Below are 141733 nucleotides of genomic sequence, written 5' to 3' on the forward strand. Positions count from 1 at the left end.
CTGATATCAGCAAATCCGGGCATCCACGTCCTTCGGTTTCTCTCTCATGGAATCTGGACTTTGCTGCTGTTAGTTGGCTCTTGCAGCTGGGGCTGAGCCTCAAGCCTCCCAGACAGCTCCAGCCTCTCCTTTGGCTGAGGTGGGAGCCCTTGGGTGTTCCTGGTTAGTGGCTCACCTCTGAAGGGCCTTTTCGTGATGGAAGCAAGCAGATACAAAAGCTTTGCAAAATTCAAGCTGCATTTATCCACAACAAAGAATGTACAGTTCTCAGCAAACAATAAAACATTTATTCATTTCCATGCTCTTATTTTTTGTTTTCCACTGCTCAAGCGTTCTCTGTGCTGAGGTTGAATCTTTCAGGGCCCAGTAACCCTCTGCCAGCAGGTGTCTTTCCTGAAACAGAGAGGCCTGTTTTCTCCTAGCATCTTTTGCCCTTGTCTAGGCTCAGTGTAAAATGTCCCTTGCTGTAGAAATGTGTTTCTTATTTCTCTCATCTGCCCAACGTTCCTTTCTGTCTGAATTTTGTCTTTCATCTTCTCAGATCCAGCGCTAGTTTGATCTTGTGTTCCTCTGCTGGCATTAGCCCATCGTCAGCCAGTGAGACAGGCAGACAAGAAAATTGGCTTTATTGGGAACAAAGTTATTCTTTTGTTCTCCAGAATTGCAAAGGGGTTGGCTTCTGATGGTCTTTGCTCAACTTATGTGTGGATAAACAGGTAAAAGACACCATGGTCTTTATCTTTACTCAGCATAAGGAACATGGGGCAGTAGGCAGTGAAAGATGGTAAAAAGATAAGAAGCAAACACTTAGGTTTCAAACAAATAAATTTGATTCAAGAGGTTTCCCTACCTACTGAAGTGTCAGTGAAGCTGTAACAGCTCACTCTACTGGTGAAAATTTAAACCGCAGCACAAAATCTGAGTGTGCTTTGATAAGGGTAAAGGCTTGAAAAGGTATGGCATTTTTTTTGGTTCTGTCAAGACAATGTAATCTCCTACTATCTAGGAAAGCATGATCAAAGAAACACTGTCTTTGGGGGTTGCAGGTATTTGCTGGGCAAGTAAAGTAAGTGATGTTTAAAGGTCAGAGTGCTCTGTTAATGAGAGACGTATCAAAAGGGCAAAAGAACCACAGAGGACTTCCTGTGTCATTACATCAAGTGCTGTATGAAGTTGAGAGAATAGCTGAACAAAGCAAACCACAATAATGACAGGATATTTAAAGCAAAAAGGGGAAATAATGAGTCATCCCCATTTGTTACAAGTGGAGGGAAAGAGATTTCTGCCTCACTTAATTTCTCTACGGGATATAAAGCCAGCCTTTAAGAAAAGGAGGAGGAAAAAAAAAAAATCCTAATTCTGTTACATTCCCTTTAACCCAACCAACCAAAATCCCTTTAGACTATGGAAGTTACCAGTTATGTACTGTTGTTACCAAAAAGTCAGTATTTTTCAGGAGTCTTGGGTTTAATCTTTCTTTGTAACCAAAGTGATATGTTGCTTGGTTGTAAACAAACACATCTGTACTCATGAGTGTTTCTCAGATATCCAGAGTTTAACAGCATTAGTGAAACCATGCAGCTGAGGGCACATCCTCAACTGTATGCAGTGCTGTATGAAGACACCTAGACTCTTTCTGAGTTACATCACCAGTCTGATTACCTCGTGCAGCTCTCCTGGTCTGTTGCCCAGCTAGTGGTTCAGGGCAAGGTCATGAACTGCTGTGCTGTGTTGTGCCGTGAAGATTTGCTTACAAGGCATTAAACAGATAGAAAGCACACATTTATTTGGAATAGATCATCCCCATGTAATAGATAATGCATTGATTTGGGAATTTATTTTACTGGATTTGGTGTTTCTTAGTGAAAGTTTTGCTTTCCAAAAGGAATGCTTATTTGGGGGAAGATGTTGCCAATGCATTTTCCAAGAGATTCCGTCTGTTTTGTGCAGATTTATGCTTCAGACCCTCTAGTTAAGTAACCTCTTTGTCCATCAGAAGCTTTTCATAAGAGCTTTTATGCAAATTCTGTTGCTACTTACTCTGGTAGTAAATCAGGCTGCACATGTTGGGTGCCTAACGTGCCTAGCTCTTACACAGGTGATGCCCTCCAAAACAGTCCTCCTTAACAAGGCAGGCTGATGCTGTCAGGAAAGCTCACTCCACACGGAGACTGTCCATATGGTTGGTTACTATCCATCTGTTGGTATGAAGACAAACATCTTGCAAGAAATGAAAGTCTGATAATGTGCACAGTGTGAGAGTGTGTGTAGGGATAGGTTAATGTTGAAATCATTAGTGCTTGGTCACCTAGGGGATGGATCTTGCTGCTATAGTAACCTGGAGGCTACATTACTCATATGAATTTTAACAAACAGGAATGGTTTAAGGTGTTTGTATCTTGTGTCTGCTCTAAAACTGTCTGTTGCCCTTTTAAAATATTTACAAGAAATTGTAAAATGAGGCTTTTAAGTAAAGATTTTATTCCCCATTTTTTTCTTGGAATTGTGTCCTGGAAAAGACATGATGTTTATGGCGAAGCATCAAACTTAGGATAGGGATTTCTGAAGAAAAGTAATACTTATTGCCATCTGAACTCTTGCCTCTTAGGACTACCTCACTAGGGAAGCTGATATTTTGACTTGTATCCAGAGGAGTTTGAGCCAACTCAATATATGTATCTTTAGGCATCCACGTGGACTTTTCATATACTTGTGCCATCATGCATACCTGCAGCCACGTGCTGTTCCAGGGTGGATACTGGATATTCTGCGTATGGCTTGTGGCAGACTGTGGGACAATGTAACTTCTCTTTCTTGACCCAGAAAAGAAGTAATTTTAATACGTGAGGTGTTTTCAGCTCATTAACAGCATAGAATGTTCATTCAGGGGTGCAACCTTTTATGCTGCTGGGTAAGAGATTTTCTTGGATTCAGACACCAGCATGTTTTGGTGTGTTTCACTGAGATCTGTGAAAGATGATTCAGAAGTCACAAGATCAGTGCATAAGACTACTGATTTTTCTTTTTGATGACCATATAAAAATTGGCTGTGTGTTTTCAGGAGTCCCACAGTATATGCCCTTCATTACCCACAGCGTGTCATCTTTTTCATTTGGACAATAAAGATGATAGGAGATTTTTTTTAATTCCTATATGATGGTACTTAATGCCAGAGAGATTGTTAGGTTCCTCTTGGCAGAGCAGGATGGGACAAGGGGAATATGTCCTCATGACTTGTAGAGGGACAAACTGGTATATCCTCCACAGTCTGACCTGTCTGACTAGACTTTCTGCTTTTTGGAAAATTTTATGGGAGATGAATGAAAATCTGGAAAAATATTAACAAAATCAAACCCATGAGTGATTAAAAACGAGACTGCCAACTCCCTGTCCTGCTTACGCAGAGCACTCTAGGCTTACCGTGAAGATGGAGCAGGGCCAGCATGTGCACCCAAGAACTTCACTAAGATAAATTTCCATGTAAATGGGGAGCTGTGGAATAGGGTACCCATTCATTAGAAGCAACTCTGTGGAAATACTTGAGAGGGTAACCCCAGTCATGCTTGAAATGTCCAAGAGAGTGCTCTGATATCCCACCCTACAGTACTGAAGCTTTACCTGCTCCTGGCACAGCCAACTGTGTGGCTGTTGATGCAGCTGTGTTAGATGTTCTGAAAAAGCCTGAGAAGAATATTTGTTCGTGGCACTCCAGCTGTAACACAAACCTGAAAATATTGCCTCTGGGCATTAACTAGACTCTTTAAATGCTCTACTGACCAGCATCTTCACTGGCAGAACAGGGACTAGCTGTGTCCACATGATCTGGTAGCTGATGGTTTCTTAGATGTAGGATTAAAGCAGAATACACATTCTTGGGAATAGGGTTAGTTGGTGGGGAGGGATACAATTTAATAGGCCTTGAAGATAAACACAGGGAAATGGAGGCTGCCATTGGAGGATGCTCTGTATGTAAAATCATCTGGATTTTCTGTCTATGCTACAAAGAGAGGGTGGGTAGAGAAAGATTGCAGCATACTTTGGGCGTCTACTTGTAACCATTTGGGTTGCCCTCGTTCCTGGGCAGAAAGGTGTGAAACGGTGTGGGGGGGACAAGAAGAGAATGTATAGAGAGCTTGCTTTAGCTGCATGACTATCGTGCCCATGTAGTTAGCTGGATTAGAGATAATCTAATTACATTTTTCAGTGCTTGTCCATTGTCACTATTGTCTTCTATTTGTGGGAGAGTCTAGTTGACCCCATGAAGCAGCCTCTTCTAATCAATGAGCAGCTGCCCTCTATGTCATGTGAGATGAGGCCAGCTTTAGAAGAAGCAACAACAAACAGTGAAGTGCGCGTGTGTTTGAGAAAAGTTTCATAGTAGCTTGTTCTTCTAAATGTTTCACCATTAAATACTATTTCTTCCTCAGTCCCTTAGGAGGCACACTCTGCCAGGAAGAATTTGCCTACGGCTGGCAAGTTGGGTGAAGATTAAAGACCTGGGAAAACATCCTTCTTTACTGAATTCTGCAAGAGGCCCCGATCTCAATCCCTGGTCTGTAAGATCACCAGGCTAAAGCGCTGCTGCCACGTTCGTGAAGCTGGAACCCTGTCATATGAGTGTACCAGGCACTGTAAATTGGAGTAAGTAGCTACAACCCTTTTTTTCCTCAGAGGAAAGCCAGCTGCTTTTTCTCGATCTCTTGGAAGATAAACCCAATTTCCATGTCATCAGATGAATTTCAGGTTCTACTTCTCATCTTATTGTCAAGGATAGTTAATAGTAGTAATAAGGGAAAAGGGAGCAACTAGAATAGGTGGGATTAGGCAATGCTTCCAGCCCTGTATTGGACTGCTTATGCTTTTCTAGAGCTGAAGCAAAGAAAAGCTGAAGGTCCCTAGACCAGGTGTTTCCCGCTTGAACATGTTTCAGCTGGTGAGTGCAAGAGGAAGTGGACAGATCATTCACATCACTTTAAGAATAAATGTTGGTATCCTTTTTCCTCTCAGTGATTTTCCTCTCAGGGTTGAGAAGCAGTGGCAGATCTGACTACAAATCAGTTTTATTTGTTCACTAGAAAAGCTGAATGGTGAGTGGGCCAAGCCAGCCAAATTAGCGGGAGCAGTCGAGGGTGAAGGTGGAGCTGGTTAGGCCACGCTCGGTGCTGCGTAAGGGTAGCTGGCTTCACAGTAAGAGAGACTTCTGAGTTTAGCGAAGTCAGCTATCCTAGATATAGGTGCCTATGCTCAGGGTTTGAACAAAAACTATTTCTGGTGAAGGTCATCTTAGATGTCATCTTTGTTGCCTTGTCCCTGGGACCTTCTGAACAGGAGTGTGGCAATTACTAGATGTGGTTGAATTTGCTTGCTTTGGCTTTCATTTCATTTGGGCTGCAAAGCAGAGGATACTTACATAGCAAAGGCTAGATCAATTTCTGCCAATTGCTGACTCCAAGCTTGCTTGAATTTGTATAATATGTGTTGATGCTATAAATATGAGCAGCTCTGTCCCTTGTGCTGAAAACTTTGTCAAGCATGCATTACTGAGGTTTTGTTAGGTATTAATTAAGTTACAGGTAATTATAGGATGCCATGTGTTGCTAGGAGGGATGGCAGATTCTTTCCACATGACCCAATTTGCAGTAGGTTTGGGTATGACAAACAAGGTGTCTGAGCAAAACGGTTGTTCACTGAGCCACCTTCCCAAAAAGAAGGTGAAACTGAGGCTGTCCAAGCAGTTGTTTGCCTTGGGTTCTCAGTGAGACATTTTTGTCTGCATGTTTGTCTAACATGCTGCCTGTGGTTTTGTTGGTTTTCTTTTTTCTCATCTTTTTGGTGTGTATTTCCAGAACTGCGTTCAAAGGCAAGGCAGCAAAAAGAAGTGCCAAATCTAAGGAACCAGGGCAAGAATAAGGGTGCCTGCTGTGCAGATATTCTGGGCAACAGCCGAGCGCCAGGCAAAAATTTCAGTGAAGACAGAAGAGGCGAAAGGGGGAAGAAGAGATTCAAGCTTGCTCTTGCTGAGTCCGACAACCGGTTAACACTGAAGTCTCCATCTCCTAAGGATTATTAGTATTATGGTGTTCTGTGATACTTTATCCCTCTTGGGTTCAAGGTAGTAGTAGTTTTCTAAGCATGTAACATAAAACGCTGAGATGTTCATCAAGATCTGCTAATTAAAGAGACAGTAGACTCATTTAGAGGATGCGGCTGTTACAAAACACCACATCAATTATCTCTGAGCTTTGAAAACCAGTTCTTCGACAGTCAAACTTCTGGAAGGAGACTACATTTTCTTTCCTCCTTCCCTGCATAAAATCTGCTGGAGAACTGGTGCTGGTATTCAGTGTCATGCTCCGTTCTCTTCAGTGTGTTCTGCTCTTGCCAGAAAGTGTTTTATTCAGGCTGAGCATGCTCACTCACTCTTAGCAAGCCCTGAGGAAGAGGAAAACTGAGAGAGAAGAAAAAGGTGGGGTGGCCTTTGCTCACAGTATGTTATTTGTGTGATAGATGGGCATGAGCTGGTGAAAACTGGGGGCTGCTGGTGTAAGCTAATACACAGCTCTTTGAAACTACCCAGTTTTTCTGTAGCTGACTAAAATATGCATTGCGCTCAGAACTGTAATTGCAGGCACATTTTCTTGGAGCCAGGCACCTGACACCATAGAAAATGGAGTCAATGGTGCTTCGTTCCCCACATCTAGGACTGATACTATGCTGCATCTGCACTAAGTAACTTCATGGGATGAGCCTGTTGGTTCAAACACTGCTTTGGCAGAGCTCATGACGAGGGAACACTTGCCTGCACCTGTCAGAAGATAGTTTTTGCCAGGCCTAATGACTTCATTATGTTAGTCCATATGGTGGGGGGGTATCAGGCAGCCTCCCAAAATCCCTTCCCACTCTTTTGGTTTGCAGGTCCCTGGTGGGAAGGATGGGGCTTTGGCTCAGTTTGTTGCTTTCCGAGAAGGCTCATGCCCTGGACTTTTCCACATCAGTTGGCCTCTTTCAGCATCAGACAAGCAGAATATTACAAGGTTGGTGCAGGCAGAGCAAAAAGTCCAGTTCTTGAATATAGAACTAGAAATGAGGTGACAGAAGGAAAAGGGAAAGCAAGAGCTCAGATAACATCTTCTCTTGTACTTGGGGTTCCCTCTTTGGGGCTCTTTGGGAACTGGGGAAAGATGCAGCTGAACTCTGTGGGGCTGAGACCTCCCACCCACCTTCTCCCACAACTACTTAATGCATATCCCCTATGTTCCCTTTCTCTTGCTTTTGTTTCTAATCTGTATTTTTAACACTTGGATTCATATGTAAAGGTGAGGAGTAGGGCCCTTCCCACTTCCTGGGTTTTCTTGGCTTTTAGGCTTGTATCCCATTCTTTTCACTAGTGCTTTCCCATCAATTTGAACACCCTCCTGGCTGGTAAAAGCCTTTCCAGAAGTGATACAAAGTACTCTGTGTGGCATTTTCTAAAGTATTTTGATTTGTGGAGCCCCTAACAGGTTTGCAGTTAAATTGTTGATACCTCTGTAGAAAAACTCCCTCTAAATCATAAAAAGTATAAACTGTACAACAGTTCTGGTAATTTTGTTGTCTCTGGTATGCTCCCTGCTTATCCTAGGATGTAAAAATACAGATTGGGTATTGAGGGTGCTGTCTCCAAGCCACCTTTTTCCTTCCCTTTCTCACCATCCCTTCCCACTTTTTCACACATACCTGTTAGGGGGTTTTGGTGCCACAGCAGGTGACCAAGTGTTAACAAGCATCTGGCTCTGGCTTACAACAGTCCTGCCACCAGTGGTTAACTGAACATAGTGGTTCAGGTCAAATCCATTGTACATCTGGTCTGTGCATACTTTTTGAAATGTGGATACTTTTTTTTTTTTTTTAATACTGACCAAAGGATGCTAAGTGTTAGCCTTTTATAGACTAGAGTTTGTAACAGAGAGATAACTGAGATACCTGGAGCTCACTAGTTTCTAGGAGGGACACTAATCCAGGATAATTCTTATTATTAGGAGGAAATTACTGACTTGTTATTTTCGAGGTACATAATGGTAATAGATTTCTATTTACCCTCCTAGGTGGCCCAGGGCTTCCTGCTGCTGCCTAGCCATCAGTTTTGTTTCAAAGAGGAGAAAAGAAGGAACAAAAGACTCAATCTGTGATAGCTGTAGTAGGGGGATCGATGTGTTACCCCAGCTGGTGTAGCATGCACACCCAGGAGTGACAAGAAATTCAGCTCACTTTGGCTGCAGATGAATGCTGTAACTTTCCATGGAAACTACTGGATTGATTCTCTACTTTTGGCTACAGGTAATTGCTTTGCCTCCATGCAGTTATGTGGGGTAACTAGAAGTAGGTTATACAACGAATAGCAAAAACCATCAGTGCATCCTCTGTGTTTGTGGTCTGTTCCTTTAAGAGTGATTATGATTTTTTTTTTTTTTCAGCCCAGCCTGTCTCTTGCTTTCTACCCAGCTAATCAGTGTGGCATAGGAAGGGAAAATAAAAGTATACTTTCAGCACATTACTGAGTTCTGCTCATTTTTACAGCATGCTATCTAGTACAAACCCTTATTAGAACTGCACTGGAAAAGCAAGATGATTTACGGACTCTAAAATTCTTCCAGCCTGATGCTGTGAGGGACTATTAATACACCAGGCAGACCTCTGAAACAGATGCAGCTCAGTAAATAACAAACACATTTTGGTTGGCTCAGAATACATTAAGGCAGTTATCTTGTGCTCTCTCTTTAATTTTTTTTTTTTTCTACATAAAGTGGTACTTTTTTGAAAGGTGGAAAGTGGCAAGGTAGTGGACAGTTTCTCTAATAAAGGTTTATAAAGTTCCCACTGATTCATCACTTGAGAAGTGCTGTCGTGCTGCTATGCTTAATTAAAGATCAGTCAAGTAAATTGTTCCTGGGATTCAACTTAATTACATGCAAAAGATGGAAACTTTGTTATCAAAGACTAATAAAATATCAGGTGGCTTTAATGAAATTAGTAAGGTGGCAGTTTTAAACTGAAACCTGCTTCCTTAGTAATAGAAAAGACAGTAGATTTGAGCAAGATGTTTTATAAGCAACGTGTAACTGCATGGCAAAAGACACATTTTTTTAAGCTGTGTTAGTGAGAAACGTTAAGTTCATTGTCAGTGTTTATCCTCTAAGCCTCAGAATGAAGGGCCTAAAGCTGGAGGAGATTTCTTATTGAAAAATTCTTTCAGTCTGCAGCTTGGCATATGACTAGGGTGATTTTTTTTTTTTTAAATGCTTGCAAAGCCTTTTATCCAGATACGTAATTGAAATCAGGAGATGCCTCGGAATGACATGGCTGTGACTGATACTAAATTTTGAAATGTTACATAAGTAAAGACGCTTAAAGTTTTAGACCTTTAAAGTTGACCCATTTTATAATCATTTGGGTGTTTTCCTAAAGATTTTTAAAATACCTGGTTTGGGATCATTGTTACGCTGAGAATAACTTGCCTTTCTCACCAGTCCTGCAAAGTTTTTTTGTGGTGCAGTAAAATTAATACGAGTATTCCAGTTGTGTTCACAAATACTGCAAACTGGTAGATTGTTTGAAGCACTTGTACATATTTGAATTAAAAAAAAAAGAAAAAATAATTTAAAAAAGGCTTTTTTTAAAAGTGCATGTTAGCATTAACAGCATCCTGCAGGATTCATGACCTCATGGGGAGCAGTTTTTGCTCTGCGGGTGCTTCTGGGGGCCAGTTTGTATTTTACAGGGTGACGCTGTTTAAGCTGTGCAGGGGCACGAGTTGCAGAACCAGCGGCCCAGGGAGGGCAGCGGGCTGTCAGGTGGGGCTTCCTGTGGAGAATAGCCAGGCTGGTCCGCGCAGGCTGCTTCTGAGCTGTGAACAGGGGACTCCCCCAACACGGATGCTCTGATGTCAGTCTCGCATATTTGATCAATACCACTTCCCACTTAAAACAGGAAATTAGTTGTTGTACTCCAGAGAAGACCCAGGTTGATTCAGTAGTTGACGGGCCAGCAGCTGGCTTGCATAGAAAGGGCAGAGCCACTGTCACTGCTGCCTGGTGCTCTGCTGCTGGCTTGGCGTGGTGTGGTGTAATGCTGCCTTTTGGTCTGTTTGCCGCTGCGAAAATCAATAGACTAGTTCTGTCAGGAGCCCTGATGAACATCAGGAGCCTCGTGCGTATTTCTCTCAGTATCTTCACAGATGACCTAAATACTAGAAGAGGATCCTTTGCTCTCCTGACTGTGGGCTTGTCCCGCCAGTCCCACAGACTGACTGATTGGAGATGGAGGCATGTTTGCCACAAACGGAAAGAACAAACCCCAATTTCTACAACTTCCGCTGTTAAACTAAAGATTTTTGTGTCAAGCTTTCTCTGCCATTTATCAGATGTATTGAGAGATTTCGTTATCACTTTTCCCCAGCTGGCATCCCAGCTTTAGATTTCTTCTCTGTGATGAGAGCTACCCAGTGGACCATTGGATGGGAGACAAAGAAGGTAACATAGCGGTTCTCATACAGAGAGCTTAGTGTGAGGAAGAGTATAGCCAAACAACCTCAAAAAAGGCAGGGCCAAATCTATGCCTTAGAGTGAAGAAGAGGGTAGAAAGCAGGATAACCTGGTGGATTGAGAGGACTGGGGCACAGGGATTTCTGCCCCTCTGCTCCTGTTCTGGGCACTTCCTTGCTCTAAGGCTACATGTCATTTAGGATAAACGTTATTAGAGTAGTTAGCAGTTGCCTTATAGCTTTTGTCACAAAAGATCCTGATCGTGTCTCTTGGTTTGCATGCTGAGTGTGACATGTTTGGATCTGGCTGTAAGCACTCCTGATGGCAGAAACTCAGGACCATCTTGTCTCAGTTTGAGCCCCTAAAATTAGGGGCTGTTTTGGAAATGCTGCCCCTTATGTTTATATGAGATAAAACTTGCAATCCTGATGTAACTTCTACCCACATGGTGGGATGCTAGGAGGACTGAGTGGCTCTGGATATTGAACAATGGCAAATCAGCACTACGAGCAATTGTTGTTGTGAGTCAACGTTGAATCCCTGCCAAAGATGCCTTTTGCAAATAAAATTTAGCACTAATTTATCCGTGGTTTGGTTCATAACATGATGTAAAGTACTCAGGATGTAATGAATCCTTCTGGATCGAAAGAAAACGCTCATAACAACTTTGTAATAAATAAATACTATGTTTAAGTGGACCAAATCAATGTAAGGGTATTGTGTTTCTCCACTGACAGTTTGCTACTTTCTGTACTACCCATGGCTAGCAGGGAGGGTTTTGTTAATGGTTCTTTCCCATTTTGTTACCCTAACAAGACCGTCAACATGTGTTCTTTACTCCTTGCTGTGCAAGTGCTTCAGTGAATCCTGCACACAGCCAGGTAATGCCTCGCCGTTCCCGCTGTTCAGAGCGCCTTCGTCTCCGCAGCCCCTCAGAGGCAGCTCTGCTCCCCGCCGCTCCCCAGCCAGCATCCAATGGCACAAGACCAGAATCAGTGGCACAAAAGCAACCGCCTCCAATTCTCTTCTGCATGCCGCACTGCTTTTGTCAGGAAGGGCTTTTTCTAGATTGTTGTCCCCATGGTGAAGTTCTGCTGCCCACAGCTGATCCTGGGGGAGAGGCCACCTGAAAGCTCTCAGTTCCTCCACGGATTCTGGTCTCAGGCCATGAAACGGATGGCAGCTGGGTTTTTCCCAGCTTTCCCCGGAGCGTGTGCATCTGCTCCAGGCTTGATGCATCTTCAGGCTTAGTGGGTTTTTTTTTTAGCTTTGGTTTGGTTTGGTTTGTGTTTTTTCCATTTCCTGACCGATTTCAGTGGTGCCACTTGCAGTGCTGAAAATTTTGCACGGCGAAGAGCCAGGGCTTCCTGGGGCTGCTGCTGCACCCTCCCTACCCTCAAACCTGTGGAAGGGCGGGAGAGCAGCCACCGGAGGCTGTTGAGGCAAGAGCTGATGGTGGCTGGTGGGGGGGAGCGAAGAGCTTTCGGCTGAGCTGGGGAAGCAGCCGTGGGTAGGCAGATCCCTAAGGACAGGTTTATCGCCCGGGACTCGGGACGGTGCATTCGGGGCCGCCCCGGGCGCAGCCCTGGGGGCTGCAAACCCCCGTTTGCCTTCACAGCCCTGGCCGGGGGCTGGGGGTCACCCCCGTCCCGGGTCCCGGCGGCGGCGGGCGGGGGCAGCGGCGCGGCGGAGCGCCCCGGGGGGCGGGGGCGGCGGCGGCGGCGGCCCCTCCCCGGGGCGGTGCCGGTGCCGGTGCCGGTGCTGGCGGCGGCGGCGGCTCGGGGCCATGGTGAAGATCGGCGTCCAGCAGCCGCCGGCGGCGCTCAAGGCGGAGAAGGAGAAGGCGGCGGCGGGGGGCGATGGGGCGGCGGGCGCCGTGAGTGCGGGGCGGGCGGGCGGGCTGCGCCACCCGGCCCCCGCGGGCGCCGCCGGGGGCAGCCCTCTTGGCGCCGGGTGCTTTCCCTTTTCTGCTAAATTAGAGCCGAGCGGAGCTGAAGGGTGCGTGCGTGGGGCCGGTGTCTGCTCGGGGCTCGCTCCCGTTCGGAGGGTCGCCCTGGGAAGGAGGAAAGCGTCGGGGCTTATGGACGTTAGCTCGGGTCCTAGCGGGTGCGTTGGCATCGGAAGTTTGGAGAAGTAGGGAGGGGATGGGGCGAGGTGGCTGCACCATTGTGGGGGGCGGCATCCACGGGCACTGGGGTAAATGGCCAGCGCAGGCAAGGAGCGTCAGAACTCATCCCTTTGGTCTAGGTGGTTTTCCCTGGGGGAATGTAATTTGGGATTGATCATTCGAGGGTGGATTTCAAATTCTAACATCTCCGAAGGCTTAGGGTTGGCACAGAGTAGAGGCGAGAGGAACAAAACGGCTGGTGCTGGAGCAAGATGAGAAGCAAGGGGATAAGAGCATGCGCAGCTCTCTAGATGCTTTGCAGTTTTCAAGATGAGAGTTGACATGCTGAAGTTGAATCGCTCTGCTGGCTTCAGGTGATGGGTGCCGGAGGGGAACGAGCGCTTACGCCTGCGGAGGTTGGGATCCTGCCGGGCACGAGGTGAATGAAGGCGTTGGGGCATCCCTGGCAGATGCAGAGCACGTCTGGGGCCTCGGGGCAGAGCTGTGTCGAGTCCCATCCAGACTGCGTGAGTCGCAGGCAGGCAGTGCTGGGTGGTGCGGCTGGTGCCCCTCTCGAGGAGGAGAAGATGAAGCGGGCAGTGTTGTGTTTGGCCAAGAGTTGAGCGTATCTGAAGTCTATTGTGCTAGAGAGCCCCCAGCTTGCAAGCTCTTCTGCGAGGGTAGACCCGCTGGGGCAAATGGGGCATTGTGTGGTGGGAGGGTGTTGTCCAGAGAGGTGGGCCTGACGTACAGCATCGAGTCCTCCTTGTTACAGTGCTTCTGTATCAGAGCACGAGCCTTAAATGGCATTTCTGTATTCCTCATAAATGCTTTCAGTTTGATCGTTTATCAAACCCTGTTATCTTCCTGACTCAAAAAACTGCGGGGCAGCTGTGGTTTTGCTCCGTTCTTGCAGCAGTGCAGAGCGTCCCTCCTCACGTGCCTTACCGACTGAGTGGGAATTACCTACCATGGAGAGTTGCTCTGCAGTAGGGCCTTCAGGAGATTGCTCAGTTCTGCAGAAAGTTCAGGGAATCACTTGTATCGTCATGATCTCTCACGTCACACACAGACGTGCTTGCAGCTCTCAGCTGTGCTGTCAATGTCGGGATGTGCTCAGCCTATCATGATTGCATTTATTAATCTAATGCCTAAGAGCTGTATAGAAACCTGTAATGGGGCAGTGTGGCCAGCTGTGATCTCTCGGCGATTTCCAGACTTCATCTTTCCTAATTGCGAACAAAAGAATGTGGTAGGTTTGTTTCCACCTTTGAGGTGCAACCCTGAAACCTGACTATCACACTGGACTTCCAGCTCATGCTGCCATAAAACCAGCTTTCCGCAGCTGGGAAGTCAGTCGTTCTGCTGATCCTGCACAAGCTCGGGCAGGATCTGACTCCTTCTCACATGCACTGTGAGAAAAGGAGTTTAAAAAATAATAAAATAAAAAAATCAAAGTAACAGAAGCTTATTTCCATCATTAGTGCTGCCAGATCCCAGCAATCAAAATTATTCTGATTCAGGTCCTGCCAGATGAATGAAATTGACTTAGGTAGCAAATAATAAATTTGGGGTTCTTTACGTTGCCTTGGGCCTTTCTCTGACTCCTGGGGGGCACTATGTTGTTGTTCTAAGCCTACATGAGCTACAAAGGAACATGAAAATGTGAACGTAGGACAAAGACTCTTAAACAGTCTCTTAATTCCAGCAGACGGGCAGGTAAGAAAATCAGCATAAGACCCGTGACAGAAGGGCAGGAGCAGGTTGCAGTGAGTCAGTGCAGCATGAGGGTGTCCAGGGAGCAGCACATCCACTGACAAGAAGGTGGCCTTTTCCTGATGCTATTTTTCAGGGTATCTATGACACTGGATTCTTTGGTAATGATCTTTTGGTTGTAGTTTGTGCTTAGCTGGACCGAGGGTTTGTGCCGCTTTGTAAAACACCCAGTTTGTGGGGTTGGTCTTTCTATAGCCAGGCTTTCTTGCCATGTTCTCTCTCCTGCTGCCAATAATTCCTGTCTGTGTGTGTCTTGCTCTAGCTGCCTTGCAGCAAAATGGTATTGGTGACACGCAAACAAGATGCTCTGCATTCCTTTCCTCTTTGATCTCACAACTTCAATCCCAGTGATAGGAGCCAGAGCTGGGAAATGATTCGGCGGCAGCTTCCGCAGCCTGTGAATTTTGGCAGGTGCTCCATGAATGCAAAGATGTGGCAGGCAGGAAGATGTCTGTGATGTTAACGTGTCCTGAAAAGTAGTAGGTGAGGAGTCCTGACAGCAAGCTCGCATGTGCTGAGCCTTGTTTCTCCCCTGTGCAGCTCAGTTTGAATTGGAAAGAATACGTAGTTTGAACTCTGTCAGAAAAATCCACATAATTTTGAGGCAATTGCAACATTTTAAGGGCTTATACAAGAAACAGTCTTGTTGTCATTAGTAAGAGCTGGGAGGATGTAGCAGCCTCGAGCAGAAGGCAGTTTGAGGTTGTGCAGTCAGTAAAACAATTTGTTGTATTCACTGGAAAATATTTTCTCAGTTGCAAAATAGTATTCAGTGAGTTTTAATTGAACTCCAGATTTACAGTCTGAAACAGTAATAAATACATGTGCTGTGCCTTTAACTGCTCTGGGAAAGATGCTCCTCGTGTTTGTGATGGATGTTGAAATCCACAGGAACTGAGTTAAACTGATGGCTGGAGCTCTCCAATCAAAATTTGGTTTGGGGTTTTTTTGGTTGATTCCCTGTAAACCTCTCTAATACTAGCAGCTAGTTATTCTGCAGAGACGGCGCAAGAGCTAGAGGAGAAAGGGTTTCATTAAAATCTGCTTCACGAGGGATAAATGATAAGAACTGGAGGGAGGAAGCGCCTCTCATCCCTCTTGCTCTGTATGTAGCAGAGACCGGCTGCTCAGCTGCCCTGGCCAAGTGCTCTGCCAGATGCTTCTCCCTGCCAGCCTGAGGTGAATCGTGCCTTACAGCAAATGCTGCAGTGCAGACCAGGTGTCCGTGGGGACCGGGACGGCTTGCAGACGATGGGAAGATGTTTGTGTGCGTCAGGGGATGCTTTCACAGAAACCTTTGGGGAGAGGAAGCAGAAAGCAAAACCTGTTGTCCTCTGTCTGGGAAAGGCTATGCTGATACAGCGCATGTGATCATGTTCGTCTTCGGCTTGCCAGAAGGATGAAAGTCGAGGGGAGGACGGTGTCTGCTCAGGCCATGGCTAGTAGGTCTGGCTGGTGGGAGAGAAGGGCGTTACGGACGAAGCAGGAGGATTGGGAGAGCGCTCTCCATACCTGCAGGCACCAGCAAGCCCGCTGGAAACACCTTGGCGGTGGGTCAGAGACCCAGGAGCTGCGAGGGGCTTTCCAGGGTGCGCACAATGGTGTCCTGGGGGTGCGACTGATGTTTTGCTCTTGCCTGCTTGCAGTCATACCAGGCTTTGGTTTCGTGTCTTTCATCTCATCCGCATTCCCTGACACTCAACAAGACTCTTGCTTTTTCATGGGCTTTGGATCACACCCTGGTCGTCTGGAAACACTTCCCACAAGGAGCTGCTTGCTGCCCAGTGCTGGATCCGTCCAACCCTTCTGTCTCTCTGTGTGGTCTCTGTAGGCTGCACCTCAGCACGACTATCTGGTGGGGTGCCTCAGCCTCCTGGCTGCAGGGCTGCCGCTCCCCGGGTGGCTGACGGCCGAGCTGCCCCAGCATCCTCCTTGCACCAAGTGTGGTTGCCCAGTTTGTACAGAAATAGCAGGGGAAAGCCCTGACACCCTTGGGGAGTGTGTTCCCTGAGGGGATGGCTGCCTCTCTGGTGCCCAGGAAGCTCTCTTTCCTGTGACTGCTGCTGCGAAACTCCCCAGTGAGAGGAGCAGGTCCACTGGGGATGTGGAGCTCTTAGCAGACACATAGTGTCTCAGTGCTGGGGCTGTTGCTGTGCTCCCACTCCCTTGCCTTTTCTTGTGCTCAGGCAGGGACAGTGAACTGTGACTGCTTTACATCTGCCTGAGCGAGCCTGAGAGGACGTGCGCTTTATGGGAGGTGGCAGCAGGTTGGAGCAGAACAGGCAGCAATGCCACTTCTGGCCTTCCCAGAGGTACCAGCGTGCCATAAGCCATGATGCTCCAGAGCTGGGTGCCGGCGCAGGCAGAGGAGCGGCAGCTCCTGCTGGCCATGCAGGCATCTCTGCCAGCCCGGTAAAGCAAGCTCATGCCAACTTGGTGGTAGCTGCTGTGCCAGTGCAATGCTGGGTTTTGTGAGTGACCGCCTTGCAGGATGCTGTGAGGTGAAAGACAGATGGTGAGGGAAGGAGATGTGAGGAAAAGTCTCTTAAACAGGCTTTTTCACAAAGCAATCTGTAAATCCAGAGAGGGGGACAAAAACTAGCTGGCAGCGATGTGGATTGATTATGCTCATTGACATGCTTGCGTGCTTAAGTTCAGGCTTGATGCTCCTGAGCTGTGGGTGTTTTCACCATGTTGAAGTCTTGATTTAGGGATCAAAACACAGTAGATACTAATTTGAAGAAGCTGCCTCCTGTAACAGAGGACTATTCGTGGCCTTTGCCCAACCCTCCCATATCCACGTGGGCTGATGTGATGACTTCTTTGTGTCTTGCATGGAGTCATCAGCTTAAAAAAAAGCGTTGTCACTGGTTCTCAGTTCTCCGTGGTTTGGGGATGCCTTGGAAGCGGAGGAAAAGGGCTGAATTGGAAAAACGTCTCTGCACCCTTACAGGATCTGCTCTAGTGAAATACTAGACTTGAGTATCTTACTGGACTCCAGACATGAATATTTGATATTCCAGCTGAGCATGACAAAGGATCTGGCTAAAATTGGCAGGGGAGTTAAGAGAGGGAGTGACTATTCCTAGCAGAAATGTTATAAATGCGACTGAATTTGGAAATGTGGAGCTCTGTTTGACCATAGAGATGTAGACTGAAGAGCTGGAGACAGAGAAACTTGAAAAGTCTGTCTACAGGTGTGCATTCTCCCAGAGCTGGAGGAGAGACGAAGCCAAGGCAGGTTTGCACGTAGCTTGCGCTTCCCTGCTTTGGGTGCAGCAAGTTCTCTGGCAAAACACAGAAAACAAATATCTTTAAAAAGAAGCAGTTTTAAAGGGAACAAATAAACCAAATGTAAGCAAGAGGCAGAAGCTTTGCTGCACATGCTGCACGTATTAATACTGCAGCGCTATATGTCCTGTCCGTAGACAGGAGCCCTCCTTGCTCTGCTGTAAGAAGACCTGTTCTGTGCAGTGATAAGCAGAACGCTGGTTTTCACCCTGTCGATGCACCGTGCTGCTCGCATGGCTGTTCGGGGAGAGGTGGCCTGGCAGGTGGGCTGTATGGCTGCTCAGAGGAGGGCAGCTCCCGTGCAGCAGAGCATCGTGTCCGGGTCTGGAGAGACAGAACGTCTAGGGAGGATGCGTTGTCCTTGTGCACAGTTGTGCAATTCCTGCTTTTGCGCTACCAGTTTTGCTCATTAATGGGTTTACAGGAGATGGAAAAGGCAAGAGTATTTTCTTAGAATCATAGAATCATTTAGGTTGGAAAAGACCTTTAAGATCATCAAGTCCAACCATTAACCTAACACTACCAACTCCACCACTAAACCAATTAAGGGTAAAGTGATAATTAATTTCATGTTTCCTGGCTTGGTGGCTGGATTGTTTTTTAATGAAAGTAAAAGTAGAATTCAGTCATTAAGGTTGGAAAGGACCTCTAAGATCATCCGTCCAACCATCAACCCAACTCCACCATGCCCACTAAACCACGTCCCGAAGTGCCATGTCTACATATTTTTTGAACTCCTCCAGGGATGGTGACTCCACCACCTCTCTGGGCAGCCTGTTCCAATGCTTGACCACTCTTTCAGTAAAGAAATTTTTCCTAATATCCAATCTAAACCTCCCCTGATGCAGCTTGAGCCCATTTCCTCTTGTCCTATTGCTAGTTACCTGGGAGAAGAGACCAACACCCACCTCACTACAACCTCCTTTCAGGTAGTTGTAGAGAGCGATAAGGTCTCCTCTCAGCCTCCTCTTCTCCAGGCTAAACAATCCCAGTTCCTTCAGCCACTCCTCATAAGGTCTGTGCTCCAGACCCTTCACCAGCTTTGTTGCTCTTCTCTCGACATGCTCCAGCACCTCAATGTCCTTGCACTGAGGGACCCAGAACTGGACACAGTATTCCAGGTGCGGCCTCACCAGGTGGACAATCACCTCCCTGCTCCTGCTGGCCACACTATTCCTGATACAAGCCAGGATGCTGTTGGCCTTCTTGGCCTCCTGGGCACACTGCTGCCTCATGTTCAGCCGGCTGTCAACCAACACCCCTTTCTGGTCCTTTTCAGCCAGGCAGCTTTCCAGCCAGTCTTCACCAAGCCCCCAAGCCTGTAGCGTTGCATGGGGTTGTTGTGACCCAAGTGCAGGACCTGGCACTTGGCCTTGTTGAACCCCATACAACTGGCCTTGGCCCATCATCGATCCAGCCTGTGCAGATCCCTCTGCAGGGCCATCCTACCCTCAAGCAGATTGACACTCCCACCCAACTTGGTGTCATCTGCAAACTTACTGAGGGCACACTCAAACCCCTCATCCGGATCATTGATAAAGATATTAAACAAGACTGGCCCCAAAACTGAGCCCTGGGGAACACTGCTTGTGACTGGTTGCCAACTGGATTTAACTCCATTTAGCACAACTTTTGGGCCTGGCCATCCAGCCAGTTTTTTACCCAGCAAAGAGTACACCTGCCTAAGCCAGCTTCCTTAGGAGAATGCTGTGGGAGACAGTGTCAAAGGCTTTACTGAAGTCCAGGTAGATGACATCCACAGCATTTCCCTCATCCACTAGGTGGGTCACCAGGTCATAAAAGGAGATAAGGTTGGTCAAGCAGGACCTGCCTTTCATGAACCCATGCTGGCTGGGTCTGATCCCCTGGTTGACCTGCACTTGCCTGTTGAGCGTACTCAAGATGAACTGCTCCATAATCTTCCCCGGCACAGAGGTCAGGCTGACAGGCCTGTAGTTCCTCAGATGCTCCTTCTGGCCCTTCTTGCAGATGGGTGTCACACTGGCAAGCCTCCAGTCGTCTGGGACCTCTCCTGTTACCCAGGACTGCTGAGAGATGATGGAGAGTGGCTTGGTGAGCACTTTTACCAGCTCCCTCAGTACTCTCAGGTGGATCCCATCCGGCCCCATAGACTTGTGAGTGTCCAGGTAGCGTAGCAGGTCATTAATTGCTTCCTACTGGATTATGGGTCTTCATTCTGCTCTCTGTCCCTGTCTTCCAGCTCAGGGGGCTGAATACCCTGGGGATAACTGGTCTGGCTATTAAACACAGAGGCAAAGAAGGCATTAAGTACCTCAGCCTTTTCCTCACCCTTGGTGGCAATGTTCCCCCCTGCATCTAGTAAAGGATGGAGATTCTCCTTGGCTCTCTTTTTGTTGTTAATGTATTTGTAGAAACATTTTTTCTTACCTCTTACAGCAGTGGCCAGATTGAGTTCTGTCTGGGCTTTTGCCTTTCTAATTTTCTCCCTGCATGACCTAACGAGATCCCTGTACTCTTCTTGAGTTGTCTGCCCCTTCTTCCAAAGGCGGTAGACTCTCCTTTTTTCCCTGAGTCCCAGCAAAAGCTCCCTGTTCAGCCAGGCCAGTTGTCTTCCCCGCTGGTTCATCTTATGGCACATGGGGACAGCCTGCTCCTGCGTCCTTAAGACTTCCTTCTTGAAGAAGGCCCAGCCTTCCTGGACCCCTTTGCCTTTCAGGACTGCCTCCCAAGGGACTTTCCCAACCAGCGTCCTGAACAGGCCAAAGTCTGCCCTCCGGAAGTCTATCGTAACAGTTTTGCTGCCCCTCCTTTTTACATCGCTAAGAATCGAGAACTCTATCATATCATGGTCGCTAAGCCCAAGACGGCCTCCGACCACAACATCTCCCACGAGTCCTTCTCTGTTTGCAAAAAGCAGGTCAAGCGAGGCACCTCCCCTGGTAGGCTCATGTACCAGCTGTGTCAGGAAGTTATCTTCCACACACTCCAGGAACCTCCTAGACTGTTCTTCCCAGGTGATGTGTGGGAACCTAGGTGTGTTTTGGTTTTTTTTTTAATGCCAGTGTTACCATTTGAGGGGAGGACAGTGTGAGGGGTTTTGCGTTTTTTTATCCATCCCTCTGCACTTGCTTTGCAGAGTTGTATTCCCTCCTGCTGTGCCCTACTGTTGAAGTCAGTTTGAACAATAAAGCTGAGAAGGGTAAATTTGCCTCCTCTCTTGCTGTTGTTAAACTAGACACTGTTTCTTTGTGGTGAATTTTTGAGTGTAGGACTGACTGTCAGGGTTTTCCTGTGCTGCTGCTGGGAGAAGAGATAATTGCTGTCAGTGTTCCTGAAAGGGAGCAGTGACTTCATTTTATGGTGTGGCACTGTGTAAGTCCTGATTCAGGGAAGAGGCAAATGTAACCTGAAATCTGGTTCCTTGTTAAGATGCTTCAGGTTGAGCTCTGGGAAACACTGGACTCTGACCCCTCTGCTTGGAGTGAACAGTACGGGTTTACGGCTCTGATGCCCCCTCTCATCTGCAGAGCCAGCAGAAGGCAGTACCTTGGCTGTTGCAGCTTGTAAGCGTCTTGGGCATGGCTGTGTCCTCCTTTCTACCAGTGTTTTGGGAATCCGTCGCCTCTAGTGGAAGAGTGAGGTGGGACAGCGATGGCTTAAGTGGCCACCACCAGATCAGCAGCGCTTGGCTTGCCCTTGGTGACATCCAAATGGCTAATTTGCTCTTGACTATCTCTGCCTGCCTGACCGTAGAAGCTCAGAGGTGGGTACTGTAGTCTTAAATTGTACATTTGTTTGGACCTCAAAACTATCTGGACAGGGAGATCCCTGGGGGAAGCAGTGCTTAGAGCCCAGCTGTGGTGTTCAAGTGAGTCCTCTGCCCCACTGTTGCTCTGCTCTGGTGCTTCATGAGGATCCAAAGCCATCACTGATGGCGAACAACTTCAGGTGAAATCATGTGAAACTTTTTGATGTGTGTGTGGGTCTTTTCCCTGTCACGTTTTCAGCTTTCAAATGTGTTGAGACAGCACCCGATCCTACGCACCTTTTGCAAAATCAATCGGTAGCTCTCTTGGCTTGTGCCGTGGACTCTCTGGGCCTCTTGCACAGGTTGGTAGGTGGTTTTGTTTTATATTGGAGCAATTGTACAATTTTAGTCCGGAAAAAGGTGAGTGTGTGGCTGTCAGAAGGGAAGTCTGTCCAGCTCCTTCCCAAGTGCGTGGTCCCACTGTCCTGCCACGGGACAGATTGTCACTTTGGTGGGCAGTCAGGCTTGTGGCTTGCTTCTTCACAAGCCATGTTTGATGGTGGAAGCAAGCAGGCTGGTTTTGTGGACAGCTGGCAGCAGCTTCCCTTCACCTGGGTGGAGAGGGAAGACACTACACTGAGAAGAAGCTGAAAGCTGTTGGCATTTCCTTGGTCAGTTTCTCAATGTTCTTGAATATTTTTGGCATTGGTCAAAGGTCTTTTAAGGAGTCAGCTGTCTGCCCACCTGCATATGTCTTTACCTTTGAATCAAGTCTCCGTCTTTAACTTTGCCAACCTCTTAGTGTAAGAGCTTCCCCTATTTCCAGAGCAACCGTTCTGCTTCACTCTTGCTTGAGCTGCCTTTTGTCTTTAATTGCTCTAAATAGCTTTGGAGACCCAGTGCCAAAGCTTAACCTTCGTTCTTCTTCTGGGGAAAATTCCCATTCTTTTAATGCCACCTCCCACTTCAGGGTTGCAAACGCCCCCCCAGCCTTCACTTGGCCATGCTTGCTCCTTCCCTCTCCCAGGTGAGGTCTGCGCAGGTGCTCCAGAGCCTTTTAGCTGTGGTGGTGGAGCTGCTCCGGGGCAGGGACTGATTCTCCCCATTGTCACAGTGAGTGGCTGCAGCTCGTGTTGATTTCTGGAAATCAGGCTGTGTTTATCAGACTCTGTATTTTGGCAGTCAGGCTGTTAAACACCCCGGTTGGGACATTTTTTGCCTCTTTATCACAGCTGTTTATTTTCTGTCTGTATGCCTGTCTGTTCAGTGTGACACTTGGGGCTCTAGCTATGTGCCTGGTAAGAATAGCCTTATTTTTACAAGGGGCTTTGTTGGCTCTACTAATGCTCTGAACGGTTTTACTCCTGGGAAAGAGGAGGGGGAGGCTGGAAAAACTCCAGCTCGAAGTTGTTGAGCGTCTGCCAAAAAATAAAATAAAAAATATATATGGAAATGAATTCCTCGCCCCTGTGCAAAAAGGGAGGAGAAACAGCCCCTTAGTTCCAGAAAGGGATGGAAAAAAGAGAAGAGAGGGGGGGTTTATATCTCTCCTGCTGATGGGGGAAAAGGAAAATATGATCACTGAGTGCTTAGGAGCTCCCGCATGCTAGGCTGCATTTTGAAAATCCTGCTGTCTTTGTCATATAGCAACAAAGCTGGGGGCTTTAATTAGCCAGTGGTTGGTTTTAATATTCTAATTTCCAGTGCTGCGAAGTGACTCCTGAGGCAGGTGGCTTTGTTGCTAGTCACATGCGGTGGTGGTGTTTAAAGATGTGATTAGATTCATTTATTGCAACCTTTTTGCCTTTGGCCGTGATAGTCTCTTAATTACAGCCCCCACCCCCTTTTTTTTTTTTTTTTTGCTTCCAGGCATCTTTGAGTCCAAAAGCCATCAGTTTTGTTCTCCATGGAAATGCTGCTGTGTGCCCTGCACAAGCACTGCTCAAGTGCTGCATGCAGGGAGTTCAGTTGCCTTGGAAACTGTATGCTATATATATGTGTGTATGTATATATCTCTCTCTTTCCATGCACACACACATTATTTTCTTTTCTGACCTAATGCTTGTCAGGATGGAAGGACTCTCCTTCCAGGTAACGGGTTCGTTCAGGGGCCTCTTGTTGCTAGTGCTGAGTACTGACCCCTGTGACTCTCTGCCAGGGTGATGGCCCAGGTACTGTTCCCCACTTTGTGTCACCTGGTGTTTCTCCTCATTTCACTCCCTCTCCTCTCTCCCCAGGCATAACTGCTCTTGAGGACAGGACTCATTTTTTTGTTCAGATATGCTTCGGTGGATGCAAGGATGAACTGCCTTTGCTGCAATGGTTTATCTCTCTCTCTTCCTCTCCTCCTTCTTGTCTTCCTTCATCTGTCTTTTCCCTGCATGTATCTCTCACTTTCCTTTCTCCAGAGCTCTAGCTTGGGAATCACTCCAGTCCCAAACCCTGGCTGACCACCCCTGCTTGGTCTGGCCATCACTGAGGGCTATTCACCACCAAGCTCCCTGGGTCCAAGTGCCTAAATATGGGAGTAGTTGTCTCTGGAGGCAGGTCTGGATCTCCTTGCCCTACAATTTATCCCACAAATTCTCTGACGTTTTTTATCATACAGAGCAGCAGCACTAAGTGCCAGCAGTGCCCAGCACCTGCCTGTAGTGGGGATGCTGTGCGTGGGGTGGATGGATGAGAGGGCTTTGCATTGTGCGCAGAAAAAGCAGGCTGCATCTGCACAGACGTGGGGGTCGCTCTCCTGAGAGGTGACGCTCAAATCCAAGCCCAGCGCATCAGAGGAAAGGTCAGTCCGCACCAGCTTACACCCACTGCAGCAGCACTACGATTTGCCAGTAGTCAGCTGTGGATTTTTTCCATCTGAAGTCAATGGAGGTGTTGCTATCACAGGTCCTTGTATTTTGTAAAGCAGTAACTGATTTTGAGTGCCAATATGGGACTTGATGTGCTGAGGGTAGAGACCTTGAACTGATTTTTTTCTTTTTCCATAGTCCATATTGGCCTTTGGTTACCAGGAATGAGTGAACAGCGAGATCAGTTACATTTTCTGATGTGAGTTTCTCAGGTTTTGAGCCTGCTTCCTTTAAGGAAGCCGTGGCTGCCTGTGGCAGTGGCTGTAGTTACATCAGGGAATCTTCTCTGTCAAGAGCTCAGGCTGCTGCTCCCTTGAAACAAGCAACCTCCCAGAGGGGATGACATATTTTGCTGCCTTTCAGGTAGCACTCCTCTCCAAACCGCGTTCCTTTGAGTATTTACTCTGCATCGTGTTTCTCTCCTCACTTGTCAGTCGTCAAAATCGCATCCACTATTTTCAGTTGCCCCAAGCTTTTTTGCCTGTTGGGGGTGTATGTTTAGACGCTTGCCGAGCTGTGTCCCCTGTTCGTCAGGCCCTGCTACACCTAAAATGAAAGATATCAAACCTGTGTGTTTCAGAAACGCACGAAAAATGGTTTGTGCAGAACTCAGAGCTGTTTCAGAGCTGAAGAAGCAGGAAAAGAGCATGAGCAGAGCCCATCTCTGCTGAGGCGGTGTGCTATTCAGGAGAGAGCGAGGCATGACATGACACCTTTAATTTCCTCACTTCTGTCCTCTTCAGCAAGACATTGGTGCTGAAGGAGTGATAGAATCAAATATCTATTTTTCATTACCCTGTACTGTGTTCATGAGAAATATCAAAGGCAACACCTTGACTGGGTATGGTTCTTGCTAGCAGCTTGTGCTAGTGTTGTGTGTCTAAGGGCTCAGGACCTCCAGAGACTTCTGCCTTTTTTTAAAAGACTAAGTGCTTCAAAAAGACAGAGGACATCAGGGCACGGCAGTCCCACTGGGAATCTACATGGTTCTTGCTGTAAGAAAATCTTTCATGTGGGCATTACGCCCGCTTTGCAGGCTGGAGAAGGATGCACAGGGTGAGTGAGGTGCTGCGGAAGCCCAGTCACCAGCACTGCGGCGTGAAGTTTCCAGCTGGGAGCGAATGCTCATATTCTCTGGCCTTGCAGGGCTGGAGCTGCTGACCTGGGGCTGGGGAGCCTAACTCCGGGCTGCCAGCTCCTCTTGACCCCATGTCTGCAGCACTGTGAAGCCTGGGAGGTTTTGCCGAGCAGTAGGTGCCCTCCGCAGTGCCTGGCACGTGTTGATGGTTTCCCTGCTCTGTCTTCCTCTGGCTTTTGGACTTGATTTCCACACTGTGGACCAGACGTTGCACCTGTAGAGCACAGCCAGGCTTCTGTCCCACTCCCCCTTGTAGGTGAGGCACTCCTTAGCCATTCGGTAACAAATAGGGATAACAGGACACCAGCCATTTTCATCGTGTCCTCGGTGAGACCTGAAATTCTGAAGAAAATCCCCAAAGACTGAATTAGCATTCCCCCCGCCCCAGGCTAATTTCAAGTCTCCTCTACCAAATGGTCTGTATCATAACTTCATCGTTTCCCATCTGGGCATCTGCTGCCTCTGCTGTTCCTGTGCTGGTCCCGCGAGCAGGGAGGGCGCCGAAGCATAGCGAAGAGCCCATTTTATCCAAGGAAAGGAATTCCTTTTTATATTCTAATATCCTGTCTGCTGCCAGGGACTGGGTTGAGTGTCTGTGAAGCAATTGTGCCTGCAAACTGGAGCCGAGTCAGCATGTCTGGTTATTCAGGCTCGCGTGCTGGAGCTGCCTCTGTCTCTTGCCCAGGGGGGGTGAAGTATTAGCAGGACAATGCCTGGCAGATAACCAATATGTGCAGGCACTCGGAGAGATGGATGCTTTCCCACATTGTCCTCGCAGAGGAAGAGTGAGCTGTGCCTTCCCCTCAGGTTGCACAGGGGAAGGAGCTCTGCCTGCAGCCTCTTCCAGTTTTTCCACTGGAAAGGGAGCTGGACTGGCCCTTTCTGTAGGGTCAGGAAGGCGGTGGCCTCCGCTGCTTGCACCAGTGCTGGAGCTCGTGGCGGTGCCAAGAAATACAGAGCAAAGAAAGGATCATCACGTGGAGTGACAGGGTTTTCCTGCCCTGAAAGCACAGTGGGATACTCTGCAGACCTGTGGATCTGTCTGTGCATCCTCCTCACTTGTGCATCTGTAGTGCCTGGACTGTAGACATCGTGCTATTCTGCCGCTGCTGTTGCTTTTCCATCTGTTCGTTCACGGAGAAGCAAATTAATGTTTCTCCTCTGCACAGCCTAGAGAGGGGAGGAAGGGGCTTGTATTGATTTTTGTGTAAAATATGCCCATCTGTTGGAATACCATGTTTAAAATGATGAACAAAGAAAGAGAAAGCCCACTCACGGAACTGAAATACTTGTCCCTGCCTCTGCCCAGGGATGGTTTTGACCCCAACCTTTCCCATTTCTCTTGGCCCAAAAAAACTGTAGTTGTTTTAGGCATAAAATTAGTGGGATGGCTTGCTGCAAGAAGAATGGTTAATGAATTCTTACGGAATATTGTTAAACATCTGGTTGAACGTACAGCATTTTTTGCATGTTAGTGTTTTGATTTTTGTCCTCGGTGGAAATGCATGTCTCAAAAAGCGTGATCTGCTCTTCAGGAGAACCCCACTGCTGAGTCTAATTCTTTTCCCCACCACCGAAATTCATGGAGATTGGGAACGCTGCCAGATCTGTGAAGTCTGCTTTGCGGCACGAGCACGGTGCGTGATTTGGTTTGCTGGTTGGTCCTGGGGGTCTTTCTGGCAGGGATGGCTTTCCTGCAGCTTGCTGCTGGGACCACCTGGTTGTCTTTACGATAGGGTTAGCTTAGGGGAAAACTGCACCCTTGTTGAGGAGCCAGGTGTTTCTATGTCAAGAACAGATGCAAATCAGCTGTGATGAATTTCCCATTTTTTTAAAATACCCGCATTTCTACTGCAGGGAGTGGTGGTCCTGTGGGGAAGGAGGTACATTGCGGCATGAGCAGGGCAGCAGCCTGTGGAAGAAGCTGGTTTTTCCAACCTGGTGAAGATTTGTTATCTTGGGTGAAATGCTGTTAAAGCAGGTTGTGCTTTGGGACGGGATCTGGGAGGATCCTGATCTATGAATCAGGACTGATCCATAGGCTGTCAGCACTGAGAATGCCCCCAGCCCAAAGCTTGGGTGCCGACTGACGTGTAGTTCCTTTTAAATTTTAATTCATTCATTGTGACAAAGGCTGGTGGTCTTTTAAGCTGCTGGACTGGGGAAGGAGATGCATGTTTCAGTGAGGGTTCGTGCAGGAGATTTTTATGCGATATTTTGCAGGACTGTGGTTAAGTGTTCCCCTTGGCCTTCCTGGCAGCATTTTTAACCTTGCTGCATTAATCTCCTCTCCATCAGAATGGTTGCTGTTGAGTTTTTCTTTCATTCCTCTGAATTTTAGGGTATATTTTTCATTTTTCCTGGCATTCTGTAACTTCTCCCAAGGCGAAGCTCTGCTTCGCTTCCCCTACCTTCTCCCAAAATGCAAAACTCGGGCATTTTTCCCAAAGCCAGGAATGCTTTGTAGGAAGCCGAACTCATCTCCTTTGGCAGTGAGGGGTGGGATGTCGTACTGTGTCTTTGGCTGCACAAAGAGCACAGACCTGCTCTAGCAAATAGCAAACCAGTGAGGGCTTATTTGCCTCTCCCTACCATTCTTCAAAAACAGTTTTTCTTTTTAGTGGGAGTAATCCTTTTTAATTTTTGAGCTGCTGTGTCCTTCTGAACCCTCTCTCCAAGCTCTCTGTGGAGTTAGCACTTGCAGCTTACTGAGGAAGCAAGCAGTGCATTATCCATCATGGGAACCTGGCACCTTTCAGATGTAATTCACTGGCAGAGTATTAAACATTTTCTCAGCCATTCTTCAGTGTCAGTAGCAGGAGAGATTTTTGTTCCTCTTCACCGTCACTGTCAGCACTCTTTCTCTGATGACAAGTATCTGGGGAAATCTGTTTTTTTGAAACACTTGACATACAGTATGACTTTCCTGTCCTAGCAGTTCATGTCAGAGTGCCTTTAAATTTCCTCTAGTAATGTGATTTTTTTTTTTTTTTTTTTTTCATTTTTCTGTGTGGCTTGTCACAATTGCTGCCCCTCATCTTTAGGAGGAGAAGGGAAGGATTGGAAGTGAACTTAAAATGCAGTATTTTTCAGTTTGCCCATCCCTTTATTTGCTGGAGGAGCAGTTACAAACTGATTAAACACCGATCCTTCAGTGTAGGGAGCTGGCGGTGAATAGAGGTGCTGTGGATCTTTCAGCAGCTGAGATGAAGGAGAAATAAATATAGATTAATTTCTCCTGGACGTGTACTGGAATTGTAGCTCTCCCAAAGCAATTTGGTCTTTGCAGTTATCAGTCTGAATGTGGCTAGAAAAGAAAAAGTCGATAGCTGGAGCAGTCTGTGTTGGCTGGGAGTGGAGTGGGTAGCAGAGGGGTTGCAGGATCTGCTCTGCCCCTGTTCTGCACCTCAGTGGATCTCAGGTGCCGGGGAGGTTGGGGGGGATCCCTGCCTGGCAGGCTCCCCACGGGTACCCCAGGGATGCTGAGGTGCCCTTGCCTCAGGGGCAGGAAAGACCTGTTCAATTGGGTCCTCCAGCTTGTACAGGTCTCTTGCTAGCCGTGGAGAGAGTGTCTTCCTAATCAAACATGCCAGATCACGTACCATGGAGAGGGCGTTAATCTGCAGGAGCCCTCCCTGTCGTGTGTCTCTCCTGCCTGCCTGCTCAGCTGAGGGCAGGTTTCAGCTCTTCTGTGTGGAAACTGGGGCATTTCTGAACTGGCTTCTTCCATCTGCTTCTGAAAGGCCTTACATCTTCGTGCTTAATGTTTTGGAGGGTTATTTTGATAGTAAAAACAAGAGCATCATAGCCTGGGATGAGTGGTCCCCAGGAGGTAACCCTGCCTTTGCACTGCCCTTCTTTTCGAGGGCCATAACGAGGTGAGCTGGCTCCTGTCTATATAGATTGGGCAGCACTAAAAAAAGGCAGGTATGTTTTCTTTTGATGCTCTGACTATATTCCTGGAGGGTGTGCCGGAATCTGCTTGAAAATGAAGTTGAGATCGACAGCTGTTTGGGTAGGCTCACCCCAGCATGGCCAGGAGGTGCCTCTCTGACACCAGTAACTTCCCCCTCAAAAATTTCCCCTAAAAAATGCTGGAAGAGTGGCAGCATTTCAACAAAAATTTTTGAGTATAAATACATAAATGCTGTTACGTTCAGTAACGAGGAACTGTTAGTTCCTGATTTCCTTTTTTTCGGTCAATCCTTATCGCCCACTGAAACAAAGCTTGACTTTGTTCTGAGCAGTTGGTGGGAAGCAGAGTACATATTATATGTGTACGTTCACACGCACACATATATAAAAAATAAATATATATGTTTGGGGGATGGGAGAAGAAAATGCACAAGAAGTGTTTTACTCTTGCCAGAATGCCACCAGATGTGAAGTCGCTTTGCAGGACAGTGCCTGCCTTCTTCAGTCGCACACCACGAACTTGTGCACGGCCTTTGCATAAAATACTGTTGCTTTTCTGATCCCTTGCACTGGCAGCTGACTGATGCTCTTGTTTTCGTCTCGCAGGAGGAGCCGGCTCCTGCGGTGCAGGGCCGGAGGTCGTCACTCAGCGGGGTGTGCTACCTGACCATGGGTCTCCTCGTACTGCTCCTGGGCTTGGTCTTTGCATCGATGTATGTGTACAGATACTTCTTCATCACCCAGGTAGGGGTGAGTTGGGAAGGACTGCTGGCTCATCAGTCAGAGCAGCCAGACAAGCTGCTTCAACCTTTGAAAGAGGTGGTGCTGTCATTTATTGCTTTGCACTGCATTAACTCAGGAGCCAGTCCTCTGAGCACTGCAGACATGGCATGTCTTAAGTGGTAGGCTCAGGCTCACTTCCATCCTGACTGCCAGGAAGGGCCTTCCAGAAACCCTGCTCTTCCCCTCCCTTGTGGCTTTATTTTGCTTTTTTTTTTTTTTATTTAAAAAAAAAGCACTTTTTTTTTTTTAAAAAAAAAAAACCTCCATAAAAATATCCTGCCAGTTTTACCTTTTAAACCCAACATTACTGCTGTCAGGGGTAAGGCACTCTGAAAGAGTGGCTTGTTGTGAGGGGAGAGCAAGCCCTGGAGAGAGCAGGGAGGTACAGGCAAGGGAACAGCTTTTTGCAGTAGGTTTTTTAGGCCCTAGCACAGCAAAACTCTGTAGGTGTAACAAAAATAGGTGCTGCTATTAAGAAAGCAAGCAGAGAAGTGAAAAGTAAGTGGGAGATGCTATGAAAGGTGAGCCCTCGACCTCCACTAAATTCAGTAACCTTTGCAAAGCCTGGCCTAGCTGAAGCAGTGGGCTGGCAGCATTGTGGTGGGTCAGAGCATAGGGAATGAGGCAAGGCAGAGCTGCTTTTTAAGGAGGAAACTGCTGAGCCCTGGCTTGCTGAGCGTTTAGCCAAGAAAGCCCAGAACATTGATTTGCACTGAAGCCCTCGTTCTGCTGCAGAGCAGCTATTAGTGAATGAGTTCTCCCAGGACTGCCTGCTGCCTTCATCTCTGCAGCCAGCACTTATCCACTCAGCAGTATAGTCTTTCTGTACACTCCCTTGCTCCATAAATTTTCTTGCTGTCAAATTAATTTGTAATCTTTGTCTTAAGATACATCAGTGCTTTATTACCCGTCCTCATTTATACCTGATCTGGAAACCCTGTGACAACTGTAGGGCTGCTCAGCCCTCCCATACACTGCTGTGTTAGTGTGGTGGAACCCTGTTGCAGGGCTTTTGGTGCAGGCACTTCCTTATGAGAAGAAGGAATTCTTCTCATAACCTTCCCTGGCATTGAGGGAAGGTTATCGACCAGGTGACAGACAGCGTTCAGTCCATCACCCGGTCAATAACCTACCCTTGGCGCATGCTGAATGGCACTGGGAAATGCCCGCTGGCCCATTTAGGGGCCACCCGTTATCACCCCCACTGCCTGCCTGCAATACCAAATGGCAGCTTATATCCAATTACATGGCAAAGCTGGTTCAACATGGTCAGAGATGCTTTGGGGACGAGGGCAGTGGGACCTTTATGTCTCAGTCTCCAATGGCTGCAGTTTGTCCCTGTGACCTTTGTGCTCAGACTTCATCACTCTATGTTAGCTCCCTTGCCCGTAACTTGTGCTTCTGGAGCCCTGGAGAGCAGCAGCTCCTGTTTTGCAGTGAGGTGAAGCTGCTTTGTTTTGGTGCATTTGCCATATACAAGCTACAAGTACCTTTAGAAATGATATTCTGCTTGCCCCAATCTTATATGCCTTATGTAGAAAAATGTAGTTACTGGAAGCTGTGTCTATGGAAGGATGTGAATGGCCTGGTTATGAAATTTAAGAGCCTACAGGCAGTCAGTTTGCCTTTCTGAATTACCCCTTGTGAAATCCCACAGGGAATCCTTTACTCCCTTTGGACCTCGCTAGCAGGAAGGGAGACGTGGTCATTCCGCAAGGGTGTTTTGCACTACCTTCATCACAAGTGGTTTCTGGTAAAAAGACTGATCTTGAAATATTCTCAAGCATCTCTTTGAAAAGCGTGTTTTTACCTAGTATGACTACGTTTCTTCTTGTGTGTCCTGGTTTCGGCTGGGATAGAATTAATTTTCTTCCTAGTAGCAGGCACAGTGCTGTGTTTTGGATTTAGGATGAGAAGAATGTTGATAACATGCTGATGTTTTTAGTTGTTGCTGAGTACTGCTTATGCTAGTCAAGGACTTTTTCAGCTTCCCATGCTCTGCCAGGCGCACAAGAAACTGGGAGGGGGCACAGCCAGAATAGTTGATCCAAACTGCCCAAAGGGCTATTCCATACCATATGACGTAATGCTCAGTATATAAACTGGGGGGGGGGGGGGTTGGCCGGGGAGCAGCGATCGCTGCTTGGGAACTGTCTGGGTATCGGTCGGCGGGTGGTGAGCAATTGCATTGTGCATCACTTGCTTCGTGTATCATTATTATTATTATTATTATCATTATTATACTGTTACTATTAGCATTACTATTTTACTTTATTTCAATTATTAAACTGTTCTTATCTCAACCCAGGAGTGTTTCTCACTCTTACTCCTCCAATTCTCTCCCCCATCCCATCGGGGTAGGGGGAGTGAGCGAGCGGCTGTGTGGTGCTTAGTTGCTGGCTGGGGCTAAACCACAACATTGTGTTTGCTGTAGTAGTGGGGTGTATGAGTGTTGTACCTCCACTTGGATCTCATCCCCACAGCTGCCCCGCGAGAGCGTCTTTCACTGCGGCGTCCTTTACGAAGACTCGCTGTATTCGCCATTCAAAGGGCAGCTGGAGTTGCATGAAGATGTCAAGATTTACATTGAGGAGAACTACGAGCAAATCAACGTCCCAGTGCCCCAGTTTGGAGGGAGCGACCCTGCGGATATTATCCACGATTTCCAGCGAGTAAGGAGCTCTTGGGGCCTTTGGGGGCGTAGCATGGGGCTGAGCTGGGGTGCACCAGCACGGTGCTTGTGGCCTAGCACTATCACTGTTGTCACATATATCTACAATGATCTTGTTACTGAGCTGTCCTCCTTCCCAAGGCCCTCTCTGAGATTTTCCAACCTGCTCGTCTTGCTTGGTAGGGAGGTCCTTAAACAGGTTTGTTGCTTAAAGCGGTTTCCTGTCTTCCCTCAATTCCCTCTTTTCACCCATCTTCACAGCCATGTTTCATTGGGAAGGGCTCAATTCCTTAATTTCTCTGCTTGGAATGCAGGGTCTGACGGCTTATCATGACATAACGCTGGATAAGTGCTACGTCATCGAGCTGAACACCACTATCGTGATGCCTCCTCGCAACCTGTGGGAGCTGCTGGTTAACGTGAAGGTAGCTGCAATCCTGCTTATTTTGCATGCTTTTCTTGAGTTGGCTCCTGAGTGCCAGCTAGAAGCTCGTGGGAAACCAAAACTGCTGTGTCTGTGGAAGTAAGCCTTGGCCCTGACAGAGCTGAGCCTTCATGCAGAGCAAAGGCTTCAGGGGTTTAGCTGAAATATTAATTTTGCAGACAACACGGTAACGCTGGCATGACAGATCAACCTGACCAGGGTGTCACGAGAAGCAGCATATCCCTTCGCTCTGGTGTTTACTGATAGTAGGAATCAAGGAAAAAAAGAAAAATTTCCCTGTTTTCACTCTCGCCATGGTTGCTGCTGTGGTTTGCCATTTGCAGAGCTCTGTATCCCTTGGGGAGTACCAGGCCTTCAGCTTTCACCTGTTGGGGGCGGAATCTGTGCTGCCCTCCCTGCTGTGCTGCGGGTTGCAACACTGGACTTGGGCTCATGCAGTTTTGCTCACAGCAGGCATTAATTGGGTTTAGTACCAGCAGGTTTGTTCAGTTCAGAAGCCCATGCTGCTATTGCAGTGACTGAAGACAGTCTTCTTAAAATAGAGTACTATTTAATCTTAGCGGCAGGAAAAAAAACCCAGGATTTTTAAGACTGCAGAAGGTGTATATCTATCTTAGTCTTTTGCAGGTAAAGCAGAGTACTGAGCCTGGGTCTCTTACTCCTTTCTGTGATGGTCTGTTTAAAAGAAAAGAAAAAGAAAAACAATCTTACTCCTTCTTAAATTATCTTTTGCCTCTTGCTGTTACATGCAGTGTGATGAACTTTGTAGGGGTTAAGCTCAGAGGCAAAAGGTTGTGCCTTGAGAGATGCCTGATCTCCAGTCCTTGTCAAACTCCCAGTTTGTTTCCTAGCAGTCCTCGCAATTTCATGCACTGTGACTGTCTGGCAAATGTGCTGGGGTACAACACACATTTACTTACAACTCGCTCCAAACCAGCCTCAGCTTCTGACCATGGCAGGTGACCAGTCCCTGGGGCAGAGAGAAATGGGAAAGGCAGGATTGCACAAGCTGACAGCAGAGACCCAGAAAAAACCTGAGAGACTGGGAATGCTGGTCACATCATAAATAACAGATATAAAATCACAGTCAATGAAAATGATGCTTTCTTGTTATCAGAAATGTAATTAAAAAGCGGACAAAAATATAGTTGAAATGGTCTAACACGTTTGATTCTTTAAAAAGAGTACAAAGCAGATGTGGGTTTAAATAACTTTCTGATTATTGGGATGGGTAAGTGTCCAATCTGTCTATGGAGGTTTTAACATGCACCTTAGAGACACTGTTTTTAAGTGTTTAGCTTGGTCTTGAGCTCTGAAAAGGTTTTTTGCCATGAGGACAGAAGCGGTGGAACAGGTTGTCCAGGGAGGTTGTGCTGCCTCCTTGAAATCCTTGGAGGTTTTCAAGACCAGACTGGATAAAGCCCTGAGGAACCTGGTCTGATCTCATAGCTGCCCCTGCTTTGAGCAGGAGGTGTGACCGGAGACCTCCTGAGGTCCCTCCCCAGCTGAATTATCCTGTGACCCTGTGATCCTCATGTCCACAGGCACAGCCTTGCTGGTGGCCTGCGTCAGGCAGAGGGGGCAGATTTCTCCCCACTGCGGGGGACCTTCATCACCTGATGTCTTGCCCCCCTGCTCTGAAATGCTCCTGTTTGGATGCTGGATGAGCTGCGTTGGTCCTTGGACTTGGAGACTTTTGCCTCGCTCCTCTTGTGCCTCTTTTTGCCTTCTCTGTTCCTCTGAATCCAGTCAAGTCCCTGAAGAATGAGATTAGTTTCTAGCTGAAAGTTTAGTTTTGAAGATGTTCAGTGGCTTCAGTCCTGTTTCGAGGACCAAACCTCGGTCCAGCAAATAACATTAGCTGTTTGTGCCAGCAGACTGTGGCAGCACAGGGATTGAGTGAAGCAATTTGTCCTTTCCTCCCTGGCCAGCCTGGTGCTGGGGTGCCCCTTGCAGTGTGGTTGCTGCATGCCCCGTGCCTGCTCTGCAGCCCCTGCTGTATGCAGGCATGGCTGTGCCAGACCCAGCTCAGGTCTTGGCCCTGCTGTCACCACGTATGCGTTACCAGGCCTCTTGCGTCTGATTTTTTGCCTGTAAGTGGTAGCTCTGCCTACTTCTTACAGACTTTATTCTGTATGGGTGTAATGGTTTAGTGAACAGGGCTGCATAAGCATCTGTGAGAAAAGGATGGAGGGATGCTCCTTCTGTGCAGCAGCAGGAAGTTGGAGATGACCCAGTTAAATCGTGGATGATCCACAGCTTTTGCAGAACCCAAGACATTCAGGGCTCTAGTTTTCTTAAAACTCTTGGCAGAAAATTGAAGGTGTCATGCTTGCTGCACAGTCCTGCAATGAAGGAGCAATGTTTCCTGACTACTTCAGCTGCCACAGCTATTTAAACCTAAAACAATGAAGAAACTGGATTGTGTGCATGTGTCTTTCTCTCTAAGCCCTGTCGCCAGGTCAAGGATATGGCAAATCCTGAGCCCCAGCCCTGGGTGTTAACATGACAGCTCCTGCCAGTAGCTGCACATATCGCATGCCCTCTCCTGCACTCTCCCACTGAGAATCAATAATTTAATTTCTTGCAGAACTGTTGTGTTAGTATAGTACAAACTTCCACTAATAGTCTAGTCCTCCAGCATTAGAGAGCTTTATTGATCCAGTAGGCTATGCCAGCCCCACAGCATGGCGCTAAGTTAAAACAGCGTGTTTCCAGGTACATCTCTATGGAAATAACCGGTCCTGTGATGGAAACTGAAGAGGTGATATTTGAAATTGTGCTGTTGTTGGTTACTTTCCCCCCGATTGTATTTATATTGGCCCCAGGATCTGCTGGTTCTTTTATTTCTTTGACTCTTCTTAAGCGAAAAGGACCAGAAGTGAGTCTTTGCTTCATGGCCTAGTTAGCATCTAGTCTGCTCAGAAGTGCCCCGCAGCCCAAGCTGTACTTGTAACACAGCTGCTTATTGCCGCAGCGATGCCCAGACAGCTGTGAGATGCCCTGAGCATCTGGGGATCAGCTTGTGGAGCGTCCTCATTGCCGAGGTGTCTTTCCTGCAGGGAAAGAGGCTGCCTCTAGAGGTCCCTGGGGTGCTCCCAGGTCCCCCATTTTCTCTCTCCCTGTTTTTCTAGCCCCCGGTGTCTTTCTGCCATGTCCCCCCCACCAGGCACCCCACTCATCACCCTGGTCTTCATAGTGGCCTCCACCGCAGCAGCAGGGAGCTCGCACGTGCTGCTTTGCCTCGGCTTGGTCCCTGGCGTGAGCTGCCTTCCCGCACTGCCCTAGAGTTGCCGAACGATGTCCCCGGGGTGATGGAAGTGAGCCAAGAGCTCGCTTTCCCCTGAGTGCCCACCGCTACCATGCAGCACAGTGTTTCTAAATATGGTGCCCATGGCCCGTCTCTAGTCCCCGTTCCTGTGGGCTATAAAGGCAGGAGATTATTGTGGCTGCGCTGAACGGACCAAGGAGAAGGGGAAAATGTGGAAAACTCAGAAAACTGTTGGAATCTGAGCAGGGCTGGCATTTTTGGGTTTTGCCTTTTGAAGGAAATGTAAAATGCACATTTTCAGTGGAGTTCCTGGCATTTTGGTTGAGCCTTGATCCCTCTCTCGATGGGTTCATTGTGTTCTCAGAGTTACAGCTTCGCGTGCCCTCCTTTAAAACTGGGGTTAGTTTATAACAGGGTTGATCCTACACTGGCTTCATCTCCTACGTGAACAATCAGGTTTTGAAACTAATCTGTTTTGTATGCCTTGTGCTAGTAGCATGGGACAGTTTACTACAATGGCAGGAAAGCATGTTAACCAGCCTTGGTAAGTGGAGTTTGAGCCTTCAGTGAATTATCTGCCGTTTGGCTGTCCTTGGCTGTCTGTGTGAGATGGTTCTGTTCAAGGAGATCGTGGCACCATTTGTGCTTTATTTTGGTGGAAACTGTGTCATTTCAGAAAGGGACATACCTGCCTCAGACGTACATAATCCAGGAGGAGATGATCGCAACCGAACACGTCAGTGACATGGAGCAGCTCGGCTCCTTCATCTACCGCCTCTGCAGTGGCAAGGAGACCTACAGGCTGAAGCGGAGGAGCGCGAGGAGACGTAAGAGCCTTGCCGTGTGCAGCTCTCCTAACTCACTTTCACCCTGCATCACAGTCATTATTTCTGCTGTTACAGCCATGCTGGCCTATTCCTGGCAAGAAGGGAGGTTTCCCTCTGGGTGTAAGCACGCAGGAGATCTTTTGAGGTGTTTCCCATCTAATTCATCTCAACCCAAATCTGGAATGATGCTGCTGCAAACGGGTGCTGGCTGCTGTGTTTCTATTGCTGCGTCTATCAGCTTAATGGAAACATTGAGAAAATGGTTGCAGGAGCCAGCAATTCATTTACATGTGGGCTCCTGGGGCTCAACTAATAGCAGTACTGTTGGGAACTGTTTGGAAGATTTCCCTAATGGAGACACCCGCTTCAGTGGCAGCTATTCAGAGCAGATTAGATCTGCAAATTGCCTTTAATTAATTAAGTTCATAATAATATGGAAAAAGTTGAGAAGAGGGAACATTGGACTATCTTAAAATGATTTCATGAAAATCAGCAATATGTATCTTACATACAAATGGTAACATTGCTGCAAAAAACTCCTTCATTTCAGTATTCGTATTTATTTGGGTTTAGGTACTGATGTACTTACAGGCTTACCTGAAACGTGAACCTATATTTGGATCTCTGGGGAAGCTGCAGGGTCCTGAGAGCATTTGGGTGCAGAAGTCACCATGGCTGTAGTTTGTTGGTTGTTTTCTCAACAGAAGCTGCACAATTGTGCATGGGGCTGCCGGCACGCTGGCTGCTGCTCTCGCGGAGCCCTGGCACGGTCCTGCTTGTCAGCAGGGCACCACCGGGTTTGCCGTAAGAGGGGAGTAGCTGCCTGGCAGACCTTTCCAGACTTGAGGTCCTGCAGTTTAGGGGCATGGGGAGCATTACTTGTTTCCCAGAGAGGTTGCGGCTGTAGAAGGATCAGTGCATGTGAGGATACAAACAGCCAGAGGGGTGGCAATTTTAAGCCCTCCTTGGCTGCGTTCGGAGCTGTGCTCAGTGCCAGCCTGTGACTTCTGCTGGTTTTGTGAGGCTTTCTGGTCTCTGAGATAACACTGAGATGCTGTCAGCTGAAACCAGCTGTTTCCATGCGGGTCCCCCAGCTCATGGCAGCTCTTACTGCAGGACCGTGGCCTAGAGAATATGGCTGTTCTTCCGAAGACATATTCGAAGTTGTCCTTACATGTTCCGAAGACACAAAGCAGCAGGTTATGCTGCTTTTCATGTGGGCTGTGTTGTTCCTGCATTTCAGTGTTCAGCGGTTGTATCTCATCTGCTTTCCTTGCCCCACTTGCTGCAGGTCTTGTGGATTATCATTTGCTGAATTTCCCCTCTCCTCTCTTTCAATCACTTCTAGGTATCAGTCGACGTGAGGCTGGAAACTGTCATCGTATTCGTCACTTTGAAAACACTTTTGTGGTTGAAACTGTTATCTGCAAAAAGTCATGAAGCCACTCTCCAGATGTAACCTTCCTTGGCTTTGCTTACACACACATGCTCTCAGCCCTCTCTTTAGACATGGTAATCTGTCTTACTTTTTTTACTGCTTCCCCTGCTTGTGCAGCTCTAACCTCTTGGGTCCATTGTGGCCTCACAGTGGATTCTCTTCTCTCTCTGCTACCTATCTGAGACGTTTGCTGGGCTTAAATTTACACAGTGGTCAAAGATAACTTGGGAGTAGATGCAGCTTCTTCCACACCTCAGGACAGGAATCTCTTTTGGGAGCAGGGTAGAAGGGATGGCCGAGAAATAGGTGTGCTGGAAATATGTGCTCTTTTCCTGGCTGAGCAATTTCAGGCTGGTATAGTGCTTTGAGGCTGCCTTGGCACCGGGACAGAAGGTGTATGTACAAGAGGAGGGTTACCATTTTGATGCTGATGTAATGACCAGAAATACGTAACCAGATGCACTCAGGAAAAGAACAGTTGTGAGGCTACATACAGGGTGATTCAGAAAGCTCAGCAGAGGGAGGGTTCCTGCCCAAACCATTCTGTGGTGGTCCCAGCTTGCTGTGTGCTGTCTCCCTGAAGACCAGATTTTCAGACGTTGTTTTTATGACTGGCTCCTGGACTCATCCCTCACCACGTCTCCTCCTGAACGTGGCATGGCTCAGCATGACCCACTTGAGCAGCGCAGGGTATCCTAATGGGTGTTCAGCGTGGGCAGGAGGCTGGGGCAAGGGGCAATGAGGTGGGCTGGGAATGACATGAATGACACAGCGTGTCCCGGCTCCCTGGCCACAAAGCAGAGGGTGAAGTGCAAGGCCGTGTAGCCTTTTCTCTAACACACAGCTGCATCTGCTGTGGATCCTGTGCTGTCACTTTGCCCAGGTAAATAAAGAGGTGAATCTTTGATGCAAGGTGCCAAGGCTCCACTGATGTCCCATCTATAGGCTGTGGCTGCGGGTGGAGCTGGGTGGTTTACTCCAGCCCCGTGTCTGTCCTGGCCAGCTCTGCTTGCCTGGAAAGATGAGTTATGTTCACACGGGTCTTTCCTCCTGAGTTGCTGAGATTCCATCTGTGTGCGGATGGGGTGCCATGCCTACATACAAAGTGGTGTCAGCAGCAGAACTGGTAGTTACTGGCAAGCGTGGAAGCAGAATTTTTAATTTTTTTTTTTTTTTTTAACGGAGTTGGTATTCTTGTATAACTCCTCTGATAAAAGCTGTTTTGGTAGTAATTAGTGTAGTCCAGCCGTGTGTCACATTATCTGCAGGCACCAGTGTAGTACAGGTATTGATACAAGGCAAGATTCAGCTGATCAATATACTGCACAGAAATTGTGTGAACAAAACTGCATTTCTGTTGATCATCAGACAGAAGAATTGCAGAGTAATTAAATATTCTTCCCTCTGTTCCATAAATACAGTTAAAACTAATTAGGTTTTTGAAATGCAGGCAGTTTTTTGGCTTGAAAGAATGGGGTGAGTTTCAGCTTGGCACATTCTTGTTAATTGGTTTCCAGCAAATCTGGACTTGTTCACCATCTGTTGAAATGAGCTTGTTGTTTTAGAAGAGGAAGGATAAAGTAAATGCAAGTACAATCATTAACTCAGCAGAACCAAAAAAAGTGAATATATTTTAGAATAAAACTTTTAAGTAATAATGCTGTGAGTTAATTATGTGAAAACAAAGCAGGGTCTCAAAATGGTCATGTAATTCAATAGGAATTAGTATGTCCTTAGAGGCTGAGGTTTTTTTTTTTTTTTTTTTTGTATAAGCATAGTCAGCTATAAACATTAATTTTTAACAGGTAGAGGAGGACACTTTGCTTTCATTCTGCTTTAAGTTTGATGTAAAATGAAGAATTATGTGCACTTCGTGCAGGTTGGTAAGGAAAGTTTCCCACTGCCAGAGGGGTATTTGCTTTTCTAGCATTGTGTTTTTCCAGTGGTAACTTGCTACTAACCCTAAACTGTCATTGAGGAGTGGATGACAAGAAGGGTCAGAGAACTGGTTCGCTTAATGGAAGTACCACAAACTGGTAAATTTAAGCCCTGTGTTTCTCTTCATTTCTAAGGAACCTAAGCCTGCACTCAGGTGAGCATACAGACCTTTTTCCCTTTCCTTCTGATTCTGCATGAATTAACTGGTCATTGAATATGCTAACTCTGTGCAATCCCGCAGCTGTAAGGACAAACCTTGATTCTTTAAGGTGAACTAACGTGGTCAGTGTTACATAGGATGAGAATGCAGTTGTCTAGACGGAAAACATAAGATGCTTTGTATATTTGGTCGGGTAGGACTTTTAATTCTTAGGAAAAATCCATGGGATAATAAAATCTTTTACCTCTGACATGTAAACCGTGTGTTTGTTTGGAATGAAAAGCACATGCCCTCCACGAAGCTGTCACTTGTGGGAGGCAGCAGCCACGTCGCCCTGGAGGGGTCAGCCCAGTGGCATCTTGGAGCTGGGCAGTGGGAGGATGCTGCAGTGTGGACACCCTTCCCCGTGGCGATGGGAGAGCTGCGTGGGCACCCGGCTGAGCCCCCTGGTGTCGGAGCCCGCCTGTGCCTGCAGGCTCTGAGGGGCTTTTCCCCTGTCCCTGTCCTTCCCTGGGAGACCCAAGGGCAGCCCATCGTGGGGAAGTCCCTGCCAAACTGAGGTCTGTGAAGCAGCAATATACCTCTGCTGCTTGGGTGGCTTGGGGGTGTCTGATCTTCACGCTCAGCCTTGCTTCTCCAGCTGCCTGACTTCTACATAGAAATTTGTTTGCATGTGGCCTCAGCCTGCTGTTGCCTTCTGGACGGCTCTGCAGCGCAGGCCTTTGGAGGGCTGCCCTCCTCTCCTTGCTGCACTCAGTGATGTGGGTCCATTAGTGTTCTTCTGGGATTTCGCTCCCCCTCTTTCATCCTTCTGGTAGGGAAGTGTCAGAATATTGTTCCTGAACTCAACTGTTCTTTCCAAAATTAGTCAATCAGTGAGGAAGTTCACATTTCACTTGTTACAGTAATTTTTGCTGCATTTTGCATTTACATCTTCAGTATCTGGATGCTTTTTCCATTATTGGGGTTCTGCAGAAGAGATCTGCGTCTTACAGTAACTGTGTTTGCCAAAGTCCTCTTCTCCCTGGCTGGCCCCCCCAGCTCTGCTTTATGGCCCTCTCCTTCCATCGGCACTTGGCCAAGGAGGCAACTCTGCATCGTCCCATGGGGAACCTGACTCCTTTAGACATTTTCACCTTTTGAAGGCTGAAATGGTGATACTAAGAACATGACTGATGCATTTCAGTAAATCTAGTTACCTTTAAACATAGCGACCTCGAGGCTTGTCCGGTGCGAAGAAAACCAGCTTGTATTGTGAAATTCCGCATTTTCTTTTGAACAGTCACTCTTCACTCAGTTTTTCATTTCTTGAGGTTGTGCTAATTGCCCCTTGCTCTTAAGAGCTTGAAATAAGTCAGTTCTACTTCCTCATCTCACTCACACTCTCTGGCAGAAGGCTGTGTTATTTGACTGAACCGTGGCACATGTAAAAGCTTGGCAATAAAGCCTGCTTTAGGAGGACTGTGTGGCAAAGGTGCAGCTGAAACCCTAAGATATGGGTCACTGTGATAGAAGCTAGCAACTAATATAATTTACCTTTTATTTTTAGTACTTGCATATTGCAGTATGGCTCAGGGGTTGTTATTTAGCTTTGCCAGGCAGTACTAAAAGTTTTGGTTTAACTATAGGAGCATCTGCTTCCAGGCTCTGGTGGATTTTAAAAAAAAATGTACTGGATACCTATTAAATTAGCAGTTGAGGGGAGGGACCTCAGTGTCTCTTCTAAAACATAAATGACCTCTTGATTTGTCACAAGTCTTTTACAGCTACGTTCACAGTCCAGTCTCATCCTATGAAATGCGGCCCATTGGGATTTCTGCAGACTTGGGACAAAGAATGTTGTGGCTGCAATGGACCACACAGGCTCCAGCAAGGAGGCTGAAGGACCTGTTTTTTCACCAGCATGATGGGGAGCCCATTTTTGGTGGGGGGAATGGCTGCATCTTGTGTTGTGCATGCTTCTGGGCAGGCGGCAGGAGGGCTGCTAGGTCCCTCGGGAAGGGGCAGCCAAGCATGGGCAGCGGGCACAGTTGTCCACTGCCAGACTGCTGATGCCGCAAGGCACAGGAAGCTCTGTGCTCACAGGCATCCCACACAGCAGCTTTGCCCTGGGTTGGCTGCCCACTGCCAGCATGGGGGTGGGGTGGCTGGTCCACAGGGTGTCCTGGGTGTCTGAAGGGCCGTGCTGCCCACACTGGCTTGGTATGGGCAGCAGGAAGCTGCTCTCCACAAACTGCCTTTTGGTTTGGGGGATGAAGAGGGATTGTTGGGCCACTTTCATGCTGTGAAGAATTAAAATCTTTGTCAAGTGTTACCCTGTGAAATGGCTCCCTGATGCACGTATCTGAAAATCGAGCAGTCCCCATTTTATTATGGTTTACAAGACTTTCAGTTGTCCTTACTGGGAATTGACTGCAGCCCATTTAGCTCAACATTAACAGCTATCTGATATAGTATGTTGATGCCAAGCTAATGAAAGCTTGTTCTCACTCTTACACATACTTATGTATGTGCCTTAGGATGTACAAGTTGTTCCCGAGCATTCTGCTGCCATCATTCTGATTTCCACCCAGGGCATTATAAAAGTAAGTATTGTGGATGCTGTCACAGGTTCCTAGAGAAAAAAGCTATATCACCTACCAAAAATAGCTTCCCAAGTTAGTGTCCGAGGTCTCAGGAAAATGCCAGATTCTTGTCCTTTTGGTAAGTACAATTCCTGATGGTGGCATTCAGGTCCTGGTGAAAGAGGTGCTGCAGGTCCATTGTAGGGAATGTTTTTTGGATTAAAAGAACAGAAAGCAGAGTTTGAGGGGAGAGAGTCACTAACAAATATTGGTTGAGCTTTAGTGAATATTTTCAGTTGGAAAAAAGTAGCATAAAAAGGTAGGTGGAAGCACCTAAACTTCCTGATGTTAAGCTGAAGCATTTGTTTTAATATTTTAATAATTAAGTTACTGAGTTACTGTTTCTTGTTTTGAAACAGTTTTTATCTAAAAATGCTGAATTAAAATGGTCAAGTAACATGGGAATGAAACAAACACTGTTCATTTTGTGTTAGAAGAAACATTTATGTTGACCAAAATGTCAACAAAACATTACTACTTTTTTTTTTTTTTTGTGCTGGAAAAGCCTGAGATAACCTAATTTTGATTCAATCTGAATCTTTTTTGTTGTTGTTATTTGCTTCATACCACAACAGGAAAAGTCCCTTATTTTTTAACCAGTATCCAGCCATACTGCCAGCAAGATCCAATGCGACTGAAAAGGGAACTGGAGCTTGGAGTGACATTTGGACCATCCAACTTGTCATACCGAAATTAAGAGCCTTTGCTTCCTAGAGATTTAAGGACATCTCTAGAGGATGACTTTGAGTGCTCAGTTTAGGAGTTTCTGCATACCTTAGTCTACTAAGTTAGACAATATGAACACCCTTGTGTGTCAGGTATTCTTAATAACTGGTATTTTTTAAAACAAGACTGACTTTAGGATGGGATGATACTGACTGTTGGTTTTCCCGGCTGCTGTGTACATGGCCTCTTGTGCGTAGGACACTTCTGCTTCTCTGCGTGAGGACTAGACCTGCTTGCTCTGAAATGTAGCTGGCTCTGACTTGCTGTGTCCACAGGTAAGGAGGTAAGTGCTGAGCAGAAATACCAGTTGGGTGTCCCTGTGTGCTGGCTTGTGGCTGCTGCTTTCACAGTCTCTGCTGTATTAAAGGAAAATCTCTTGATTTAGGTTGGAGCCGCCTCTACAGCAGCTTCAGCTGATCACCAAGTGACCTTCCCCATCCCCATAGTCTCCTTTCATATAGTCCCTGTTCCATGGGGTCCTCACAGCTCCCCGGTGGATCTTGTGGGGCACTGCTCTCCCCAGCAAGGTGGCATGGGGCAGTGCCCCATTACAGAGGACGGTCCCCAAGAGGCGTCTCCTGACAAAACACCTGCAGACATGAGCAGTGCAGTGCAGCCTCGTGCTTCTCCATGACTGGGCTGTGACTAATGGCCTGCTGGAGTCAATGGGAGGATACTGCAGAGATGATACAACATGCAAGGCAGCCTTGCAACTGGGACTGATTATATACACTTACACACCTCTTCTGTAGGCAGGTCGCGTCAGAGGACAGGCTGGAGGTGAGTGCGTTACACAGGCAGGAAGAGCACATGGTGCAGGGACTGCTCGACAATTCCCAGCACTTCAACTTCTTCACTCTTGCTAAAATCGTAAAAGAAATGGGTGGGTTGAAGTGTCAAGAATCAGATGTTTCCTTAAGTTTGCTGAGAATATTTGCTCTGGGAATATTATTATTCATAGTGAATGTGGAATGTGTTTGTGCCAGCTCTAATTAACTGTTCTCGCTAGCACAAAGATGTTCTCCAGTGGAAGCCAGTAAGTTATTCTATTCATTTGGATTAATTAATGTGAAAAGGCCAAGTATGTAATTTCATACTTGACCTTTTAGATCTGTATTTGAATTGAACTGAAATCATGTTATGCAATGATTGAAATATTCTCGTGGTCTGACCATGAAAAGAAGTTTCAAAAAAAGAAGACAGTGTTGAAGAAAACCTCTCAAATTAAAATTTGTCATCTTTGAGAGAGATTTCTCTAGGATGTCACTCTGTTCCTCCATTTGTTATTCATGGAGCAACATGTTCTCCGTAAAGTAACAGTAAAGGCTTTGGATCAGGCTGCATCTCATTTCGCACTCTTCAGATAGTGATTTTGTGGTTGCCACTGCTAGAACGACAGTCAAGCCTCATGAGCTATTCTCCCTTGTCCAGAAATTGTTGCATGTTAAAACTCAAAGAAGCAGCTGTAAGCTTCCTTGCTTTGGAACTGTGGATACATGGGGCTGCCTTCTGAAAATGCCCTATGTCAGCAGCGTTGTCAGAGCGTTGCCCTCTGCAAAGTCACTGGAGGTTTTGGGGGGTGCAGCCTGCCGCTGGCCCCCAGGTACCTTCTCCTGCTGGCATGGCTGGGTCCGATGGTACCGAGGAGGCCTGGGAAGCGCCTGTGGGTGAGCGGGCAGTGACTTAGCAATGCACATCATTAAGAAATTTGGCAAGCTGGATTTGAGAAATTAAAGAAAATGACAGCTCAGTGATTTTGAACGTATAGCAGCCTTTGTGGTAATTAAACCAGCAGCACCATGTTAATGGTCTCTGTAGGGGGAGTATTGGAAAATACAGACGCATAGAGTTACACTTTGGAGAAAGGTTTGTACCTTGATACAGCCATGGTATTGGTTTTGAATGCTGAAAGTAGCAACTTTAGGCAGCATTTTATACGACTCGGCTGAGTTCAGTTTGGTCTCCAAATAGACTGATCATTTTGTAGGTCGAATATTTGGGAACAGTCTAGTAGATTAATGTGGTGGTGTCATACAAGCTAAGAATAAACACTGGAGGTCACTACAAAAATGTCGTGTCCACCCCCCCTTCCCACCCCACCCCCCCCCAAAATAAAATGCCCAGAGAGGAATAAACCATGTGCAGACACCTACATCTACAGGCTGGCTTTAAAATTAGCTGTGACTGGCTTTGCAGCCCCAGCAGGGGGAAACAGGAGCCTGTGTGGGTTGGCAGCCTCATACTGCCAGCTTGTTTATGTTGCAGGTTGTGCAGCTGATTGCTTTTGGTTTTGCAATCATTTTAGCAAGATCTCAGAGTGAGTGAGGGCTGGCAGACTAGCTGAGGGGGAAGGAAGTAGGGGGCTCGGGGTGGGGGGCGGGATGCTGACTCTAAACTCCAGAAAGTGCTCCCCATCTTTGGCCTTCCCCAGTGCTACTGAAGATTCCTTGCATTATAAGGAGTTTTTAATATATATTTCAAATGCCCCTTATGCAGCACGGTATGCACGCAGCTTCTTGGGAGGCTCATGTCCCTTTGTAGGGAAAATACCACAAAGGGCTTGCAGCACACTGCCTTTGAGACTGCCTGCTGGGATCTGAGGTGCTAGCACAACCTCCTCCTTAAAAACTAACAGCACACCCGGTTATTGAGCAATGCTGGAAAAATCCCATGGCACCAGACGCAGCACCTGTTTGTGCACTCCCCATGGTGTAAATAAGGCAGACATGGAGCAGGAACGTTCACCTGCTCCTCCCTGGGGCAATGAATGTGGCTGGGAACAGTGAGCAGGTGATTTCCCACTCCACCGCTGGCGGTAACTCTGTTTAAACATGTCGTGTTTCCCTTTGTGGGCAAGGTCGTTGCGGAACTGTCCCCTAAGTCAGGAGTCTGGGTCATGGCAAATGCAGTTAGCCCCTGGGACCTGCTTGGATGGCCACGGTGAAATGGCAGCCGTTTTGGGGCAGACTGTTGCGTTTACCTCGGTCACGCTGGATGGCGACTGTTGGGAATGAGTGCCGAGCCTCATCCGAAGTCCCTGCGCCTTGGCTGGCTGGTGTGCTACCTCCCTGGCCCACCAGCTGCAGAGACAGCCCTTGTCCTGGTTTTGGCTGGGATAGAGTTAATTTTCTTCCTAGTAGCAGGCACAGTGCTGTGGTTTGGATTTAGTAGGAGAAGAATGCTGATAACACACTGATGTTTTAGTTGTTGCTAAGTACTGCTTATGCTAGTCCAGGACTTTTCAGCTTCCCATGCTCTGCCAGGTGCACAAGAAACTGGGAGGGGGCACAGCCAGAATAGTTGATCCAAACTGCCCAAAGGGCTATTCCATACCATATGATGTCATGCTCAGTATATAAACTGGGGGGGTTGGCTGGGGGGCAGTGATTGCTGCTCGGGAACTGGCTGGGTATCCGTCAGCGTGTGGTGAGCAATTGCATTGTGCATCACTTGCTTTGTATATTATTATTATTATTATCATTATTATATTATTATTATCATTTAACCTTAATTCAATTATTAAACTGTTCTTATCTCAACCCAGGAGTGTTTCTCACTCTTACTCCTCCGATTCTCTCCCCCGTCCCATGGGGGCAGGGGGAGTGAGCGAGCGTCTGCGTGGTGCTTAGTTGCTGGCTGGGGCTAAACCATGACAGCCCTGAAGTAGGTCTTTATCAGGTACTTCGTTGTATTTTGGGGACAGCTGTATGTTCAAGGGGTCACAGCTGCCGGTCTTTCCTCTGCTTGCGCCCAGGACCTGAGAAGGAAATGAAGGCCAGTTAAGCACAGTCTGTCTCCTGCCCTATTTTGGTTACTTTCCTCCATTCAGCTGATGACATCCAGGTCCCCTGCGCTGCCAGGAGGGACTCCTCTCTTGGTGGCAGCAGGCTGGGTTGCTGAGCAGTGGAAAAAGAATTGCCTGATAAAAGTGCTTTGAGAAGCATTTTGCAGTATTTGGATAGGAGGTGTATAAAACTGCTGCTCATCCACCTCTCCAAGGAAAACGAGTGCTACAACAGTACGGAGAGCTGCAATGTAGCGTGGGCCCCTCTGAAACACGAGGCAGGTTTGCAGTGAGCGTTTTGGACCATCTCTCTCTGAGCTTTTTAACAGCTTTAAAAAAGAGTCAGTTAAGATGTCATGGATATAAATGCTTTCTCCTTACCCAGTTAAGGGTGTAGGAGCAGTTTGATGTTTCCTGGCCGTGCTGCAACGCGCCTCGGCTGGCCGACGGAGGTGCTGGGGTGGTGGCTCATGGCAGTGGTGTTGAGGGAAGGCAGGAGCCGCTGGCTCGGGCCTGTGTGCTCTGTGCCTCCATCCTCCCCACATTTGGTTTTATTTTCACTTGGGTTAATGTCCTGGCGCTCACCCAAACATGAAGTAAGTGGGGGAAGCTTAAACAAATGGTGTAACGTCAAAAACCACATTGTTTCCTCACAGAAACGTGGCCCTGCGGGCAGCGTTTTGTCACTGGAGCTGTGAGCGTTTCCGTGCAAAATCATAGAATCATCCTCCCTGGGTACAGGAAACTTTTGAAAGCGATAGCGCTTTTCTGACTGAAACTATTTTTTAATTTGGCAAACGGCTTTGAGGAGAAAGAAGTTAAATCCTTTGCTGTCTGTATTTCAAAGAGACCTTCAGGCGATGTGTCGAGGAGTCTGCCTGCGGCTGGGCTTGCCCTCCCGGCCCCTTGGTCTCTTGTCAGGGGCCATCGCAAAAAAAAAAAAAAATCCTCAGGTCATCTCGTGGAGATGAAGCCCCAAACGTGGTGGTGTATTTAGGAAAGTATTTGAGGGTGATTGGTTTTGGTTTGGGGTTTTTTGCGGGTTTTTTTTGTTTGTTTTTTTAAACAAAGCAAACAAGCTGTGGTGGAGGGCGGCACCAGGAGGAGAAATGGCTGGCGCTGCAGCCTGCTCTCAGGGGGTGGGGGGCACCAGGAGGGGCAGCATTTCTGTGTCATTTGTCATTGCTTTGTCACTTACCACATTTAAAAAATGAGGTAAAAGAAGTAGCTGGCACGGTTGGAGTCAAATGCTGGGCAGCAGCGAGCCCTTCCTGATGTGGGTGTTGGATGTGACTTGCACGTGCTGTGCTCTGATGTCAATGGTGTAGTTTGCAAGAAAAAAAAAAAAAAAAAAAAAAGAGGAAAAAAGCTGGTTTATGTCAGCAGGGCTAACATGGGAAAAATTGCAAAGCCATTGAGAGAAATACATGCAAAATACATGATTTATTCAAAGAGCTGTCACTGTATATACCTTTTCTTGGCATTCTCCCTCTGTGGCAGTTTAAGGCTGGAGTTTTCCCCATGGAGGTAGCAGTGCTTTGCACAAGGCCTTGAATGTTCTCTGCCTTCTGCTGCAGGTGTTGCTGACCGCTGCACCTCCGCTCGTTAGCTTGTCGTGCCTGCTCTGAGATGCTCCCTTAGCCCTCCGTCGTCTCCCTTTGCCAGCACTCACTCGCCTTGGGTCGAGGTTAATGGTTGGACTGGATGATCTTAAAGGTCTTTTCCAACCTAAACAATTCTATGATTCTATGATTCTATGAGGGTGCTGTTGCCAAGCTTTCCAAGGAGCTTTTCACAGCTGGCACCTGTTGAGGACAGCTGCTGTCGTTGGCCACCACTCTTCCTTTTACTGCATTTTTCTTCCCTTTTTCTTTCTTTCTTAGTTTCTTTCTCCTTTAAAAGTTTGGTAACAGATGTTGAAAATTGTTCCCATCTAAGGGTGTGAATAGGAGCTAAGTGACAAAAAGAAAGTTACAGCAAATTGGACACTTGCTTTTGGTTGCATCTACCAACTCCCATCTAGGGATGCAAAAGCAAATCTAAAAACGCTCTGAAACTTTGTTTACAGTTTAAAGAGCAGCTGATGCCTCTTGAAAAACCTTCAGCCCAGAAGGATTCTGCTGTTTTGACTCTGACTTTTCTTTATTTACCCTTCATTTTTCTTCCTAATGAATGCTATTTGCATGAAAATGGGGCCTTTTGTTTCTCAAGAGCTGATCCATCCCTGTTACTTATTCCTCATTGGGACATTGACCATTGGAGTCTGAGTCTGTCCAGGGAGTGCAATTAAATCAGGCCTTCCATACTCTAATCCTCTGGGATACTGGGCTTATTTGTGATATAGAAAAGGGTTTCTAACTTCACAAGAGGGTTTTTACAGCCACACAGACCTTGGTCTGTCAAAAGTCCCATTCCTTTATTTCTACCCTGTTCCAGCTGTGATGTTTGAGCCACTGCACTTCCTATTAGCATGAATGAAGTCAGACTGGTCTCTGCTGTCTGCAACTTCTCGTGCTTTCCTAAGCTCCTCTTTAAACTGAATAAAGCTATTTCAAATAGTGTCCTTCATTGTCTTAGATACTATGGCTGGTCTAGTGGGACCAGGTTAGATGCCGGTGTCTGGGAGATGGCTTTACTTGTAGTCACAAAGTTAATACTTAACAGGGAACGGTCAGGATTGTGTTGGTGTACTCTGAAGTGTAACCTAAACTGAATTTCCTGGGTTTGTAATGCTTAGTTTTGGATTAACAATTGCCTGGCAGTGTTTATGACTCTAAACTGCTGATACGTGCTCTCACATATAATCCCAGTTTAATTATTTTTTTTGTCTTGGAATAGAGAGAAGGATTAATAGGAATCTGTGGCATACAGCAGATGTGAGGTTTTACATCCTTTGGCGTCTGCAAATGGCACTGATTCAGCTTTTCTTCCTGGGAAACATTTCTGGTTCCTCATAGATTTTTGGTTGTATCAATATCCCACAGCAACTTTTTTATCATACTAGATGATGCAGTAAATATCTTCTTACGGAGTGACAGTGTATAAAAATCAGAATAAGAAGAATAAATGAGATAAAATGAAGGATAAGCAGAGGAGTTGTAGGTGTCCTTTGCCTTTCACAGTAGCTAAAGACACTGATTCATTAGAGTTGGTTGCTATGGTAGAAGTTTCTCAGTGAGCAAGAAACCTGATGGATGGAAAAGCCTCAGCATTTTTAGAGAATTCAGTGCCTCCAAAAAGCTGAAGACAGAGGCATGTGGAGGGGAAGGAAGGAAGGATGAAGACAGGGCTGAGTAAGGTGAGCTGGAGAATTTGGTTGAATTGTAGCTTTGCACTGGCCAGTTGCAAATCTAGGAGCAAGCTGCACAGGTCGAGTATGAGAGTCAGAGTATCCTCCCACCGAAACCGGACACATTCATGATTTTGCGTGTATCTGTAACACCAAGGTCAGCAATTGGAATGCTCTGTCACTACACTGTGTCATTTAGGACATTTTTGTTCTTTATGAGACTCCCATCTCATACCACAAGTAAATGCAGATGAAAAGAGCACACAAACAGCTTTGCAGTGTGGGGAAATAACTGTGGAGTGAGCTGGGGTGCGATTTCTGCATGTGCCTATCTGTAGTACTCAACTTTCACAGTAAAATTAACTATTTCACACTTCTTGTCTGTGAGAGTTTTCTCAGAGGGCTTCTCCCTAGCATCTAGAGTGCTACAAATTCATAGAATCATAGAATCATAGAATCGTTTAGGTTGGAAAAGACCTTTAAGATCATCCAGTCCAACCATTAACCTAACGCTACCAACTCCACCACTAAACCAATTAAGGGTAGAGTAGCAATTTCATGTTTCCTGGCTTGGTGGCTAGATTATTTATAATGAAAATAAAAACTGGGAATCATTAAGATTGGAAAGGACCTCTAAGATCATCAGTCCAACCATCAACCCAACACCACCATGCCCACTAAACCATGTCCCAGCGTGTCACATCTACCCATTTTTTGAACACTTCCAGGGATGGGGACTCCACCACCTCTCTGGGCAGCCTCTTCCAATGCTTGACTACCTTTTCCGTGAAGAAATTTTTCCTAACATCCAATCTAAACCTCCCCTGATGCAGCTTGAGCCCATTTCCTCTCATCCTATCCCTAACTACTTGGGAGAAGAGCCCAACACCCACCTCACTACAACCTCCTTTCTGGTAGTTGTAGAGGGCAATAAGGTCTCCCTTCAGCCTCCTCTTCTCCAGACTGAACATTCCCAGTTCCCTCAGCTGCTCCTCATAAGACCTGTGCTCCAGACCCTTCACCAGCTTTGTTGCCCTTCATTTTTATCTCATGGTGATGTCTTTCTGCAGAGAAAACAAAGGACTATTTTAACCCTCTCTAATGGTAATAGAAATGTTAAAACCACTTTAAGAGGAGTGTATGCATATGAAAATTTCTATAAAAGCCTATGCATTTCTCTTGAGACTTGCTTTTCTGAGGTTTTTCTCATTATCACTGACACAGATGTGGCATTGTTCATGGTAAATATTTTGTTCCATTCATTGTATGTGGACATCTTGCATAAAATGTAAAAGGCAATAGTGAAATCTGTAGGCGATACTGCATGCCTGGTACCTGTGCTGATTTTTTCTTTTTGGGAGATGAATGCTTTGATTGGGATTTCCGTGGTTATATGCAAATATCATCAGTGATGTTTTCTTTGAAACGTTTTTCCTTCCCAATCCAAACAGATACTTCCTGAGCCTGAAACACAAGATAATAGCTGTACTAGGAGAAAAGAAATTTGGAAAGCAAAGGACAGATGTGCAGAATTAGTGGATACATAAATTGGAGCTTCACTGATTTCTTAGGTGGGTCAGTCTGCAGGAAATAGGACATTTGGCTTGTTTAAGTGTGAAATATCAAAGCTGCTGAAACACATGCCCAGTCTTTTAGTGAAACATGCAAATAAATGAGTAGGAAAGTTACTTCTGTGAATACAATACATGCATGAATGTCTGCAAGACAGGTCTCTTAGCAGCTGCAGGGTGCATTTTGTGAAAGGCCTCCCAAATGAAATGGGTTGGTTGGCCCAAAGGGTGAAATTTCCCGGCAGAGCAGCTTCAGCACCTCTCATGACCTGCCATGCTTTCAGCGCTGGTTTAAACCCTTTCCCTTTCACTATCCAAATGCAAAAACAAGTGCTCCATAACAGCTCTCTAGCCCCCAAGCTCATTCTTTCAGAATAAACTAGCAATTTTTAACTAAGAACTGTATGTGTTAGGAATAAGTCATCAGTTCTTAGGGTTCAATCATTCCCCAAAAAATCCCGAGTTTTGCTTTCTTTTTTTCCTCAGATGAATCATTACCTGTATTCTGGAAAGCCTGTGATGGCTTTAGATTGCAGATTTTTTTTTTCCCTTTTATTTCTTAGCACTCTATGTCTTTAATACTCTCTTGGTGCAAACAGAAATCTCTGTAGTCTCGCTAGATACCCAGTGTCATGATTTGGATATAAAGCCCTACAAATGAAAAAGCTGTTACAGCTACCCACCTGAGCAAAGAGAATGGATCAGACCACACCAGATTTGACCTGGACAGTGAATGTTCAGAGGCCTAGAAGCAGTAAGATCCAGCAGGGAACTTTTGAGTAGAAAATGTTGCCTTTGCAAAAAATATCATTTCCCCCAGAAATCTAGAATGAAGGTTGTTGCCCTGCCCTGATAATCAGTGCTCTCTTAGAGCTGGTAGAGGCACTGCGAGCCGTGTGTAGAGGCAGGGAGCTCAGATGGTGGTTGGCTGTACCCTGTCCATGGGGAGGTAGTAGCTTTTCCACACCTCACCCTGTCTGCTTCTAGAAAAAAATCAATGGCCAGAAATGCTGGAGAAACCTAGGGGAGAGGCTTGGGTAAAGAAGAAATGCCTCAAGTGCTTTTAACTTGTCCTTCACGCAGTTTTAACTATGCTCAATTCGGTCAACGTCCCTGCCTCTTCTAAGCAGTGTGTTATTGCTCAGGGAGGTAGCCAAGCCAAAAATTCCTCAATCTGGTATTCATCTCGCTACTGTCTACCAGCACTCTAAATGAAACTACAGTGCAAGTTACTTTATGATCTGTGGGACCAAGGACAGCAGGATAACAAACAAATAAGAACATGCATACTTAAAAATGGAAAAAAAAGCTGAGCAACAGGAAGCATAAAACTATAGGTGAGCTTCTAGTCTCAATTATAGCAGTATAAGCCCAAAGTCATGTCAGTAAAACTCATGGAGCTGCCTTGGGCTATAGAAATGCAACTGAAATCAGTTTTCTCATATACTTGGCATTTTCTGCCTCCTGAGGTACTGACAATATGACTGTTGCCTATGTTCAGACATTGTCAGTTAAAGTGGAGGCCCTCTTGGCCATGGCCAAAGCATTTTATGCTTTGAAACATAAAATAAATCTGCTGCATCAGCACTATTATCTTCTATTATTTGTTAACTCTGCTTCCAAAAGGAGTCTGAAATCTCAGTGGTAAAACCTTTTGTCCTGGTTTTGGCTGAGATAGAGTTAATTTTCTTCCTAGTAGCAGGCACAGTGCTGTGGTTTGGATTTAGGATGAGAAGAATGCTGATAACACACTGATGTTTTAGTTGTTGCTAAGTACTGCTTATGCTAGTCCAGGACTTTTCAGCTTCCCATGCTCTGCCAGGTGCACAAGAAACCGGGAGGGGGCACAGCCAGAATAGTTGATCCAAACCGCCCAAAGGGCTATTCCATACCATATGACATCATGCTCAGGATAGAAACTGAGGGGGTTGGCCGGGGGGCAGCAACTGCTGCTCAGGAACTGGCTGGGTATTGGTCAGCGTGTGGTGAGCAATTGCATTGTGCATCACTTGCTTTGTATATTATTATTACTGTTATTATTATCATTACTATTTTACTTTATTTCAATTATTAAACTGTCCTTATCTCAACCCAGGAATTTTCTCACTCAGTCCTCCAATTCTCTCCCCCATCCCACTGAGGCAGGGGGAGGGAGTGAGTGGCTACATGGTGTTTAGTTGCTGGCTGGGGTTAAACCATGACACCTTTGTGTCTTTTGAAGTGCAGTTAGTTAAGGGGTAAGTTGTGAACGAAGAGATGATGAGGATTCAGTGTCTGCTTGCAGGGAAGCTAGTCAGATATTCTTAATTTACTGAGGGAGTCAATGGAAATGACAATTGATATGGAGAGGGAATTCTTGCTGCAATATCCTGGTGGGTTTTATTTTCATGCACTTGGACATAACCAGGACATGGGTAGTGTAAATGCACAGCCCTTGTATGCTCGGAAGCACGGTTCATTGGCTGAACACCAAAAGGACTCTGTAAACACCAGCATACACTTACGTCTATGTCTGGTCAGTGTTTTCTTCCTCAGCGACTGGACTTCTTTGGTACAATCTCATATATAGATACAGCGACTTCAAAAAATTTCATTTTTACAGACTAGAGTCTCCACATGCAAAGTCACTAGCTCAGGAAAGAAATCAATACACAATTTGTGCATTATCCTTCTCAAAAGTGTACAGAGAAAAGACGGTTCAAAGGCTGGGTATCTCTGCCTAGAAGATATACTGCAAGGATCCAGCTCAACATGAATATGAAACCTAATTGCTTCGGTTGTCTTTATCCTCATCACTCGGGGAAGTGGCAGCTGGCTGCCAGGCTAGTGGTAGGGGCAGCAATGGGGGTCCCCAGAGTAGTGAGCTGTCTCTCTCCAGGCTGGGAGCATGTTGTCATTCAGTTTATCTAGATGCCTGTAAGCATTGATAAGAAGTAACTGAATGGCATCTTAGGCTCCTGCTGGTGGATTATTTTTTATTGCCTTGTTTGTTTGGGAAGTGGTAGCGCTCAGCTTGCTCCGAGGTCCAAAAGGTTGCTTTCCCCCTGAGATCCTATGTTGTTGGCTGCTCTTTAGGGATCAGGGCTGCTCTTATCTTATCCCCTAGTGAGGTGGGAGTTGTTCCTTCAGATTCATGTTTGCCACTATGTTGGACCTGGGCTTTTTATTTCATGCTCGTTTGGTTTGGCTCTGTTCATGAAACTAGGTTTGTAACCAAGCAGGAAGGCACAGATGCATGAAAAGCCTGCGAGCAGGAGAGGAAGCTGGGGTACTCAATTAATATAAGCTATCTGGCAACTTGAGGTAGTGGCAATATTAGTTAGAAGTGTGATGTTGTAGCCACAAGACCTGTCGCTAAAACAAGCGTTGCACTTTGCAAAGCAAGTCAGCCAGTGGAAGAATGGCATGGAGATCTTGCTATACCCATGTCAACCTAAAGCTGCCTTTAGATTTAGAGTTACAATCATTTTACTTTTTTAAATAGCATGTGTAAATCTAAACCTCATGGGTGTGCGTGTATGTGAGCATGAGCATACAGGATCAGGGCAGGGGAGGCAACAGAATTTAGTCTGAAGCTTTTTTTCATAAAGTCTAAGTCTCTGTTTCTCAGCAGCCCAAGTCTGTGGTGACTGAAGTCCTGGGGGGGTTTGCAGGTGCGATACAGACAGGGAGACTGAAAGATGCTACCACATATAAGTGAACAATTTTTTTTTTTTAAAGTAAAGAAAGAGGAATCATATCCAAAGAGATATGCATCACCATTTATAGGAAATAATTCCATTTCTTTTTACCTGTAAATGCTAATACAAAACATTATGGAAGGAAATAAAAAAAGTTAGGGGCAGTCTTCTGGGAATGGACTTAGTGTGGTTTTTTTAAGAAATATTTTCAGATCTGAATATTTAAAGTAAATTTAGGTGAGTAGTTCAGGACCCTGTACTTTCCACCAAAGCATGTCCACACATCATCCCAAGTAACTAACATGCAGCGCATGGATCAAGGCTTTCGCGTGGCTGTTTTTTCACTGTTTTGTAATGGGTATTCCAAGGATTCCTTTAAAACAAAATAATAACACACCCCATCAAGACAGCAGTTCAGGTTTGCCCAGCAAAGGGTGACCTGAACAATGTCTCGTAGCGCTTGTTGAAAACTGGTGTGAATGATGTTATTCTTCACCAAAAAGTACATGAAGTATGCCACATGGTAAGGCGTGAAACAGACCAAAAACGCCACAAGGTTTGTCACCACTATCTTCTCTGCTCTGGTGGTGTGTGTTTGGGGGTTGTCTGGTTTTCTGTGCTTTCTCAAACACCTCATGATCTGAACAGTGCAGAAGGTCATGGTTGCCATGCTGCCGATGAAGGTAGTCTCCACGGCACTCAACAGGCCTGCGTTTTCCCACGTGCTCTTGGAGAAGTTATGGAAGCAGGTTGAGATGTTGTGGCCCTGTCCATGCAGTTGGAAAGTAGAGACTGTCCCGACTGAGGTGCCCAGGCAGATGACAGCACAGACCATAGCAGCTTTCTTGGTGGATCGCAAGGTGGGAGCTGTGAAAGGATGCCGGATAGCGATGTACCGGTCTACGCAGATGCAGAGGGAGATAAGGATGCTGCCATACATGTTTACAAAGTAAAGACTCTCCAAGGTGGAGCAAAACACAGACCCCAAGTTCCAGTTGTCCTGAAGGTAGTAGGAAGCTATTTTGAAAGGAAGAGTAAACAGCAGCAAAGTATCCAGGAAAATAAGGGCTATCATGTAGACTGTAGGTTCTGACAGCTTTTTAACCTTAAAAAACAGGAACGACAGAGCCATCACATTGAACAGCAATCCCAGGGTAAACGTGGGGGTGTACATGATGAGCTGGAACAGTTTCACAGTAGTGCTGATACTGCTATTGGCATGGGTGTCATTCATATCTCCAGGTATGCTGGAAGAGAAGAAAATCACTTTCACCACAAGGAAGGATGCAGATCACTTTTAAGACCCGGTACGAAGGCCAATGAGGTCCTGTGTGTCCTCAGACCTGGAGACCTTTTCCCCTCGGGCTGCTGTGTGCTGAATTGCAGCTCCCAGTAACATGGAGCTGCTCAGTGCCAAGGGACCTTGGGACAAGGTTGTGCCTCAAGGAGGAGCAAGGCTTTCTGGGGTCCAAGCCTCAGTTGCACTGTTACCTGTTACCTCAAACTCTGCTGCCCTATAATTTAGGGTAGGCAGAGTATAGATGTGACTGCACCATCCCCTTGGAGTGATGCGATCTCTTTGCAGAGCCAGGGTAGCAGCCCCTGATTTTAGGGTTACTTGAATTGTGGGGATGGAGGCAATTAGTTGGATCAGATTTCCTGAATCAAGCTATCATAAGAGACCTTGGGGAGCCAAGAGCACAAGGGTCCCCTGTATTTGTTAACATGAAGATCCCAAACAGTTGTTGCCATCCTGCACCCTTTCCCGCCACCACTGGGCAAAGAGAGGCTGTGATTACCTTTGGCCCTTCTGACAAGCGTGCTAAAAGGAGGCAGTCAGGAAGTTTCAAACACGCTATTTCTAGCAGAGGTTAAGTCTTTAGAAGAAGAATGAGATTTAAGAACGCAGCCTTTTGCCTAAACCAGCCACACTTACCACAGCGGATAAATTTGTGTCTGTAGAGAAAGGGGTTGCAGCAAACACGCAGCTGGTTTCTCCTCTGCAAAGATGGGACTAAAAATGTCGAGGCAGGGATGATGAAGTAATTCTCTTTGCCCCTCTGAGCAGGGGTGATGAGGTAATTATCTTCGTTAGAGGAAGGGTGCTGGTTTGATCCTGCCCTCAGACTCTCCCGATAAGCGCTGGGAAGGCTTTCATTGGTTTCTGCAATGCTGGTCTCAGCCAGAAGCACTTACAAATGCAAATGCACAGGAATACCTGGTCCTTTCTTCCAGCCAGTTCTGTCACAGCAAATGTAACCTATAAATAAAGCCTTTTAAAGATCTTTCTGTCAGTGCCCAGCAATTACTTTTGTCTGCTCTTCTGTAATTGTTATTACTTCAACCTAGTGCCTTTCCTACATGCGTTACTGATCTCGATGCTGTTTCATTTCAGATTTGTCAAACGGTTGCCAACTACGCAGTAAAAGTTCCTGTTCTGCAGATCGAGTCACTCCCCCAGTGTTTCAGAGGTAAGCTCTCCCACGCTGTGGTTTGAGAGAGATTAGAATCTATTTGAGAGAGATTAGGATCGGGAAAAAGGAAATTTATTTCTTACTTAAAAACTAGTAATTATTATTAGGAAGCAAGAGCAGGTTGGCTGTTTGCTCCTTAAGGACACACTGATGCCAGGTAAATGATTCTGTAAGTTACTAGTTTACATTACAGAAATGAGTACAAACCAGCTCCAGAAACCCAACCTGATGAGGAGGATGGGGTGCTGGCAGGTCTGTGGGTGCAGGAGAGCATAACTCTGGTGGAGGCAGGTGCAGGGATCCATCCGCAGCTTCTGTCCTGCTGTAGCAGGTACAGGTTTTATTCAGGTCCCTGCAGTAGGCAGTGCTGCTGGCTGTGTAAAGCACTTAACAGCCTCCTTCCTTGCAGAGCACCGCTGTCGTAGGGCATGGGGGGACCTGGCTCAGGGGGGCAGCAACCCTGACAGCAGTGCCTGCTCTGCTGCCATCTGTGAGGGACTGAGGGAAGTTTCAGGGGAAATAATGAAATTCCCTCGCCCAAATAAAAAAGGACGGGAAAGCTTGAGTTTGTGAAGTGCTTGGGGATCTGAGTGGCCGCAGTGGGGGGGGAAGCACCCCTTGTTATACTGCAGGTTGTTCACTGCCTGGGAGTTAAACCCTTCCGCAGCCACGGAGCTGGGGAGTTAGTTCAGGGCTGGGTTGGGTCCCTGAACCTCCAGATTCAGGTGGCCCATGGCAGATGAGGGTTTACACTGATGACCTAGGCAGAGATACTCCCCAGTACAAGAGGGTGGCCTAGGCTGGGCAACCCAATATGCTGCTGTCCTGCTGAGTCCCCTTCATGGAGTGAACCACTATGAGTCTAATGATGGGAAAGAACCCATTACTGACAGCCAAAGGGATGACAGGTTAATTAAAGAATTCCTAAAAAGTAATAAATATTGAAAAAGTCCTTTACTTAATTGCCTCTGTAGGACTTTTCATTAATCCTTTTTTCTTTTTTCTTCAGTCTTTTTTTTTTTCTTCTGGTGTTTTTTGGTTTGGTTTTGGGTTTGGTTTTTTTTTGGTTTTTTTTTTTGGTATGATTGTGTGTCTAGGAAATTCTGGGCCTAGAGTAAAAAAATTTCAGCTTCTTACCAAGACTTTTACTTGAGAAAAATCTAGTTATGATAAAAAGGCATTTTAAAGTAGAGTCTGTTGCACTGATTTCTAAACAAAACAGGAAAAAATTATTTAAAGCATAAATACAAAGGATAGCTCTGTCCATTCTTAAAACAATAATATGTAGATATGCTATAAGCAAAACAAGTTATGTAAAATATACTTAGTTTTCAGATCCTGTAGCAAGAAGAAAGTTTTTAAGGCAAGGTTTCACTACAATGAAGTATTCCCTCTTGTCATCTTACCTTTGGGCTGTCTCTAGCTCTGGTTGATGACTTACTCTCCTTCTCAGCTTGTAGAATTCTTGAGTCTTGTATTTTCTTTCAAGGCGGTGGAGTGAGCTGCATGCAAAGTAACTGCTGGTCAGGATGTCAGAAAGCATGAAGTGCTGTTGCTTTTCATTTCATCACATATTTCCATGACCATATCGGTCTCCCCATACTGTGTCTGCATACACACACTACGTACATAGTATGTCACACAGAGCTCATTTAAGGATGTAAATAGGTGGCTAGTGTCTCTGAGTCACCCATTCAAAATAGTCTCCAGTAACAGAGAGGGAGGCCCTACAGACCTTTGCCTATTTTTTTTCTACAAGACATGATTTTATTGATTGCATGTAACATCTGTGGGTAGAGTGCTAGCTGTCAAAATGTGCTTTAAGCTAAATCCTCAGCTATCACTGTCATTGTTTCCCTTACTTTTCATGATACCAAAAAGGAAAAAGAGATCACTGATTTTCAGTGCTGATCTGGTATGTTTACTTCAAGTTGGCATTTTAAAAAAAGACAAGGGTTACTCTTAAATCTGTTTATACTCCTAGGGAGCAGGGAGTGTACCTGTGGAGAGTGTCACATGCTGATTTTGTTCAGGGGTGGGGAAGGGGAAAAAAAGATATTTCTCCCCCCCACCCCCAATTGTATACATTTGCAACTTTCTTACCAAAGGGGTAAAGAAAGGCCAGAGAGGTAGTTTTGCTTGGTCCTCTGCATACCCCTTAAATATCAGAACTGAAGATTACATTGTCTGAATTCAAACTGTGTATCTGTGAAAGAGATTGGGCATAGGAGACGAGACAAAAAAATAGCACTTGGGGTTTCCCCATGGTATTTTACGAAATGACTCTACTTGCGGGGGGGGGCAAGAAACACCACCAAGGGGAAAAAACATGGTAGAAGGTCTGAGTGAACAATACGTCATTGCATTCCTCAGCTAGGTTTCACTTCTGTGTATCCAGTGGTAGTCTTGTGACCATGACTGCATTTTGGATATTAAAAAAAAACCCCAAAGCCCCCAAAACCCACACAACACAGGCAGGCACCACTACCACGAAGAGGCATTTGGGGCCCAAGCCAGCCTGGGTGGTGGGCGCTGAGGCTGCTGTGAGCATGGGACGTAAGCCCAGCTGCCAGAGTGCTCTCTGTGCTCCTGCCCTGGTCCTGGGTTTGCGCACATCAGTCCTGGTACAGCCACCAGGAGCTTTCTCTTCTCTCTCATTTTCTCTTTGATATTGTCACGATCCAAACTGGGCTGCCCAGGGAGGATCGTGGTGGTTCTGTGATTCCCTTGGGCTAAATTCAGGTGAAACGACACCAAATGATCGATTAAACACTTTATCGATGGTAAAAAAAAAACCCTGAACGTGGAAAGCATAACGGTAGGCAACCCGAACTAGGAAAGCGTAATGGTAGGCAACGTGGGTTCTAATTGGAATATTTAGGAAAGGAAAAAGAAGAAAAGGTTGGGGAGGGGGGAAGAGATCACCACCCTTGGATCCCGCGATGTCAATGGTAAACGTGGCAATCCTCTGGTAGTGGGCGTGCATGTGGCTCCTTGGAGTTGTGTCTGTTATAGGCCAGTCCCCGCCTCTAGTCTTGCCCCCTTGAGGACTTACACGGTTTTTGTTCCAGGGTGTTCTTTACCTTCTGCACAGGTGCCATTGTGGGGGGTGGTCTCGAGGGGTCTTTAGGGCGGTTGTGAGCCCGCTCCTCAAATGAAGTCTGTATGACCACATATGGTGAGTTGTAAGGCACATCAGAAGGCGGAATTGCACATCCTCCGACACACCTTCCCGGCTCTGTGCCAATCAGCTTCCCACCTGTGGCTTAGTGGTGCTAGGCAGACCCTAATTTGTTGCTATGGGGACCTTAACTTGTCTCTATGCAGACCTTAACTTGTCTTGCCACAGTGTTTGAGACATTAACTCTTTCAGTCTCTCACAGATACTCATATTCTCATGCAACCTAAGTGCTGTCCACCTCCTCAGAGGCTGCCCAGAAGCATGCCATCCTGGGCGTGCTTGCTGCACAAAGCCCTGTGTGGCTGCACATCTGGAGAAAGGTGCTTTGGAAAGGGGAGGATGAGGAAGTGGCAATGCCAGAGCTGGCATATCATAGTCTAGCCGCCACCAGTGGTTAGTCTGCTTTTTTTTTCCAGCAAACATCATTGTGAGGTTTTAGGGAGGGATCTGAGGAGAAATGGCCAGGAAGGCACGCAGGGGGTACAAATTAAGGGGGTACAATTAAGCTGCGCCAGGGGAGGTTTAGGTTGGAAATTAGGAAAAATTTCTTTACGGAAAGGGTGGTCAAGAATTGGAAGAGGCTGCCCAGAGAGGTTGATACAAAAACTCGCAGATACTATTCTTCAAAGTCCGAACCTCTCCTCAAGAGGAAACGGAGTCTTCAGAAAGTTCCCGAAATAAAACTCAATAGCAACAAAGTTACTATTAAGCAGGCATTCTTTATTACAGCGCTGGGCAGCACTGGGGATCGTTCCACCATGAGTGCTCCAACGATTTGGCAAACTTCCAGAGATTTTATACTATCAAGTTATACATATTCATGTGATTTCTGGGAATTCATCTACATAAACATGAGATTTCTTGGAACTCATTAACATATGCAAATGTCTAATCCGCAGGCGTAGTCATCCTCTTTGGTGGTCTTCAGGGGTCCTCTGGTGGTCTCCAATAGTCTTCTTCACTTGTCCGCTAGTTGAACTTTTGGGCTTCCTTTGTCCATTTATGGTCATTCGAATTAGCTCATCAGTCCTTTGGCCTTGGAAAGCTACGAGACCAGCTCCTTGAGTGCTTATCTCAGCACGGGGGTCCTGAGTCTATGTTATCAGTGTTTTACACAGGAAGCCTAACAAGCTTGCTCAGGGTCCGTTTTAATCGTGCCAGACAAGGAGTCACATTCAGCAGATAACTAAAACTATCTGAGTCAGGTATTGTCAGAGGTTTAGCCCTTTCAAGGTGGTGGAGTCCCCATCCCTGGAAGTGTTCAAAAAATGGGTAGATGTGGCACTTCGGGACATGGTTTAGTCTAGTCTACCCTTGATTGGCTTAGAGTAGACTTGGCAGTGTAGGTTAATGGTTGGACTGGATGATCTTAAAGGTCTGTCTACCCTTGATTGGCTTAGAGTAGACTTGGCAGTGTAGGTTAATGGTTGGACTGGATGATCTTAAAGGTCTGTCTACCCTTGATTGGCTTAGAGTAGACTTGGTAGTGTAGGTTAATGGTTGGACTGGATGATCTTAAAGGTCTTTTCCAACCTAAACGATTCTATGATTCTATGATTGATTCTAAATGCACTTGGGACAAGGTGTGAAGGCTCCTCTCCCTTCAGAATTGAAAGGGTGAAAAAGGATGATGCTGAGGGCTGATGGTGAGGGAAAAATGAAACCGAGCAAGCAGTGTAATAGAAAGGCTGGGACAGTCCATGAAGCACTCTCAGACTGTTGATTAACAGCTTAACTTGTGATGCAGGGGTAAGGATGCTGTGGGCAGCCAAGGTACCTTTCTTTTATTGCTGCAGGCCCTACTCTATGCTAACGGGACATGACTCTTCACTAAGTCCTCAAGACCAAGTGTACTGTCCCTTCTCTTGCAGACTGGGGAGAAGAGGGACATACCCTGCAAATTCTGCTCTGTCCTTGGTGACTCTGTGTGCGTCACCAGTCCCACCAGCATGTGAAGCACCTGCTGCTTCATGCGATTTCAGATGCTGAATGCATCATCTTGTTCCTTTCTCCTGACAAAGGGGCTGTTTCGTATGCATTTTTTTGCTAGTCTTGACGACTTTGCCATATCGCAGCTGCCACACAAACCTCCTCTTCAGGCCATGCGCGTATCCCTGGCTGGCAACCAGTGAAACTCCGCTGATTTCCCATGCTTGCCCTTGGGGCTGACCTTCTCCTTGCAGTGCCGGGCTGTGCCAGCCATCCCAAGGCACTGCTGGTCTGTTGCTGTGCCCTGACACCGGACCACACTGCAGACAGCAGTGAAGCTGCGGTCCTGGCTCTTCAGCTGTCAGTCCTTGCTCTCAGGAGGTGTGTCGGTATGGGACTGGTATGGCTGACATCCTTCCAGTTTAGGAGCTAAATCAGTAGCCATTGCACCACACAGGGATGTGCAGTGGAGACATGGTGGGTTTTTCTTGATGTTGATCAGAGTCTGACCAGTGAGAAAAACATTTGCTCTGCTTGGAAGAGAGAGCATCTACTGCTGTGATCCCCTTGCTTTCTTCCTTGATTTCCCCCAGATGCCCTTCAAGTCTTCTCCACTTCTCAGTTTCATTCACCTCTGCCCTGCCTTCCCACGTCCTCAGGCCCCTGGCTTTTCTCTTTTTTGAAGGGCTGCTCTAGCTCTGTGCTGGGGAGGAGGCTTGGAAGCCATCCAGAAGGAAACAGCAGCAGGTTGGGCAATGGAGGCCACAACAGAGCAATGTGTGGAGCCTTGGGATGGTCCCAGAGAAGCTTTTACTACTAGAGTGTGCTTGTTTGGGATTGCCATGGGAGGCTGAGGGCGTGTCTGAGCTCCTTGGTCCTGCTATGAGGCCTTGCTGGCTGGCCCCCAGGAATACCAACCTCTCCCTGCGTCCCACCTGGGACATGGGCCAGGAGGCTATTGGAGCTTGCTCCTGCCCGCCATGGGCCACGTACTCACCTTAGGCCATTGCAGCATCCCATCAGGGCTGCCTGCAGCCTCTGGGTGAGCGAGAATTGGGATGAAATGTCCCATCACCTAAATCCGGTGGCTCTGCAGAGCTCTTTGTTAATGAGTTGCTCCATCTCGTGGCTACAGGGGAAATGAGAAACACGGCTTCAGCCCTGTTATGTCTCTGTGTCTGTCTGTGGTTGATCACCAGGAGGAACAGCTTATCCCACAGCTCAGACAGTTTATCCCACAGCTCAGACAGCTTATCCCACAACTTGCCTCCACTAGCCAGAGCACTAGACTCCTTGTCTTCACTGGCCTCTGTGTTTGCTCCACTATCCACACCATGGAGAGCCCAGAAGTGATGAGAAAATGGAGAGCCAAAAGCTCTGATGGTGATGGGCGGAGAGGGCCAAAGAACAGAAGCAGCTGAAATAGAACTTTTCTGTAGAGGAAGTGACCATAAGTACTGCCTGTGGGTTGCTGGTGAGGCCGAGAGGCCAGGGCCAAGAAGCTGCTGTGCTGGTACAGAGGTCTGACCCCAGGTGATGGCCTTCTCACCGGCGTTTAGTGTCCTCTGTGGAAGGACCCTACAGCTTGAGGGAGACACAAACAAGCCTTGGCTGTGCATGAGGGTCAAGAGTGTCCCAGCAGAGAAGGGTCCTTCCAACGCTGGAGGAGCTAAATCTGCTGCTTGGGAGAGCAGGTAAGCTGATTTCTCTTTTTGAGCGCTGACATGTTTAGTTTTGAAGTGATCTAGTATTTGTTGAGAGACATGTCTCAGTTTCCACAGAGAAGTCAGCTGGGGATGCCTCCATGGGACTCCTGAGGCCAGGTAAGCAGGGTGGGTATTTTCTGTGTCAGTGCTCTGAGACTGGTGAAACTGGAAACTGGTGAAATGTGAATTTCAATAAACTCTTTTTCCCAAATCATCTACCACATTCTGATCTAAGGCCCAGGCAATTCAGGCATTTATTCCCCTACATCCTTATTCTGCTAACTTAAGCTGCAGCACCAACGGCAACAACTTGGTGGAGATCTGTCTCTTGTGTTGCACATTTTGCACTTTTAGTTATTCTCCGACTCCTCAGAGCAGGTGTTCAAGCAGGGCTCGTGCATGCCGGCTGAGGGCCCAGCATACCATATCACAGTCTATGCCTCTTTCCAGCCTAATAACTGAGTCATTTTGACACTTCTAAGGTGTGTTTTCTTTTTTTTTTTTCCTACTCAAACCATTAGCTACACTGGTCTTCAACTAATAATTACCTTCGAAAGATTTGAGACAGCATTTTCGTAAATCAACTGTTTCCCCACAGATCATACAAACCTCCAAACCATAAGAACACCCCCTCCCCCAGCATGATGAGACAGGCACTTCAGCTGTAATTTTGCAAGGTGAGCAAAAAGTCAGTTACTGAAGATGATGGAGGAGATCTTATTTTATTTTTCACAGTGCTGAAGTGCACGTACAACCCTAGGAAGGTAACTGCATAACTGGACTTTCTTTCCAAAAGGCACTTGTACACATTTTGAGCCAACTGGGCTGCTCATATAGCCGAGGAATTGCATCCTTCTGGGGTGCACCCCGTGGTGACCAGGAGAATTTCGATCAGACCCCACACGGCTCACAGCTCCATTTCTTCCTAATGGGAGAGGTCAGTTTTCCTTGCCTCATTTCTGGGGCCTGTGCAACGGCACAGTGTGTGTGTGTGAGACATTATTAGGCATATTTATGGCAGCACTCATGGCAGGGAGGGAATTTCATTGAATGTCATTATGAGAAAATAATGAGTTAAAGAAGAACATAAGAGTCATTTTAGGCAAGAGAAAAAGTGCATCAAATATGGCATCCTGTCTTTGACTGAAGCCAGCAGTGGATGTTTAGGGGAAGAGTGTAAGAAACTGCATTCCTGTTGCTGACAGTGCTTCCAGCAGTAAGCAGTTTAGAAAATAAGGAAAGCTTGATCATAAACGCTTCCTTAGTTAGGTTCCAGACTTTCCTCTTCCCATATCCCACAGTGTTTTTCTACTGAGGCCTTACAGATATATGCCATGCATTGAACATGATATGCACATGTCTATTTGGCAGACAATTCTAGCATCTTTATGCTGAAAATACCAAAATGTTTTATCCATGTATCTTTAGTACTTTAGGGAACCAGTTGGGTATCGATGAACTGTATTACCTAACAACTGCTGCTTCAGGAACATTTCTTTAAAAAAAAGAAACAACCAAACAAATTGTATGGTACTACAACTTAATTTTTCCAGTGTTTAATAGAGGTAATTTGTTTATTAGAATTACTTAACAGAAAAAACAAGTAGATTGCCAGATGAGTTGTGGTTTCTGTTCTTCCTACGGTAGTGCAGAAATTAAAAGACAGCAAACCTCTGAGTTTAGGTAATTAGCATGAAGAAGTGAATGAGTTAGAAATGCAGTGACAGCAGTCAGAAAAGTCACTACTTTTCCTGAATTTATATTGATAACATATTCCTCAAAGGAAATATTTTTACAAAATGATACATTTCCAAAAGACTTATTTGGGGTAAAAGAAATGGAAACTTTTAAAAATTATTTTTCATTAAAATTAATTTTGCTTTCTCTGTGTTCTGCTCTATTACTTCATTATGTAAACTGTGTGTACCATTATTGTGCCAAATATCAACTCATGGTCTACTATAACGTTAGCAGGCCAAGCAGCAATGCGTATGTTTATTATATCATGACATACTAGTAAGATTTAACTTTGCTATCACCAGACGTAGAGTGCACAGAGGATTTGGCTGTTAATGAAAATCCCCTTCTTCTCGTTGTATGCATAGTTGGACACGTCAGTTTGGTTCTTCACTAACCTTACAAGCTGTTTATCAAATATTAGCTCTGCTGAGCATTGTGCTGATGAGGTGTAGTGTTTGCTGTACCTAACCACACCACTTTTAGGGTCATTTGGGTGTCTACACAGGACATCGCAATGCACCACAGCAGGCTTGCCTGCTTGACACTGTCAAGTGTGGGGTTTTCTGTCCTCTCCTAAATGTAACTGTTCTGGTGTCATCCTGGTGGCATAGGTAGGGGTCTGTTTATCTTTTCCATTTTACATGCAGGGAATCAAAGCAGAGATAAGCAAAAGGACTTTCCAAAGGTGATACAAGACACCTGCAGTGGAGTACAGTTTCCCAAATCCAGATACCTCCCTCCCACTGCCAACAAACTATTTTTAGGCTGTTCCTACGTGGGGCCCAGTTCCCTGTCTGCAGCCCAGGAGAGACAGCATTGCATCAATCATGTCTGGATGTTCACACCCCTTCTAGAAGTCCTACATTCTTCAGAAATAATTTGTATGTCTGCCCTTTCATATTCAGAATTAACTATTCTCGGTTGGTAAGTGTTGAAACTATGTTGAAACTATGTAGTAACATGCAAAAGAAGTAATCAAGAATATGGCAACATGTATTTCATGTAATTTTGCATATATTTGTGATCATTTAATTCATTTAAATCTTTCAGTCTTTCTATTTAATTTCAATAACATTTTAGTTAGGGTGAGGATGTATATATGTGATAAAAGCATAGTGCCTCTGCAGTTAAACTCTGTGCAGATTTTCAGCAAGGATTAAGAGAATATCTTTCTCTCCCACCTTTTTTTCTGTAGCTGAACTCAGGAAATGGTGGCCTTCAAGCAGATCTTGCACTGTTGAGTGTTCATGGTGTCGTGGTTTAGCCCCAGCCAGCAACTCAGCACCACGCAGCCGCTCGCTCACTCCCCCTGCCCCAGTGGGATGGGGGAGAGAATCGGAGGAGTAAGAGTGAGAAACACTCCTGGGTTGAGATAAGAACAGTTTAATAATTGAAATAAAGTAAAACAGTAATGATAATAGTAACTATAATAATAATAATAATATACAAAGCAAGTGATGCACAATGCAATTGCTCACCACCTGCCGACCGATACCCAGCCAGTTCCTGAGCAGCAATCGCTGCTCCCCGGTCAACCCCCCCCAGTTTCTATACTGAGCATGATGTCATATGGTATGGAATAGCCCTTTGGGCAGTTTGGGTCAACTATTCTGGCTGTGCCCCCTCCCAGTTTCTTGTGTACCTGGCAGAGCATGGGAAGCTGAAAAGTCCTGGACTAGCATAAGCAGTACTTAGCAACAACTGAAACATCAGTGTGTTATCAGCATTGTTCTCATGCTAAATCCAAAACACAGCACTATGCCAGCTACAAGGAAGAAAATTAACTCTATCTCAGCCAAAACCAGGACACATGGTATGGTGCTTGTGCAGAAGCACTTATAATTTATTCCCCTAAATTATGGAAATTTCCTGAGCACTCATAAATCATCATTTTGTTTTTCATTATTCCTTTTAAGACAATACAGCTTAGAGAAAGAATCTGTACTTCTAAATATTTGAGGTTTTGGCCAAGCATGTCTCATGCATTTAGCAGAGGGCTTTCTTCTTTTTGCGCCTTGCCTTGCTAGCACAATTTTTCTTACAACAGGCACAGGTGCTGAAACACCAGTTTCATTACGCTAAAGCCTATTGCAGTGCTGCTGATGGTTTTTAGACTACTGTTAAGCAGTGGTGTTAAGCATTTGCTTTCTCCTATGTGAAACATACATGCGGCATTCTACATGTCTCTGAATCATAGAAACTAGGCTGCACATTTTTGTTGCCTTTTCACACATTTGTAATTCGCTTACCTTTGATACCGTATTTTTTTTTAAGTGCTTCCCCTGCCCCCCCCTCCCTCCCCCAGGCGCTGATTTTTATAGCTGTGGTTGCTAACAGCAAGAAGTTTATGCAGAAGGAGGTCCATCCCTTCATTCCTTTCATGTTCAGATGAAAGGCAGAGGAAGAGGAAGACTTCTGATAGCTTTGTGTCCCTTGTCATTGTTACCATTTGGCATTCGGTAGCTTTGCAAGAGGTAGCTTCTGAGCTGCTCTCTTGTCTCAGAAGAGCTACTGTGCAGTAACTACATTTGGGTGCAGAAAGGGAACTCAATTTCCAGCCCTATTTTTAAAACCAATCCCTTTAAAAGCCATTGACTGATAGAATAGACTAGACTATTTCAGTTGGAAGGGACCTACAACGATCATCTAGTCCAATTTAGGGCTGGACAAGTTAAAGCATGTTGTTAAGGGCATTGTCCAAATGCCTCTTGAACACTGACAGGCTTGGGGCATTGACCACCTCTCTAGGAAGCCTGTTCCAGTGTTTGACCACTCTTTGGTAAAGAAATGCTTCCTAATGTTCAGTCTAAACCTCCCCTGGCATGGCTTTGAACCACTCCCATGTGTCCTATCACTGGATACCAGTAGGAAGAGATCAGCACCTCCCTTTCCAATTCCTCTCCTCAGGAAGCTGTAGAGAGCAATGAGGTCACCCCTCAGCCTCCTTTTCTCCAAACGAGACAAACCCGAAGCCCTCATCTGCTCCTCATCGGAGATGCCTTCCAGCCCTTTCACCAGCTTTGTTGCCCTCCTCTGGACACATTCAAGGACCTTCACATCCTTCTTAAATTGTGGGGCCCAGAGCTGCACACAGTATTCAAGGTGAGGCTGCACCAACGCTGAATACAGCGGGATAATCACCTCTTTTGACTGGCTGGTTATACTGTGTTTGATGCACCGCAGGATGTGGTTGCCCTCTTGGCTGCCAATGACCTTGTGGATGCCTTCCCATTGCCTGGCATCAAGGCTGATGGAAGGAGAGCTCCTCATGGAGCTTTGACTTGGTAATGTTAGGTTAGTGGTTGGACTGGATGATCTTAAAGGTCTTTTCCAACCTAAATGATTCTATGATTCTATGGGATGGGGCAGTGAGGGGCTCTTCTGTGGGACAGCTGGGACAGGAACCAGGGACCCTGTGTCCTGGTTTCGGAGTGAGCAAGCGGCTGCGTGGTGCTTAGTTGCTGGCTGGGGCTAAACCACGACACCCTGGCACACATGTCAGCCAGGATTTTGCAAGGCAGTTTGGGCAGTGGTCACTGGCTTGCTCCCGTCCTGCAGGCTGGCACCAGTGCTTGTTGTAAACAAAAGCAGCAGACCAAAGTGCCTGAAGAAGCTGGTCAACCAGCAGCCCTATGGTTCAACAGTGTGAATAATCCCCTCAGCGCTGGTTTACCTATAAAATGAGGAATGTGTGTGGTTTAACGTTTGTGGAGCAATAGGTACAGAATAGTTCTGCTGTCACGTTGTCCTTAGAAAAGCATTTGTTGAACCACATTGAGGACATAACTGACAGCCTTAAAAATATGTTCAGAAAAGCACTTGGCAAGTGGCCTCTGAGCCCCTCATACTGCAGAGTCTGAGGAAAGGTTCAAGCATCGTCTCAAGAAATAACCTGTAAAATAACCTGATTTAAGGGAAGCAGTTCTTCCTAATACCCATTGTTTTGCATCTTTGTATTGTTCCATTGAATCCTACTAAGTTCTTGCCTTTGAGACAAGAAGAAATGCAATTTAATAGAATGTGGGTTGGGTTTTTTTGTGCATGTGTGTGTTTTTTTTTTTGTTACACTGTGGAAGTGGTGGTTTTTTGATCATGTTTGCAAGTAAAGGCATTCTATATTATCGCTTATGCTGATATTTCCATTATGCTTTCTTGCACCCCTAGTTGTTCAGAAAGGCCAAATTTAGCGTAATTTTTTACTATTTGTTCTCTCTTAGAACACTTAGAGCTGCAGGAGGCTGATGGAGACAGGAGTGATGGAGCCTCTGCTTGCTGTCTGTCTGCACATACTCTTGGGGAGAGACAGGACACAATGGGAGGGAGAGGAGAGGGGTTTGATGAACTTTTCGCCTTTTTACAGGGATTCAGCTGAAACTGTGAGGGATTTTTTTGTCCTTATGTGCTTTCTTTGTGTTTTTCCATCTGTTCTTGGTGTTTTTCCATCTGTTCTTGCTGTAGGTGTGTGCAGGGTGTTCTTGCCCTGCAGAACTAGGCCAGGGAGAGGTTCATGCCACCTGTACTCTAAGGTAGCCTTTGTATCTATATGTAACTGTATGCTATAGTACGTACGCATAGTTAGATATGTAGTCCCTATAGAAAGGGGCCCACATGGCACCACAACCTGGGTTTCTAGCAAATGAAGGGAGGGCCCCTGCTCCTGCCATCTCCCCCCTCCTCTCTCCACTGGCCATGTCTTGCTTTCCTCAGAGGGTTGGTATGCAGGGGCTGAGGCTGCACCATTCCTTGCCTTTTCTTTTTTTTTCATTCTGCGCCTTCAGTGAAAGGTTTAAAGGGCTTTTAGCAGACAGCATCTGCTGTGAGTTTAAAAATGTCTGTCTTCCTGCCTGAAAATGGAGCTTATTTAACCGCTGATTTTGTACCGTGACATGTGTATACTTCAGACTTCTCACATTTATTAATTCTTAGTGAAATCAAATTCATATGAATAAATATAACACTGATGAAGTTGTTACAAGCATTTATCAGGCCACATCCTTTTCCTGTTGTTTTCCTGGTAAGCAGTTCTAAAGTCAAGTATTTAAACGTTTTAGTATAAAATTTCTCTGTTCTTGAGCATATCTTTGTAAATAACCACAACCACTGAAGCAAAACTAACTAGGGCTATAGCTTTGATGCTGATTTAGCAGTCAGGGTTGTGATCTGAATTAAGGGGGGAGGGGAAGAAAGTGTTAGAATATATTTTTTTTTTAATTACAGGATTTTTTTTTTTTTAATATTCCTACCATAGTTCAGTTTTTGTAGATGCTTGTTTCATGTTTTGCAGTGTTGATACCTGGTTCTTCTGAATAAATTGTTCCAGGATCCAGAATATTGTTTCTTCCATTCCTTCTGTATCTCATAAATTTGTGAAAAGTTAGATCAAATTCAAGATCAAGATGAGTCCAAGCTTCTAAGACTGCAGTTTAATAGCATATACATAGCCTGCTATGTTTCAGCCAAATCTCTTCCTGGAACTATAGCTAGTGGTTTAAAATTTGTTCCTCTCAACTAGGAAAAACGATCCTAAAGTAGCTATTTGTTGTGCTTGTTTTCTTCTTCTTTTAACCTGGCCTGTTTTATCAAACTAAGAAATATGGACTGTTTCTGTGTAGGAGAACTCTTGCTTATGATTTTGGGTTGAGGAGAAGATACACATTTGGAGGAAAACGCATGCATGCTAATTTAATTGTAATTCCCCCACAAACAAACAGTATATTTGTGGATTACCACTGTTCTACTTGACAGCACCTTCCACGCCAGTGTCCAAGCGACCCCTGGTAGAGGCAGCTGCTACTCAGCAGGACAGAGATTTACAGCCTGGTCCTAACAGCATGTAAGTAACAGGCTAGGAAAAAAAGAGGTATGTGATGCTGTTGTAAAACTATTTGTAATTGTTAACTCGATGCTAGTTACACCATGACACTTCTTTTTGTACATAGCGGAACCACAGAGTGAATGTGAGTGCTGGGTTTTGTTTTGCATTCAGCTGAGTTTTCACAGCAGCTAGTGCGTTGCTGTGGCGTGTGTGCATGGAGGGAGCACAGCTTGCCTTTAGCCCCCCTCCAGCTTGCAGGGGGTCCAAGGTCCAGTTGCTGCCCAACAGAAGGACAGCAAAAGCAGGCAGGCCCCCAGCACTGGCTCTGCGGGAGCCTAAATATTGCCACCTTGCACCCTCCTCCAGTGGGCTGTGCTCAGATATGGGTGATCTCCTCTTCAGAAATCTCTCTGCCTGTGGTAAAGGGCTGTGTTTTAAGGTGTTTTCAGTATTTAAAGGTGTTTCATTTCATTTCAGATAGGGCTGTTACCTATACCAAGGTATGGGAGACACCCAGGCTGTGTCGTGCTGCTGAAGGCAAACCTGGGCAAGTGACTGAGAAGGGTCTGGGCGCTGTGCAGCGAACATCCCGGCAAGAAAGAAACCCAGGCAGGGTTTTCATGTTCATGTTGTTTTCATGTTGCACACCAGTCATTTCACTACCCCCAGATCTTCACTTTTTACTTAGCACCATGTTCTCCACCCCCAGGCGTACACAAGATCTTCAGGTCTCCCAGCTCACAGAAATGAGAAGAAAGGTGACTCAATCCCACGCCTTTCAATGTACAGGAAAAAGCAGCCTTTTCTCACTGCTGAGGGAAATCTGGGGCAGATTCTCTGAAGAGTCCCAGCTGTGGCTTTCTAGCAAACGTCAAGCCTGGGGAAAGAGCCCTGTGGACAGGCGACTCCCTGAATGGGCGACACAAGGTAGAAGAAGGCAGAGGACACCTGCGGGGCAGGAGGAGGCGGATGGCTGCTTGGGGTGACCACTGTGGGTGCTGGAGGGATGGCTGTCCCTTTCCCCGGCCTGGGGGATAAATTCCTGCCTTAGGTGGAGGTTAGAGGACAAGCAAAGTGGGAAAGTTTGGTAAGGAACCTTATTCAATTTAAGCAACTGAGCCACAAACCAGTTTTGAGAACCGAAATGTAAGGTTAAGGAGCCAGATTTTAGGTGCGAGGCTTGGGAATGGAAGAGGGTTTGCATTTCAGCTGAGGCTATACTCAGGGGCAGAAACATGTTACCCAGAACGTTAAAATTTGGAGTAATTGGTATTACCTTAGGACCTAGAGGAGGATTGTGATGTATTTGGTACTCTAGATGGTACAGCCACTTAAAAATGAAAGAAATTTTGGTTGAAAAGTATAGCTAGCCCAGCATTTGTCCCATAGGAAACTTTGCACTTGCTGAGAGACTGAAAGTGCTCCTGAGATCACTCTGCTAATGTGTGTTGGTAGCTTGGCTGCCTGTGGTGATGGGGAACAGACAGTCGTTTATTTGTGGTGTTTTATAATATATGTATTTTTTGACTTACTGACCTTTGCAAAGGAATTGGTTTGAAGCTGTGTCAATACAGTGAGTGTGTGTTACACACTCTGTCCTTTAGGGACCGGCTTTCAACATGCCCCAACTTCAGTGCTGCTCTCCAGGCTGTGCTTGTGTTAAAGAAGTATGCAAGCACATCACAGAAAAAGAGTGTTTGAAATCTTTAATAATTTGAAAAAATTTCAGTACTTTATGATTCATGACAGCCTGCTGTTAAAGTGGTTTCTGGCCACAGACGTGAGTCATGGACAACATCACCTGTACGTGATGCACTAGCAGGCATGTTTGAAAGGACCATGGCTCAACTGTGAGCATCACTGTCATGGCCCTGAGTGCACCAAGGGGCTCTGCAACCTCTTCCTCTTCTCCAAACCTCTTCTTCAAATGGGTCTTGGCAGCAGGTGCCTGAGACAAGCTGTAACCCAAAATCAGGCTGCTGTGGAGGAGCAACATGAGGCAGAGTTGGGGGACACTTGCACCCAGCCTCCTGCTTTGCTGGTGCTGCCCTGACTGCTGGGCACAGCCCCAGCCCCAGCCCCAGCCCCAGCCCCAGCCTGGCTGTATCCCTGCAGACCTGCCAGGGCACTCGGGCTCAGGCTGAGCCTGGCTCCCCACGGCTGCCCACCTGGCACAGGCGCAGCAGGACGCACCCTGCGGGGAGGGTATGGCCACTTGATGCTCCCAGGTGCTGCCCCACTGCTCCTGGCAGCCTGCCAGAAAGAAAACAACCTGTCCATTTAATTATGATGCCTAAAATTTGGCTGTGACTTCATGTCCAGCTAGGTTAAAAAGCTGAGCGACACCTTTGGTCTTGGTAGGCGATGTCTGTACATCTTTGGGCTAGTCTTTTGGTTCCCTGAGTTCTAGTTACAGTAAGAAAAAGCAAAAAGCCCAACCCTGTAGACACCCACTCTTTAAAAAAACAAACAAACAAACAAACAAACAACTACTTTTACAAGACTTTAGAAATTACAATAGTCTGAAATTATTTTGAAGCTCAGGTGCCTCCTGCTAATGTATCTCTGATCTTCAGATATTTACGGATCTCAGTGAAGCTCATGGGTGTGCTCTCCACCTTCCTGTCAAACAAATTGAGGGAACAGCTGACTGTTCCTTTTTCAGTGATGACTGAAAAAACACGGTCTTGAAGACTAGACTAATGATGGTGAGTCCCTGGTGCGGCTGCTAACTCTGGCCTTAACAGAGATTGGCAATCGTATCCACCACACTGAGCTCTAATTAATTTTAAAAAACATTTGGTGTTGGCACTGAAAAGGGTTTCCATCAGTGGGCAGACTGGGTGCAAACAGGATGAAAGATTTATCTGGTCACACCTCTTGATTTGTACAGGGGTCAAACTGCAGGAAGAATGTAGCAGAAAGCTGAGAGACAGCAGCTTAAAAGCAGGAGACAGAAAAAACAAACCATGGCTGCATGACCAAGGGTGTTTCAAGGGCAGAAAGCTGGAGGCAAGATGTAGCTAAAGGCCAAAAGTAAGGAAATGTCTCCTTGTTATTTCCCACCTACAGGACACTGGGAGACAGAGCATGATGTATGTTCTCCATTCAGAATTATACGTTAAATCTTGTCAGCTTTTCATAGGGGAGAATTCTCACTGGTTGGTTTGCTGGAGTCAGGCCGATGGCGGTGATAGTGAACTCTGTCCTAAAGATCAACCTGAACACCTTTTTTACATAATAGACCTGGTACTTGGTGCTGTTAGGAGATACCAGAATATTTTTATTTGATGGAAGGACTTTTTTGCTTCTCATTTTCTGCTGTCTGCAGTGTTGAGCCAACAACAGGGGCAATTCCCACTGAGTTAGACTGAAATCTGCAAGTGATGACACTTGAAGCATTAGGCTGTGCTCTAAATGAATAATGGTGTAAGAGGGAGCAGGTGTTTGCTTTCCAGCACGAGCATGGAAAGGGAGCATGTGCTTGTTCTCACACGCTATCAGCATCCTTGCTGGTGAGGCTCTGGCTGTAGCATCGGCTGTCGTCCCTTCTTACGTTTGTGTGTTGCCAGAAAACAGCAGTGAAACGGACTTTTACAAACTTTAGCCAGCACAGAATTCGACAGGGATGTATAAATAAGAAATGATCCAGCTGAATTCCCCAGGCTGTATTTCCAGCACTGGAAGTCATACCAGGAGAAAGAGCAGGTTTTCCTACGTAAATTGGGCAAATGTGGTTTAGATGCATCTAGAGAAGTTTGTGACTTAAAATGAGTCATGCTGTCTACTTTTAAGAAAAAGATTTAATTCTCAGGATGTCTTTGTGTTTCTACTAAAAAAACCTAAAGAGAAACAGGTTTTGAAGGTGATACTTTCTGTAATGATTTAACTGTCTTTATTGAGCTTAGTGCTTGGTGTTATGGTAAAAAAAAAAAAAAAAAAAAAAAATCACCCTTGTCACAGTTTGGATTTTGGTATTTTAACCAGTCGACTGATCTCCTGTAGTTTCAAGGCAATCATGTCACAGGGCCCTGCTTTACAGTATGATCTCAGTAAGTTAGAAGGAGTTGGAGATACACAGAGTTCTCTGATTTTACTGGAACTGTGTATGGACACGCTTAAGAAGATACAGTGCAGTGGAAAAAGAGGGACAGATTTGCAAGAATTCAGTGTAGTTATTTTGATGACTTTACAGTGTTTCAGCATTTTTTTCAACTGTTGTAGGAACTGGGAGTGAGTCTTGCTTTCACTGTATTGGAATTACTTGCCTTTGAAAAAGACTTGGTGTAGAGGCAGAGAAAAGGCAGTGTTTTGTAAAAGATGTAAAGCCAAGGTATTAGGATCTTTTAAAAGAAATTGCATATTCTGCATGCATTGATATGATTCCAGGAAATACTGAGGAAAATTCCCCAGCCAACGTAAACTTGAGCAAAGGGGACACCAATCATAGTTATGTTTACTCAGTAAATAAACAGATCAAAGGTTTCAGAAAAACACAAGAATCTTCATTTTTTCCAGTAACGCCAGGCAATTAGTAGATTTAATACAGATACTAATGACTGTTTGAACTGTTATTAACCTACAAGGGCAGTCATGTGTGGTCTCCTTTCCAGGGCTCAGATAGCTTCTGGTGTAATTATTGGCTGCATCTTTTTCAGCAATGAATTGATCGGGGTGGCAGAGATACCTAATAAGTGGCTGTATGGTTTCACCTGCAGGATACAGCTATGCAAGTATCTAACAGATGCAGAGCACACAGATAGGTGATCCAAGAGCCCAGATGTCCTAGCAGCCTTCTGTCTTTGGGGAGGACAGACTGGTTCTTGCTGAGGGCAATCCAGATGTTAAAAAGTTGAATTGCTCGCTAGAGATGCCAGAAGCTCTTCGCTGACTGTTGAAGGAGCCTCGTTTACTTGGCACTGCAGTAGGGTGCTTCGCTTGAGGTGGGAGCAGTTGTTTTGCAGGGGACAGTGTGGCATATTTACAGTGCGGTAAAATGCAGCTAGGAAATACAGCTGCTGAGAGGACCTCTGGGAGACTGAAAAGTGACACTGAGGCCTGGCACTGCTGTGGGGGGCCAAAATGAAACCTTAGTTTAATTTCAGCACATTGTACAAAAGATAAAATATATATATTTTTTTAAAATATATATATTTCTCATATGACCAGACAACCTACAGCCTTTCTCTGTTCTCTCTGTTAGCTTTAACTGGAATGTCTCGTGTTTACTTCAAGCTGCATTTTTTAAAAGGAGAACAGTGTTTTGGTCTGTGATCTTGATCGTATGCAATCATGCTGCTGTTTGCCGTTTCCAGAACTGCAGCAGGACTTTACCCGTGCACTGAATTAGGTAAATGCAGTCTTGGTCTGAATGAAGATTAACTGTGGAACAACGTCTTTCACTTACTTACAAGTGTAATTTGCCAGGTCTCAGGAAATATAAAAAAGGAAGCAGTGGACTAGGGCCTTAAAACTGAACAAAAAAGCAGTTTTCCCCTTTTTCTTTTAACATGGAAATCCGCCTGTCCTTGAAGCTGTTGTGCTTCAGTAAGGGAGGGGGAAAACAACTTATTTTTCAAACCTCCCACAAACGTAATGGCTCACAACAGCAGCCTGCCCTGGGCAGCACCTCTGGGCATGAGCTGGGTGCCATGGAGCGGGCTGCGAGGGAGCTGCTATGGTGGCAGCACCAGTCAGCCGAGACAGGAACTCTCATGCCTGGGGGCTGCTCCTTGCCCCAGGGGAAGCTGGCCACTGCATGTGGTCCAGGGCTGGGGCCCAAAATGCAGGCTAGTAGGGGACTCACAGAAGCGGCGAGCTGGGGTGAGGGGGAGATATGTGGCAGGACGTGGTTGCTTCAAAACACCTGCAACTCAGGCAAGCTTTGAGGCTTGCCACGAGGTCTGCAACTGTGCCCTGCCTCCCCACAGCGCTGCCTCTCGTGGTTTAAATGAGTAAGCACTGTGACCTTCAGTACAGGCAGCGTGTATAAAAGCAACTGGCCATGGGATGGAGGAGGTGCCAGATGCAGAGTGTTTTTTGGGTTTTTTGTTTTGGGTTTTTTTTTTTTTTCAGTGAAGTGTGTCAGACAGTATAGATCAGACCATGTAGATGACATCCTGGTGTCCCAGAGCAGATTTACTGCAGGTCTGTTCGACTGGGGTGTGTGGAGTCCAGCAGTGGCTGAGTTCACTCCTGGGAGGATGAGTCCTCACCTTGCAGCAATGGGTGCTGGGGAAAGCAGTGCCATCCCTCTGACCTGTTGGCGAAGCAGAAATGGCAGTGATTTAAAAAATAAGTAAATTAAAAGTCCATGGTTCCTGCATGAATTTGGCTCTGGTGATCCCTCTGTCATGCAGTATGCTGCAGTGAGTGCTGCCAACATTTATTTTATTTTATAGATATTTTAAATAACTGAGAGCAAAATTTCTGACAGGGCCAAAGGCAATGAATTGTGCCACTCCGGGGACACAGGATTGCCTTGCAGGACCTGAGCTACACCAGCTTCTCAGCTACTGCCTGTCTGGTTCACCTTTTTGGCTTCCCATGTTTCCGGCACTAGATGGAGAGCAGTCTGTGCAGCAGAGGATCATGTCTCTCGTCTTCAGTCATTCTGACTTCCTCAGATGAAAGACATTATATAAATACAACTATTCTTAGTCTGGTGAGGTGTGCTTCAGTGCTAACGCTTGCTTTAGTCTGTGTATTGGCCTGATGTTAAAAAGATAAACAGAAGATTGCGTGTGCGAACTTGGCATGTCCCTGCTGAAGGGGCGAGTTTTACCTCTCTGGGGCTTTGTGGCTAACACTGAGGTAACAGAACTGCAAAAGCTCATCACACAGTTGTATTTTGTAGCGAGCAGTTCCTGGGAATGATGTTCCAATACAAATAGCTCTCTTGCCAATAGAAACTCATTTCAATCATGTGTTTAGAAGCAGCACATTATTTGTTAGGATCCCTCACCTAATATTCTCCATAGAGTAATGTTTCCTAGCTTTAAAAAAATAGGTGGTTTTTGTTTTTGTTTTCTTCTCTCTTCCACACATCTTTACAGGAGAAATAGTTTTAGCTGTTTTCAAAAGCAGCTTCCTTTAGCTGAAGGAAGCTCCAGCCTATGCAGACCTGTCTCAGCATCCTTCCCCGTGACAGTGGCCACCTCCACCGAGTAGCACGTTGGGCACCACATGGTGTGCCCAGTGCCCAGTCCTGCCCTGCCACATCCTGCCTGGCAAGCAGGGTCTGTCTCTGGCGCGAGGGCTGGGTGGGAGCCGCAATGTGAGAGGTAGTGGCAAAGGGCACGGCTTTTGCAAGTGCTGGGCGGGCACACACAGCAGCTTGGGGACAGCTCTGGGGAGATACACAAAATCAGGCCTTGGGCAGGAAGGGGGATAGAAGGGGCTTCCTGTGCCTCCTGTGGTTTTTATTCCAGGAGAAGGTTTGCATCTTTGGACTGAAGCCTCCCTGGGCTGCCCAGGTAGATCCTTCCCGTGGCAGCAGGCTCAGCTCACCCTCTGTGACAGCAGCTTTCCACCATTTGTTGCAGCATCCTCTTTTTCTCTGGGCCTGCCTTCCCCCCTACAGAGACAGTGGGCTAGGGAGTAACAGAAGCAGCTGCTACCCCTTTTGTTAACTGAGCCTTTGAGATATTCTCTCCATGCTCTATATTTTGGCAGTGCTGGGAGAGCAGCCAGAGCAAGGAGTGTGTATGTAGCTTGTCTCTGTGTTTCTCTACATGCTTAGCAAGCATGCAAATTCGAAATCTAACCAAGCCAGCTTTCCCATTTGTACTGTTGCTTAAATAACAGAGACAGGTGGCTTTCTTTTCAGTTTGCTCAGAGCAAGCACATTTCTGCCCCTCTTTGTTAAGACAGTTCCCCTTGGGAAAGCTGAAGTCCCCTTTTGGCGCACGGCAGCCAAGGTCTCGTCATCCTCCTGGCTCCATAAAGGGGTTGTCTGAGCTACTGCCATTCGCTGCTCCGGTGCTGAGCAGGTCCCTGCAGACTCTCATGGCAGCTGCCAGAGTCATCTCGGGAGGTTTGTACAGCGGGCTGGTGAGCTCTCCATTTTCTCCTGTTGGAGTCGCCAGTTCCTCAAAGGACACTGCCTCTCCACAGCTCCTCTCCTTGCATTTGGGTGGAAGGATGAAGAGCACGCCCAAGACTCATAGGAACGTTCTGAATGTGAGGGGGAAAAAACCTGCCAAACCATTTTTATGAGAGAGGTAGAAGTCTGTACCTTTGAGTAGCATCAGTTTATTTTTTGTTTGTGTGCATTTTGGACAGGTTAAGTTGTGGTGTTGGAGAATAATCTTTGAGTGAAATACTCCTTAGAGCAACACACAAAGACATGAGGTTTAGGACAATATCTCTCTGAAGATCAGTTTGTCTTCAAACCCGTTTCAACTTCATTTTGTGATCTGGAGGCTGCCTTTGGCAGTGAGGTGGCTGCTCTTCTCACTTTGCAGATTTCTCAACACCTGAAATTACTTGATATGATAAACTGCTAAAGTGACATTTATTAGGTTTTCTTTGTGAGTAAAATTTTGGAAGAAATGGTTGCTGATCATTCTCACATAGAAAAACTGTCTGGTTTATGGTTTTTAAATAGTGTATTTAATTATAATGAAATTATGTTGGACCGCCTTTACAGGGCATGTGTCCACCTATGCTCACCACAGCCCCTTTCTAGAAGGCAGGAGACTACCAGTGCTTTGATCTAGGCTTGGATCCTCCCTGAGGTGCCTTCCAGCTCGTAAATCATGTACTATCATAAAAGCAGGTTTATGAAGGCTATAAAAAGAAGTTCCATATTAGATCCTCTACTTGCTGTTAAACCAGTTGAATTTACTTTTTTTTTTTTTTTTTTTTGGTTAAAAATCATTTAGATATGTTATTTCAAATGGAGTTGTGGGGAAATAATTACTTTTCAAACAGTCTGGCATTATTCTAATGGTACTTTTACAGCCATTAGAAGTCAGTGGAGTGGCAGTGAACGTCAGTGCTCAAGCAGGTCTGGGAAATGGAAGATGATATAACCCACCAAGCAAAGGGACACGAAAAGAATTTGGGGAACAAACCCTGTGTGGTTTGGGTTTGGTTTTTTGTAACTGGGTTTTAGTTTTTTTTCCTTTTGTCCAAACTGCTTTTATGCTTTACGGTCTTTCAATTGCTGCGTGAGTCTACAGAATACAGCTTGGGGATCACATTCACTATTGAACAAATGCTAATTGTAGGATGTTGGTGGAGTAATCTGCCATTGATAAAAATGCCCTCGAGAGCAGCCAGCCCTCTCATGTGTTGTGAAGACCTGTGGGGTTTGGCCCAGCTGGAGAAGCTTGACCAGATAAAAACAAAATCGCTTTTTGTGAATATTCTCATCTGGGTGTCCTGAAACAGCCTTGTCCAGAAAAATTAAGGTTAAATACAGCTGCTCTTTGAGACTGTGGTTAATTGCATCCATTTTTGTTCGATTCACACAAGAGAGCAGAACTGAAAACGTAATTTTTAAAGGCATTATTTTGGGTGGTTTTGGTTAGCACTTGATTCCTCCTCCCCCCCCTCCCCCACTAGGACAGTGCTTCTTTGACTTTACAGTACAACTGAGTCCCTGGGAGGGGGACTTGGGTATGTGAGGCATTCATGTTCAGGTTCCTACCGTTCTTCTGTGTGTTAAGAATAACATCAAGAGAGAAGAAACCTCTTCTGTTGTGCAGTCTGAAAATAGAAATTGTGAACTTGTGTATTGACTCAGGAAGGCTTTTGTTGTTGTTTTTTAAAAGTCAAATGCTTTTCAGTTTTTTTCATCAACAAAATTGTTGTGCACCTTCTCAAGCTGCATGAGGTTTTTCATTGCTTTTGTCCTGGTATAAAAATGCAACAACTGGAGATTCTCCAGAGTTAACAGTAAATTTCATAGAGGAGCCTGTATGTAAAATTCTGATTTAGAAAGAACTGTAATCTTAGCTGCAGGTCAAAGACAGAATTTAAGTGTGTTATTTAAATGTAAGTTCATCTTGAAAAGCAGTGAATTGAAAGTGACACCTTCTTGCTCAAAAGATCTGCTCTTTTTGTGCTGAAAGATTTTACTATTGTAATAGCCCTGCAAAACCAACACAGCTGGGCTCACTTCTTTCTCTTTTTTTCAGAAATTTCAAGTATGCTTAGACAGGCTACTCTCATTTACATATAAATCAGGCAAAATTTAGACAAATGGAGTTATATATAAAATCACTTTTAGCCAACAAAGAAGTGACACTGGTGGTGATAAATGGGAAGAAAGTAGTCCAAATTAACAGATTCTGTGCTCCGAGTTTGCTGCCATGTATGACATGAGCAGACTGAGTCTGTAGACCAGTGGTACGTAGTGGGTCCCACCACGCTCCATTATTACAGCTGATTTTCATGAACTGACTTCTGTTTCTTTCATTGAGAAAATTACATTGATTTCTTTCTGTAAGTGGAAGTCTCTCCCTGCCCAAGCATGCTGGGACTCTACCACTGAGCATGGCATGAGTGAATGCTGTCTCCCTAGCCCTGGCAGATCAAACTTCTTCCCCACCCATGCATACAAGAGCCCCTACACACTTTTCCTCTCTACCTACTGCATATGCGCACTTACTCCTTTGAAGATTAGAAAATGATCTTTTCCAAGTAATTAGTGATAAATTAGTTGAAGACAAAGGTACTGCTTTATTAGTCCAGACTTTAAATATCATAGCCTTGTGTGATGGGTCACAGTTGCTGCTGTCTATGCTGCTGTCTAGTAATTTTTAGGCAGCTAGTGCATTTCCTCAGCCTTGCACTGTGCTTGCAATAGAGCTATTGACAATCAGTGCCATAGCATCAGCAGCATTAAGAGGTGGCTTTTTGTCTTGGAGGAGAAAAAAATAAACAGACTTGCATTTGCTGAGAGTCACGGAGCAGTGGAAAGGGACCTTTGGAGCCAGTTCCTTTCTCCAAGACTAGATCAGATCAGCCATGACTTTGGCTATGTCTTGGAGACCTCTGTGAGAGGATATCACAAAGCTTCTCTGGGTAACTGCTTCCAGTACTACATTGCCCTCCTAGTGAAGAAGTTTTTCCCAATATTGAACCTGAACCAAGGACCATTAGTCCTTGTTGTTGGGAACTACTGAGCAGCACTTGGCTCCATCATCTCCATCACTGCCTTCCAGCAAGCTGGATGAAACCAGTCCATCTCCCTTGACCTTTCCTTGCAGACCTGTGCCCAAGATCCCCAACCATTCTGCAAACTATCTGCTTGAACCTCTCTGGTTTCTACCCATCTCTCTTGAACTGGGGAGCCCAGAGCTGGACATCCTATTCCAGTGAAGCTTCACCAGCTCGAGTAGAGAAGGTTAACAACTTCTTTTCCTTTTTCTTTGCAGTGACCCTATTTCTAGTGAGTCCTCGTATCAGTTTTGCCATATTTACACACAGAGGGCACCACTGGCTTGTATTAAGCCTGGTGCCCCCCATTGCCCTTTTGGGAAGACATCTATGTTAGCCCTACTTTCCCAGCCTGCGCTGGCCCACATGGTTGTCCTGCCCTGGGTGCAGTACTCTTAAGTTTCTCCTTGTTGCACTTCAAGAGGCTTCTTCTCCCCTGTCCTGGAGTTTATAAGGCCCCCGGAGTGAGGTTCTGCCATCTTAACCATACCACTGGTTTAGGGTTGTGCACAGGCTTGCAGAGGGTGTGCGCTCTATCATCACCCATTGCACCTGCATGAAAAGCTTTAAATAAAAAGACCAGTGTTATACTTTGTACCTTAAAGTGCTGTGTTTTTGCAGAGTCACAAATTGCACTGGTGGTAATGTAAATTTTCAGATAATCAGCTAATCATAGAGGCAAGAGCTCACAGCATTTTTGAGGAAAGATTATGGAGGATTTCACAGGGGATTATCAAGAATTTAGGGAGAGGGTTTTCACAGAAAATTTATTAAATTATTCAGACTTCTGGGTGTGATCATCTTTCCTGTTTTTACTTTTTATTACTGTTTATTCCGTTGTTCTTTGTTGCCATAGTTATAAACCTGAAGTAGTTCCTGGGAAGGAAAATCTCCAACTAAGTCTTGGAGCTGTTTTAAGGAGAAAATGGTAAAAGTTTGTGATGAAATAGGTAGATAAAAATCATACACTGCTGTCAGATTGGTTTGAAAATATGTTTTAATACCCCATATGCTTCATATATACAGTTTATTTAGTAGAACATGTTCTTTCTCACACATATATTTCAGATGCACAGTAATGTGAAAGGTGCAAAGAAGAAAGGTTAATTCATATTGAAAAGGCTGCAAATTTCTGAATGATTGAGGCAGTAGTAAATAATGTTTTGAAAACCTACTGTTTTGGTAAGTTCTTCTTGCCCTTCTGCAGACAATGGTGCAGATGATAAAAACCTTTCTTTGCCTCTGAGCTCCTTGCATACCTCAGCTGTCGTCATAGTTTTAGTACTAACAAGTTTTAAAATGCTTATACATTAGGCCTAGTATTAGATATGTGCAGCTGTCCACTTGCACAATCAATCATTTCTATGGAAATCAACTGATGGAAAACTGTGTTTTCAAAACTGGCCCCCTTTCTTTTCAATTTGCTCTAGACAAGGTAATTTCTTTTCACATTTTGAGTAAAGGGAACATCTACCCCTGAATGAAGACTTGATTAAAAGCAATCTTAGACCATTTTTACAGCTTTTTTTAAAAGGCAAAGAAATGGATTTCTTGATGTAAAAGTGTTTCTGGCTAAGAGCATGAACCATGCCAACATAATGGCACAATAAATGCTAGGCTTAAATTGCAACAAGGAAACCTTTAGTTTAGACTTGGAGCCAAGCTTGCAAATGGCATAAGGGTGGTGACATACCAGATGTGCTGAGAAGGGTTGAGGCATGTCCAGAGGCATTTTGTGAAGTGTACGGTACAGGCTAGAAGGACTTCTCTAAGGAATGAGGTGGATAGAGCTGGTCCAGTCTTCCAGCTGGGAGTGAGGAGTATATCAGACAGGTGCTCCCTATTTCTCTGGGATGCAGGGCTTACTTCCCTAATTCCCCTCCTCCAAGAAAAAATGAGAAGACAGGCAGAAGAATTTCATACATGTGTCATGTTATATCTTTGACAGAAATACAGTGATGAAGAAATACAGTTCATCACATACAGTCTTTCACTAAATGCCGCATTTGAAGGGTTCTTTGGCTTTTCAGTGCAAAACCAGTTTTAAAATTGCAGGAGAAAACCATGCTGATTCCTCAGCAAAGATAATCAGAAATATTTGTTGCTCAAGGAATTGCTGGTACCCAAGATACTCTAATGGGGTTGTATACTTTTGTATACTCTGCCCAACTACACTGACAGCCTGTCCTCCATGGAAGAGCAGCCCTGCCAGTGTATGATGCTTACAGGAGGAGGATTCACTATTACCCCAGGCTGGCCAAGCTGTTCAAAGCAAATGAGCTCCGACAGTGACCTTCTGTAAGATTCACAGAAGGAAAGAACAGAGTCAAACTTTGGGCCAGATACTGCCTTTTAACTCTCAGATACCTTCTAAGAAGGTTTTGAATAGTTATTTCTATGTTTGGCCCTTAGCAACAACTTTCTGATCACATTGGCAAAAGGAAAACTGGTGCAGCAATGACAAAGACTGATTTTAAGTGGCATTCCAGTGATCTGCGTAGTTTTCCTCCAGCAAGCCTTTCACATTTAGTAGATAATATCAAGGCTAATGCTTCTTTTGGTGTCACTCCATCACTTTGCTAATGCTTTTTTTTTCCCCAACATTTTTCCTCTTTCATGTTTAAAAGGAAGAAAAACATGGAACAGGTTCACATTCACCAGAAAAACATTGCCCTGCTCCCTCCTGCACCATCCTTGCCATAGCCAAGGTGACCCTGCTGCTATGTCAGGGATAATGCTGTCAGCGTCCTGTGGGTCAAGTGGGAGCTGAGGAAGATGCATTCTTCCACCACAGACATTCCCATTGTGTGGCAGAAGGCTTAGAGACAGGACATAGTTCAATAAACTTTTTCAGGTGTGTTTTCTCACGAAATTCTTTTGCAGCAAAGTAATAAAAGATGGCATCCAAGCAGCAGTTCAGGTTGGCTAATATCATTGACACCTGAATGAAGAGGCTGATGGTTTTTTTCAGACTGCAGTCCACTATCACTTGATGTCTTACCAGGCACTGTAAGCAGATTGCAAGGTGGACGGGTGTGAAGCACACCAAAAACACCACAAGGTTGATGATAATGACTCTTAAGGAACCACTGCCTTCTACTTTCTTTTTAGCTTGACTTTTGCAATTCAGAAGAATCCAGATGTTTTGGGCAGAGCAGAAAACCATCACTGTGAGTGGGATTAGAAATCCAAAGGTTTCCACAGAAACAATGATGGGAATACTCCATGCCTGTTCTGACATGTTGTAAAAGCATTTCAAATAACCTGTGTTCTGAAACACATACATCGGGATACTGCAAAGCCAAGCTAGTGCCCAGATGAAGCAGCAGATCAAGATAGCCCATTTGGGGGATTGGCTAGCTCGACCTTCAAATGGGTGCCTTATGCAGATATATCTGTCAACAGTAATGCAGACAATGATGAAGATACTGACGTACGTGTTGACAAAATAGAGAGACTGTATGAATGAGCACAGGAGTCCAGGCGCTTCTGTGACAGCATAGTACAGCTTGAGAGGGAGCGAGAGAAGCAGCAAGACATCTGCAAGCGCGAGATTGATCATGTAAACGGAGGTTTTGGTCTGTTTCTTCCAAAAGCAGCAGAACACAGAGAGGGCCAGGGCATTGAGAACCAGCCCGAGAACCAAGGTGGGGGTGGAGATCCCCAACTGCAGGGTCTTTGCTAATCTGTCAATGGCTGTAAAATTGCATTCCCTGCTGCTGTTGGTCATTTCTCCCCTAAAACAACAGAGAAAACAGGTTGGAAATGTGTAAGGTTCCCAGTTAATGCCTTCATATATCAGAGCAAGATACTTTCAAACACAGCTCTGGGCTTTTTTGGTTTTGAGCTAGGCACTTGATCTGTCTTTGACTATTATTGAAAGTGAATACTCATTTCAAGCACAGAGCTTTCTATTTCCAATTTGAGTGGCTTCATCTGTTATAAAAGGAGCCTGATTCTCAGTGGCAGGTAGTCAGCATCCACTGACTACCATGCCCTTTAAGATAATCCCATTCAGACATATGTTTTCAAAAGCTCTGAAGTGTACTGGCTATCTCTAGTAACGTGTACATCTATTGAAACTTCCATAATGCTTATGTTTGGTTCCTTTGCTACACAGAAATTCATGAAATCATTGTTCCATATTAGGGCAGGTCAAACTGATAGCTGCGATATCAAACCGATAGCGATAGATTTTACTCCTATATCCATGCTTCCCTATGCATGAGTAGCTTTTGCTGATGTGCTTTTACTACTTCCACATTTATATGGATATTTTAATTTCCTATAGTGTTTGTATCCAATACAGGTTTTTAGAAGATCAGCTGAAGACAACTGATCTTTTATCTAGGTGCAAATTGAGTAAGCGTGTTTTCTAGCTTGTGTTTAACTTTCAGCATTGGTTAAATTTTGGGTTTGCAAGTACTTTAAATTTTAACTGATTATCTTCAATAATCTGTAAAGATTAGTAAATGGAAGGCAGGACATCTTAATAACACAGTTCTTTAAAAAAAGTATAATTTGTGTGGAATAAGTGTTATCACCAATCTTAAAAATATACATATGCTTTAACAAACTATACCTTGAAAGTGCTTTTTAATAATCTCTTTAAATCAAAATCACAAAAAATCCTAATGAAGGAGAAGAAATTGGTAGTTAAAGTTTCCAGTCCAGCTCAGCCAACCAAGTAGCTCCAAAAGAAATTTTAGGAATAAGTGAAGAGGTTTTAAGAAGAACTTGATCACGAAGGGAATCTCTGCTTTGGAAGACAGAAAGTGACACATAGCTCATAAGGACTGCCAAATGGAGCTGGGCTTTGCTGAAGAAATCAAAAAACAATTAGTGAAAGATTTTTTTGTTTACATGGCTAAAATAAAATACAAAAAAAGAGAGAGAGAGAAATTGAGAACAAGTAGATAGATATTAACTGAGGAGATGGTGTTGGGTTTTGCCAAATCTTATACCTCTCCTTTTCATAGGGATGTTGATATTGTGCTGGAGGTCAGAGGTGGGATGACTTCCAGGAATCAGTGAGTGATAAGGGGAATAGCTGTATCTGACCACAGAATGCACTCAGAGCTTAACATGCTCATATTAGGGAAAACAGTTGATTTCCAGCTCAGACTATGGAAAGAGGCGGCACATATAGCTGAAGGTCCAACCCAGTAATTGTTGTGACGTGTATATGTTATTAGTGTATCTGTAAAATACGAAAATGATCAACCCAGTCTATCTGTTGAAGGAAAGAGTGTCAAATGTGATTAAAGCAATTCTATAGCTGCCGAGTCAAAGCTTCGTGCAGATTTTTTAAAGAAAACTACTAAATAGGGCTTTGACAGATCTTGCCAGACCGTTTTCTTCTTTGATGAAGTGTCTGCTTTTTCAGGTAAGGGAGGCACTTGCATTTCAGTAAAGTGTACTAGAAATAACTAAATAACACTAGAAAAACCGGGGGTTAGAACAAGTCCTGTGAAGTAGGTGAGAAAATGGTTGCAAGAAAGCTGATGAGGACTACAGACAGGCTAGATGCAGGTTGCTAGGGGGATGCACAAATTCACTGAGCCTGCTCCTTGGCAGTGTTTCCCACCCTCCCCCCCGTGACCCCAGCGTAGGAGGGAGCATGACCTGCAGGGAGCTGCTGTTGGTCAGGGGCTGGATCTGACCATCACTTCTGGAGAACTGGGATGAGCCACATGGGTGGGACTGTTGCAGCTTTTTGAATTTAGGAAATAGCAAAAGGAAATCTGATCGTTATCAGTGGTCTTATCTGTCAGAAATCAGAACAAAAAGAAAACCTTGGTTTGTTAGTCAATCTGAGATTGAGTCAGTCCCTCTGAGCCAGCAATATGTGGCAGCTGCTTAGAAAATCATGTGATTGTGGTACATGAGAGGTGAGATAATTCCACTAAAGGTGGAGATGCATTGGTACCACGTGTACAAGGGATTATTGTAGGCAGATAGTGCTGTCACCTGCAGGCAGGACAGGTAACAGGAAATAGAAATGTTGTGCTATTGTGTGAGCATGTGTGTCCTGTGACCAAGAGCATCCATTTAGCTAGGGAAAAATCAAATGACAAAAAACATTTTTCGGGAGTGACAACACCTGTTAATCCAGCACTTTTTGTGCTATATAAATATATCAGAAAATTGCTTGTGATGTCTCTTAAAAGTATGAGTTTTGATTGTACTTTTCACTGGGTTTCTATTTCACTGAATGTCTGTCTTTAGAATTAATTAGTACAAAATTATATATAGCATTACTCCTGAAAATGGTTAATTTCAAGAGATGTTACCCAGCCTTTAAACTGATAATTTCAAGTACTCAAATGGAGTGCCTGATTCTCAAAAACTTGATTTTTTTATTATTTTGCCTCCCCTCAAACTTAAATTTCACATCTTGAGTAATTTATTTGAAGATGCATTTTCATTGACAAATCACCTTGCAGTCATTTCATAAGCATCATCTTTACTGCATTGCCCAAATTATTAATAAAAATACTGATGATACTGAATCTGAAAGATACTGAACTGTACCAAATATATCTTTCCTGTATGTCAGAGACTGATTAGTATCTCAGTGGCTACTCACTAATCATATAGAAGTTTCATACAGATCATGTTTCCTTTGTTTGCTTATGAGAATTTCTTTAGAGATAGTGTTTGAAGCCTGTTTTCCCCTCCTACACCCTGTCTCTCAGTGCTGTCAGTGTGTCACAGAAGTCAAATTACTTCTATTTCATTCTCAGATGAATCTGTGCAGATTGTTACTTACTGCTGCGTTGTCTTCTGGGTGCTTGCAAACAGATTCTTCAGTGGGCAATTCCAATATTTTTCCAAATACTGAAGCCAGGCTTAGTGAGCTACCATTTCCTAACTCCTCCTTTTCCACCTTCTTAAGAGGCAGGCACCATGTTTGCTGTTTTCCAGTCTTCTGAAGAAGATTCCTCTCCCCTCCACGAGTTTCCTGAAGGAATCACCTGCAGCTCTAGGGTTGTTTCAGACAACTTCTAGAAGCCAAAAGATAACATGAGAACCTGTAATTAGCACTACTCGAGGGAGTGTGTCTTAGCTGGTCCAGACCCTGTGTCATCACTACTCCATTTGTTCTCAATTTCTCCTGCTGAGTGAGGATTTTCTACTTCCTCTGGATTAGTTAAATGTTAATTGGGTTTACTGATAGCAGGAGCTTCTGGTTAAGCTAGCAGCAAAGGTGTACTGTCCTAGGAAATGGAACAACAAGGTTTTACAGTATTATCTTCACTAGGTTTTTTGCAGCACAGCGGGATGCATGAATGGTTTTCTCTTTGTAGCTCAGATCTGAGTTCGTCTGGCTCTAGTTGGGATTCACACAAGTCTGTATGTTAGCACAGATTGGGGATGACAGATTAAGGATATTCTTATCTATGAAAGCTTCATTAGCAGGAACATCCTCATCATAAAATGTATAACTTACCGTAAGTGTAGGTGTAGCTTTAATAGTAAGGAAATGAGAATCAGATCACAGAACACAGCAAACCGATCATTCTTAATCTACCTATACTACAAGAGACGAATGAGGAAAATTCAGGTCACTGCTTCAGCAACGACTTTTACAACATTTACCATAGTTACCCTCCTAATCAATACAAACCAAGTAGTGTTACTGCTATGAAGAAGGCTTTGTTTATATCTATTTTCTAGAACATTATTTATGTTAGTTACAAATTATTGTCTTGTGGATGCATGGGAGAAGAGTAAGATGGCGTAGTGCAATGAAGAGCAGTAAGTCCCACATCTGCCATATATTTAATCTGTAGTTGGATATTTCTTATCATTTTATTCTAAGTATTTTGATTGCAACAGAATATATTTATACTTATCACTAAAGCAGAAATCTTTCTTTCTGCTCTAAGCTAAGCAACGCTACATGTTTGATCTTACTGTTTGATCTTTATAAGCAATAATCATCCAACTGGCTTAAAAATAGTGCTCTACAATCAACACTGCTATTAAATTATTGGGAAAAAAAGAAGTTATTAGTTAAAATATGAATTACTTTACCTGAACCCCAGCAAGCAGATCAGCAGTATTGCTTCAGTCCAGGTTGTTCTATGGAGCATGAGAGCATTTGCTTATAGACCATGCCCTACCAGTACTCTTACTAAATGGCATAACCACATCCTTCTTTTCTTCTCTTTTTTTTTTTTTTTTTTTTCCTCCCCCCCCCCCCATTTCAAAATACACTCTGTGTTTCTTTATATAGACAAGTGAAGGTGAAAGAGTGTAAAGACCTGAATCCGCAGCTGTTTCCAGTGAGCAGTCAGTGTAGGGCAGGGAGCAGTTTGTCTCTGAAGCCAGGGTTAGGTTTGGACTGGACTTTACCTGGTGTGAAGCAGCTGAGAGCTTTTATGGGCTTGTGGTGGCTACCTCCAAATTTCTAATTATTCCTTAAGCTGGAGGGGAGGTGGGGAAGTGGAAAGTTGTAGGAGAGGCTGTCATAGTTTCTGCTCAGTTTGCATACTGGTGATCAGTAGTTTAGCACTCAGATGCTTCTGAAAGATACAGCTACTTACACACATGCAGCTGTTAACTATTTAAAGGGCATGTGCCAGTTTTAGGCAGTTCAGGTGTTTGATTCATGACTGCAAATTGGCAAACAAATGCTTATTGGCAAGAGGAGTGCGGTAAAGACACTGAACTAGCACCTTATATGTGAGTCATATAGTAGCCAAGACACACTTTTCTTGAAATGAGCTTTCAAGGCTTCTCCATCAGTAGGACTTTCCTGATGGAATCTGAAGCTCTTCCTCTGCTCTGGGCAGTGTCATGCAATGTACACCTTTTGGAAAGGTAATTGTGCTTGCAATGAGTGAACAGCAGGAATACGGGGGCATTCATCCACTGTTCTCTTCAGGAGATAGTGGACAAGGGTGGAATATGGCAAAGGACCCAAAGCTGCTGGTCTCCTCAGGCCCTGGCCAGCTGTGGCTTGGTTGGGACTGGCATCAAACGGATGTTTGTGGTTACACAAGAGTGACATAATTTACTGAAAAAAAAGTTAATTGTCGTTTGAGGACAATGTGACAGTATCATACATAATAATTTTATCTCCAAGCAACAAAACTGGCAGAAGAATAAAACACTAAGTAGGCGCTCATAGGTGTATGTCATATGGACACTTCATACGGATGAGTGCAAATAGTCTCTCTCTGGAACCCCTCTGGCTGAAGAGTGAAACTCGCTTGCTAGTGCCGAGAGCCATTCTTGACTTGTGGACTGCCTTACACACTGCAATCCTTTGCTGCAGCAGTAAGTACTGGGGGAAAGAAAAAAAGAAAAAGCTCTAAGTGACATTTTTCAAATTGCCACCTGGCTTTGGAGGTAATTTGGTCTTTCTGGGGAAATTCTGCACTCCCTGCAGAAAAAGTAGCACTAGCATTTGTACCACAGGACTTGGAGAATAAAACACATTTTTTTCTAGCTGTCTCATCTAAAAATAATGAGATTGGAAGCAAAAAAAAAAAAAAAAAAAAAGCAGAACCCAAACAAAGTTTGGTTAAACCTCAAAAGAAAATCATGTGGCAGAGGAAACGAAGCTAACATGATTCATATCATTTGGGAAACACGTTATGGAATTGGGAGGTTTCAAGGGCTTTTCAACTTCTGTCTTCTCAGAGCTGTGGGCTAGATACAAGTCTCAGCAATGGACTGTAATGAATCTGGAGTCATGAAAAGAAATCTAAGAGCACAACTAAATGTTAGCAGAAAACAAATACCCTACAATTATGTATGACCTTTGAATGAATTATTCTGTGTCATGTTGCAGCTGAAATGGGGTTGCTTCTTTAATCCTCTCACCACAGGCGTATTTCAGACTTAGCTTAAAAATTAATTTTAATACTTCATGCTACCTTTACTCCCAGCACTAGGTTCATTCCTTGTGGCTCTGTGAACTTCCTACTTAGCATCACTTGGTACAGCAGAGCTAAAGAAAAAATCAGCATTTCTGCACACATCAACCACACATTTGCTAAGTTGGCAATTTGCTTGTGATATGTGTGGGTTCATTGCTTATAGGTAAGCATGTAACTTGTTGGTGTGCGTATAAGTTGTTTTGCAGATTGGCCTTTTTGGTTTAAATTAGGACAACTTTTATCTAGAGCATGTTTAATGAGGGCAAGTTATGAGTGACTCACTCCCACACCTGCAGATAGATTATTGGCTGAGAAATTAGAGCTTGTTTGCTCCCCTCTCTTTGGTGACTGCTTTTGCAATTTCCCCCACCAGGTGCTATACATGAATATGCTCAGCAGGAATTATTTCAGTGAGTCCTTTGTGCTCCCAGTGCGTTTAGCACCCAGCAATCCTGCTTGCTACATGCTGAATTCCAGGGACCCAGGCAGCTGTATGGCCCTGAGGTTTTCAACAGGAAGGAGAAGGGCTTTGTTTATTTCAGTGTTTTGTTTGTTTGTTTTCTTTAATTAACCACAGAAATGTGCTGGATGTAAATTGTTTGCCGTGTGTAGAGACAAAAATCTCATCAACCTTACCTGTTTCCCAATATTGTGCTCCAGCTAGCAAATGAGTAGTGGCTGGAAGAACCTAAACCAAACTTTTGAGTAAGTAAAAGGAGGTGCATGAGCAAAAAATTTATAACGCTTATGGCAAAGACAAGTGGGTTGGTTGGTTGGGGTTTTTTTGTAGATGTTGGTGAGCTTTCTCCATCTTTTATCCTCTAGGTGCAGTAAGTGCTGCTGTTGCTAAGTCAGGCAACAGCAGGCAGCACTTGCCATTTGCAAGGAATCAAAATTTGTTTCAGAGGAAACATGTTCATACAGTGCAAAACCACATTCATTTGCATTACAGCATCATGAATTCTACTGTTCTTCTTTTTTAGTGGAAAATATATCAAAGCAGCTTTGCAGTTCAGCTTTCACAAATGTCTAAAATATGTGTTTGCTTGTACTTAGTGGCCAGAATGGAGTAAGTTGGGTCTCAGGTCTAGAATTAGGATGCTCAAGTGCAAATGAGTCAAATTTCAAAGGTGGGGTCCAATGTGTTTCTGTGCCACTCTGAAGGCATGTGTGACTTGTTCTCCCAGACAGCTATAAAATATCATCTCAGATAGCAAGACTTAATCATCCAGAGCAGAAAGAGTCAGGAACAGACATTGCCCAGTAGAGAGCTAGGAGATGAGTGAAAGACTGTCTTTATTCTTGTGAAGAGTGCTGGATGCAGTGGGGAAATAGAAAGCTTATCAGCCCAGACCTGCATCTAAGTTATATTTTGTGTTGTGCTGTGACTGGTTTCTGATATTTTTGTGTGTGTTTAAAGGTTTCAAATACTGGATGGCCAAAGTGAGTTAAGCTAATAAGTTGTCTTGTTCTGAGCAGGCTACACAGCTTGCTACCACAAAAGGGATTGGCCTCCTTCTTTTAAGAGCGGAGATGCTGAGGACTTCGTCTAACTCCAGCTGAGCAGCAGCACACTCCTGGAAAGGAGAACTACACAAAGAGCTTGTGATGCTATCATCTACCCAAATGTACCTTGGCTAGGGGGTTGTGTTTTTCTCACGTAGCCACTTTTGTGCAGCAAGTGCAAGAGACTGCAAAACTGGAAATCAGGAAACCTGGCAACTTCTGTATTTTATGGGGAACAGCCACATTCAGCCTCTCCAAGATGGGGCAGAGACCTTCAAAGGCAGCCCAGGACAGAGCAAAAAGTGAGTTGGTGGTGGTGCTGGCCAGCTATGAGTGTAGATTTGTTTCTGACTACGGTTGAGAAACCTTACAAAGGTTTCTTAGGGTTGTATGTTGAGAGGAAAGGAACTGGCCAGTCTGGTGAGCAGCCAGTCTCACGCTAGTATGGTTGAGTGAGCAGAACTGTGAGAGTAGTATTTTAAGGTACAGAATACCTTCAGCTGTACCTGATTCAGAAACTCACCAACAGGACACCAAGCATGTAGGGTGGCATCTCCTTCATCACTTCAGAGACTCACAGTCTACGGCCGAGCTGAAATTATCTAATTCACCATAGTTCAATTTGGTCTTCTAGAGCCAGAAAAGGCTGGTTAGACATGGCCAGTGTCAGCCAGGTACCAGTGAGGACATGCATTTCATGGCCAGTTCATCCCTCCTCTGAGGCAGGGACAGAGCAGCTTGCATCTGGCCAAAAGCAATTCCGGTCGTGGGCATACCGATAGGCTATAACTTTTCTTGGGTATTTGTAGGAAGGAGCAGCCAGTTAAGCTGCGAGGTCAGCTTTAGTGAAACCGTGTAAGAATAGACACAGAGCTTCCTGCACGAATGTGCTTTGCAGTCTGCACCACGAGATTCATGAGCACAACCCACCTGTGCCAGCTGGCCAGTCAAGAGGGTTTGTGGTTGCTCGGCATAGCTGGGCTGGCGCTGGTGAAGCACAGCCCCCAGCAGTTGCCATCCACCAAGACACATGCAATTCTTACAGGTGTTTCCATGGGATGTATACAGACTGTATCTTTTGAAGAGCCTCCTGGAAAGGGAAAAATGCGAGACTGCTGTGCTGATCTCTTAAACCAGAGAAAAGCTTTTGTTTAATGAAGATGCTGTGCTCACTGAGCAGCATCACTACCAAAGGAAACGGTAAGTGTGCACAAGACTAAGGTTTTGAAGGAAACCACCAGCTAATTTCACAATTATACAGTAAAAGGAACTCATGGTTAGCAGCAGTGTGGATATAAGCCCAGGACCTGAGCAGGGAGACCACATGGCTCCTTGACAGGCCTCCTGAGCACTCAGGCTCCTGTGGGTTATAACATTATATTGCAGTGAAATAGGATATTACTCTCCTCTGTCTCACCATTCCAGTTGGCAGTGTGTGGTTATTGCACACTATTCTTTTTCCCGACACGGGCAGTGATCAGATCGTAGAGTCATGTTATGCTCACCAATCTACACCATATAACATAATACTGTGATAAATGGTGTATCTAGATTTTTTTTTTCTTAGAAAAACATTTTTTTCTGAGCCTTTGCATTGCATTTGGTAATGAAACACATAATGAAAATTACTTCCTTTGCATTTTCATTACACTGAGTATTACCTGAGCACTGTTAGCTGGACCATCACCATCTTCCATCTGAACTGATGGAAGTCAACAACCATCACTACAGTCTGGCACAAAGGGATGCCAGTACTGAAAAGCAGCAGCAGCAGCCACACTGCACACTTGTGCCTTGCACAGTCATTCCTATACCTTCACGCAGACGGCCCTGCGCAAAGGGGTAGGAGCTGCCTCATCTGCAGGGTTTATGCACTCTCAATGCTACGACTTTCTGAAAGACCCATTTCTGTCATATGGCTTGGACTGAAAAAGAGCTGACTTATGTGGAAACTGCCTTTTTTCCATTTTCTTTAACTTCTCCTCATCCATCTTTCCCCACTGTAGGGACTGGCATTTCTGGACATGAAGCTCTACGCACTCAAGCCTATAACTGCAATGGATTGGAGTCAAATGAAAATCACAGGTTGGCCTAAAAGTAACATTTTCCAGATCTGAGATGTGCCCTGTTTAATTAATGCGTGTCATCTTTGCATTCTGGGTCTTTCCCATTTTAACTTATGTAACCAAGTTGCCACTACCTTTTTATTGTTTTCAGACCAGCGTGTATTCAGCTGTGTATTAACAGGGCTGATCCAGGGTGTCTCAAAGGATTGCAGAGAAATGGGACCAGCTCTGGCCCCTTGCAGTGTGGCCAAAATGAATGTTGCTGTCCAAGGGACAAGGCTATTTGAGATTGAGTTGGGGATTGGTATTGTCTCACCAGAACCATGGCAGTTAGCATGTCCATGGCTCAAGTGTTTGCTTAGCTTGGTGTTTTTCTTGAGGTTTCTGCAGACTACAGCACAAATTGCTCCATCACAGCCAAGTCTACCAGCAGGGTGCGCTTGTCAGTGCAGACTCTCCAGCCTGTCCCCCCTCATCTTGGCAAGCAGATCTGAGGGTATGAGAATTGCTGTCAACCTCCCTGCTTCCATAAGGTGTCCTGACAGATCCCAGGGTACCAAAGTCCCAGCTTGAATCACTGAGTAACTTAATGTGGAGATGCAGTGAGTGCTGCTGAGAAATAGAAAGTGCCCAGGAATAGCTAGTCAGACAGACCAATTAAAACAGAAAAAGAAAAAGAAAAAAAAAAAAGAATGTTTAAGGAAACGTTTACAGGGTTGCCTGCAATTACTTCGAAGATACAGTTCTGGGTGGTTGCCAGCACTGGTAGAGGAAACGCTACCCGACAGTGCCATCTTGAGGTAGTTTATGTCTGTAAACTGGGCAAGAGGCATCAAGGTGGAACTTTTCCTTTCTGTGGTGCACTCCCTCCCCATATGCGTACATATTAAAAAAAAAAAAAAAGTGTGCATATATATTTGTGCGTGTATCAATGTCATAATGACTTATTAACAGTCATGGCGTTGTACATGTGGGTTGCATGCACGCTTACTTTATGAGCTTTATTTTGTTCTCATCTCTCCTAATCTGTCCTGGCCCACTGCTTTTTATTTTAATAACATAGCCAGCCTTTGAGAGAGAGAGAGAGCTCTGTTTTATGCTGCTGAAGAAATGCCTCTTTGTGAAAACTTGGCTTTGTCTGTTCTCCCTTGGAAGGGGCAACTGAGCAAATTTTCTTATTTATTCCAGTGCAGAAGGCGTCTCTGCCTTGAACAGAACTGGCCATCCTTGAATCTGGTGTCTGAAGAGGACAGTAATAGAGGTAAGCTCAATCAGCTGTAGCTTGTTTCTGCTTTGTATGTAGGTTATCTGCCCTTGCTATCAACACAAGGTTAGCATTTAAAACGTAACTGGTGGGTCTTGGTCTTAGGGTCTTGGATGCTGCAGAAGGGGGAGCAAGGTGGGGATGCTGCAATGTGCTGCCAGCCCAGCTGGCTCCCAAGGGGGAAAGGCACTCTGGCTTGTTTTGCTGAGAGTGGGAATTCATCCTCCTTTGTGCACAGAGAAGTTGTGGTGTTTGAGCCTAATGGTGGCTAGATACTTATTTTCTTCTGATGTGTAATGTTAGTCTAGCTGAGTTGATATGGTTGTCTTTGTTCTGGCTGCCTGCCATAGCCAAGTGTCTTTACACACAAGTTAGAGTGAATGAATGGCTTTGGAAATAAAACTGCACTTCATTTGAGTATAATCATGCCACTTACAATGATAACCTTCTAGCTTTCCACTTCAAACCAAGTGCTAGAGACTTATTTGAAATGCTGAAAAGGTCCCTTCACTTTAGCACAGGTGCATTCCTATCAATAGCCTGTATAGAAAAGCCTCATAACATGAAAGGGATCAAAAAAGCAATTTGCAGGAAAGTGAAAAACCTCGAGCAGATGAAAATCTCTCAATTAACCAATGCTAGAATGGCAGAAACTGTCACACAATCAGATGCAGACATTTTAATTTTTTTTTAAACAAAGAGAAAAGTTAAGATTTAAAAAAATCTTAAGGGACAGAAGTTTTGGCAAGTAACCTTACCAGGTTACTGAAATATCAGCCTGAGATGACAACTTTTGAATTTCTGTGGACACAGCCTCTGAAAGACCCAGCAATTATCTGAAGCTCAGAGTGGTCCAGCCTGCCTCCAGCGGTGCGGTGTGTGTCTGTCTGTCTCTGTGGCAGCCAGGATGCTCTGTACTTTAAAAATGCACTTTTATCACTTTGCATCCAGCTAGAGGTGTGTTGGTCTGTGCTAGGTTTGGAGGCCAGACACCAGCATGGCTGCTTTCAGGGATGACTCTTGCTGTATGTTATGTAGGGTTTTGTTGTGCTTCAGTGTCCTGGGCATGGGGACCTTCCAGGAGTCAGATAAAGGCCCTGAATGTATGCTGACTAGCTATCTCTCTCCAAGGACTGCCTCCATTTTTTATGCTACAAACCAGGAATGTCATAGAATCATAGAATCGTTTAGGTTGGAGAAGACCTTTAAGATCATCCAGTCCAACCATTAACCTAACACTAACAACTCCACCACTAAACCAATTAAAGGTAGAGTAATAATTTCATGTTTCCTGGCCTGGTGGCTGGATTATTTTTTAATGAAAGTAAAAACTAGGAGTCATTAAGGTTGGAAAGGACCTCTAAGATCATCAGTCCAACCATCAACCCAACACCACCATGCCCACTAAACCATGTCCCAAAGTGCCACGTCTACATGTTTTTTGAACACTTCCAGGGATGGGGACTCCACCACCTCTCTGGGCAGCCCCTTCCAATGCTTGACTACCCTTTCCGTGAAGAAATCTTTCCTAATATCCAACCTAAACCTCCCCTGATGCAGCTTGAGCCCATTTCCTCTTGTCCTATTGCTAACTACTTGGGAGAAGAGACCAACACCCACCTCACTACAACCTCCTTTCAGGTAGTTGTAGGGAGCGATAAGGTCTCCCCTCAGCCTCCTCTTCTCTAGGCTAAACAATCCCAGTTCCCTCAGCCGCTCCTCATAAGACCTGTGCTCCAGACCCTTCACCAGCTTTGGTGCCCTTCTCTCAACACGATCCAGCACCTCAATGTCTTTCTTGTAGTGAGGGGCCCAAAACTGGACACAGTATTCGAGGTGCGGCCTCACCAGTGCCGAGTACAGGGGCACAATCACTTCCCTGCTCCTGCTGGCCACACTAGTCCTGATACAAGCCAGGATGCTGTTGGCCTTCTTGGCCACCTGGGCGCACTGCTGCCTCATGTTCAGCCGGCTGTCAACCAGCACCCCCAGGTCCTTTTCTGCCAGGCAGCTTTCCAGCCACTCTTCCCCAAGCCTGTAGCATTGCATGGGGTTGTTGTGACCCAAGTGCAGGACCCAGCACTTGGCCTTGTTGAACCTCATACAGTTGGCCTCGGCCCATCGATCCAGCCTGTCCCGGTCCCTCTGCAGGGCCATCCTACCCTCGAGCAGATCAACACTCCCACCCAACTTGGTGTCATCTGCAAACTTACTGAGGGTGCACTCAATCCCCTTGTCCAGATCATTGATAAAGATATTAAACAAGACTGGCCCCAAAACTGAGCCCTGGGGAACACCGCTTGTGACTGGTCGCCAACTGGATTTAACTCCATTCACCACAACTCTCTGGGCTTGGCCATTGGACTGCTTCATCTGCTTGGAGTAGGATGAAGGCCATGTAAGCTGAGTGCAAGTGCCAGCCTCTATTAAAAAAAAAATATTGTGCTGTTATAATAGGCTGCTCTGACTAAACCCCATTTCTTCCTGTGTTGGGTGGGAAGGGTGATTGCTAAGACCAGGGTAGTTGTACAGGGATTGTAGTGAAGTGGCTGAGAAACTTTTGAATATAGGTTATCATGTAGGAATTTAATTGTATCATTGCCTTGAAGTCCTGTGCTTTTGGACTCCTCACTGGTCCCAGGGATTACCTTATGTGCAGGCACCACGCGTGACCTATTTTGGTCTTTGCAAAAAGGGGCTTTAGATGTGATGCTGGGCTTAAATTTTCTAGGCCAGAGGAAGAAGTTCCTTTGCAAATCATTTCACTGAGCCTACATCTCCAATTGGGATTGTTCTGGAGCACCCAAATATACAGTGGCAGCTGGCCAGATGTACAGCTATTTCTCCAATTCCACCTTAAATCTGCAGTATTCCTCAAACAGCAAGCCTTTACACCCGGGATCACAGATTGACGGTCATCTCCCAGCTTGAAAGAGCAAATCTTCCCTGGAGATGCCTTCAGCTAGCGAGCCAGGGACTTGCAGCTTGCCAGAGTCTGGTCACAACTCCGGCTGTTGCCACTCTGCCGGAATAGTTGCTGGGAGTCTTCTCAGGATCAGACCCTCTGCTCCCATGGGATGAAGCTGCATCCTGCAGTGCTGCCGGAGAAGGTCAGCGTGATGGAGCCCCACAGAGCTCTGCGCGGGGCCATGCTGGGAGAGGGCTCAGGGCCGACCCTGGTGCGGGGCGTGGGCGGGGCCAGGGGTGACGGCGGCCAAACCCCCCCGCCTATAAAAGCAGCCCCCAGGGAGCTGCGGGCGAACAGGGCGTGGCGCGCCAGGAGGGCGTGGCGCGCCAGGAGGGCGTGGCGCGCCAGTTCACGCGGGCAGGGCGTGCGGGGAAGGCCGAGTGCCCCGGCTCCTAGTTCCAAAGCGGAACTCAGGCAGTGGCCATCACCCGCCCAGGAGAACACCTGGCAGCCATGGTCACCACCCACCCGAAAGTTGCCACCAGAAGGAATGGGGCGACCCAGACGGAGCTCCCGCACAAACACGCAGCCGTCCAGGTCTCCGGCTGCAGGGAGTGCCTGAGCCTGTCGCTCGTACCTCAGGGCAGCGGAGACAGCAAATGTCTTCGGTGTGACCAGGTAGATGATCTGCTCAGCGTGGTGGCAGAGCTGAAGGAGGAGGTGGAAAGGCTGAGGAGTATCAGGGAGTGTGAGAGGGAGATGGATTGGTGGAGCCGCACCCTCCCGTCCCTGGGGCCAAGGCAGCAGGCGGAGGCCCCACAAGGAGCAGAGGATCCCCTGCCCTCTTGCCGGCAAGCAGAAGGAGGGGATCCAAGAGATGGGGGGGAATGGAAACAGGTCCCTGCCCGGGGAGGCAGGCAAATCCCCTCCCGGCCTCCCTCACCTCCCCAGCTGCCCCTACACAACAGATATGGGGCTCTGGGAGTTGAGGGCCAGGCAAGCGGGGAGGGAGGTGAAGGTGAAGGTCCAGCCAGGGGGTTGCCGAGGGCCGGTCAGTCAACCCCACGGATTACGACTGCCCCTGTTAAGAAAAAAAAGAGGGTAATTGTGGTGGGTGATTCCCTCCTGCGGGGAGCTGAGGGCCCGATCTGCTGTCCAGACCCATTCCACAGGGAAGTCCGCTGCCTCCCTGGGGCCTGGGTTAGGGACGTTACTAGGAAAGTCCCCGACCTCGTGAGGCCCTCCGATTATTACCCGTTGCTGGTTGTACAGGTGGGCAGTGATGAGATTACAGAGAGAAGTCCTAAAGCAATGAAGAGGGACTTCAGGGCACTGGGGCGATTGGTCGCAGGATCAGGAGCGCAGGTAGTGTTTTCCTCAATCCTGTCAGTGGCAGCAAAGAGTGCTGAAAGGAATGGGAAAACTCACCTGATTAACAGGTGGCTCAGAGGCTGGTGCCATTGGTGGAATTTTGGTTTTTTCGATCATGGGGAGGTTTACATGGCACTGGGCCTGCTGGCAGCAGATGGAGATCAGCTGTCTCCAAAGGGGAAAAGGATTCTCGCCCATGAGTTGGTGGGACTCATTGAGAGGGCTTTAAACTAGGTTCGAAGGGGGAAGGGGATATAAACGGGCCCGCTAGTGAGGAGCCCAGGGGCGGCATGGCAATGTTGGGGGCAAAATCGATAGCCCGGCTCAAATGCATGTACACCAATGCACGTAGCATGGGCAACAAACAGAAGGAGCTGGAAGCCCTTGTGCAGCAGGATAGCTATGACATAGTCACCATCACAGAAACGTGGTGGGACAACTCTCATGACTGGAGTGCTGCACTGGATGGCTATAAGCTCTTCAGAAGGGGTAGGCATGGAAGGAGAGGCGGTGGGGTGGCTCTGTATGTTAGGGAGTGTTTTGACTGTATAGATCTCGACAGTGGTGATGATAAGGTCGAGTGATTATGGGTAAGGATGAAGGGGAAGGCCAACAAGGCGGATGTCCTGCTGGAAGTCTGCTATAGACCACCCAACCAGGATGTAGAGATAGATGAAGCGTTCTACAAGCGGCTGGCAGAAGTCTCGCAATCGCCAGCCCTTGTTCTTGTGGGGGACTTCAACTTGCTGGACATCTGCTGGAAATACAACACAGCAGAGAGGCAACAGTCTCGGAAGTTCCTAGAGTGTGTGGAGGATAACTTTCTGACGCAGCTGGTAAGCGAGCCTACCAGGGGAGGTGCTTCGCTTGACCTGCTGTTTACAAACAGAGAAGGACTCGTGGGAGATGTCATGGTCGGAGGCCACCTTGGGCTTAGCGACCACGATATGATAGAGTTCTCGATTCTTAGCGATGTAAAAAGGAGGGGCAACAAAACTGTTACGATAGACTTCCGGAGGGCAGACTTTGGCCTGTTCAGGACGCTGGTTGGGAATGTCCCTTGGGAGGCAGTCCTGAAAGGCAAAGGGGTCCAGGAAGGCTGGGCCTTCTTCAAGAAGGAAGTCTTAAGGACGCAGGAGCAGGCTGTCCCCATGTACCATAAGATGAACCAGCAGGGAAGACAACTAGCCTGGCTGAACAGGGAGCTTTTGCTGGGACTCAGGGAAAAAAGGAGAGTCTACCGCCTTTGGAGGAAGGGGCAGGCAACTCAGGAAGAATACAGGGATCTTGTTAGGTCATGCAGGGAGGAAATTAGAAAAGTAAAAGCCCAGCAAGAACTCAATCTGGCCAATGTTGTAAAAGATAATAAAACATGTTTTTATAAGTACATCAACAATAAAAGGAGAGCCAAGGAGAATCTCCATCCTTTGCTGGATGCGGGGGGGAACATTGTTACTGAGGTCAAGGAAAAGGCTGAGGTACTTAATGCCTTCTTTGCCTCTGTGTTTAATAGCCAGACCAGTTATCCCCAGGGTATTCAGCCCCCTGAGCTGCAAGACAGGGACCAGAATGGAGCACTCATAATCCAGTAGGAAGCAGTTAACGACCTGCTATGCCACCTGGACACTCACAAGTCTATGGGGCCGGATGGGGTCCACCTGAGAGTACTGAGGGAACTGGTGGAGGAGCTTTCCAAGCCACTTTGCATCATCTCTCAGCAGTCCTGGTTAACAGGGGAGGTCCCTGATGACTGGAGGCTTGCCAGTGTGACACCCATCTACAACAAGGGCCAGAAGGAGGACCCGGGGAACTACAGGCCTGTCAGCCTGACCTTGGTGCCGGGAAAGATTATGGAGAGGTTCATATTGAGTGAACTCAACAGGCAAGTGCAGATCAACCAGGGCATCAGGCCCAGCCAGCATGGGTTCATGAAAGGCAGGTCCTGCTTGACCAACCTGATCTCCTTCTATGACCTGGTGACCCGCCTAGTGGATGAGGGAAATGCTGTGGATGTCATCTACCTGGACTTCAGTAAAGCCTTTGACACTGTCTCCCACAGCATTCTCCTAAGGAGGCTGGTGGCTCATGGCTTGGACAGGCGTACTCTTTGCTGGATAAAAAACTGCCTGGGTGGCTGACCCCAGAGAGTTGTGGTGAATGGAGTTAAATCCAGTTAGTGACCAGTCACGAGCGGTGTTCCCCAAGGCTCAGTTTTGGGGCCAGTCTTGTTTAATATCTTTATCAATGATCTGGACAAGGGGATTGAGTGCACCCTCAGTAAGTTTGCAGATGACACCAAACTGGGTGGGAGTGTCAGTCTGCTGGAGGGTAGGATGGCCCTGCAGAGGGATCTGGACAGGCTGGATCGATGGGCCGAGGCCAACTGTATGAGGTTCAACAAGGCCAAGCGCCGGGTCCTGCACTTGGGTCACAACAACCCCATGCAACACTACAGGCTTGGGGAGGAGTGGCTGGAAAGCTGCCTGGCCGAAAAGGACCTGGGGGTGTTGGTTGACAGCCGGCTGAACATGAGGCAGCAGTGCGCCCAGGTGGCCAAGAAGGCCAACAGCATCCTGGCTTGTATCAGGACTAGTGTGGCCAGCAGGAGCAGGGAAGTGATTGTCCCCCTGTACTTGTCACTGGTGAGGCTGCACCTGTGTCCAGTTTTGGGCCCCTCAGTACAAGAAGGACATTGAGGTGCTGGATCATGTTGAGAGAAGGGCAACAAAGCTGGTGAAGGGTCTGGAGCACAGGTCTTATGAGGAGTGGCTGAGGGAACTGGGGTTGTTTAGTCTGGAGAAGAGGAGGCTGAGAGGAGACCTTATCGCTCTCTACAACTACCTGAAAGGAGGTTGTAGTGAGGTGGGTGTTGGTCTCTTCTCCCAAGTAGTTAGGGATAGGACAAGAGGAAATGGGCTCAAGCTGCATCAGGGGAGGTTTAGGTTGGATATTAGGAAAGATTTCTTCACGGAAAGGGTAGTCAAGCATTGGAAGAGGCTGCCCAGAGCAGTGGTGGAGTCCCCATCCCTGGAAGTGTTCAAAAAACATGTAGACGTGGCACTTTGGGACATGGTTTAGTGTAGTCTACCCTTAATTGGTTTATTGTGGACTTGGTAATGTTAGGTTAATGGTTGGACTGGATGATCTTAAAGGTCTTTTCCAACCTAAATGATTCTATGATTCTATTCTGTCCTGTCAGGCATGGGGTAAAATAGGAGCCACCCGAGGGGCCCCAGGGTGCCTGGCTGTGACATTACACTGCCTCTCTGTGATGCATTTTGTTCCCCATTGTTTAACAAGAAAGTCTTAAACGGAGGTTAATTTAAAACCAAACTGTGTTGCCTCTCAGCTTTGGTATTCTGAAGCACGGCAGCAGTATTGCTTGTGTTTGCATAGTTCGCAGCTTGTGGAGGTGCAGCATCTGTCGTGTCTCTCTGATCTCACACAGTGGCAGGCAGAAATGTGTAGCTTTTGCAGCCAGTGGGAAGGGACTTTAACTTCATGCTGCCTTTCACAGATCTCCGACAACTTACAGTCAAGAAATTGGTGCATAAAACAGAGTTCTTGCATGACAAAGGAGTAGTATTTCCAGATTTTTGTGTAGGCTGTCTACTAATAGGGACTAGAATACTTCATAATGGTACAAAGAAAATGGCTGTAGTTTGACTGAATGAACATACTTTTTTAGAATTATTTTTCCCTATATTATTATAAGTGTTACAAAAATTACTTTCTCTGTGGCCTCCTAACCTAAGACTTAACTCTATTTACAGCATGATTAGTTGTTGCAGGAATGAGAGACTCTGCAAGACAGTGGAAGTGAAATTTAGTATTTCAAATGTTGTTGACAAGTTGGATAAATGGTTTGGAAAAGAAGGAGTCAATGAGGCATAACGACATATGCAAAGTTTTGCACATACATAGGAATAGTTGTGAGCACAAATGTGAGATATGGGTGAGCTTGATATGCTGCAGATTTGAAAAAGGGGATGTGGGGCTTAGAGTAGATTGCAAATGGAGTATGACTGGAAATGAAATGGAAGATTATGCTGTTGTAGAAAAAAGTCAACATGATGATGGGGTATGTAATTGTTTAAGCCTTTAGAAGAACTATATTTAGTCTCGGGTGCCTCTCTTAAAAATGAAAGAAAGAAGGGAAATAACCAGCTCAATCCAAGAGAGAGCCTAGAAAATGGAGGAAAACATAGTGAGCTACACCTGAAGCACAGAAGTAGCTGGGTGTATTTAGAGCACAGATGTTGAAGTGTGGAGGGCATAAATAGGTCTTCAAACACATAAATGGTAGATATGAAGGGGAAGGGAATAAATAGTTTGCTATATCCACTGCAGATGGGAAAAGAAATAATGGATTTACACTGCAGCTGGAAATGCTTGGCCTGGAAATTAAAATAAACCCTTCTAGTGCTGGAGGTAGATGAAACTAGAAATATCCCTTGCTGTGAGATGTTATTAAAAGCAGGTTAGACAAAATTCTGCTAGTTTTAACGTGGGAATACTTGAGCTGGCCTTTCATTAGATGGTCTCTTCCTGCCTTTTCTGCAAGTCTGTGCTTTCACATGCAAAAGATTGAGGTAAATTAGAAATCACCTTGGATAATGTGACAGCTGCATGTGTGTTAGCATTGAGAGGGGCAGAGAAGATCCTAACTGATTGCACACTTTGAGTACAAATCAATGTAATCCCAGAGTGGCATAAACTCTTACCTTGGTATGAGTCCTTATTTTCTGCCAGTTGACACTAGCCCTTTACCAGGTGGTAAATCACTAGATTGCTTTACTCCATGCCTAATTTACCACAGATTTGTTCCCTGATCTCAGCAGTGGCCACAGCTGACTGAAAGTCAGGTGTTCCTCCATACATCATTGCACTCTATAAAAAGAAACCCAGCAACAGAGAGCTACAAAAAAAAAAAAAAAAGGGGGGGGGGGGGGGGAAGAAAAAACGATGTGAAAAGAATTAATGTAATTTTCTTCAGATGCTTCTTTGCCATGCCTCAACTGCAGGCAAGAGTAAGCTTCACTGAAGCAGTCCTTTCTGGGTTATTGGCTGGAAATTGAGGTAAGGGAGCTTGTATCTTATTTTATGTTATAATTTTCAGGAGTTGGCTAAAGGGTATTCTAGGTTTCACTGCTAATTGTGATGTTGCAAAAGGTAATATCCGTTGCATGGAGCTTTGTCTGTCAAAAGAAGGTAGATCATTTGTATATAATTTTGTATCATTTGACTAAACAACATCTAAATGTTTTTAAATACACTATTCTGCTGCCAAAATCACTAGTGCTGTAAAAGAAAAGAGTAGAAATACTATCTAGCTGCAGTTAATATAGATGACAAACTTGGGGCTTACTACTAATTGCTGGCTAGGTCACTCTTGTCCCCGTTGTCCACAGTTTATTTTATCTAACATGGAAAAGAATCTAGTAAATGGATATGAACAAGATATCTGTTTAACAGTAAAAGAAAAGCCTTATTTTTACTGTTTAGGAGAAGCACTGTGAGATTCTGCTGTGTCATACTGAAGTTTACTGCTGTGTCATACTGAGAGCTTGCCCCAGTGTGCTGCTTGCATTGCAAGTAAATTAAGGGTGGTCAGAGCATTGCTTTTTAAGTGTTGCCCCTTCATCTAGTGTTTCCAGCATTTGAGCAGCATCTTCACTATACCCTCAGATCTGGACCACATGAGGGAGTGTTGTAGGCACAAGAGCTCTTAGGGAAATGTGTGGGAGAGCCAGGCATAGAGCTGGGGCGAGTGTTTGGGAAAAGTGCAGCAGCAGAGGCTGTGCTGGTGCTGGCAGCGTGTGGAGGGCTGATGCTGGCTCAGGGCGATTGTCAGCAGGGGTCACTGGTTTACAGCGCTGAGAGCTGCCTAAACCTAAGGGCTGGAGATGCAACGCTGTGGAAAAGGCACTTTAAAAACTCACCTGAAAGCTTTCAGCTGAGAGATGTGCTGCATTAGGTTACGGGTAAGTGCAGGCTGCTGTGTGCACTGGGGCCAGGCTCTGCCGTGGGCAGGGATGGCGGGTGTCTGGCTGTGGGCAGGCAGGGGAGGATGTCTGTCTGTCAGGTTTCGTTCCTGCGCATGGTGTCAAATGCATGTCCCAGCTCACAGGTTGTCACTTTGCTGAGGTGGGTATCTGGGGTCTCGGGTGTCAGAGGTCAAGCCAGCATCTCAGTAGGCTTGGGAACACTACTGCCAGTGTTTTCCCTGTTAACTTGTGAAGCCAAGAAAGAAGACTTCTTTAATTTACTTATGTTTTTAAAAAACTTCTGGAGTATGAGATGGAAGCAGGTGTCATGTGCATTGTCGGGCGTTAACCCTATCAATATCACTTACGAAGGACATTATGCCACCTCACTGACTTGAGTGGTTCATCCTTTGAAGTTGTTTGCCACAAAACACCCCTGTGGCCAAGTGCTTTTGGAATTCAGTGCACTCACCTGTGGCCAAAGGTGCCTGGGTCCGGTGGCCCCAGCCCTCTGGAGCCACTGCTGTTGCCCCTGGCCTGAGCTGCTGGTGGTGCAGGTGCTAGCTGAGGGCTGCATGCATCACTTTGGCTTGCTGCAGTGGTTCCAGCCAGTGAGGGCAGCCAGGTTAAAACATTACCTTCAAAGTCTTTATCTTCAATAACTCCAACATCCCTGATATCTCTAATAGTATACATGGCCCTGACAATAACAGAAAAATACCATTTTCGTGGGGCTTTTCTTGAGGTACTGCAACATGCCAGGCTTTCCCAAAACTACTTCAGTACTTCTTTTTCTGTGTGCAGGGTGTTTTTCGTCACAGATCAAAGCTTTTCCAGAAGCCAAACACATAAGTTTCCCTCTCTTCCCCCAACAAAAAGTGGCCGGTTGCAATGATAGCACATGGGAAAGGTGTTGCCCGGATGAAATGGCTGCATCCTTCTAGGAGGCTGTCTCCAAAAGGAGAATTGCCCCGTGAGCTGCAGGAGGAGGGCTGCCCCTGCAGTGAGTTCCCATCCGCAGAGAGGGATGGGGAGCTGGGGACTTAGCACCTTTCTGCTTATTGCCAGGCGTGGAAACGTGTCTGTGAGAGTGGTTCTTTTTTTAGATTAGCCCGAATGGGAATTCCACTGAAAAATGACATTTCTTGATTAAGGTTAGTCCCTGCTTCCCATCCTGTCACCCATGGAAATGAGCAGAGTGAGAGCATGAGTATAAAGGCATTTCAGAGGAGCTGAATGCATTTCAAAAGTATTGAAACTGATACTAATGGCTGGTTTGCCTCACACCCATGTTTCTTTCCCCCCCTCCCTTTTATTTAACCCCAACTTGGGTTTCCTTCTTCCCCCAAATTCCATTTGCTTGGCTCTGAGGTGAGCTGAGGTCTCCCAGGCTACCTGCATAAACACCTGTGGGAGGGAAGAAACTAGCTAAAGGAGGATGAGGAAAAGCATTTAGGAAATAAGTTTTCAAGTGATTTTTCTCTTCCAGGTAAGTTAGACATACTGCTGCATGAGTGGTTTTAAATGTCTTTGTAGACATCCAAGCAAAGGTGTAAGTTCCCAGGGACTGTCCCTTGGCCAGCCCAGCAGAAGTCTGGCCCAAAACATCTTTTCTGGCTTCACTCTAAGGTGACCTTCTGCCCTTCTTCTCCCAGGTGGGCTGGAGATTTTTTTGCAGAGGTCATGTTTCCCTCTCGTGGTTTAATGCTTTCTGTGCAGCCCTGTAGCATACAGTGTAACTTGGGTGTTGTGGTTTAGCCTCTATCAGCGACCAAGCACCACACAGCTGCTCGCTCACCCTCCCACCTGGTGGGTTGGGGGAGCAAATCGGAAGGGCAAAAGTAAGAAAACTCGTGGGTTGTGATAAGAACAGTTTAATAATTGAAATAAAATAATAATAGTAATAAAAATTGTAATGAAAAGGAGAGCAACGAGTGAGAGAAACAAAACCCAGGGGAAAAAAACCAAAACAGTTGATGCAACCGCTCACCACCTGCTGACCAACGTCCAGCCAGTTCCTGAGCAGCGATCGCTGCCCCCCCCGCCAGCTCCCCCTAGTTTATATACTGAGCATGATGCCATATGGTATGGAATAGCCCTTTGGGCAGTTTGGGTCAGCTGTCCTGGCTGTGCCCAGTCCCAGTTTCTTGTGCACCTGCAGGGCATGGGAAGCTGAAAAGTCCTTGACTAGTGTCAGCACTACTAAGCAACAACTAAAACATCGGTGTGTTATCAACATTATTCTCACACTGTCCTGGTTTTGGCTGGGATAGAGTTAATTTTCTTCCTAGTAGCTGGCATAGTGCTGTGTTTTGGATTTAGGATGAGAATAATGCTGACAGCATCTTCCTTGAAGGGATATCTTTCCTTCATGCCTGACAACAGTTGCCTCCAGAGGCTGAGGGTTTGTGGTCCTTTTCCAATTGCTTTGTCAATGCCACCTTCGCTAGAAAGGTATCCCAGCTGTTTGGCTTCCTTACCCTCTAATTCCAGGCTACTGGCCCTGTTGTCCCAGCATCAGAGCAGCCAGGTGACAATGTGCTTGCCTGGATGACGGCTGAAATCTTTTCGCATATCTTGCAGCTCACTCAAGGGTAAGGATCAGGTGGTTTCTCTCTCATGTATGAGTTCCTCCTCCTCCTCCTCTCCTTGTGATGGCCCTAGTTTTTCATCATCCCTTTCTAAATGAGCTGACTTTTGCTTCCAAGATTTCTTCTTGTGTATAAGTGCGACTGATACAGGCACGGGTTGGTTCCCTGGAGCAGCCGCAGTGCCTGTGGCCAGGGTTGGAGTAGCCGCAGTGCCCGTGGCTGGGGTTGGAGTAGCTGCAGTGCCTGTCGTTTTGTCACCAGATCCAGAGACCTTTTCTTTCCCTTGAGGGTACTGAATAGTGTTGAACAGGGCTCGATAGGCATGGCCCAGCCCCCAGCACATTGCAATGAGTTGTGTCTCTCTCGAGTTGTCAGGGTGACAACATACTTTTTCCAAATACTTTACTAGTTCTTCAGGATTCTGCACTTGTTCAGGGGTGAAGTTCCAAAACACTGGAGGTGCTCGCTGTCCTAGGTACTTGCCCATACTATCCAACGTGCCCTGCCACTCATAACTATCCAGCCTTGGGGCAGATCTCTGGATGATATTCTTAAATTGCTTACTAACCTTCAAAATGGAAACAGTATTCCCAAGAAGTATCAGTAGAAGTATCTTAACTGCCCATGGATGTTCAAGATACTGAAAAGCTATTGTAATGAAGGAGGAAACATCCTGTGTGGCCAGCAGGAGCAGGGAGGTGATTGTCCCCCTGTACTCAGCACTGGTGAGGCCGCACCTGGAATACTGTGTCCAGTTTTGGGCCCCTCACTACAAGAAGGACACTGAGGTGCTGGATCGTGTTGAGAGAAGGGCACCAAAGCTGGTGAAGGGTCTGGAGCACAGGCCTTATGAGGAGCGGCTGAGGGAACTGGGGTTGTTTAGCCTGGAGAAGAGGAGGCTGAGGGGAGACCTCATCGCTCTCTACAACTACCTGAAAGGAGGTTGTAGTGAGGTGGGTGTTGGTCTCTTCTCCCAAGTAGTTAGCAATAGGATGAGAGGAAAAGGGCTCAATCTGCATCAGGGGAGGTTTAGATTGGACATTTCCATAGGAAAAATTTCTTCATGGAAAGGGTAGTCAAGCATTGGAAGAGGCTGCCCAGAGCAGTGGTGGAGTCACCATCCCTGGAAGTGTTCCAAAAATGTGTAGATGTGGCACTTTGGGACATGGTTTAGTGGGCATGGTGGTGTTGGGTTGATGGTTGGACTGATGATCTTAGAGGTCCTTTCCAACCTTAATGATGCCTAGTTTTTACTTTCATTAAAAAATAATCCAGCCACCAAGCCAGGAAACATGAAATTATTACTCTACCTTTAATTGGTTTAGTGGTGGAGTTGTTAGTGTTAGGTTAATGGTTGGACTGGATGATCTAACAGGTCTTTTCCAACCTAAATGATTCTATGATTCTGTTGTATAGAAGAAGGTAGCAAAGGTGCCATTCTGTATTTCCTCCACAAAACACCTCTCAGACGAAGAGAGATAATTGCTAATTCTCTCCATGAGGTGGTACCTGAAATACATTAATGGTTTCAGTACAAAACCCAAATACCAGATAATACTCAAGGTCAGTGTTTTAATAACAAATCTCCCAGGCAAAACATCACTAATCACTGCAGAGCACAGCAAACTGCAAAAATCACCACCAATCTTTAACATGTGCAGCAAGAAACAGAGCATGGTGCAGATCAGATAAACTAAGATTGAGATGAGTCACTATCGTGACCCGGAACTATTAACAGATACAAATTCCTTAATAAACTCTGGTTAATCTATTATTATCTCAAACCCTTCGTAGCCCCACGTTGGACACCAAGAAGTACTGTTGTGGTTTAGCCTGTGTCGGCAACCAAGCACCACACAGCTGCTCACTCACCCTCCCTCCCTGGTGGGACTGGGGAGAGAATTGGAAGGGCAAAAGTAAGAAAACTTGTGGGTTGTGATAAGAACAGTTTAATAATTGAAATAAAATAATAATAAGAAGAATAATAATAAAAATTGTAATGAAAGGGAGAGCAATGAGAGAGAGAAACAAAACCCAGGGGAAAAAAAAAAACAAGTGATGCAACCGCTTACCACCCACTGACTGATGCCCAGACAGTCCCCAAGCAGCGATCGCTGCCCCCTGGCCACCTCCCCCCAGTTTATATACTGAGCATGACATCATATGGTATGGAATAGCCCTTTGGCCAGTTTGGATCAACTATTCTGGCTGTGCCCCCTCCCAGTTTCTTGTGCACCTGGCAGAGCATGGGAAGCTGAAAAGTCCTGGACTAGCATAAGCAGTACTTAGCAACAACTAAAACATCAGTGTGTTATCAACATTCTTCTCATCCTAAATCCAAAACACATCACTATGCCAGCTACTAGGATGAAAATTAACTCTATCCCAGCCAAAACCAGGACATTGGGCCTTTTGGAGTTTCAGAGCAGTCTTTAGCTTTAGTAGCTCTAGGTGGGTGCAGATGTTTTCCGTTCAGCACAGTATTGAACTCGGGATTTACCTGGTGGGCGCTGGCTGCCGTTGGCTCTTTTTGCTCTGCCTGGTGTGATGCTGCACCAAGCTCTGGCCGGTACAGGGCCATGCTGACTATGCTGCGAAAGCTAGATATCAACGGTGTGGTTAGATTTTTAATTTTTTAAATAATTTCATGGGTATAAAAAGTGATTCTGTGTCCTTATGGAAGGCAGAAAAGCCCCTGATGGGCCATTTTACATAAAGAAGCAATCTCTGGTTTAGGAGGTTCCTAAACTACAGGCTGCAGTAACCTGGGAAAGTATCTGGTGGGCTTCCAGCCTGCCACAGCAAGGATGGTCTTCCAGCTTTGTGGTGTAGTGCCAGGGCCCTGCAAATCCAGTCTTCTCTGGGCTCAGATGCTGTAGACAGACAGCATTACAGCTGCAGCAAGGACCGGGAGAGCACGGAGTGTGCTGGATTTCTGCTTCCTACCAGCCTGACCACAACTGGAAGAAACCTCATGGGGAGGTGACCTGTACTACGAGAAGCTCATTTCCACGTGAGACTCTCTTCCTCATGGTGCATGGGAGAGGCGGTGAGTTCACGCGCTTGCACTTTTTCTCTGGCTGCCTACAAACAAGACTGTACTGATAGTAGAGCCCAGAGGCTCACAGAAATCACTAATACTGTGCAGCAGGTTTAAATCTGAGCCAAAGGAAGAAGCTCTAGCTACCAGTGACTGAAGACAGTTGTTTTCAAAAGACCCAGAGAGAAGTGTGGGAACATAACTCCTTCATACACTTGAAAAGGCAGCTGAGCACAGAGATTAATCACTGTATTGCCAAAAAAACCCCCTCAAAACCCAAACCAAAAAAGCCTACTTTAAGTCTGGAAGTCCCATCTGGAGAGTATTTACTAAACCTTCTGGTTCATGCAGAGCAGCTTAGAATCAGGAGTTCAAGAAAATAAAGCAGTTTATACAAAAAAAGATATATAGTAAACTACCCATGCTCTCTGCTCCGAAACATTAGTCATGGGGAATTCCTAACTTCTCTAGTTTTACAAGCCTAATGCATGAGGAACTAAATTTATGCAGAAGTTTCTGTTTTCCCATCCTGCGTGCCGCGCAGCCACTGCCATTTCTCCATCACTGAGTCTCTCCTAGATGCTTACTTGCTTTCTGTTCCCCTTACGTCCTTTATGTCACACTGCTACTTTTTGTCACCAGCACAGGGAAGAAAGCAGAAAAAGGGAGTATTTTCTCTCTACGCTGACTGATGTGTTATTTACTTTTCAGCTGGAGACTGAGGGTTGTGTTCGCAATGTTTTTTCTCAAATCGGGATTTTAGAAGTAGTAGAAGGTGATTCATGGAGACTTTTTCTTTAGCTGTTGTCTCAAAATGGATCTCCAAATAGTTTCTTCTTCCTTCCTTTTTTTGTGACATCTTTCTGGTTGCTTGACCTTCCCTAAGTTACTGATATCTAGGGTTTGTTGCTCTTGTACATGTCATGAAAGGCAGGTCCTGCTTGACCAACCTGATCTCCTTCTATGACCTGGTGACCTGCCTAGTGGATGAATGAAAGGCTGTGGATGTCATCTACCTGGACTTCAGTAAAGCCTTTGACACTGTCTCCCACAGCATTCTCCTAAGGAGGCTGGTGGCTCATGGCTTGGACAGGCGTACTCTTTGCTGGATAAAAAACTGCCTGGGTGGCTGACCCCAGAGAGTTGTGGTGAATGGAGTTAAATCCAGTTAGTGACCAGTCACGAGCGGTGTTCCCCAGGGCTCAGTTTTGGGGCCAGTCTTGTTTAATATCTTTATCAATGATCTGGACAAGGGGATTGAGTGCACCCTCAGTAAGTTTGCAGATGACACCAAACTGGGTGGGAGTGTCAGTCTGCTGGAGGGTAGGATGGCCCTGCAGAGGGACCGGGACAGGCTGGATCGATGGGCTGAGGCCAACTGTATGAGGTTCAACAAGGCCAAGCGCCGGGTCCTGCACTTGGGTCACAACAACCCCATGCAATGCTACAGGCTTGGGGAAGAGTGGCTGGAAAGCTGCCTGGCAGAAAAGGACCTGGGGGTGCTGGTTGACAGCCGGCTGAACATGAGGCAGCAGTGCGCCCAGGTGGCCAAGAAGGCCAACAGCATCCTGGCTTGTATCAGGACTAGTGTGGCCAGCAGGAGCAGGGAAGTGATTGTGCCCCTGTACTCGGCACTGGTGAGGCTGCACCTGGATCCAATTTTGGGCCCCTGAGTATAAGAAGGACATTGAGGTGCTGGAGCGTGTCGAGAGAAGGGCACCAAAGCTGGTGAAGGGTCTCAAGCACAAGTCTGGAGGAGTGGCTGAGGGAACTGGGTTTGTTTAGCCTGGAGAAGAGGAGGCTGAGAGGAGACCTTATCGCTCTTTACAACTACCTGAAAGGAGGTTGTAGTGAGGTGGGTGTTGGTCTCTTCTCCCAAGTAGTTAGGGATAGGATGAGAGGAAATGGGCTCAAGCTACATCAGGGGAGGTTTAGATTGGATGTTAGGAAAAATTTCTTCATGGAGAGAGTAGTCAAGCATTGGAAGAGGCTGCCCAGAGCAGTGGTGGAGTCACCATCCCTGGAAGTGTTCCAAAAATGTGTAGATGTGGCACTTTGGGACATGGTTTAGTGGGCATGGTGGTGTTGGGTTGATGGTTGGACTGATGATCTTAGAGGTCCTTTCCAACCTTAATGATGCCTAGTTTTTACTTTCATTAAAAAATAATCCAGCCACCAAGCCAGGAAACATGAAATTATTACTCTACCTTTAATTGGTTTAGTGGTGGAGTTGTTAGTGTTAGGTTAATGGTTGGACGATGATCTTAAAGGTCTTTTCCAACCTAAACAATTCTATGATTTATTGAGTCGGATCTCCTAGAAATCATTTAATGGTGTAATCTTTGTTGATCAGAGACAGGCTACTCTGGCACAAGGTGGAGAGGCAAAAGGTCAGATGAGGAAGGTGAAAGATCATTCCTCCTGCATTTTGCAGGTTAATGCCAAGTTGACTATGGAGCTTGGTAATAAAACGGGTCAGTGAGGGATGTTGGTGCAGAGGGGGGACCTGGCCCTTGGAGCTAGGGACTTTCTCCTGCTGGGCTTGTCACTCCCGCATAGACAGGTTGGAGGAGCAGACCTTGAATAATCATTACTCCATTTGGGGAAGAGGATTGCTGGTTGGGGTCTGTTAGCCACTCACCTTCCTCTCTTGACTGCCTTTCTTCTCTTCAGTCATGGGCTGTTTTGTTAAGCTGTGGCAGCGAAGAGACTTCACCAAGCACCAAGACCAGTCTGATTTCCCAGTCCCAGCTTTCCTAGTGCCTGCTTGAGCCAAGGGTCATTAATGGTCTTGCAAAAGCACACTGGCTCTGCGTTGGCACCTGTTGGGAGGGATTAGACTGGCCTTTGCTGTCACAGGAAAGGTAGGTGAAGTTGCACCAGAATTAGCAGCAAATCCTGCTTTTATAGAAAGCAGCGGATTTTCATGAAACCAAGGCTCCCTACTACCTGTGTCAGCATGGCTTATAAACATGTTTAACAATAAGAGGGTAAATACAGGCCTGAGGAAAAGCTCTGGCACCTACTGCTCTTATCTGTGAATTCACCTTGCTGATAAGAAAAAGTACATGTTTTTAACTTGCCTGCGTTTCCCCCCAAATATTGCTGTTTGTCAAGCCTGCTGCTTATCCTTCATTATGCCCCTGCCTCACAGCAGTGCCAGAATCTACAGCATCAGTGGAGCACCTGGTGGTTGGTCAGCAAAAGGTGCTGCAGAAAGGAATGGGCTTGCACAGCTCAGCACTTTGCAAGTTCACAGTTAAAAAAAAAGTCCTCATGCTGTTGTTTCAACTTCTGCGCAAATTCATTGTGATGATTGAGGCTGTCAGCATGCTTATGCCTCCAGTATGCGTTTGACAGCTGGGGTGGTAAGTATGCAGGGCAGCCAGGCCTTATGGAAAGATCCCTGACTTTGGTGGTCCTTTTTGTAATAAACTTATTCTGATCATTGCATCTTGGCTGTTTATTTGCTCGTTTTTAGGGTTTTTATTTTTTGCTTTCTGTGAGATAATTTTTGCTGTAGTTGATAACACACCAAAAAATGCACTGGGCAAGGATGACTGGCCCATACTGGGGCTGGATGCTCAGCACTGGTCAGGATAACTCGGAGTTATCCGAGTTATCTTACAGTTACCAGCTCTGGCCACCGGAATGTGTCCCTATGACTGCTGGAAAGGCTGAGCTGCTTCTGGGGTCATTTACAGGAGAAGATAATGATAAAAAAAGGAAGAAAAGTCCCCAGTACCTGGAAAGAATGAGTCCAAATGGCTGATGGAAATAGTGGGGTGTTTTCTAAGGCACACCTCTTTCCTCCCTGTTTGGTGGCCACATCTCTGCACACCCAGGAATTTGTCACACGTAAGTCACCTTTTCTATGGCTGGTAGATTGGTTAGTTTGCTTGTTGAGGTTTTTTGATTTTGTGTGTTGTTTTGGGGTTGGTTTGTTTGTTTGTTTGGGGTTTTTTTCTTTTTTTTTTTTTTTCTTTCTTGCCCTCTTTTCCTTGCATTTATGGAAGTTCTTGTGGTGCATGTGCTTCCTCACTGAGAACTGTGCTGGGTACCCTCAGGCTGGCTTGGGGATATCACCGGGCTTCTGGAAAAAGCTTGCCCTGCAGGCATGGGACCTTCCCTGCATCCTCCAGCTGTGGTAGCCTGTCCTCTTTCATCAGCTCACCCTGATCATGTCCAGCCTTTCCCAGGGGAGGGGAAATCCGTTGTTTCTGCAGCTGATGGCAGGGGAGGCCGGGTGGCTTTGCTGAGCAGCTGGATCCTGAGTGGCTATTCACAGGCAGGCCAGCCCACCTTGTGGCATATTGCACATTGGACAGTCAGAGACTTTGGGTGATCCTGCCAAGCACGGGGTTTTGCTGAGGACGGAGCCACCGGAGGAAGGAAAGCCTCTGAGAGGTAAAAAGAAAGCAGAGCTGTGCAGCACAGTTCACTCTCTGGAAAGGCTAATTGCTAACAGAGCAATTTCTAAAGCTAGATTTTCATGCGGGTCTTGTACCCCAGTTTCTTTCCTCTGTCACAGCAATATAAGGCATAAAGGCAGTTTCCAGTTGCAGCAGGATCCTGGGGCAGGCTGGGCATGGGGAATAGCTCTGGGGTGGGGGATTCCCATGGCAGAGAGCCTAGAGGAAGAAGGGAAGGTACATGCACGCCTCCTGGAGCCAAGGGAGGGCATTTCTTGCATCACAGATGGGCCTGAGAGACCCCTAGAGCTCCCCTGCACATCCCTCCGTGGAGGAGAGGTTTGTGGGATGCCTCCAGTGCAGATCCAGGTATAAACCGCTGTCCTGGTTTCAGCTGGGATAGAATTAATTTTCTTCCTAGTAGCAGGCACAGTGCTGTGGTTTGGATTTAGTAGGAGAAGAATGTTGATAACACACTGATGTTTTAGTTGTTGCTAAGTACTGCTTATGCTAGTCAAGGACTTTTCAGCTTCCCATGCTCTGCCAGGCGGCCAAGAAACTGGGAGGGGGCACAGCCAGAATAGTTGATCCAAACTGCCCAAAGGGCTATTCCATACCATATGGCATCATGCTCAATATATAAACTGGGGGGATTGGCCGGGGGGCAGCGATTGCTGCTCGGGAACTGTCTGGGTATCGGTCGGCGGGTGGTGACCAATTGCATTGTGCATCACTTGCTTTGTATATTATTAATATTATTATAATTATTGTATTGTTATTATTATCATTACTATTTTACTTTATTTCAATTATTAAACTGTTCTTATCTCAACCCAGGAGTATTTCTCACTCCTCCGATTCTCTCCCCCATCCCATCGGGGTAGGGGGAGTGAGCGAGCGGCTGCGTGGTGCTTAGTTGCTGGCTGGGGCTAAACCACGCCAACCGTGCAGGGGGAGAGGACAGGCCAGTCCCTGCGCTGGGGACAGGGCTTGCAAACCGGCACCATCAGCGCCGAAAGCAATGGAGCAAAGAAGGGCTGTTTTGTGCAGTTGTGTGTGCTGTGCCAGGAAGCTGCACGTCGCTGTTGCTCCTCTGACATCGGCAGAAACCTTCATGCCATTGGGGCATTTGCCAGGACTATGGGGGAGGTTTTAAGTGCGTGAAAAGAAGCTCTTGTGATTTCTCTCTTCTGTATATGCTGACTGATGTGCTGTGCCTTTGAGCAGCTTGAAATTGAAGAAACTTGGCCAAGCACAAAAGTGACGCACGCTCTTTAGCATCTGGCTTACGTGGCCCTATCTGAAAGCAGAAGAGCAATTTCTCCTTCAGTCACTTTTACCAAAAGAAAAAGAAAAAAATAAAAATTTAAATAGGGAAATGTTTCAAGGGAAACTAGAGTAAGATATGAGGGGTTTGTGTGTTTATGAGGAAGAGGAAAATGTTGAAATACACCAGTGGAAATAAATTAGCCTGGGGTTTACTGGCAAAAAATAAAGCCAATGTGAATTAATAAAAAAATAGAAGTGTGCTAGATTTCATAACTGGTTTCAGTATCATCACCTCAAATCTGTCTCACAGTGATCATGTAGATAAATTGTCACTAGCAGCACACTCTGAACCTGGGTGTGCCTTTAAAGGCAAAATCTGGTAAAACCCTTTTTGAAACAGAGTGCTTTTTCTGCCATGCTCTCATCTCCACGGGAGACCTTTTCTCTTTTTTTACATTTTATTTTATTCTTTTGAAAACCAGTGGGGGATGCTGCCTGGTTAGGGTCCCTGTCCCAGGCAGGCAGGTGGTGGGATCCACTTCCCTTTTGCTGGCGGAAGGCAGCAGGTGCTGGGGCGTCCCTCCCCTGGGCAGCCCAGCAGGAGGTGGGCACTGGATGCAGGGGAGTGCATTGCCTCCACTGGAACTTTTTGGTAGGACCTCCATTTCCTAGATTGTGCTTTACCTAGCAGGGAAGTGGGTGAAGCATCTGCCTCTACTGAGACCTCCCTGCTGGGACTGAAATAGCTCTGAGGTCCCTGATGTGAGAGGTAAGAACAGAAGAATCTTAAAAAAAAAACAAACCAAAAAAAACCCCAAACATGCATACCTAGAGCAGTGCTGCTGTGTTTGAGCTCCCCTGTCCCTTCTTCCAGAGCCGGGACTGCTGCAGACTACCATCCCTCCAGGAGGCAGGAGGGGAGATTCCCCCCTTGCTGCTCTCTGCCTACTGAAAATATCACCTGCTCTTCCCAACGGGACAAAATCCACCATTTGGGTCTAGCCAGCTGGTAAAAGAGAAAAATTCCAGGTATGTTATTAACGTCAGATATATCTTTTATCATTGCACAGTTTATTGCACCTCTGAAAGTTCTGTTTCTTTAAAAACGAGACAGAAGCCAAGCACCACCCCCTCTCTAAAATTGTTAAAAACGCTGTGAATATAGCTGTGTCACTTGAGATAAAAACGCCTAACTGCAGCGGCAGAGAGCAAAGCCCCCGGTGATGGTGAAGGGCCACGGCTGGCGGGCGCGCTCCTCCCAGGCACAGAGCTTGCTCTGCCCCACTGGGCACAGGGTGGCACTGTGGGTGACTGGGGGCTGCCTGGCAGCAGGGACTGGCAGCCAGCCCCTAAGGACGTGTTAAAGGCTGCTCAAGTCTGATATGGTCGGTGCCCAGAACATGAAAGGGAGCAGGCTCCAAATGATAACATAAAGGGCTTAATTCTTCATGATTACTCAGTTGCCACTGGGAGAGCAGAAAGGTATCAAACATCAGGTGCATTCTTCCATTCACCAGAATAAGAGCAAGGAAAGGAAGTGAGCAGCAGTGAAAGATCTGTTTTACCATTAAATTATAGCTTAAACAAGAATCTCTTCCTTTGTGCCCCAAGATCACTCCTGACTTTGTTCTGCCTGCACTGCCCTGCCCTGCCCACGGTGACTGGCGAGCAATTGTCCATTGCTGCCTCTCTGCTGTGAAACCAGATTAGATTGTGCAGTGCCCTTCCTTCTACCACCCGGGGCTCTTCTCAGAAGAAATTATTGAATAACCTTTGTGACAGGCAGAAGTGTGAATGTGTTAACTTAAGCAGGTTGTGAAATAGCTGCAGCAAAGCAGAGAAGCTGTGTGACCCACATGGGGTGTGTGTGATGGTGTCCTACCCTTCTGAAATGTGGTATCTCTGTGGTGGAGACATGATGCAGAGTCTCTCTGCTGGGGCACTGAGAAAAGCTGGTCCTTCGGTGGTAGGAAGGACCAGCTGGACCTGGTCGGTGCAACATGACTTTTGGTGGAAACATGATGTTTCTGGAGCCTGTTTTTATACAGCGGCATAGGGCAAGTGTTAAACAAGTGACTGCAGGCTGTGGCACCCACCAAGGGCAAGAGACCTACAGACTTGCTGTTGCAATTTTGAGGCTGATAAAAGTCAGGCTTGAAATATCCGTGTCAATTTTTTACCAAACCAAAGCAGGGAGCCTGGCCTGAAAACCAAGGGCCAGAAAAGGCAGAAGTATGCAGTGTTCACCTTCGTAGAAAAATGGCAGCAGGCAGAAGTGAAATGGGAATTTTGAAGTTAGTAAAGTTGCCAGCAGACTGCTGCCAGAGTTTCTGATGGACAGGATTGCAGATGCTGCAGCCTTTTAGCACCTCTGAGGATGAGGACTGCATGGTGTCAGACTGTCCCCAGCTGGTGCATGCAGAGCCCACACAGGACAGCCCATCCTGTTGGAGTGACTCAGTGACGATTCTGAGCCTTCATTCAGAAACTGAGAGACATAGGGATGCTTCTATCTCAAGCTAATGATAATGGCCCACCCTGATTTTCACTTTCCCACAAGTGCTGCCTTTTTCTGTCTTTGATGAAAGCATCTTTGAAGTATATCGCAGTTTTTTTGTGACAGCTTTCACACTTTCCCCCCACACCTGACATTCAGCTGAACTCTCATTTTTGGTCAGCTGCCCTGGTTCAGTACTTGGCAGCAGAGTTCAGTTAAAATGTGACAGCAACAGCAAATGGAAAGCCCCAAGCAAGAAAACTAGTGTGAGACATTACCAGACCTCTGTGAGCAACGGCATGAAAGTTAGAGGGCGGTTCGAATGTGTTCCTACAGTCTGTGTGTGTGTGTGTCCTGCCTGTGCAGCCACCTCCAGTGGTGCAGCAGCTGCAGCAGCTCCACTCGTGCTTTCAGGTGATCTGTTTTTTTGTAACAAGCCCATTCAGTGCCTGTGAAGGGCATCAAACTGGCTGTGTCCAGCTCTCTCATCAGGTCATAGAATTAGAATTAATATAATGTAGGAGATGCCAGTGCAAGATGTTTGTGCCTACCTGTGTCCTGCAGCTGCTGGGAGGGCAGTACGGCCTGATGAGGGCAGGGTGCAGTCCTGCAGGGTGGGAGATACCTGCCTCGGACAGCCTGGGAGGTGTAGTTTCCAGCCCTCCTCATCACTTGGAAAGCATGAGCTTGATGTTGTCCAGACTTGGCTCCAGAGAAATTTGGGAAATCTGAAAGACAGAGCTTGTCCTATGCTAAGAAGGTTAAGTTGCACATATTTGAAAGCTTGGTGGATGTGATGAGATAGCTAGGTTTTTGCAACAAGATCAAAGCAAGCCAGGCAAGGCCTGCTCCACCTGCATGCTTACGGTCTGTCTGTGCATGGGCTGGGGGCTGTCTGCCTTCCAGGCAGTGGTGGAAGAATCTGTATCTTGTTGGCAAGTGCTCAGATCCCTCTTCTCTCCCGGAGGTTGCTGAGCCCACCAGAAATGTCTACTACTCTAGATTGCTGCTGCCTCCTCACTGCTTAATTCATCCCTTAGCTCTTCTCTGTATGATGTGGGAGAGCTGGCCAGATGGGTTATGAATTTAGAGGACACTCCTTCTACTAAATCAGCCCAAAAGCTCCAGGTGGAAAAAGCAAAAACAAGTGAGTAAACAGAACAGCATAATCCAGTTTTATCGCTGGGGAGCCTGAGGGTGCTTCTTGATCCTTGTGCCACATATTTCAGCCCCAGCACATCCGAATCCCTGACTGCCCTGTACTTGGATAGACCCTGCTCAAATGGTGAAGAACAGACGTTTTGGTCCTATGTCAAAGGGATAGTTTATCACACCTCTTTTCTGAGAGTGAAACATGCTTTCCTGCCTCTTTACCCTCATTAAGCAGCTGCTCCTGGGCAGTCATTAGGAGCAGCTGTGGTCCTGCTCTGAGCTGCTGGGGAGGCCAGCTGTGGCAGTGAGGACCATCCCTGCACGGGCACAACCTGACTGTCTCCTCCACAGCCCCTCTGCGGCTCCCTCCCTCTGCAAACCCCAGTAAGCACCTCAGGACTTGGTGCTGTAGAGGCTTTGGTGTGAGGTTTCTGTGGTGAGGAAGCTTGGCCATCTTTGGCAAGTGTTCATTGTATGTATTTCTGGGCGAATGGCTGCTGGAGGAAGAGGCGTTACTTTGAGCAAGATGGCCTTGCAGAATCAGCTCAGAAATGCTTTGTTTGTAGGCAGCTTTGTATCTCCTCCACCCATTTAATTAGCGGTTACCGGAGGAGAAATATTTTTTCCTGTGCATCTAAAATAGCAGTTTGTTTCGTGCAGAGCTTTCCGTTCTGAAGAGCTATCACCCATGTTGGTGAAACTGGAGGTGTAAAAAAAACACATTGGCAATCAGGTAATCTCTCAAATCACTGTGCACTCAGCACACAAATCCCATACCGGGGAGGAAATCTTAAAGGTATATTTAGCCTTATTTGGGAGCAGTCCATCAAATTAAAGTCACAAAGGTGCATATGTTACTCCAGTGATGCGGGAGACCTATCAGCACACAGGGCCAGGCAAGGCAAAGTGTGAGCCCAGCTGTGCCAGGCTGAGCAGTGTGAAATCACTGCCAGGGCCATGCTGCACCTGGAGCTGAGCTGGGAGGAGATGCCCATCTCTGCATTCACAGCACCATTTGTTGCTGCTTTGATCTTTTCAAAGAAAATGTAGGGGTAGAAGAGGGGAGAAGTCAACCTCTTTAAAAGGTCATCTTTGCAACTAGAGCCTCTCCTACTCCCCCTCCCCATTGTGCAGTGAACGAAGGCCAGATACTGCTCTCAGATTTTGGTGATGACTGAGCAGATTTCCCCATTTCTACCTGAATCTCTGGCAAGCACGGTGAGAAGCCTACATCCCCTTGAGAAGCTGTCAGGGCTTTGCTACTGTCCTGTGCAGGTGGCGTGGGCTTTGCTGGGCAGGTGGATGGAGGGCTCTGCTCAAGTTGCCCGCAACACGGTCTCTCTTTAAGGGGTTTCTTCCTTTTGGCATGTGCCTTGAGTAGGAGGAGATGCAAAAGCCAAGCTGGAAGTGGGGCTGTAAGGCCGCTGAGGTGGGAGCAGGGTTTGGCTCAGCATGTGCAGACAGATGAAAGCCCAGCCCAGGGTCCAGAAACGTGGGTGGAAGTATATGCCTGGTGTGTCCTATCCTGGGGCACGTGGGTGCTGTCTGAACATCATTACAAAGGGGCTGGTTAGCGGTTTTACCTACTTAGTTGTTTGTGGGTAAGTGCATCGCAGTGGCATGCAGTGTTCTGCCTTTGAAAATCCCAGTCTCTGTTGCAGCTCGTACCCCCTGCCCCTCGCTTGGACAGCCAAAGAGATGAGCTGCCCCTTTAGGGGACAGACAGCAGAGTGGATCCTGTACCACCTAATCCCCCACCTTTTCCATTTAACTCATTAAGAGGCTATACTCTGTGCCAGTAACACGACTTTATTTATATTGGATACTTTGGAACAACTTGCTGCTACTTCTTTTAGACAGTTCTTTACATTATAAGGTTGAATAGACGTCTAATACGGAGTCCTTACTCCCACCACCCCACCCCAACTCTTTGCATATAGCTTTAATGCCATTTGACTCAAATGCTTTTGATGTAAAGTTTTTCCCCTGTACAAGCAATTGTAATTTCTTCTGACCTTGTATTGCAATTGATGACCATTTTGTAGCTGTTATGTAGTATGAATGGTGCTGTAAACTTGTCTAAAGCAGGCTAAATCTGCCTCTGCTGCTGTGATTGTGCATTATTACCAACTAAAAAACAAGAAGTTTGTGACTTACTCAAACATTCTCCTTTCTTTTTCTGCAGTGGTTTCACTTTGACTTTTTTTTTTCTTTTTTGATATTTGGAATAACCTCTGTTTCTTTGTCACAGCTACAGCTGCATAAAAACTGATTCAAGGTGGAGAGGAGGGACAAAAATCTCCTTTACCACTGGCTGTACTTGTTTTGGGCTTTCTGGGAAAATGAAAGACAATTTCTGCAGGGGAAAGCCATAATTTTACTCAAATTTGCATAAGGCAGAGAACTATCAGTGGCAATCTAGATTATTACATCAGGATCTGGACTGCTGTGGTTGTCTGAATCAGGGCTAATTTTCATGTGTCTCAATCCTTCCCATTAGCAGAAAGTCCCTTTGTCCCACTCACACAAAAAGAAAGTGTAAAAGCCTGCTAATGAGTCCCAGTTGAACTTGAACATAGCAAGTATAAAGTATATAGTGTTTTGCACTAATGTGTTATGCATAGGAGCTGAATTTCAGTTTCTTCAGTGGCTTCAGGTTTGGACTTTGCTAGCTTGGAAGATGCTTCCTTAAATTCGTTGTTGACAAAGTAGTAACAAATAGCATCCAGGCAGCAGTTTGTGTTTGCGAGGACCGAGGCGAGGTGAACAAAATTACTAACCCTCTGTATTGCAGAGCAGTCGGAGCTGATGGAGTCCATTATAAAGCGAAGGAGATGCCCGAGGTAAAGAGGTAAAAAGCATATGATGAATACAGCCATGTTTGCAGACACGATGTAGACCGCCTTCCTGATTAACTTTTCCTTGTGACAGTTTTCATTCTTCTTTCTCATGAGTTCTGCAATGACTTGTATGGAGCAATAACTCAAGATGATCAGTGGTATGAAAAACCCTACAATAATAGCACACAGTGTGATCACTGAGGGCTTAAGAGAAGATTTTTCAAAGCAAAGTTCTTCTGGTCCTCGGTCCTCTAACTTTTTAATGAGGGACATCACACAGCTGACGACTATCCAAAGAAATCCAGAGGCAAAAGATGCCTTCAGCGGTGACCTCAGCACCTTGGCTTTCAAAGGGTACTTGATTGCAAGGAACCTATCAGCTGCTACGACAGTGATGATACCGATGCTCATTAAGCGGTTTATGAAATAGCCAGCTTCCAGAACCAGGCACCATCTATCTACCTTCAGCTGATGGAACTGGGATAAAGTTTTAAAAGGCAAAGTAAAGAGCAGCAAGCAGTCAGCCACAGCCAAGTTGACCATGTATACTCTGGTTTCTGTCCATTTGCCAAGTTTGCAGCAGAACACCCACAGCGCCAACACATTCAGCAAAATGCCCAAAAGTAAAACTGGGATGTAAACACACAGCTGGATAAGCGGGAAGTTTTCATAGGCTGTGACACTGCAGTTGCTGTGGTTCATTTTGTGGGTATTAAGAGGCACAGTTCCTGCAAAAGCAGATTAAACCTTTTAGAAGCTAGACTCAATTGAATCAGTGATTAATTCAGATAGTTCAGGGCTTTACCAACAGTGAAAGCTAGACCATGGAGATAACTTCACAGAGCAGAGCTGGCTGTAGGGTACCTAGCAGGAAGGGGAAGGAGCGGGACATGAGCCCGATCAGTTGTGGAGGAGAGAAAAGCACAGGTTCTCACCAAGTTCCATATGGGGAAGAATGCTCACGGAGGGCAGCAGGGGAAAATGCTTGGGCCTCTGTTTTGGGCCAGACTCAGATCAGGCAGCAGCAGGTATCCTGCAGCTAGGAGTTATGTGAGCTGTTACAACCATCTGACAATGGAAAGGGGATGCCTAAACCCAGCTCTCATCCCTTCCCTTGTAGCGGTGCTCAGAAGTCAGCCAGCATCCTCACAGCTCAAAATGCTCTGGGAGATGTGCAGCAAAAGGACAGCTGTCCTCTCCTTCAGTCCTGAGCTGTCCCTGCACCACTTTTCATTAGTGATAGAGCAATTATTAGTACATCTCTCATTAGTTTTAGGTGCCATTGAATCCTGTACTAAGTGGTCTGCAGCAAGAATCGGAGTACTGGGGTCTGCATGGTGCCTTTCAAGGATTGTGAAAGTTGGTCTTTGTCTCAGAAGTATTAGACCAATCTGCCACAATTCCAAGACAAAAAAACCCCACCAATGCCATGGCAAGAAATGTGATCAGTAGCCATGTGAAATAGAGAGATGAGCTGTATCTGGTCTAGTGCGTGGTTTTACCACCCTGGATCTAAGAGCTATATTGCTGTTTGCCCTCCTGCTTTGAGGAGTTAATGCAGGAGTATATTCCAGGTGCAGCTGTTCACAGACAGAAAAGACCTGGAAGGTCTGAGATGTCTTTGGATTTTCCCTGCAAGGGGAATATGGCTCCATGGGCGCAGGTTCCCACGGCTCAAAAGCATCCTGAGCGAGCAAATCATAGGGCAGTGCTGCAGCATCTATGTGCATCTGCAACTCTCAGCTAGCTTTGAAAATCGTGCTGCTGAGGAATCATGCCAGGAGACCTCTTTGGAGGTGAGGAATGTGCTGCAGCTGATAACTGCAGCAGCTCTGTGCTTTGGACATGAGGAATGTGTTATAAGCCCAGAACACGTAAGGGTAGATCGTAACAGACAACAGGGAGATCTCGCAAAGGCTGAGACAGCCCTCAAGCATCCAAACCGTGTCTAATGTGGCCAGTATCAAAATGAGCCTTTGAAAATACAGAGGCTCCAGCCCTCTCTCAGTTTCTCCGCCACCATTTTGGTGTCCCACCATGGCTGGGGAAAGGCAGTGCCTTGCAGAGCTCAAATAACCAGGTCAGCAAATAGCCAGGAGGAATTACCTGTTCGCTCGCTGTCCTTGGAGAGAGTGGATGTTCCTTCAGACCAGCTGCAGTGCGGCGTGCAGGCACGATGAGCCCTCCTAGCAGTGCTTCTGGCATGTGACCAGCAAGGTGTCCTGCGATACCCATTTGCCGGTGGCTGTGACAGCAACGCTGGTGGAGGAAGCACCCCCCGCGCCTCCTCAACGCATTTCCCCAGGGTTGAGCTGCTTCTGTCACCACTGGCATAGCTCGTACCACCCCCTGTTGACTGAGGAGCCTGCAATAGCCCTGCAGCAAGGTGAAACACTCGTCTGCTCTGTGGCCCTGCAGTAGTTCCTCTGGTGATGGAATGCCTTTGGGTTTTTCCTTTGATTTACTTTCTAGTGCCTGATGTCTCTCTGGGCAATCAATGCCCATTGACCTTCCTCGCCCAACAGGCTGTGCACATTGCTTGGAGGGGACCCGTTGCTCTGGAGGGTCCTGAGGTCTTCTCTCTGCCTTCTAGACTGCCACTCCTGCTGGGGCTGGAGCTAGGGCTGCCACCTGCTGTTGCACTGCTGCGCCCCAGGACAGAACAGCCCTGGCAGGCCCCCAGTCCCATTCACAGAGCTGTTGGAGAGGTGAGGGCTGTGGTTCAGACGGTTTTGTGATTATTATAACTGGGTTTCACTCTGAATCACAGTAATCCTCTTGTCTTCCACAGTTCTCATCAGCCAGCAGTTCTGAGAAAACGTGGCACTGTGACCCTGTGACCTGCTGACTTTGTGACTGCTCTGCGGTTGCAAGTGTCTGCTGGCCAGGGGGTCCTCCTTGGCGGTCCATTGCAACCTATTTCCAAGTTGAAAGTCGATCAAGAAACTCAAAGGTCCTGCTGTTAGTACCTTGAATTGCTGCCTTGGGCAAACACATTTACCCTTTCCACTTTCCAGGTCATCTTAAAACAGCTTCAGGAGTATTTCTGCACTGTCTGTCTGCGCATTACAAACCAGCCTTTGAGAGTAATTTCTTGCCAGTGTATAGTCAGTATAGAGCTTAGCTTAAATACTTCTCCTGAGTTTCCAGGAACTGCTTTTGCCTTTCTTGTGCCTGCTTCTTGGTGGGCGCTTACAAGTAGTTACTGACCTATTAGTACACCCAGCTTGTTGATCCCCAACCACCATCATCTTCATGTCATGGTCCTTGTTAGTGCTTCAGTTTTCAAAGTCATCCAGCTGATGGGTTGTGATAGTTTCACCACGGTACAGGAAACACTTCACTTTGCATCATCCTCAAGTGTTGTCCACACACTCCTATTGTCTATATCAAGGCAATCACTACCAGTATTAACCATGAGCAATCAAAACCAAGTCTGGAGGAAGCTGAGCTCATAGCATGTCTCCAGTGTGATGCTTCCCATCCACAGCTTGGTGCTGTGGTCACCAGACGAGGGCAGCTATGTCTCCCATCAGCCCGATGAGGCTTCAAGGGACGGACAAACTGTGTCATCAGGCACAAAGCAGCTGGCTGTGATCAGCAGGTTCACCAGGATATGTCAGAGCAACTCAACACCAGCTACCAGTAGGCAAAGCTACAATGAAGTGTTATCTGCAGAGAACTTACATGCCTCCTGGTGTGGCTCTTGGGTCCCTGTCTGATTCCTGGACACCGCTGGATCAGGATCCTCATGCTTCTCTCCACCTCTGCTCCCCATCAACCACCCTCTAGGCTCTTGCAGCTGCGTATGACCCCCTTCTTCCATCCAGTCGCAGGTTTTATCACCTCTGCCATGGACCAATGATGCTCACTTGGTATTTTCCCCTGCCTCTGCAGTTCTCAGCCTGTCTCAGCCCCGTGAGTGCTGTCACCATGTGGCACAGTGCAGGTGACATTCATGCTCTTTTCTCACTTCCTTGCTGACAGCTCTCCAGCAGGGTAGTCCAGGGGCCTACAGCACCTCTGAGTACCTGTGCCTGTATAAAGTGCATTACCACTTGCAATGTGGTCCAAAGGACCTTTTACTGACACCAATGTCTACCATACCTTGGCTGGAAAAGTGATTTTTCTCAGTGAAAGAAGTCAGTGAGGCAAAATATTCCTGTAAGGTGAAGCACCACTTAACTTTTGCCTTTATGTGTGTTCCCTCCCATTTAATGTTATTCAGACATGTTGTGAAACTGCACATTTTTCAGGTCTGGGCATAGTAGAGCTGTTACTGGCGAGACCCTTCCCTTCCTTCTCCCATCCTAGAGATGGGACTGTGTTTGGTGGTCTCTGCCCCCTGATCCTATTTTGGCTGACATTTAAAAGCCTTGTTGCTGGTGTGAGATTTCATGTGCCAATTACTTTAAAATTCTGGACTTCTCAGGTTCCTCATCCTTACTGAAAGCTGTGACAAAGTAATCAGGTAGTTTTCAGGACATACCTGGACAATTTTTTTGGTTTTATCAGCAGCAGCACTGGGTGATCTCACTTCTTTGCCTGTAATTTTTATAGAGGTAGCTTTTCATACATAAGGGAAGAATTTGCTAAGACCCGTTTGATCTTTACACTTCTTGATCTCTAAAACTTATTTGTTCTGCACAATCGTTTTTCCTTCACTTGTGAACTCTGCCTGAGGTTGTTTCCCAGCCAAAGAAAGCCCTTCTCATGAGGTTTTCCTGTGTTCCTGGTACAGATTGCTAATAGATAGGACAGCTCAGGTTTGATAGACTCCTGCTTCCTTTCCCTGCCAGGGAAGATCTTGATCTCCTCTGCCTGCCAGAGACTGTGCCCTGCTGTCTGCAGCTGCTGGCACATCACAGTGGGACACGGCCTCTGGCAAGGTGAGAGAGGTACCGGTACCCCCTCTGCACGTGTGAAGGGGACACAGGACACTGCACTACCCTGCGGCATTTGGGTTCTGCAGTGCTTCTGCCCCGTGTGGTTTTTTTCCTGGCTTTCTCACGGGGCGACGTGATGTTGCAACAGCAGATCTTGACCAAAACGGAACTACGGGGTTGGGAGCAGAACGTGCCAGTCTTATTTTTAGCATGGAAAGCCTGTGAAATAGCAGTGTTAGCTTAACTGCGCTAGCCTCACACAATGACCACAAAGGAAGTGAGCCACGGCAGATAATGTGCTCGCACGGCTCTCTACTGTAGCCCTCTCCATACTCCCACAGCATCGACACGGAAGGGATCGGCCAGGTATTTCTGTGCAAACGTACTGGGGAGGGCATGGCAAAGCCTGTGCTGCCCAGCTGCCTATCGCTGCTTTGGTGCTTGCAGAGTCCCCTGGAGACTATTGCAGCGCTTGCGATTGGAGCAACTGCGCTGCACCGAGAAACAAAAAATGCAGCGATACCTCCAAAACCTGAAAGCAGCATCCAGCTCGCTAACATGCAGAACTCCCTGATATGTGTCCTTCAGGCCCCGGGAGAAGAGTGTTGCTGGAGCCCAAACCTCTGGTGAGAACTCAGATTTCAGGCCTGCCCAAATGCCACCAAACAGCAAAATACTGTCTTACGCCAGCTCCTGCCTTCCCTGTTTAGAAGGGCCAAAAATGGCTAAATCTGATGGCTTCTCACTTAGAAGCAAGATTCTGGATTACTTTGTAGGCTTTTTTTTCCTTGCTTTTTTTTTGTTCCTCTCAAGCCTAGATTTTGACTGCAGCATCAATTTGCTCATTTAAAGTTTAAGCCATTGTTAGCATCTTTTTCTTTTGAGGGACAGAGAGATTATATCTTGCTGAAATTTTAGTAGAATGCAGTGGTCCAGCCCTGCTTGTTGGAGCTGCTGATGGACTGTGGCTGCTGCTCCTCACTATCGTTAGCCAGACTCTTGTGCTAGCAAATGGGAAAGATTTGTGGATAACCATGTAGCTGTCCTCATGGATTGCTATTCCAGTGCTGTATGATGGCTGGTAGTTTGTTGGGGCCCAGGTGCTGATAACTCATCTATTCCATTTACCGGGAGTGCTCAGGGAGCTGAGGCTTTGTTCAGACTGAAGAAAGGTGTCAGAAACCCATCATAAACATCATTATAACTTGACATGTAAATGAGATAATAATTTTTGTCCAAGGTAGTACCTACGTCTTCAGGTAATCAGAAAGTTCCTTGCTCATCTTTGGGTTGCACTATAAATATGGTGTTGTAAGGCAGATCTTATATCATGGTAGCTAAGTCTCCTCTCACAATCTTCAGTATAGGTTTAGCATTAAAAATAGAGGACTCTGATGTATAATGGTAATAAATGAATATTTATAGATAGATTACTATGAGATAGCTTTATTTTCACTTGCAAAAGAATGGTTCCTTTTTTATTTTCATAGCGTTCAGTACAAACAAAAAATATTACTTAATGATTACAGGGATTGTGACGTCAGCAAATTTACACTTTAAAATAAGAAAAAGGAACACTTTATTTTTTAAATTTAGAACATGAACAGTGTGAGATGTTAGTTTGCTTCCTACAAGAAAAGGAACATTCACTTCATACAGCTCTATATGCAGTAAGCTTGGCTATGTATAGGAATGCCAACTATAAATTCCTCAGTGCAGCTGTTGTACTGGTTTTGGCACTGACAGGGAGTAAGCGAGCGGCTGTGTGGTGCTTATATGCTGGCTGGGGTGAAACCATGGCAGCTGCTTAGTTTAATAGAGTGCCTTGTCTGTGATCCTTCCTTGATTTAAAAACTATAGGCTTGGGTAAGAAGAAAGTGCTTTGAAATTGTTTGGTTACAAAACAGTAGCAAATGCCATCCCAACAGCAATTATTATTTGCTATACTATGAGGCCTACATATGAAGCCACAGGCACAAAACCCTTACTGTTTTGTATTTCAGAGTAAATGACCTAATTGGACCCCATTGTAAAATGGACAAGGTGCCCCATGTAACAGGGAAAAAACATGAACATTACTGCATTTGCAAAAAAAGTAAGTTGTTTGCTTTCTGGATTAACAGTAGGATAACAGGTTTATATGAATCAACCTTCATCTTTTTTCAAAATAATAAAAATTTTCATAATAATCTGTTTGGAACAGGCATTCATTATAACCAATGAGATGCAAAATCCCAGAAGGGGATCCCGGAGCCAAAAGCATTTGTGAAGGCCCTCTGCACTGTTTCTGAAAACAGAAGTCTTTTTTATTGCTGAACACTGCTTGCCAGGACATGTAAGTGATGCCTGTCATGAAGATCGACAGCACACCATAAAGGAGAATGGGTTAACACGGCACCTAAGCCTCTTCCTCTCCGTGGGTAGTTAATTGCAGTATATTTGTTGACAGCTACAAGGGTGACAACAGTCATGCATCTCCTTAAGCAATAGATGGTTTTTAAGATCAGGCACTATTTGTCTCTTCTATCTTTTCCTGTCTTTGAAAAGAGACTTTAAAAGGCAGAATGAGGACCAAACAGTGTGCGGTGATTAAGTTGGTCATGTACACACATGGCCCTTTTGCTTTGCTTGCAGTGAAATACCAGTAATGCCAAAGCATTAAATAATATATCAAAGAAGAAAATTGGGACATAAATGATCAGCTGAATGACCTGAGTGGTTTTATTCATTTTTATGCTCCAGTTGCTCAGTGCCGCTTCCATCACACTGGGACCTCTGCCAAAGTATTGACACAAAGCAGGCAGATCTAACGTTTCAGTGAGGAGTACTTTCTGGGATGGGAATAGTCGTTTCCTATGTTGTTTGGCCAATGTCTAGACAGTGGTTTCAGCATGTGATCTGCAGACACTAGAAGGTCACAGGCCACTTGTAGAGGAACTATTTGTAAGTTGTCACTAAGAAAGTTAATTGTTTGTAGGTTTAAATGAGCAGAATATGGGCTTGCATTTCCTGGAGGAATTTTTTAGGGGTTTACAAGTCAGAAAACACTGAAAGTCAAGGACCATGAAGCCAACCGATGTACAGCTATCACACACATTTCAAAAACTCTATAATGTTTGCCACACTGACTTTAAGTTATTGAAGTGACTATGTGGTAAAATGTTAGATGAAATTTCTATGCACATAAACCCAAAATAGTCACACCCTGGCACTGGCTCCCCTCTCAGCCCAGGTTTCTCTATGGGTCACTTCCTTCTGGTGCCTGAAGACTTCCCTTTGTGGCTTCACTGTTTTGAGCTGCTCTGTTGTCACTTCCTTGTGGGGTGGGAGGATACATGGTGCATAGTCAGCAAGCACAGCTATTATAGAGGAATTTGGTACCTGGAAAGCTGGACATTAAAACTGGTGCCTGGTCTGGGATCCAGCTAGGATAGACCAAGGCTCTCTGTATAATGCATGGAAAGAGTTATGTGTCTCAAAATGAGGTGCAGGAGAGCTGTTAAACCCTCACTGTGCACTGTCCGAGCAGCTGAAAGAGAAAAAAAACCCAAATCCAAAGCAATGCTTCATTACACAGGGCAATGCCGAGAAGCCCTCAGCTGTGGCTCTGCCCTGTCTCTGCAGAAGGGCCTTACACACCCCACTCTCACCAAACCTCCCCTGAAAACTGTTCATGCATGGTGAGGGAGGGATCAGGGCTGCATCTGTTTCGTGTTGCTCACTGCTGTTTTCTGGGCATCAACACTCCTGCAGCGTGAGCCTGTGGTGACTCAGGCAGATGTGATCACCTCTCACCACACAGGACACACATTGAAGATCTGATCCCCTTAAGGTACAACAATAAACCTGTCACCAGGGATTATGGTAGTTGCTTGGGTGAGATTGGATCTTCACAGTTTTATACTTGATATGCACAGTTCTAAGGGTCTGTTCTGCGGTCCACAATGCTTTGCGTAGCTCAGTTTTTCCATGCAGTAATGGCTTTATTTATACCCACAATGATTTTAGACTCACAAATGCCAGGACATTGGCCACAAGCTAATACAAGCGTTGTGTGGCAGGAATGGGGCAATAGTCCCAGGCCACTGTCTGACTCCTGCAGTTTACCCCGTGCACAGCAATAGCTGCATCCTGGTGATAGCTGCAAGCTTTGAAATTATATAGGTTGGCAGGAAACTACCACTGTACAGGCAAATTCTTTGATGTGAGCAGCACAGATGCATTAGGTTTGGCATTCTAGTACAAAGTCTTGTTTTTAAGTGACCATATATATTACAGTACTAGAAGTAGATTTGTGTATTGCTGTAAGGGTACTCAGTTTCCTATGTTTAGCTGCATAATATGTACAAATAAGCTCATGGCAGAAAAAATGGCCTTATAATCTATTCTCCATACCACATGGCTCTCCGTCTTGACCAGGAGATGCCTGAAGCTGTGATACAACAATCCAAGACAACAGTCAGAGCTGGAATCAAGTCACTGAGGACAGAAGGACAAAATTCAAGTTAATATCAGACCCCTTGGAGAGGGTTGCCCCTTTTTGCAGGTATGCCTATACCTACAATGATTGCAAATACTGTAGGTGGCCCCATTGCCTCTGCCTTGAAACTTCAGCAGCACTGTGGCTCTTAACACCTATAGTGCACTACACCTTGTTTATGTCGTGACTTGATCTGTGGGTGGCTGTGACTCTTGGCTTTGGTTCATCTTGGACCTCGCTGATATGGGGAACAGAGAAGGAAATTCCTGAGATTCCTTGGCTGCAAAGTAATAGCAAAATGCATCCAAACAGCAGTTAGTATTTGCTAAGCATGCACAGATCCGAACAGAGACTCTAACTTTCAAGAGCAGAGAACAAGCCCCAGCAACATCCACCGCAAAACGCAAGAGCAGTGTGATGTAGAAAGGTGAAAAACATATGATGAACACACACAAATTCACAGAAAAAATGTGGATTGCTTTCTGAATTAACTTTCTCTCATAAGGGCTTGTGGCCATCTTCTCTTTGAGACATTTGATGACTTGTACTGAGCAAAAAATCACAATCCCTAAGGGAATAAAATACCCAAAGATAATGGAGAATAACAATGAATAATTAGGTTGAATAGATTGTTTCTGAAAGCAGTATTGTTCCTGTCCGCCATGAAATTTTGGACGCAAGCAGGAATAAATTATCAGCGCTATCCAAAGAAACCCACAGATAGAAGCAGATTTCAGTGGGGATCGAAGAATTTTTGCTTTTAGAGGGAACTTGATTGCAATGTATCGATCAATCGCAATCAGAGTGATGATAAGGATGCTCATAGGCACGTTTGTAGAATATACGTTCTGTATGGTGAGACACAGGTTGTCTATGGGATGGTTGTACTTGGTAAAATATATCAGGAAAGGCAGGGCAAAGAGCAGGAAACCATCTGCGACCATGAGGTTGATCATGTACACCCTGGTCTCGGTCCACCTCTTGAGTTTGCAGCAGAAGACCCAGAAGGCAAATGTGTTCAGTGGGATCCCCAAAGAGAGCACTGGGATGTAGATGATAAGTTCAAATAGCACAATGCTAGACGGCAGCGTGGTGTTGTCTTTGGTGCAGTTCTCCATGTTGGGCTGTTTCTGCAAGAAAAGGGTGCAGGCATGAGACCGAGCTCAGGGACAGGTCCTCTGGGCTGGGTCGTGCTGCAGTGTCCCTGCTCTCATGGCTCTGTGGCTCCTCGCGCCTCTGCACATACAGGCATATGTAGGCAGCCCCTGGATGGGCTTGGCGGCTCATCAGCACCGTCTGTCCCTCAGACATCAAAGTATCACTGTCACTTGCCCCCAGCTAACACAAAACCACAGAGGCAACTCTCTCTTGCAGCTGTTACAGGGTTAAGCCTGCCTTTCCCTCCATCCAGTCCTGGTTTGCACAGCTGGGGTAATAGCAAAGGGTCTGCAAAGCAGAATGATAATTTTTGTGGTCCCTTGTCTTTGCTGCTGCTGTGGTTATCAGAGAGCCACTGGCTTTAGGGCAGCCTGAAGCAGAGCTGGGCAGCATTCGCCCTTTTCCGTCCAAGGCCCTTGCTTTGCTGCTGGAGCCACCCCATGGGTCTGCTCTGGGTCTTGCCAGGCCTGCAAACCTGCACAGGACTTGAGCCCTTCCAGTCATAAGGTAGCTCAGGTGGCTTTACTCTTGGGGGTGGTGGGAACGCTGCTGCAGGCTGGTGGGTAGGTGCCTGCTGCGGGCAGGCTGCCCCCAAGCACAAACCCACTCCTCTTGCTGTGGGATGCTGAGGAGGAATAGCTCAGCATGGGTACCACCAGCCCGAGCAGATAACAGGTCTCCAAAGAGAGAAGGTGAAAGTGAGCACACATGTCTGGTCTCAACCTTCAAAGGTAGGAAGGCAAAATGTTGCTAGAGGAGAAAACATGAATACGAGAACTTAGAGTATCTCCTGGTATTCCTTTAAATATTTCAGAGCATCCGCTACCAGCAAGGCGGCTGCAGAGGATGAATCAGACTTAGTCTGCAGCTCATAAAGGAATTGTTTACAGTGAGGCAGGAAAGGAAAACACCCAGATTCCTACAATCTCTTATAAATACATTGCCTTATAAGTCAGCAGCTTCTAAGCATCAACATCAAAACTAGTGAAAATGTCCGATTGCATGAACTAAGTTAACTGTTTTTAGTGTCCAAGACTGAGAGATGGATCCGGCAGACACAGAGGGAAGTGCAGCACCTGCCCTAGCACCAGAACTGGTATGGCATTACTGAACCACAGGGATACAATCATTTTTACGGTGAAATTTATGGAGGAACTAACATACAGCCAGTGTACTGGCTTTCTTGGGCTTTCAGCCTCACAGGTCCTTGACTCCACTGTGGTACCACCTACCCTGCAGTCATTCCCTGCCAGTCTACCATGGTCATCCTGCAGTGAAAAAGCCACTCTCTGCACACATAGCACTGCCCTGAGGAGCAGCTGAGCCCTCTCAGCTGGGCTGGGCATCCCAGCCCCATCAAATCCCCCATGTAAGCACAGAGCCAGAGGTGGTTCCCAAGGTCCCATGCTGCAGTGTGCCTGGAGCCAGGTGCCTCCACGCGCGTGGAAGAGGCATGGTAAGAAGCATTGCTGTGAAAATGCAGCGAGCGATGAAGACCCCCCCTGTGGCTGCAAAACAGTGAGGCATAACAGCTGTGAAAGCAGGAGGAAACTGAGGCATCTGTGTACAGCTGAGGCTTGACCCATATGTTAACAAGCAGGCAGTCCTGGCTAGTGCTTCAGTTAAGAGGTGAGAAAGCACACCCTGAAGTACTGAGCAGAGCACACTGCCACACACCGGTGTGCAAAGAATTAAAAGACATTACCTGCTTCTTGTGGGGCCATCAGGTGGGTTTAGTCCTCAGAAAGGTTGCAGTGTAGATGTGGGCATCCTGGCATGGGAGGAGATCTGTCGGGGCTGTGGGTGCTGGTGCAGGGTGCGGCTCCGTGCAGGGCACAGCTGCCCGGGAGCCTGCTGAAGACAGGTCAGGAGCGCTGAAACACAGCAATGAACTCTTGGTCCCCAAAAGTGCTTCATTTATCACCTACTTTTTGGGACAGTCAAGTCTCTGGTGCCCTCTGTTGTTCTATTCACATCAGCTCAATGCTTCACCATCATTTTTTCCACCCAGTCTGTGCTCCCCCCCACTCACCTCATGCAAACTAGCAATTAAAATTTAATATTTTCAGTTGTGGGAAAACAAAGAACTTCTGAAATAAAGCCCATAATGGTTGCAAATTGCCCTTCTGGCACTGAAAGGACCCCCAGGGAGCACAGCAGCCTGTGCAGCCTCCGGTGTGGTTGCAGAATGTGCCTCAGGCAGGCAGCAGCGTGGCGGCCGACCGCCTTTCCAAGGGGGCACATCGGTGCTCATGCACCCCGTGACGGTGAACCCAGGGTAAGGGGGCCTAGCATGCTTCTCTTCGGTGTCTTTACAATAGAGGTGACAGATGTTAAGGGCCTGCTTGTCCTCTGCAAAGCAGCCAGGTGAATAACACTGCTCATAGCATCACTGTAAAGCCCAAGCTGGTAATGACAGTCACTGCCAACTGGGCACAGGCGAGAGAGACAGGTACTGCAGTGAGCACACCATAGGCGTCAGGACCTTTAGAAACATGTTTAACAACATGCCCCAGTGGTATTTTGTAGTCATTTTGATGGCTTTTGCTGTCTGTTGACTGCAGCAGTTGAAGTCCCATCTATGTGAGCCAGCTGACAGGAGCCAGACTCTCACTCCCTCAGGATTTGTTCCATTAATTCATGTGTCCTGAGCTCATGGTCCCAAAATTGAGAACAACAGATTGGGCAGCAGCTGTGGGCTCCCTGAAGGCAGATGCAGGTCACAGGGGAAACTGTAAGTGGGCAGGAAGACTCCTCCACCCTGTCTCCTGGAGTGCTCACAGCATTGCCTGGGCAGAGCTCAGAGGCCATTTTGGAGACTTTTCAGTATTTAGAAAGAAAAAAGCCCAGTCCAAGGGAGCATTTGAATAACATGTCAACCCACTGCCCATCTCCCCTGACCTTTCTAGGCTGCTGACTCATGGATAAATGCATTTCCCCATGGAAACGTTAGGGGTGTCAATGTGGGCAGGCTGTGGAAACCCAGACCCAGCTGTGTCCAGCTGTGGAGTTCAGCTGGGGGGTGATACTCTGACCCTGAGCTGCAGCTGGGAGGGTGAACCTGGGGGCCAGCCTGGTGCCACAACATAAACCCAGGGAATAGCAATGCACGGGTGGCAAAGGTCTGGACAGATTTAAAAGGGCTTCCCCACAGGCGGGAGCAGCAGCCCCTTGGGGGTGGCTGCTCTAAGGAGGTGTCTCTGTGCCAGGGCTCAGCAATGCAGCATGAAGGGAGCCAGCAGGAGGACTCAGCTCTGAAATCTCCTGGACTTTGTGCCTTTACGGCACTGGACAAGTCTTGCTTTCATCCTAGTGTTCCTTCACATCTACCTGACCTATTGACTTAAAGGGGAAGGGTGGTCAGAAGACGCTAAGCTGTTTTGTAGGGCCATGTACTTACTAATATGCTGGGACCACCTGAACACCCCTCCCAGCCTGCCAAAGGAATATGATAAAAATAAACTAGACTATTTTAATAATGCAAACAACCTGAAATACACAATGAGGTAAAACATTATATAGTCTTTTATATGTGTTGGCAATAGGGATCAATTAACTTTAGCCGCAAAATGAACTAAAACAGGGAGACATACACGGGTCACCTGTTTTCTTGTAAGAGTAACAAGTAGGTGCTAGAGGGTGGAATGGAGACATGTTAATGACCAGTGATTACATACACATTTTTACACAACTCTGAAATACCTTATTTTTTTAATAGAAACATAGAGTATAAATCGCAATTAGCTTAGTAACGCTAAACCTAACAAAGATCTCCCTACAGAGAAAGAGCAATAGTGGTCCTAATAATGCTGAAGCTGTATCTTCTCTTGATGTTACAGAGTTGTTGTGGGGTTTTT

The 141733-nt window shown here is 46.1% G+C and overlaps 5 protein-coding genes across 6 annotated transcripts; 1 reads left to right on the forward strand and 4 right to left on the reverse strand.

Moving 5' to 3' along the window:
- The first annotated feature begins 8232 nt into the window (after positions 1–8232).
- On the forward strand, positions 8233–38772 carry ITM2C (integral membrane protein 2C). 2 transcript variants are annotated; one of them, XM_075716611.1, is made up of 7 exons: positions 12307–12400; positions 23372–23391; positions 29945–30079; positions 32602–32790; positions 33104–33214; positions 37182–37332; positions 38681–38772. In XM_075716611.1, the coding sequence occupies exons 1-7, from the start codon at positions 12307–12309 to the stop codon at positions 38770–38772; spliced, it is 792 nt and encodes a 263-aa protein (XP_075572726.1). The 2 variants fall into 2 exon arrangements, with proteins under 2 accessions (XP_075572727.1, XP_075572726.1); XM_075716612.1 differs by lacking the exons at positions 12307–12400; positions 23372–23391 and adding an exon at positions 8233–8316 and having other exon boundaries at positions 29942–30079.
- An 18086-nt stretch (positions 38773–56858) lies between these two features.
- LOC104025648 (lysophosphatidic acid receptor 6) lies at positions 56859–57782 on the reverse strand. Its single transcript, XM_009487099.2, has one exon. The coding sequence runs from the start codon at positions 57774–57776 to the stop codon at positions 56859–56861; it is 918 nt and encodes a 305-aa protein (XP_009485374.1). The 5' UTR covers positions 57777–57782.
- Positions 57783–87311: 29529 nt separating this feature from the next.
- Positions 87312–88286, reverse strand: LOC104030414 (G-protein coupled receptor 55-like). The gene has a single exon (XM_009482118.1). It carries the CDS (start codon positions 88284–88286, stop codon positions 87312–87314), a length of 975 nt encoding a protein of 324 aa, XP_009480393.1.
- A 38531-nt stretch (positions 88287–126817) lies between these two features.
- On the reverse strand, positions 126818–129491 carry LOC104032974 (G-protein coupled receptor 35-like). Its single transcript, XM_075716977.1, has 2 exons — positions 129459–129491; positions 126818–128080 (listed from the first exon to the last, which is right to left on the reverse strand). Exon 2 carries the CDS (start codon positions 128052–128054, stop codon positions 127119–127121), a length of 936 nt encoding a protein of 311 aa, XP_075573092.1. The 5' UTR covers positions 128055–128080; positions 129459–129491; the 3' UTR covers positions 126818–127118.
- A 6897-nt stretch (positions 129492–136388) lies between these two features.
- On the reverse strand, positions 136389–139663 carry LOC104032977 (G-protein coupled receptor 35). Its single transcript, XM_009485469.2, has 2 exons — positions 139582–139663; positions 136389–137848 (listed from the first exon to the last, which is right to left on the reverse strand). Exon 2 carries the CDS (start codon positions 137834–137836, stop codon positions 136895–136897), a length of 942 nt encoding a protein of 313 aa, XP_009483744.1. The 5' UTR covers positions 137837–137848; positions 139582–139663; the 3' UTR covers positions 136389–136894.
- Between the last annotated feature and the right edge of the window lie 2070 nt (positions 139664–141733).

Source organism: Pelecanus crispus, chromosome 9 (genome assembly GCF_030463565.1).
Source record: "Pelecanus crispus isolate bPelCri1 chromosome 9, bPelCri1.pri, whole genome shotgun sequence".
Lineage (NCBI taxonomy): Eukaryota > Metazoa > Chordata > Aves > Pelecaniformes > Pelecanidae > Pelecanus > Pelecanus crispus.

Bases quoted from the DNA above. Each gene is read 5' to 3' on its own strand.
- LOC104032974 (XM_075716977.1), bottom strand. From the start codon at position 128,054: ATGAACCACAGCAACTGCAGTGTCACAGCCTATGAAAACTTCCCGCTT.
- LOC104032977 (XM_009485469.2), bottom strand. From the start codon at position 137,836: ATGGAGAACTGCACCAAAGACAACACCACGCTGCCGTCTAGCATTGTG.
- ITM2C (XM_075716611.1), top strand. From the start codon at position 12,307: ATGGTGAAGATCGGCGTCCAGCAGCCGCCGGCGGCGCTCAAGGCGGAG. The intron at 12,401-23,371 runs GTGCGGGGCGGG...GCACTGCTCAAG, and splicing joins TGGGGCGGCGGGCGCCGTGA to TGCTGCATGCAGGGAGTTCA. The intron at 32,791-33,103 runs GTAAGGAGCTCT...CTTGGAATGCAG, and splicing joins TTATCCACGATTTCCAGCGA to GGTCTGACGGCTTATCATGA.
- LOC104030414 (XM_009482118.1), bottom strand. From the start codon at position 88,286: ATGACCAACAGCAGCAGGGAATGCAATTTTACAGCCATTGACAGATTA.
- LOC104025648 (XM_009487099.2), bottom strand. From the start codon at position 57,776: ATGAATGACACCCATGCCAATAGCAGTATCAGCACTACTGTGAAACTG.